Here is a 144179-nt window from a genome sequence, read left to right as displayed (position 1 = left end):
TTGTGATAATATTGTTTATCACTCAGAACCCACCAGAGGATCATGGAAAGATCATGGATGGCCAAAAAATGGCTGCAACTGCATGCACAAAGTCCTAAAGTACAGTAGACCAGGACCTCAAACACCAGGACTGCACTGCACATAGTTACACATCCCTTCCTTGATTAAAACCATAGTAGAAGCAGTGCCTTGGTCCCCATATCCCATTCTATTGCTGACTTGTTAAACACCTAAAATATTACATGGTAAAGGGTGTTTAAAGAGATGGCAGAATTTGAGATTCCTTTTTGCAGTTTTATATAGCGCAAACTCGTCTCACCTTCATTGGTGCCCTCTACATGAGCACCAACCATTTATTAGTGCCACAGAGACAGCAACAAATTGTGTGTACTCTTTGACGGACTCATACACAACCCTGATGGAGTGAAACCTGCAGATCTTTGTGGGGAAGGAAGGAGAAACTGAGAAAGCTTGAACAGTTATTTGTCCAAGATCACTATGTATGTTTAAGGAAAGCTGAGATTTCTTAGTTCTATGAAACAGCTCCACATCTTCCTGCAGAACAGGTCTGTCACATATACATAGTGAGCTCTGCCAGACTAGGAACCAGATATGCAATGCAGGATGCAATGCAAGATGTAGCAGTGTCCTGCCCAGCTCTCAAATCTACCTACCCGTACAAGGAGGCAGGCAGCAGCAGCCTCAGCCTGTTACCAGTCGAACCACCACTCACTAACTGATTTCCCTCCCAGATTCTCAATGCCAGGTCTCCAATGCTCGGTGCAGTTCCGTTACATCTAGCCTGGCACGTACACAATGATATCGCTATGAGCACAAGCACAGAGAAACATAAAATAAAATTGCCTTGTATGAATAATATTTATCATATCTCACTAGATCATGGATACCGTCATAACACGCTGAGTCCGCAAAGTATGGCAGATGTAGGACTGGACCTCAACCAGCAGGCCTACACTGCACGAGCTCTAGTCCAAGTCTGCATGACATGTGAGAAGGTAACCTGTCACTCCCTGCATGCAGAATGCCGTCCCTCGAGATGTGCATGAAGGGAAGAGCTGCGGCATGGTGTCACCAATAAAGAAAATCACCTATCATTGTGTGGATTTTAAATGAAGCAGCTCAGAGATTGCTCATACCCTTAATCTTGCAACCCCTGCATGGCTTGAAAGCGCCAGCTCACGGATATAAGCTGGTCTGCACAAACCAATCCAGGCTTTGCTCATATGCTTTTTATACTTAAAGTTGGCATGAGAGCAAAAAAAAGCAAGGATGGGTTTGGACAGGTGAACTCAGTGCTTCAAAAGAGACCTGGGGGCCTGTGTTGTACTCCCCCTGGCTCCAAAATGCTGGTTTGAAGTCTGGCGTGTGCATGTCGCATTGGCCACAGTCAGAGACCTGTCCAACCTGACATGCACAGTGGACTTCAACTGATGCTGCTGGCATTCAGTGGCAGTGACCCGGATCGGCCATCCTTGCCTTTACACTGCCCCAGCAGATCGCACTATTGACAACTAACCTATGGAACAGTCAGAGACAAGTAATTCTAGGACACGCACAGGACTTCATTTTTCTTACGCCACTAAGCCCTTACATTGGTGGGGCAACACTAACACTCCAGAGAAGGAACCGCCCTGGATGACCAGGCCCACTGGATTTAAACATTGGGCCCTATTATGAGTTACTCGTAATCTCTATCTGTGTATTGCCCAGTAACATAAGTTACAAGTAGTACAGTAAAACCGTGAGCTCACTTAAAGCACCCAAAATCTCCTAGTGAATATGTAGAGGTGAATGAGGAGGAACCAGGGAATCGATTGCTACAATGCAGATTGGCGGTTATTCCCCAATTGTTAGTAGACCCCAAGAATCTAATTGGTAATGGGGTGATTTTTTCGGCCAAGGGTAACGGTAACTCTGAGGGTTAGATTTACCAATTCTTTTGCAGTGTGGATTGTAGTGAGACCAACAGTTCAGGAACACTTCTTGTCCGAAATTTTTACCCAGGTATTTTTTCCCTGATGAAAGTGAGAAACTCAGAGCAAAAGTTGCGAAGCACTTTCGGTAATCAGTGCATAAATACAGATGCCTAAAAGTTACTTGCCATCATCTTGTAATTGAAACTAATTCCCCAACATGGAATTACAGGTGCCCTTGGTATTGGTAATTCCTGGCACGGGACATAGCAGCCTGATTTTAATGGGTCCCATTGCTGGAGAGGAATATACATAATGCATTTAGGTCGGCGAGTAAATATTGGAAAAGCGCGACCTGTGTCTACAAAAACCTGCTCACAACTACCCATGTAGCCAGTTACATATCAATTATATCAAAGAGCTGACTGAAACAATTCTATACATTTAAACATTCGTATGCGAAGGGGTGTCAAGTTTTCAATGGGAACGGACATGGGATCGATTGAAGCAGCCTGTCGCTGTTAAAGCTAACAGTAATGATTTTGCCATGAGGATTTAATGAGAATACACGGCAAACCATTAATGCATTTCAAGAGATTGCTTCTCCAATATCCCATTAGATCCTGCAATATCACACAGTACATCTAAACCTTCCACAAAGGAAAAAAAATCACATATGTGCTTGTGATGAGCAGGGTATGACAAACATTCAATATTTCATTCTCAGATACAATTATCTTCAAGTCTCACAGAGGAGCACAGCACTGCCTTTTATTGATTTATATATATGCTTCTTTTCTTACTCACGTTGCTCCTAGCTGGAGGCCTCAGTACAGTAAATTGACGCAATACATTTGGCACTTATACGATTTGGAGCAATGCTGCATGAGCATGAATTAAGAGTAGAAAGGGGTAGCAACGGCCTATCCTGGCTTCTCACTCTTCTCTCTGGTACTGCTCCCAGCCTAGCCCCTCAGTAACAGAAACACATTCAGTTGGTGGGTGAGCCTTTGTGTCAATGACAGGAATTCATTGGGCACTGTAGAGTGCGCGATGTCATTTCCTCTACCCCTGGCATTTTGGTGAATCCTGATCATGCTGTGTGAGTGTGAGCAACATGAGGATAGGGTCATACATCATCAGAAAGCAGAATAGAGCAGGCAAGTCTTATGCTACTTTCTAAAGCTGAAGAGATCAAAACTTGGACACAAGGGTAGTTTTTCAGAGCTGTACTGTGTAAATGTAGTTACTGCATTTTGTTAACATTAGTGGGAAAGGGTCATATATCTAGTAAAACTAGTCACCTTGGGAGCTGTGCCCAAGATTTTCAGTGGGTGGGTCAGGTTGTATGTAGCATCAGGCAGTGAAGCAAACCACAACAAGGAATCCATTTAGCTTCTATGCAGATTTCAAAAGGCATAACATCTTTGATGAGCTTACTACTAGGTAACATTGAGTATCACCTGCAAACGGTAGTATACACACTCACAGGACTATGACTAACTGAAGAATCAGAGGATAATCTGAGACTGATATTTCTCTCTGTGCTTGGGAGCCATTATATCCTTTTTCAGCCTGGACTCGTATAACTTGCCCAGTGGATCCATCCAGGTAAAGTATGCGTCGGGAGGACTCTCCTAAATGAGGTGGGCCTTCTGATACGTGAAAGGCAGTGACACCATGGTGAATTAAAGATTCCCCTGCTGTAAATAATGAAACAATATGTTTGGTGTGGTGGGAGAACTGCACATTCTCAGTGTTTTTCCTATCACTCAAAACTCTAAATGAACCCGTAGGCCATGATTATTAGCCTGCCAGATTGTGAGTCTGGAATTTATTTATTTATTTGCAGTTCTATATAGCACACACATAATTTAAATGGGTGACACATAAAGTAATGACACATAAGTACTTCAGGAATGTTGCATTACATTTAATGCAGACAGGTTGTAGGGAAAACAATTCTGGTCAAGTAAAAGTGGTAGTTAACTGCCAAAATCTGTCGGATGAGGGTGCCCAGATAGCCTGCCCACTTCAAGGGGTGTTAATGGCCTGTTATCATGAAGTCACCATGAGTCCTGGCCTGGCTAACCTTCGACCTATGATGATGAGATTAAGGTTAAACCAGCATTGGTCAAGTGGAGCTGCATCTCCATCTTTGCAAATTTCAGCTGGCCGATTGATAATGTTTGAGTATTTCAGATTATGCTATACTTGCTGAATGGAGGTAAAATGTGATAGCATTCGGTGGCACGGGCCACCATTTTAACTTCCAAGATGGCCACTGCCATTGATCACTTGAGGTGCTGAGTGCTTGAAAGTGCTGAGTGGCAGCCTAGAAGTTGCAAAAAACTCTAGCTTCCTCCGGATTGTGAAATCCAACTGTTGCCATCTCCGTGTTCCATCCTGGAGGGCATAACATCTCCCTAAAAGGGACACAGGGAGGGTTTAACTCCCTGCTTCCTACGGATGCCCTCTCACTCCTTTGGTGGATCAGGGAGGCTTGCAGCACACCAATGCTACCATCTGATTGAGTTGGGAATGTAACCGGTGCCTGGAGAGAGAGCTTTTGCGTAATGCGTCACTCTCCTCATCATCTTGTGCAGGGTCCATCCACTCCAGCTCATGCATGACCAAAATCTCAGGACCATGTCCAACAGCAAGGGTACTGCAACCAGTAAATACCCTGGGTGCATTATTTACTAGGTGAAGTAAATCGCTAAAAATCCGAGTTATGGCCCTGCAAATAAGGTAGACGTGTTTACAATACAGTCTAGAATAAAGTAAGCTGTCAGGCTTCTTGTAAAGCAGAAGGGAGACGAGTAAACTAAGTTGCTTCTTGAACGGAGACACAGGAAACAGTACTCACTCTTTTAGATCATCTGCATTCCTATTCTAGAAATACATTGTTAATGGACGAGTTTCCCCTGGGAGACACAGTTAAAAAGGTTCTGCACATATGATGTTACTGAAGATGCACTCAAGAGAAAAGCTTTTGAACTGTTAATAGAACAAAATTATAATGAATACAAATATGATCAATTGTATGTACTGATAATTTTGACTAACATTTAAAAAATGTTAGTCTGTAAGTTTTGCATACATTTGTATTCATGACTAAGAATATTTGATTGAAATGAATTATGCGTAGGATGCTATTTTTTAAGAATTGATGTAATGCAATATTTATAGTATAAATAATCTTATTAAACTGATGTTAGATCATATAGTTGTTTAAACTTATATTAAACCATTATTTAAATCAACCAGATATTCCTATCTGCATTGCAGTTTAAGATCGAAGTCCATGTATAGATGCCTTGTAAGCCAGAGGCTGACCAACTGCATGAAGCACAATGGTTAACCATTGGGGAATAGCTAGGAAGATATGTGTTGGCATGCCATAGGTGCATAATGTGAGAAACATTGGAGTAACTATATGCCTTTCATCGAAGTAAAGTAAATGCACAACCAGGGCCCCATTTTTAACAAGGCTTTTTTTGGAAGGCGGTGAAAGTGGAGTAAAAAGTGCCATGTTTTATGGTCGAAATACCTGAATACCTGTGTACTTATGCAGCTCTTATACACACACCAAGCATCCATCATTGGAAGCCCGGGCATCAAGTGTTGAAGTAACATATGGGCCTAGACACCCATTCAGGAGTGACAGGGAGACAGGTATTCATGAGTGTGGAGGCTATTATATGGAGCAGTAGTGCAAGGCACACTTACAGCTATTGGCTTATTTTAATTAATTTGACCTCACACTTGTCGTTTATTATATTTTGTGAAGTTTATTTTATTTTTTCCAAAAATTAACAAAGGTAGCATTACAGAGATTATGTCAGAGGACAAGCTTTCCATGAGGTTGACTTACATCCTGAATACAATTATCATCCATATTAGCAATTTAAAAATAAACATAGCATAAATGTTAAGTGTTCAATACTGAGTATTGCTAAGGGGGCAATGTATCTGAAGGAAACTGTAAGGCTTGTGGAAAGATCTTCCAGTGTTATAGATTACTGTCCAATTTCTCGTCTCTTCTAACCATATAGGTGTGCATTTCTTCTGCAAGTTACCAGACAGTAAAACGTTTTGACAATTTCTGCTCTTTTGGAATATTTACACTTATCCACCTGATTATTAAACATGATTAGCAAAGGTGAGTGCTAACTCAACTGTTTTCTTTTTCCTCTTTTTTGTCAACACTGGATAAATCCATAGCATCATACCCCTGGGTTGTGATTCGTGTTAATTTTGCTACAGATGTCAAATCTATTTTCGTTTTTTAATATGGCGCTTCAGAATCGGGTAACCTGTGTGCATTACCATTCTAAGTCAAAATATCTAGCGCCTGCCAGTCCACACTTACTTGCCTGATTTAGAGTTTGGCGGATGGGTATTCAATCACAAATGTCCTGTTTGCCTTTTTACAACAGCATTATATCCTACGGACCTTGTAAAAAGGCAGACGGGATAAATTAGGCTCTGTGGTTTCTCTAGCCCAATGCAAATTGGTGTTCCTGCAAATGAGATTAAAGTACCATTTTGAACTAGGTCCCTGAAGTGTGCGCATCCACCCTGTTTCCATTTGCCAATACTTTTTATTTTTTTTATTTTTTTATTATAGTTTTAAACTTACCAATAACATTGGTATAGTGAATTCTCCAACTGTACACCCATAACCCCCTCCCTCCCCACATGCATATACATTTGTACAATATGATCCTCAGTTGACAATTCTCATTAAGTCAATTTTTAAGTTATTTCTCCGCAAAGCATTAGGTTTCTGGTGTAGTGTCTGGCTCCACTTCGGAGTCCGAGGCGGATATATCTGCTTCTGCGGCTGGGGTTTTGGGTGTCTTCAGCTTCTCAAGTATTGAGTCCCATTGTGTGGCATTGTCTCTAGGTCTTTGCCCTCGTAGTGCTTCTCGCAACAATACTACTCCTTCTATGTCTGCCCATTTCTCCAATGCATTTTGCCATCTGTTTACTTGTGGTCCTGTCGGGGCCTTCCAATTTGAGGTGATTTCTCTTCTAGCAAGGATCAGGGCTAGGTCTATGAACTTGTTGGATATTTTAAGAGTTGCAGGGCGTGGAAAGTCCCCCAACAGGGCCATTGTTGGAGACTTGTTCAGTGTTCTGTCGGTACAGATTGAGATTTTTTCGAGTATCTCTTCCCAATATGAGTTAAGTTGGGGGCAACTCCAGAGCATGTGTGCGAGGCCTGCTGCGAGTTCAGCACATTGGGGGCAGCCTATGGCGTTTGTGCTGTAGATTTTGGCTATCATTTGCAGGGTTAGGTAGGCCCTGTGATAAATATATAGGTTTATTAGCTTAAATATGGCATTTCTAGACACAGAGTAAACATGGGAGGTAATCTGGTCCCACTGAGATTCTTCAGATGTGATATCTAATTCCTATTGCCATTTGGTTTTAAGTTTTGTTAAAGGCAAGCGTAAGCTAGCTTGTAGGGCTTTACATATTCCTGAGACCACTCCTTTCTGATCCCCTATTGAGCAGATAATATTACAGCTATTATCGTGGGGGGTTCAAGAGCTCCTGTTCCCCATAATATTTGAGCAATTCTGATAATAGCATTGTGGGTAATGAATAAACCGGGAGGGAGATCGTATTGAGTTTGTAGTTCAGTGTAGGTGTAAAGTTTCCATCCGCTGTATAGATCTCCCAGTTTTGTGATATTGTGAGTCATCAGTTTACTGATACCGGGGAGTGTTTGATTCCCTGAGATATGTTTCAGACAGGACAGAGGGGCCTCTGGTGCATATGGAATTTTTGTGCGTGAGGGTTTTAGGTATTGGTCCCAGCAGTGTCTTGTCGATTCCCATTCTATTGGTAACTGTTGTATAGGTTTCCTTGGATTCAGTAATATACCCATTATTCTATCCGTTGGGCAATTTAAGGGGAGACGTAGTTCAGCTGTGACTGGAGGGCTACTAATTAATTTTGCAATCCATTGCAGTTGCCCTGCCCAATAATACATTTCCAAGTCTGGGGCAGCTAGGCCTCCCTCAGTCGTGGGTCTTTGAAGGGAGCGTAGTGCTATTCTGTGTCTGCCCGATCCCCATATGAAATTCGTAGACATGAACTCTATCTCTTTGAACATTGTTTTCGGGATTATGAGTGGGATGGTTGAAAAATAGTATAGCATTCTGGGCAGTACTATCATTTTAAGTAGGGCAATTCTTCCCGTGACCATCAGGGGTATTCTCCCAGAAGCGCATATTAGCTCTAATCCCTCTGAGTGCTCCCTGTATATTTCCTTCTAGCAAGTCATCCATTTTGTGGTATATTTTTACTCCCAAGTATTTGAACGTACTTGGGGACCAGGGTAGACCCCTTGTGTTATTAGGCTCAGGGGTGTCCTTACGCATCAGAAAAATTGAGGATTTCCTCCAGTTGATCTGGAGTCCGGAGGCTGCCCCGTAGTTCTCCAGCATCTTCCTGGCCCCCGGTAGGTCTGTCTCTAGATTTTGTAGGAAGAACAGCATATCGCCTGCGTATAAAGCGATGTGGTGGGTCCAATTGTTGAGTGAAATACCCCTAAAGTGCAGACCGGTTCTAACCATTTGGGCTAGGGGTTCTACTGCTATTGCAAAAAGAAGGGGGGATAGTGGGCATCCTTGTCTGGTGCCCCTTCCAACCTGGAACGGGGCAGATATAGTATTGCCTGTCCTTACTCTTGCAGTGGGGTTGGCATATAATAATTTAGTCCATCTCACAAACCCCTCCCCCAGTCCCAGTTTCAGCATGGCCTGCTCTAAGTAGTCCCAACTTAGGCTGTTGAAAGCCTTCTCTATATCTACCGAGATGATCGCCGCCTGTGGCAGAGTCGGGGGCAGGGAGTGGAGTACTGATATCAGGCGCCTAATATTTTGAGATGTGCTACGCTTAGGTATGAAGCCTGATTGATCTTGGTGAATCAATGATGGCATATGGGGGAGTAATCTATTAGCAAGGATCCGGCTTAGAATTTTGTAGTCAATATTAAGCATGGAAAGTGGGTGGTAGGAGCAAACATCTGTAGAGGGCCTGTCAGGTTTCAGTAGGGGGATCATAATACCTACATTGGTTGTTTCGGGGAGGTTATTTCTACTCCAGGCTTCTGTGTATAATGTGCTAAGGTGGGGGGCTAGTAAGTCTTGGTACAGGTGGTAAAACTCTAATGGGAGCCCATCCGCTCCCGGGACCTTGCCCCTTGCCATGCTTTGGATCGCGGTTTTTATTTCTGCGATCGAAATTGATGATGCTAAGGCCGAGCTCTCTTCTGGTCTTAGGTTGGGGAGAGTGAGGTCCTCCAGTTCTCGCATCTGGGTAGTACCCAGTGTTTCGGTGGGAGACGCATATAATTTTGCATAGTATTTATGGAAGACGGTATTTATCTCTTTTTGGGTGTATACACTTTTGCCCAGTGATTCTTCGACTTCGACTATAACTGTTTTTTTTGGGGGGGGTTGAGCAAGTCAAGCTAATAAGGCACCAGTTTTGTCGCCCTCCGAGTGTTGTTGGGTTAAGTATTGCTTGTAATCGAAACGTGCTAGTTTGTTGCTAGCCTCATGTATTTTCATCTTGGTTTCAGTTAAAATGGGGTGCAGGTCAGGTTGTGTAGGGTGTCTTCGTTCCAAGTCTCTAAGGGAGTCTTCTAATTTTTGGAGTTCTGCTTCTATTGATTTCCGGACACCTATATTTTCGGTAATGCATTTTCCCCGAATTACTATTTTAAAAGTTTCCCATTCGATAGACCTGGAGGACGCAGTTCCCTTGTTGTGTTTAAAGAATTCAGCTATAGCTGCATGTCAAGTATGTTTGAATGCTTCGTCTTCGAGCATTTCGGCTCTAAGGTGCCAGGTTGGGATTGTCATTTATTATTCTTATCAGCTGTTTTGGCATTTGAATATTGGTTCCCTAGGGTTTTTAAAATATTTTTTAATTAACTTACTACATATAACGTAAAATCCTTGTTTTTGTAGGCGCAGCTGAGCTATGATTGAGTTACTCACAAAGGTTCAATGGATTAGATAGTCAAGCTCAATTCAGGTTCACCTTTAGTAAGTGTTAGCTGAAGTTGAGAAATCTGATTTGCATGTGAGAGCTCTTAACAGTGCCATTAAGGATCAGATACCTTACAGTTGAAAAATAGTTGAGTTTCCCTGGGCGAGTGGTCTATTATTTTTTTGGTAGGGAAACCTAGTGCAATGTGACATACCGCAACATAAATTACCACAAAATATTAGAAGGTAACATAACATGGCAACATGCCACATAAAATACTAAAATTCATATGTTCCGCTCATTTGGCATGTTTTTGTGATGGATGATTTCAATATTACCTCTAATATATAGCATATCTGAAAATAGTTTACAAATGTAGATTGACAACAATGCCTATAATTTTTACATCTGAAAAGGAACGCAAAGTTTTTAATGTGTATTTATTGAGCATCGTTGGTGCTGCACTTCAGTTCCTTGCAGGCGACCAACGCAAGACTAGTCGAGTGGAAGCTCAGGTGCAGCTAGCTAAAAAGATTCAGTGAAACAAATTAGGAATCTCTGATGCATAATGCAGTTGAAACTTTTGAAGACGAGCACAGATCTTACAAAGAGGCGCAGTGTAGGACCCCAAGCAAGGAGATTCGATGAGAGAGTGAAAAGAAAATACGAAAACATCCTAATACTAATACGAGTTTTAAATGCAAAGTGAATGTGTGCCTAGGCCACCATGATATTTTAGTAGCTTGCCATGGCCAGCAGAACCTCCAGATTGGATCTTCTCAGTCACGTGAATCAAAACACAAAAGTTATACAAATTATGAACTTTAACCATATTGTAAAAAGGTAGATAGAAATGAAAGAAAATAATTGCAGAATTAAAGAAATGTCACTAGGAGAATGTGGCCTGCACTAATTCGACAACTGCCGGATGCTCTGTGAAAGCGAGCCTTCCGCTGGGGCAGTGTTCTGTTATCTTGTCACAGTACTTATGACAGCGTCTCATTCCCAAGGTAGAACAGCCAACCAGAGATACGGACATCGGATCTCTTGATTTTGATACATAACTTAATTTACTCATGGAGACAAATTTGTCTTAAGACACCAGGGCCAAGAAGCTGTAGGGATTTAGAGGTCAAGGAGGCCCACTTGGTTCAAATATGCAGCCTGATTGATTGACATGGAATGCTCTGCACTTTGTGAGTACTACTCCACAGGAAGAAATCATCTCAGCACGGGTTGAACCATATTCTGCAAAAGCTTGATTTCCATCAGCAATCAATGGTGATACTCACCTAGGCCATATATAAGCCTACTTTATCCCCCTGGGGCTGGTAATTAGAGTAAATAAATAGTCCAAGTAGAAATGCAAGATCCACAATAATTTAATGTACGGTGTGCTTCATCCAAGCTTATCAACTGGAGAAAGCAACCAATGTTTTGGTGAAACTGTAGGCAAATGTAAGGTATTGTTAAGGGAATTAGGTGAGGTATATCTTCCACCTGATAATTCTTCATTTCTGCAGATATCTTCAGGGCATGCCTCCTAATCTCCATTAATTCCCTTCAGAATCACCAGTGACCCTGGTACCCGTAATTTGGGTAGAAAGTCGTTTCCCTGTGGCCCAAGTGAGTTTTACCTATTTTGTGTAGGCAGAGAATAATCCCATACTAAGAAAACGGATCACTGCCCCTCGTAGTCAGCGCTGGCCATATCATTGCTCTTTTCTTCTGCTAACGTTCCTGGTGAAACATCTTCGATATAAATGTTGACTGTTCTAGAGCTGAGTTTTTAACGGGGGATGATTTGGATGGCACCTGCTACAATAATGTGCGTTGTCCATTTTCGTTCTGCATGCTGATGGCTCTTCCGTTGGTGATGGTCTTCCCTGAATATAAAACTGGCTTGGTAGATAGGACTAACGGTCCCTTTAGCCAATGCAGAGAAAAGTGTTGTGTAGTGTAACTGCTAGTTCCACTACACACACAGTGTAGCATTGTGAAGGGACTTTTAGTATGAGAAAATGAATTTGTATTTTGAGCATTGGGAGCGCTTGTGATGTCTTTTTTGCTCATCTCTATTGTTTTATACAGGTTGAGATGTAGCTTAAAGACCTGATCACTTTTATCACGTGCATCATGTATAAGAGAGCACTGAACCTGTTTATCACTGGCACCCACTGCGTCCTTATCTGCTTTATTGTATATATTTTTTTTAATTGAATTACCATTTCACTTTTATTAATTGTCAGTATTCTCTACTTAGAGGCCACTACTGTGTTTAGCTACTATATTTTTCCCAGGGTGATTTTGACTTCTAGTTCTCCCCTGTTGCAAATTATATAATGCTCAGGTATTTTGGCATAGCATATAACCTGGCCCCTTCTCTTCATCACAATTCCATTTTCTCTCTCTTCTGTGTAGACGCCTGGTGTCTCACCATGTTTTGACATGATGCAGAACCTGTGAATGGAAGCGACCAATGTATATTCACCACGAACCCTGGAGGAGCAGCCAAGTTGTTTACATATGTAAGAGACAACGGTCTCCATTGTGAATGCACGTTTGTTTGCTGGGAGATGCAGATGATGGAATGATTGATTCTGGCCAGTATCTCCTCATGATGCAATAAGATTACATGTTAAAGTCCCCGGAGCGGATTCTAACCTGCTGGACGTGAAATTATCTGATCCTTTTGTACATGTTTTTTGCGATTCCGGGGAGTTTAACACAGATATTTACCAATTGATCTAAGTAGGTGATAAAAATATGTGAGGGGGTGCTGAGGATTGGAGGTGTGGGGAAGAAGGTGGGATGTCTTGGGATGGGGTAGCTGTAGGGTTTTTGGGGGTATTGGTTGCCCCCCTGGGCGTCGTAGATAGTGAGCAGGGCTGTACCTCTGTCCTGCAGCCCCAACCATGTTTTTAGGTCAAGTACGCAAGAGCTCTGACATGTTGTAATCCATCTGTGAGCTTTTAACCACACCCACTGCAAGACCATCACTATCACTCGTTCACGGGGGTTGCCTTTCAAAAATCCTTTATTATCATTGGTAAAGGCTTTCCGTTTGTCCCTCCTTGGGGCAGTTTTTTTACAGCCTTGGTCATGGACCCTGTTACATGGATAATTGACCTTTGCTGATACTTTTGTCTGCAAGCAAACTTATTTTTCCTTTTGTGTCTCTCCTTCGCACTTACGCTCATTGCGGCCGTGGTGCTTTGAACTGGCTTGCTTATGTCAACTATTTTACTTTTCATTTTCAATTTATGTGGCAAGAAAAGTCCAGTTAGGAATTGTTGGAACTGGCCCTTTTTGCAGGGTTATCCCCTAACCTCTTGCCTTCTTTCTCCTATTTTTTCAGATCTGTTTTTGCTGTTTTTTTGTCTCTGCACACTTTACCACTGCTGATCAGTGCTAAAGTGCAAGTGCTCCCTATGTAAATTGTAGTGGTGATTGGTTTATCCATGATTGGCATAGTTGATTTACTAATAAGTCCCTAGTAAAGTACACTAGAGGTGTCCAGGGCTTGTGAATAAAATGCAACTAGTGGGCATGCAGCACTGGTTGTGCCACTTACGAGTAGCCCTGTGAACATGTCTCAGACCTGCCACTGCAGTGTCTGTGTGTGCAATTATAAACTGCCAATTCGACCTGGCAAGTGTACCCACTTCCAGGCCCAAACCTTCCCTTTTACTACATGTAAAGCACCCCTAAGGTAGGCCCTAGGTAGCCCCAAGGGCAGGGTGCAGTGTATGTTAAAGGTGGGACATGTACTGATGTGTTTTACATGTCCTAATAGTGAAATACTGCCAAATTCAGTTTTCACTGTTGCAGGGCCTATCTCTCTCATAGGTTAACATGGGGGCTGCCTTTAAATATCCTTAAAGTGCGGTTTCCATTTGAGAGCTGATAGAGATGATGAGTTTGGGGTCTCTGAACTCACAATTGAAAAATGCATCTTTTGGTAAAGTTGGTTTTTAAGTTGTTTGTTTGAAAATGTCACTTTTAGAAAGTGGGCATTTTCTTGCTTAAACCATTCTGTGCCTCTGCCTACTTGTGTATTCTAGGTCTGGGTCAGACTGACAGTTGGGCTGTTGTGAATTCCCTCTAGACAGTGACACAAAGGGAGCTGGGGTGTAGCTTGCATATCCTGATGGGCCATCTTGGCTAGAGTGAAGGGAGGAGTGGTCACTTACACCTGAAAGGGCTGTGCCTGCCCTCTCACAATGCAGTCTCCAACCACCTGGAGTGTATCTGGGGCCAGGCATGGGCATGGCGGGATCTTGTGACCAACAGAAACTTTCCTTTGAAGTCTGCATACTTCAAAGGCAGAAAGGGGCATAAGTGGTGGACCCAAAACCCCAGACTTTTAGAATCTTTCTGGATCAAGAGGAACCTCTGCCAAGGAGAAGAGCTGAAGAGCTGGAGGAGGAGTGCTGCCCCTTTGCTGTGTGTGATTTGCTGGGTTGGCCTGCAGTTGCTGCTTCTGCCTTAAAAGAGAGCTAAGGGTGAACTTTGCTGTGTATCCTGCTTGAGAGAGTTCTCCAAGGGCTTGGAGTAGAGCTTGCCTCCTGTTGGAAGTCTCAGGTATACCAAAGACTTCAGTTTCATCTGCCTGCAGCACTTGGAACTGTGTGTTCTGTGCTGTTTAAAAAGAATAACCACTGCACCGCTGCCAATGATGCCTCAGGCCTGCACTGTGACCTGCTGATGCCTCACGGAGCAGCACCGCCCTGCTTTACACTGCAACCCTGGTCTCACCGAAGCTGCTATCTGATGCCGCCACCGAGCTGCTGCTTGCACCGTGACCTGTGGGCCCTGCACTCTGGCATTGCCTTGCTCACATCGCAGCTTGGGCATCCCTGACGATGAGCCTCCTGCTGACACCGGCGCCGCTGCCGGCACCATGGCCTGTGGTCACTGCGTGCGAAGTACATGAAGCACTGTCTCGTCCCGCACCACAGCCCCAGTCCACTGACGCCAGCACCATCAACTCCAGTGTCGTCACCAGGAGTCCCTGTCTTAATCGCAACCCATGGACGCCGCACAGAGTCCGTTCCGGTCCGCCGTCATTGGACTACCGACAACAGCACTTCAGCAACGATGTCACCCCTGCCTGCACCGTGACCTGGTGACACCGCACATTGCACCGCCCCGCTTCACACCACAACCCTGTTGCTGTATGCCGTCACCGAGCTGCTGCCTGCACCATGACCTGTGGGCACCGCATGGCGCATTTTCCCACTTCACACTGTAGCCCCGACGCTATCCATGCCAATGCTCCTGACTTCATCAGCCCACAGTTCATTCTGCAACGCGCGTGACTTCAGGAGCCCGACGAACCCCGCACGGACCCCTGGAACTGACACCACGGCGCCAGCGATGCTGCTCTGCAGATCTCATCGCAAGGATCACGACGCTCTGCAATACTAAAGGTACTGTTTGCAGGTCTTCCTGACACCATAGCTGGCTCAGAGACACCGCAGCCGGCCTGAACTGTTGGTTTTGTTGATCACAACGCCGTGATAGCCCTAGGTGGAGCTATTGGCTTCAAGGAACTGTCTTTTTAAGTTATTCTTGCAAAATGTGTATCTTATTTATTGTAAGTTGGAATTTATCTTTAGCATTGCATGTAGTATTTTTCTCATTTTGGTATTGTTTTATAAAGATAACTATTGACTGTTTTTCTAAAACCGGTGTGGTGTCCTTTTGTAATGTTTTCACCTATTACTTTGTGTTATGTGCAAATGCTTTACACATTGTTTCTGAGATAAGCCTGATTGCTCGTGCCAAGCTACCAAGGGGGTGAACAGGGGTTATCTGAGGGGGTATCTCCCTTATCCTGACTAGCATGAGGGTCCCTACTTGGACAGGGTGCAAACCAACTGCCAACTAGAGACCCCATTTCTAACAGGAATTTACAGTGCTAATAGCTTTTACTTGAGCAAACGCGAGACCCATTCCATTGCAAATGCTTGTTACTGGCTATGGGTTCGCACCTACTAAAACCATTCCAGAGCTTCCAGAACCTAAAACTTTCAGGTCTTGAAACACTGGACCACTCTGAGGTGCCTAGAGAGGTATCCCTCCAGAATCTGCTCCAGGCCACTTGTAATGGAGGTCAGAGACTCTCATTTAGATTGACTCAAAATGTGATAAATTAGCACTAATAAGCATTACTAAAATGCAGTAATAATACTCTACAGCCAAGAACTTGGACCTCTAACAACAACAAAAGGGCAGTGTTATCTACCAGTTCATAAGAGTGGAAAACAAGCAGATACCATAATGAGTGCAAATGACTGTAGCAGTTAAAGTTTCATTTAAAGCACCCCATTATTAATCATATAGTGACTCTCGCTCTATAAACACTTCAACAAATATCCAATAAATATAGTTATCCTCTATTTATATTTGATAAAGCTTAAATCAAGGGAATTAATGCATTATTAACCTTGATTTAGCATTAGCCACTCAGTACAGAAGAAGATTTCTATCAGTTAGACTTATCCTTGATGAAAAAACGGTGATCGGGCAAACAAAAAGTGCATTCATGGGCCTGTGGTCCAATTCCAGTGTAATTTTCCTAGCAAACACAACCAAAGACAAGAAGGCAATGAGAGTGCAGCTGTAAAGGAGTGCAGATTGTATTTTCTTTCTTTCCACTCCCCCTTTCTTGTAAGAGGTGCATTATGTTCATTGCTTAATTTGTGGCTCATGTTGCAGGTGATGGTCAACAGCACTCATATTTGGAGACTGTGGTTTATTTGATCTCATCAGACTTTCAACTGAAGCAAGAGAGATAAAGGCATAAAATGGAGAAAGGGGAAGAAGAAAAATTAAAACAATGACAAGGGCGAAAGCATTGATGAAAAGAACCTATAAGAGCTAGAAAAAGAGACATAAATTGTAGAGTGGTGGAAACAAAAAGCATCGGATGGAATTAAAACCAAGCAGCTCTGGTATCTAGCATACCTGTTATTTGGCAGAGCAGGTGGCAGGCTCCTAAAAGAAAATTTAGGCTACTGCAAAAAATATTTTCACAAACTAAGCACTGATTTTTCCTAGAAATATGAGTCATTCTTTTGTTTGCAAGTTCAGGAAACTGGTTCCATATGATAGTTAAGTAATGTATGCTGAGTTGCGTGTATGTGGCGTGGAAACAAGGAACATTGCTTTGATGCATGCATGCATGTACAATGTGTGTTTTTACTTCTTATCAATCCATAGAGCCTGATTAGGATTTCAGCAGACAGAAAAGTCAGTCTGCCGAAATGCTGGCGGGTACGTTGCTACCAGTGTGGCAGCCTCCCCACCGGGCCCATTACGAGTTTCCCACTGGGTCAGCAGGTGGAATCTCAGTTTCCGCCCGCTGGCCCAGGGGGAAACAGCCTACAGCATTGTCTCTAGCTCATAATAGAGCCAACAGCAATGCTGTAATGCCTAGGATGCACCAGCACCCGTTGCAATGTTCACTGTCTGCAAAGCATACAGTGAACATTGCGACAGTGTGGGCCAGGGGGGCCCTGCACTGCTCATGCCAAGTGCATGGGCAGTGCAGGGCCCGCCCGGACCCTATGAAACCCGTCTCCAAAAGCATTTTCATGACGGTGTTACTGCCATGAATTTGCAGGCAGAAAAGGGGTCTTAATCCCCACGGCAGCACTGGTTGCAGCGCTTCTGTGGCAGATTAGGACCGCCATGACTGCCACACCACCGGGAGGACTAATCCTGGCAGTGCTGGTGGTCCGACCGCGGCGCAACCACTGTGGTCATAATGTGGCGCTCGGAACACCACATTGGTGACAGTCCGACTGCCACAGCGAGACTGGCAGTCAGTAGACTGCCAGACTCCTAATGATGCCTATAGTGTTCTCTTTAGGAGTAGGAAGGGTTGAAGCATATTAAGGTTATTAAAGAACTTCCATTAACTCCTTCGAAGGGAACCATGCCAGAACAGAAGACGTTCTGCTTATTTCTGTCTCCCTCGCTGAGCCCATTATGCTATATGTGACCTTGCAAACACGTCTTGTCTGTCATAAGCAGAAGGGGGCTACTGACACAGCTAAGACTTTTTCATACTTTTACCCATTATTGTGGAAGATGCTTTCCATGCCTGATACTTTAGCAGATGGGAACATATATAAATCAGGAAGCAACTCAACAAGTGGAAGATTTCTGTGGTTGACATGAACCATGTGGCTTTGTGGCTTTGGGACAAGTTTGATGCTCTTAAGTGGCATGGTGTGGCATGCGTGTGCCATAGAAACACTCCCATCCTTTGATTCCTGCCGTTGAGATACTTCAGTCTGGAAGATACAGGCTGGGCTAGGGGACCGAACATGTAGTCTTCCCACCAGCTGCACTCTGACCAGTGTTCCTTAGACTGAAGTTCCTCCAAAAGGAATGCTGGGCAGGGAAAGTATTGGAGTGTTACAGTGAAACTGGATTTAATCGACCACCTAGTCACCCGATGGCATGTGGAAAGTCCACATTCCATCCAGGCAGCAATGGTAAGAATAAGGGCAAGCACATGCCAATGGGAGACACCCTGTTTTTGTGGGCACTTACAATAGGCCCGAATGGCCTTTAGCGTGGCGTGATGTCTTTTCAAAGTAGTTGGGTGCACGACCATACCTGAACATTTGCACAGATGTTGGCACTTAGGGCCATATTTATAGTGCCCTAAGCCCACCTTGCACCACTTTAACATAATTATTTTTTACGTCAATGTGGCCCAACGAGGCTGAAATCCCTGCGCTGTATTTACAGAGTGGCGCAATGCATGCAATGCACCACTCTGGCGCCACTCTGTAACCCTTTGCGCTACATTATGCCTGCGACAGGCATAATGTATGCAAAGGGGGCGTTCCCCTGTTAGGGGAGCCAGAAAAATGGCGCAAGGAAATCTCCGAGATTTCCTTGTGCCATTTTTTACACCACTTTTAATGCCTTTTTTAATGACTTTTAAGAGCAGGCTTTAAAAGGGGGCTTCTATTCTTTGTAATGGGCCCCTATGTACTCTGCAGGAGTAGCGCCAACATTTTGGCGCTACTCCTGCAGAGTACATCAATAGCGTCATGAAAAATAACGCTCTTACCCTCTAACCTGTGCCATGGTGCGCTGTATTTTAAATACGGTGCACACATGGTGTTGGTAGGAGTGTGCTAAGTGGCGCAGGGAAACTGGCGCTGCACTTGGTGCAGCGCCACTTTCCATGAATCTGCCCCTTAATGTGACCTAGAAAGTGCATGCTGGGGCATGAGGCCATCAAAGTTGAATTTTTGTTTTTTATCACAGTCATTGTGAACAGTATATGTAAAGTTGATCTCCCGACACGTGTTTCACAGCCTTTTCTAATCCTCACAGAAGCTGAAACTTACCTTTTTTAGTATGTGCAGCCACACTGCTTCATAAAAAGTTTCAATTGAACTAGGAAGATAATGCAAATTATTCATCCCTGGGACAGCCAATATTAACAAAAAGCCTTTTCGTATATAGTTTTGACTTCCACTCACAAACAGCTGAGTATCTGAATACAAATAGTTCACAAAAGGAGACCTTGGAGCCAGAAACAGTTTTTTTCCTGTGTTAAATGACCTCATGATTGTGTAAACGCTACACAGGAGTAAATCACATGCAAGGGGTGTGGAGTGCTGTTTTCAAGTCATGTTAGCTGCAAACATGTGAACAATATTCTTCCCAAGGAAAAAAAAAGGTGTGCATTGCCCAAAAGTGCTGTCTTTCCACTGTTATTCCATATTGTGGGGCATATTTATCATGGTTTTGTGCCACCTTGGTGCCCCACAAGGGGCGCAAGGGCGAAGCAAAACCTAGAATGACATTTACCACAAAATGTAAGTCCAACTTGCATGACCCTGTGGTTCTTGGTAAATCTAGAATAATGTAAGGCAGCGCAAGTTTCTGCTTTGCGTTACTCTGCCACAGGGGCTAGGGCACCCATGGGTGGAGCGTGGGTGTTCCCATGTATCACCTCATGAATTTTGGTGCCTTCCCAGATTTACCATTAGTGGTAATCCTGGGAATACATCAAAATGCTTTGCCTCCCCCAGGGTGGGATATCTGCTTGTTTCTCCTTGTTTTTTCCTCTTTCGATATGTGCTGCATTCTGCAGCACACATACAAAGAGGAAAAAGCCTTTGCAAAAGTTTTTGCAGGAAGCTGTACCTTTCTGCACAAAAACAATCCTGCCACAATGCAGGCACCCTTACACCATGGTGCAAGGGTCCCTGCATTGGTGCGAGGCAGTAGATTGTGCACCATGGTAGGCAGAGAGCACCAATGCAGTGTATAATGTTAAATATTGTGCATTCCTGCCATCTCGCTTTCACGCAGCACAGCAAGGTGGTTTGCTGTGTTGCATGAATATTTGCTTTACAAGGCCCCTATGTTACTACACAATGCGTACAGTTTCACAATGTGGAAATGCCAATACTCCACCCCCCAGAAAAAAACAGCATTGGCAAAACCAATAGGTTTGGTGTTGGGGGGCAGCTTTTTGGCTTAGTCAATGCTTGCTTTGTTTTGTGTTTTTTTGCAAATCTTTATTGCTAGAAAAACTGCTGACCCTCATCAATCTAAAGAAAGAAAAAACACAATGTCTTATTAGTACCTGACAAGGAAACTACTTGGTGTGTGAATGTGCTTGTTGCGAAAGGGAAGAATACTGTCACTGACAATGAAGTTACCCAATGGCTGAAGTAGGCTGACCCACTGCCCCATGCATTATGCTATAGACAGTGAAGGACGCAATAACAAACCAATGGATGAAGAGTGCTGTCCGAAAACCCCGATTTGTAAGTATATCATACATATAACTGTAGTAAAATGAAATAGTCTTAATTAGCATCAGACCTAAAAAATTACAAAACTTTTACAATATTATGGGGGTCATTCTGACCCTGGCGGTAAATACCAACAGGGCCGGGGTCGGCGGTAGCACCGCCAACAGGCTGGCGGTGCACCGGCGGGCATTCTGACCGCGGCGGTACAGCCGCGGCCAGAAGCGGAAAGCCGGCGGTGTACCGCCGACTTTCCGCTGCCCATGGGAATCCGCCATGGCGGCGCAGCTTGCTGCGCCGCCATGGGGATTCTGGCACCCCATACCGCCATCCAGTTCCTGGCGGTTCACCCGCCAGGAACAGGATGGCGGTATGGGGTGTCGTGGGGCCCCTGGGAGCCCCTGCAGTGCCCATGCCGATGGCATGGGCACTGCAGGGGCCCCCGTAAGAGGGCCCCACAAAGAATTTCAGTGTCTGCTTTGCAGACACTGAAATTCGCGACGGGTGCAACTGCACCCGTCGCACCTTCCCACTCCGCCGGCTCCATCCTGAGCCGGCTTCCTCGTGGGAAGGGTGTTTCCCGCTGGGCTGGTGGGCGGCCTTTTGGCGGTCGCCCGCCAGCCCAGTGGGAAACCCAGAATGACCGCCGCGGTCTTTTGACCGCGGTACGGTCTTCTGGCGGCTCCCGCCGCCCTCCAAGCTTAGATTCAGGGCCTATGTCTGTAAAGCTGCGACATACACAGCTTTCCAGGCAAAATCTGGGAAACATTTATAATATGATATAATGAGTACAATTATGCCCCTTTATGTGTGGAACTCTTTGGACATATTTTCCCAAATGTTCTTTTTGAATTTGTAAATTGTACTCTAACATCGCAGTACGGGATCATTTCCATTGGTGCTGGCAGGATGGTAAGCTTCTCCATGCTTTCTTGTAGATGTAGCAGCTTTCAAAAAGATACAATTACACATATAGATTTACTTACATGTAAACTTACTGTTGCATCTTGTGGTCACTTTTGACTTTTTTGCTATTCACAATTTCAGAGTGTGAGTTTACTAAAGGGTGCAAACTTACATATATCTACTAAATCACAACAAAGGGTGGAGCCTGCTAGAACAGGATTTACAGGTGTAAAGTTGCTACTTGTACCTCCCACATTTACTACTCAAAGTACACCTACCTGTCCGGAGATCTCAGCAACTGCGACAGAAAACTCAGCATAGAAAACATAGGAGAGGCAGAGACAGGGGTTTCCGCACTAGAATTGTGAAAAACATTTTGCAGTACATGAGTAGTACTATTGTAGTATCACTAAGCATTCTACAAAGGTCAATTTGTGAATAGGCCCCATAGTCTTAACTTAATTTTGTCAACCTAAAAGTACATTAATCGTAGGAAAAAAAACTGTAGCATCTAAAAAGCCTGTCTTTTTGTTTTTTTAGGACCTGTGCACTGGAAAAAAAAACAGTTATTTTCATGACATTAATATTTAACCTGTTAATGGAAATTCTGATGTAACTGAGTTGAACATGCAATTGTACTACAGGAAAACTAACACTTTATGTAAGGACAAGAGCATGGCCCTTGCTTCTCGAACGTGTTTGGTTGGTTAGGCCACAAACTGCATAACCACAGGAGGCTGCGCGTCGAGATCTTTTTTAGCTTAATGAAATGCTGCCTTCTAATTAACTTCAGGAAGCCCCGGGCGCCGTGAATGGAGTGACTCATGCTTCCGACACACTGTGGCCCCACACACGCCGGGTGACAAAGGAGAAGACGGCGAAAGCCAACGTGCTGCACAGCCAGGCAGACACGTGAGTGGGAACAGGAGGGAAACCTGGCCGGTTCACATGGGAATTCTTGGCTTCCACTGGCATGTGTCACTCGGAAGACACGTGTTCACACGCATGAACACTTGCCAAACTAACTCCACACATACACGTGACTAAATATATATTTGATTTTGGTATTCCACTAACAACATGTGAAAGAATAACGCAGGTTACAGAACATTTGTATTTTTTAAGCCTGAAGCATTTTAACCAAAACCGTGCGGCTAATACCACAGTCATGAGATCAAAAGACGGAGAAGTAGTCATTTACATACGTGAAGATAACTGATGAGGAGTGTGATGGTAAAGAGATAGCATGTAACATTTAATCTTACAGCTTGATCTAGTAACGTATATGCAACTTGCTGAAGATTGGAGTTGTGAGTCCCCATTACTTAGCAAAGCGGAGAGAAGTAGAAACAGAGTGAGCAGACAGAGGACGAAAAGAAAAAAGAGATAATGTGTAGGAAAAAAGGAGTGACGAATGTATTTAACTTTTAATGCTAACAAAGAAACAGCTTCAGCTGTCTTGCCTGGCTCGTGCAATAGACAAGAAAGGTAAAAGTGGCTTTAAAGTTAAGCCCTATGCCAATAGAAAAACTGTTTAAAACAAAAAAAACAAAAATTTGAATTGACCGGCAATAATTTGCTGAGCTAACTATAACTTGTGCACCCTCTGGCCACTCCTTATGACCTCACATATTAACTCACTCTGACATGTTAAATTACATCATTGAAGACATCAATGATGACATGGCATTTGACATCATTAATGACATTACTGGTAACACCAAAGTAATGTACATCAAATAGTTACTGAGTGTACATGTGTGAATCCACATTCATTTGAGCTGTCAGTTTTTGAAAGTTTCATAAAGATTTGTGAAACAGGTCCAAATGTTTTAGAAAAAAAAGATCTCTATTGATAGAACCTCTGATATAACTATAACAACACAGAGAGTTGCAGTGATGGGACCTAGAAGATGGAGAGATCAGAATGTGGATGCAGAACAAGATAAACAAGATGATTTAGGTGTAACCGGATGACATTACATTCCTTGTGGGCGGGTAGCTGGTTAGAATGTTGGCAAGGTAGTCGAGGGAAAAGCTGTTGACCACTTTGAATAGTATTGTCACCAATATGTAGGGGAACCAAATTGTTTTTCTAAGCGGCATTTCCTGCATGACAAAAGAGAGTAGATGGTGTGTCATTGCTTGGTAGGGTAAAACAGTGGCAGTGAGAAATTATTCTATCAAATTGTTAAAGGATGTAAGTCAATTTATAGCTCAGAAGGTGAAGGTCATGCTTACGGGGAGGATAGATAGATATAGGTGGGACAGTGGGAGAAGCCTAAGAGTGGAAGTAGAGAAAGTAGAGAGAGAAAAAGAGAAGTAAGAAAGAGGAATGGACAAACGAAAGAGAGGAAAGTTATATAAGAGAGAAAGAGCAGGGGGCCTGAGAGTGAGAGTAACAGAGGGAAAAGAGAGAGGACAAGTGGAAATTCTGAGAAAAATAATAGGAGACAGCAGGGGCATAACACAGGCCCCTGAACAGCAGATTGGTCCCAGGCCATTCAAGGGCCCCAAATCCCTCATGGGCCCACATTCAGCACAAGGCAAATGACTATCTATGAGATATGTGAATCTCACCCCAAGTCTTTAAATGCGTCAGGGGGGTGGTCATCGTTTTGTGTTACACCACTGGAAGAGAGGTAGCAATAGAGTGAGAAGCATAACAGAAAGAGAGAGAGGGAGACATAAAGTTGGAGCACATTTTTCCTACAACAAGAAAAAGGAAAGAAAAGAAAGAAAGAGAGCACGAACGAGGGAGAGACTTTTAGATTAATTAATAAAGCAAATATAAATGGAGGTAATAGGTTTTGAGTGAAATACTGCACAGATATGGTCACTAACAATTTCAGCATTATGGTGATATCAACATCAACTCTAGTGCACAAAACTGGAAGCAATGGTGGGATAATGAGAGTCAAAAAAACACAGCAACTCTGTTTCCCTTTGAAATCCATGCCAATATTAGAGCTGAGTGAAGTTGAAAAGTGTTTTTCTTGTGAACATTGGGTTTTACTGACCTAAACTACGAAAAATATGTGAAGGTTGTAAAGTTCCAGATCATTTGTTTTTTTGATGTAAAAAAGAGAATCCCCAATTATTTTGATTGTGAGTGCCATTTGTGTTGAGTCGCTCATGAGGAAACTATTGGCAACCTATGCATTAGCATATAAAAATATAAAATGCTTGAAAGTTAACCAACTAAACATAGTTTTAGAGTTCTCATGATAAAAACCGTAGCAAGATATGTAAGGAAAAACAAAATGCTATTTCTACAGTCAGTTTTTATCCAACATGTTTACTATGCTCTATATAGTGCTTTGGTGAGACTGTTTTACCTATATGACATCAACATTCTGTGGCTCTGGTGTACTCTCTTGCCCTGAGTGTCCGAGTGTATGCATATCTGGTATGACTTTTATTGTGGGCCTGGCATCACTTTTACTGTGGCCCTGGCCTAGGCGTGGCCTTGACTTTGAGAAATCCTGGACCTGCCCTGTGACCTGGAGGGGTGCACCAAGTGTCCCCTTACTGCAAGCAGAGGACTGTTCTCATGTCTTGGGTATAACGCATAAAGACATACAGGTCTTCATTAAAACCTTGGCGGGCAGCTCAAGGTTTAACCGCCGAGCGGCCGGCAATGCAGCCGCAATTCCGCCGGCCGCATTATGAGATCCCCACTGGGCCGGAGGGCGGAAACAGAGTTTCCTCCCGCCGGCCCAGCAGGGATGTCGGCAGTAACATGGGAGCCGGCTCCTAATGGAGCCGGTGGTGTTGCGGCCGTGCGACGGGTGCAGCTGCACCCAGCGCGCTTTTCACTGTTTGCTGCGGTCTCTACCGCCATGGACAGGCTGGCGGGAAGGGGACTCGTAATCCCCTGGGCAGCACTGCAAGCAGCGCTGCCCTGGCGGATTAAAACCGCCAGGACAACCATGGCGGGAAACCGCCGGTCCCGGCAGTGCGACCGCGGCGTCGTAGATTGTACCGCCAGCCTGTTGGCGATACAGTCGCTGAAACAGCCCTGGCGGTCTTTGACCGCCAGGGTTGTAATGAGGCCCACAGAGTTTTGGAAGAATTAGTAGTGTGACTAGGCCTTTTTTACAAGTGTATGTAATAGGGAGTGAGGCTACTGGCTCCTCTTATGTAAAGTTCCACTCTTATGTGTATGCCCAGTACATTGTGGCACCATTCTGTGATAGTGGTGGCTCCTCCGCTATGAGGGAGGAGTGTTGCCCCCCCCACCAACCAGCGGCAGCAGCTGCAAACCTTTTACTACAAAACGATAATAAACCAGGTTTATTATCGTTTTGTAGTAAAAGGGGCGGGGCATTGGGGATGACAGCCATGGAAGGGAGTGCACAGAGCTCTCCCCTCAGTGTGAATGTATGTTTGGCCAGCCGCCTCGGACTGGCCAAACACACATGCACACTGTGCTCTCTCCAGCCCGGCACTGTGTTGCAGGGCTGGAGAGAGCAGACACAGGCTCCCAGTCTGCCTGGGAGCGCCAAGGTTGGGCACTCTCAGGCAATCATAATGCTGCTCTGAGGATCATCAGGATTTGCCGCAGGGCAGGCTGGGAGCATATGCCTGCCTGCTGAGGAGCCGAGAGGGCGGTGGTGCGGAGCGGAGGTAAGTTTTTTAAATGTACTTTTTAAGTTTATTAATATTCCCCAACCCGCGTGCCACCGCGCCCTCTGTAACCTCGCCGAGCCGGGACTGTTCTGTGCGTATGTCGAGTGCGTGCACGTGTGTGTGTGTGTAGGACAAGTCTAGTAGTAGGACTGGGTTTGTCTGAATTAGGCTGACTGAGACCAGAGGGATCCATTGAGGATGTGCCTAGTCTGACACATCACAAGATGGAAAATGATGCCTTTTCTACCTGACATTGGAAGTGTTTTGCTGAAGTTCCTGTTACTGGAGGGAGGAGATCCAGACAGAGTGGGGTGCCTTTAGAAATTTCTCGAGTCCTTTTGTTAACATGGGGCTGGTGATAAAACTTTCTTGAGCACTGTAATTTGGTTGAAGGTAGGGGTGGGACTATGGCTATGATGAATGAGGTGAGGATGTTTCTAGGTCAGACCTGTCCTTTTGTCTAACCTTGATTAACAGGGGCCCTACTACGCAATGGTGGAGGAGTGTCGCCCCCCTGGCTAAGAGCCAGCAGATGAAGAATAAAATTATAGTTTACTATAGTTTTATTTTTCATCTGCTGGTGCATGGAGGGGTGGGGCTGGGCCACAGAAGGGAAAAGAGGGGAGGGGGAGTGGAGTGCAACTAAGTGCGCATGTTTGTTTGGCCGGCCGTCTTAGGCCAGCCAAACACACATGCGCACTTAGGTTTCTCCAACCTAGCTGTGTTGCACAGCCTTGCTGGAGAACCTGCACAGACCCCTGTGCACTGTGTGAGTGTCAGTTCAAGCTACTCAGTCCATCCTGATGCTGCTTTCATGCTAGGTTTAGCATGAAAGCAGTGCCAGGATTGCTTGGGAGCCTGTTCTGGTGTCCCAGTGAATGCTGGTACACCATCAGGAGCAGAGGAGCGAGGCAGCATGAGGCGGCGGCGGCAGGAATGGTGGAAATGTCACCCCTACTCCTTGACATTTGTGACTGCCACCGCTGCTGATCACAACGTCAGTTGGACCGATGACATCCAGTTGCAGATACTTCACACCACATTAAACCTTTGTTGTAAGTGCTCCAGTTTGGCGATAAACCTGGTATTACTTGCTGTGAGAAGCATCACTCTCCAAAAAGGCTGTGTCTTGACAGCAACCTGAAGAGTGCATTTGAAAGAAGAATCACCGCAGGTTGAGACAGAAGATCCACATCCCCTGTCTGGAAATGGTATATAACATTGGGGCCCAAATCACCCCTCTTTGTTCCAGTTTCCAACCTTTCATGACCAGAGAGAGGAGTGCTCTGCATAGTACTTGAAGGACTGCTATGTAGCCAGCACTGATTTCTGCTTGAAAGCCAGTCTTCTAAAGGTGAGGGGACATCATCTGAAGTCTGCACTTTTTGCTGGAGGAGTGAAAATTTGCCTGAAGTGTCTGGAAACCTGTCTGTCGGCTGGAAGAGGGAAGGAGTCTGAACAGCCTTGTGCAGGAAAGACTGTCCAGGTGGGGAGAGAATACGTGTGCCCCTGTGGTCTGAGGTTCATCTAGCAGTGGCACTACACCAAGTGGCCCTCGTCCCTCACGCTTGTTTCCTGGTGGGAACTGCAAAGATGGGCTACATCTGCCATGATCATTGCTTTGGCCTGATTTGGGCTGCAACTGTAGTTGGCTAATTCAGGGCTGCAAATGCTCTGCTCTTCTCTTTGACTCAATCAGGGCTGCAGCTATCTTAGAACTTGCCAGATTTCTTCTGCTGTTATCTTCACTTGGGATCGATCTGGGCTGCAACTGCATTTGGCTTGATTCGGACAGAAAATGCCTTTGGCATGATTGGAGCTGCATCTGCATTTACCCTGGCCTCGTCAGCCTTTGGCCCTCTTGGAGCCACACCTTCCATGATCCTCATATCAGCGTGATCAAGCCACAACTTTCTACTTGAACACAGGAGGGGCCTGTCTCATCTTCGCTGTCCAAAGAAGCTGCAACAGCTGGGACCACACTTGCACCACGGCTGCTGCGCCACAAGGCTATACCAGGCAGGTGTGCTTATTGACTCAAATCACACCTGCCCTAACGAGGAGCCTTGGACGGTCTTCATTCAAAATGACCCTTGCTTATCGAACTGTTGAAGTGCAGCCCAAACCACTTGAAAGGAGCAAGATATAACTGTCACCCACCTGCTGGACAAAAAAGGGGGTAGGAATTGTGAGAAACCATAACCTGCTGCATCTTCTTTGACTTGTGAAGAAAATGAAAGGCAGCACCTGAGCCAGGTTCATGCTTTATTCTGATCTCAAGAGGAGGACCAATCAGAAATGATTTACTCAGAGCGATTAGCAAGGACATTGAATGGGTGTAGTACCAGATTCAAAGATCATTGCCAGGGTCACCTCCCAGTATATTGAGTTGAATTGTGTAGTATTTCAGTACAGGCGTGTGATTAAAAGTACTTGCATTTTCTTAAAAGGTAAACACCAGGTTGGACATTATAGGTATTGTGGCTGTTGATTGATGGTTGACTGCTGAGCTCTGACACCCCCTCATCCTCCCTGAGAAGTGCGTGACTGCTCACTCTCACTACCCTGAGATTCAAGCATGAAAAGTGTTATTACTGGGACATTTTTCAGAGCCACATCAGGATGTGCCAAGGATTCATGTGACAAACATCTTCATACGTCTTGCTTGAGGCCCAGCTGCCAATGCCAGCATGTGGTCCCGCAAATCGGGGCTGTCAGGCTGAACCTGAAAAAATTGTTCAGCAGGTCAGTTGACAGAAATGTCTGGCTTAAAAATAACTTCTGTTAAAGCACTCTGGACTCATGGAATGTGTTGATGATCACGGTTATGAAAATTAATGGAAAATACTGCTAAGTTAATTGGGAAACCATCTAATTGAGCATGTCCTAAGGTTGCTAATTAAGACCTTTGAAGTACATAGAAGAAGTTAGCTAGAATGTCATATCAATATTATACGGTGTGTTTGTATCCCATTACTTACCTTTGATTTGCATAATCTATTCATTTTAGGTCACATTTCTACAATACGGTTTAGCCAATATTTCTGCATCTCATGAACTAGCCATAGATTGTGAATACAGTGAACTGACCTTGACTTAAATAAATCTTGATTAGTTTGTGCTTTGTCTACAATAAATCAACCAGGATATATTCTTAGCACAAATTAGTATATATGCAGAGACTTGACTAAAATTGAAGAAACAATGCTGTTCACAAATGAGTCATGTAGAAGAAGTATTCCAAAGTACAACAAGTAAAGAAACAACAATGATGTAGAGTAATGACTTCAACGGAAGAGTGCCAAGCTAATTATCTGAAGTCCCCTCTTGCTTCACACCACTTCCATCCCTTCAAACTACCACATTCCACACTCCCATTCCAAATTCCTCCACATACTACATTCCATATTCTACACCACTAACATTCCATCTAAGATGGAGACAGCAGACGCATGTCACACTTCTTCCCCCTTTAACAACCATAACAACAAATGAACAAAAACTGACATGAAAACAAAGAAATACACACACCGACAAACCTAAGCAGCTGCCAACCATGGACAACTCAGGCAAATTTATAATTGGTAAATCTAGTGGGCAGTTTCCCACACCTCAGACTTTTTCTTCCAACTCCTATGCCGATGTACATGGGATGCTGGAAAACACTGGACCCACTGCACTCAGGAGGTTAGAAAGCATCTAAACCACTACATATCTCCTCCATTCCACCATCCTCACTTCTCAAACCAGATATACGTTTCCATTTCCATCTTTCCAAGACACATAGCCTCATACTTCACTCTCCTTGTGAACCGCAGCACCCTTTCATGGTTCAGTTCCATATACAGATACTCTGCAGATACACAGATAACCATTACTGCATCATTAAATACCTCAACAGCCTTCTCAAGATTCGAACACATGGTAGCACCTCCCCTTTGTCCTTCAGGAAATCTAATTCTCACGAACTGGATGTGCCCTCTACTTCTTTCCATCTCCAACCTTATCTTGTGCTTGTACTCATTCATTCTTTGCTGTACCACCAGTAACATTCCCATGTTATTCTTATTGTCCACAGCTTCCTTCCCCAACTTGTCTTTCCCTCACCAGGGAGCCAAACAAGAACCTGATTTCCTCTCCCTTAACAATTGAAAAGGAGAAACCCCAGTACTGAATTAGGAGTAGCTCTATATGCCAGCAGGGGTGTAATCAAGGCTGTCCTGCAGTTCGTCCTACCTTCAACAGCCAGCAGCACAGAATCTCTGCTCACCTAGTTAAACCTTTCCATGTGGTACACAGCAATTCTGTTATGAACTACACCACATCTCAGCAGCTGTTCTGCAAACTTGGTGCTGGTATATTGAGGACCATTATCTGATACAAGGAACTGGAGTAATCCTTTCCTACAAAATATCTTGCCCAAAATATCAATTACCACCTCAGTAGTGACATGTTCCACTACCTTTTCCTCCAGTCACTATGAAAAATAGTCAATTTGATCCAAGGCAAATATGTTTATTTTTGTGAGACTAGCAAACAAATCTACCACATCTACTCCCAATATTCCCCATGGAACTTCAGGAAGTGACAGAGGTACAAGAGAAGTGACACGCACCTTGGCGTGCTTATTATTTCTTTCACAACACTTGCACCTTCTAACTCTACTAATATCATCTCATCAAATCAAGGGCACCAGTAATCTTTACACGTTTTCATTTTGTGGCCAACTTTCTGTTACTACTCAAATCATAGGGTGACACTGCCTTTTCACCCCTTGCGACTATGCTGTCTTCCCTGACTAATTGACTTTATACCATGACAAACCATCTGATTTTGCCTGATAATTTATGTTCATCGTGCTTTCTGATGTAAGACACTTCCTGACCTACACAAAAATTGAATCCTCCAAAGTCTCCCTAACCCAAACACCCTCGGTACAAACTTTCTTCAATTCACGATCTTCCATAAGCACTATTTCAGCCGCAGTAAAACTACTTTACCTTCACTGTCCTTAACTTCTGAACAAGTCACAGGCAAAGAAATATGTGACACGCAATCCTCATTCAGGCTCATAAACTTAGTACAATTTTAATGTTAAATTACATTATTTAAAAGAGTTAACAATATAAATAAATATAAATGATTGTTAAAAATGTGTAAAAATAGTATGTATTTATTATTTATATTAATGAACATTATAAATGATAAATATGTACTGTTTATGTATATACATATTTAACAATAATTTATATATGTTTATATTTGTAACCATTTAAAATAATTTAATTTAATTTAACATTATTTCCCCTTGGGCTTTATTTTAAGTCCCTATCTTCATTGCTCTCTATTAGAGGGTGTTGCAATGTCAATGGTCGGCTATGTGTAGTGCTGGACTTACTACATGTGTAAGTTAGTACAAAAGAGTATGTTACTACAAAAGTGCAGTTAATGAATACTAAAAAGTAGTAAAATGACTCAAAAGCGTAAACTTACTCAAAAGTGAAAGTTACCATTGTGAAACAGGCCCAAAAGGTTTGTGGCTGTATCTCAATTTAAATTTAATTCCCCATAAGAGCATGTGAAAATGCTCTGCAGCCCAGGTACATGCTAATAGCTCCCTGTCAATTACTGACTTGATCCTGATTATTTTTAACCTCTGGAACCATGTGCAACAATCCATTGATTTCGAGATAGCTCTGCCCCCAATTTACCCCCACTTTCACCAACAGCTCTTGCATAGTATGTGCCCAGAATAAATGCTTTTAAATAGGGAGCATGTGCTTGAGAGCTGCAAACGCACAGCTCTGCCTTTACACCCATAAAAACATTAGATTTCTCTCTTTTATTTATAACTTTATTTGGATATCAAAAATATCCATAAAGGTACATACAAACACATGATAATAGCATTAACAATGTATTAAAATACAATGATGTCAATAATTAAACAGACCCCAAGTCTAAAAATGCCCTATACATTCCAATCAGTTCAATATAAATTGAGTCCTCTCAAATTAATCAATGTTCATTGAGCGGCGTGCACGCATAGCAGCACATAAAAATGCCCTTACATGAGCAATCGCCTCTTTTTAATCAAGCTGTAAAAGAATATGCAGTGTGGCCCTAAGATTTCCAATACCACGTCTCTCTAGTAAAGGAATCAAAAAAGCTCTAGAGTAGTTGGAATAGTATTTACAAAAAATTTAAAGTGCGTTATAGTTTGTCCTGACGTTTCATCTCAAGGGCAAGGTTTGGAATCTAGGCAGGCATTACAGCCCAATGGGCAGTATAACAAATATATAATCGTGCCCGCCCTGTAGCGAAACAGCGGACTCCGCTCCCATCGGCCCATGGTTCTACTCATATACTCCGCGGGACGGGTGACTGTTATGAAATTCATGTAAGCTTCTACACTGGACTTCTCTTTCTGATTAATCAAACTTTCAGATTCCGACAAATTAAGCAGAGCCAGCTGCAGCTTTTTTAAAATTAATATTGTGATTGCCTTCGGGATCTGAAAACATACAAGAAAAGCCTGCCTTACACAAGCTTAGTTTTATGCTGGCTAGCCAGGGAATCTCAGTTTATTTATCACAATTAAGACAATGCCTAATGATTTCTCTTGAGAGACCAGCTGCCATGTTTTTCCATACCGACAGTCACAGCAATGGAGGGCGACTTCTAATAAAATCTTCAATGTATGGAATACTCAATTCCCTATGACAAATCAGTTGGGAGCAGAAATGGGTGCCGCCAAAACCCTCCTACAGAACCTATTCTCTTCATTCTGAATCGCGGCACAATTTTGGAAGCCCCACGCCCCTACTCCATTGGTTACTGCAGGAAGACACTGTGATTTATACATTTCTAATAAGGGAATGAGTGCACCACTACCCCTTGGCTGCGGTAAACTAAACAAGATACTAGTAGTCTTAGTTAATCAAACCCTGCAGTGGGCAATGTGTGACACCCAAGAACCAGCATCAGCAAAAATTACTCTTAAATAAGGTAAAGTACTGGTAGATTTTAGGCTGCTACTACCAACGCCCACAGCAGAGTCAACATTTCTGTGGACCACAAGCGATAATGAAAGACTTATTAAAATTTGTTTGTAAGTCTAGATCAGCCATAAATTTAGCAGACCCAAAGATTAAAAGGTACAACGCTCTAGACGTTCGCTCTATTAGGACGGCATCATTCACATATAGAATTGAGGGCTGTAGAGAGCTGTTAATTCTTGGAGCATCTAAGGTTTGATTCCTTTAAAAGCGGTGTGAATTAATAATATATAATAGTAAATAAAAGTGGGCTTAAACACAACCTTGCCTTACTCCTCGGAAAACCCCTATATCTCTTGAGACTTCGCCACTAGTGTCTAATCTGATCCTGGCCTTCATGTCCATGTGGAGGTAGGCTCGGAAGTGTACCAGTGTTTAATCCACCACATAAGTGAGGAGACTTGCCCACAGCTTCGACCGGTTAACACAGTCAAACGCTGACGACAAGTCCATGAAGGCGAAGTACAAGGGGGAATGTTTAGCGATGGTGTATTTTCCTATTACCAGTGACAAATTGAGGCATTGCTCCATGGTCCCAACGTAAATTCTAAAACCACACTGGCGGGGTAAAGGATTGACTTCTCCTATGCTCATGTCCTTATCCTGTTAAACAGCACTCTACCCAGGATCTTACCTCTTGTGTCCATTAGGGAGATAGGCCTATAGCAACTTGGCTGGGATCGGTCTCCTTTTTTAAAAATCAGGACTATAATATAGGTGGTCCATGAACTCGGGAGCTGGCTTTAGGCCAATATGTTAAAAAGGTTCACCAACAGAGGTGCCCAAAACTCAAGGAAGGACTTGATCAAATCAACAGGGACACCGTTCGGCCCAAGGGCCTTAATACGGACACTCTTGGCAATGGCCTCTTCCGCCTCATCCAAAGATACCTCAAGTCCCCTAAGATTAGTTCTGAACCTAAAATCACCTGAGGTTTGGGGCAAGGTATATGATTTGGCAAAACGCACCTCCCATGCTTCACTAGAAACGTGGGAGCTAATCGGGGGCTCTATCTGATTCAGACACTTTGTTATATTTCTCATCTATAACATTCCTAATGGATTTGATGCATAATCCTCTATACATTTCGCATAAAGTTCAGATAAGGCCAAAAATGGCATCAACTGCTTCATACTCATAAGTTCTGAAGCATTCAGAAACACCCCAACATGGTTTGCCTTGATTCCATCTTCGGAAATTGTGTGGCCTATGTACTATACACTGTCCCTTCCTAAATTACACTTTTTGAATTTTAACATTGGCCCACTCTCAAACAAGGCTTACAAAACTGTGTTCAGTCTCACATCATGCTCCACTGCATCCTCCCCAAATGCCAGTAAGTCATCTTGGAATGCATCTGCACCAATTATACCCTCTAATATCCCTTTCATGCCTTCAGGGGTGACAAAGGCAATGAGATGCCTGGAATCTTGTTTCAGAACTATTTGGCGATAGGTACTGGCTAAAGCCAATGTGAAAACAACACCGCAGCCTTACATAAGGTGGAGATAATTTTGTGCGTATTGGGATGAGGATGAAGGTCCACTTGTATAAGAGCATTAAAACTGCCAAAGTCTAGACATAGACTCAGTGCCCACATCTCCCTAAGTGAAATCTCCATAGGGACCCCATATGGGGAAGATTTTATTGGGTTTATGGCATCTTTAGCACAGAAGTCTTACAATACATCTTTCAGCTTGGTCTTGTAGAGAAAGCATCACATTTCTCACTGGCACATTTCTCGTCCTGGGTAGCATGGTCCCATCAATACCTTTTATGCTGAGTTCAAAATTAGTGTACCAGCCCAGGCTTCAGAAAAGATAGAGCTAAATGTGCAATCATACTGTCACAATAATTTTCATTTCCCCGCACATTTTCCTGGCCAGATAACCCTTGGTCCCCACCTATAACATAAACTGGGGTCTCTGACCTTTGTTCCAGTCTTTTTTTCCATTTCTTCCGGTTGGAATCTACAAAAGATGGTGTCACCTTTCTCTCCAACATATACTTTGCAATGTGACCTATGACACTTAAAAATACTTTAACTCAATAGATATCCTAATATATCTATCTTATATCTGGTGTACCTCCTAGGTCAGACATCAGTGAGTTTTCCTCCCTTCCACAATTTTTGCACAAAATATTTCCCCAGAATGGTAACCTACTTGCATTATTCTACCCTGACTTTTAATAGACAAGTATCCAAATAAATATTGGATTTGAGTAACCCCTTGCTCCTCCTTCCTGCCTCCACACTCAAGGCTACATTGAGAGCCAATTTTACTATGAAATTCAATTTCATATGCGCCTCCCAAGACCATACTAATTTTGCCACCTTTAAACACTCTTCCAAAGTGTCCCTCCTCCTGCTACTATTGCAAAATGTATCCACAGCTGGGCAACTCATTGAGTTACCATGTACCTGCTACTACTACATCAGTAACAAGAAGAGAAACATTTCTTGTTAGCATTGTTTTCTTTTCTTCTTTCATCAGCCCCTGAACCCTTACAACCACAGGTTTCCCTTACAAACTTTTCAGAGTGTCCAATGCTTTTAGCTAGTTCCACCGCATCAGTCACTGTTAGATCAGGCATTCCCCATAACCACTCCTGTATCTGCTGTTAGTTCTGAATAGCCCCTGATCATTTATGACCTGATCATAATTGATTTTCTCCTAGTCACAATTTGCAGCCAGTGATCTGAGCATTGCTAAATATTCTTTGATACATTCACATGATCCCTGTTTCTTTGAATACAACATAAAGCTTTCCATTACGGTATTGATCTTACTGGTCCTCCCAGTCCTGGAAAGAAAAATTAAGGAATCACTATGCTTGACATAGTGAAATACATAATTAATTAATGCATTAAAAAAAGAAATGTAGTCAGTGTTGTCTAGCAGCCATATTAAAAGTAAAAAAGGATGATGAGACGATTGCAGAACATGTGTGTATTTTTGCAGCAGCATACTCTATTTGTATGTTAAAGTAGGCAGCATGTGAACTGAAGCTATTAAGAATACGTTCCCAAAGGAGAGGCCATGCTTCATCAACTGCAGTAAAGTATAAAGCACATTGCCTTAAATACTATTTCCTCTCTAGAACTCAGTCAAAGTAACAAATAATTGTTGATAAAATTTTAAAGCACCAAAATTAATTAGTGTGCCCAGTGCCTTGTGTAGAATTTCCTTGATGTCTTCACAGCATAATGCTAGTTGTTGAAGCATGTATTTGCTCTGTCAAAATGGCGATTGTCGGAGTGGAATGCAAAAACGCTAAATGCATTCCACTTTTCAATGCTTTAAAATGGCCATAAACCCAATAGAGCTCTGCGCTTTCCTATGTGTTCCATTACTTTCACCTGTAAAAATGGCCAAGTGGAATGCACTCCGCACTACGTGTTCCTCATGTCGACAATTACGTGCATACTCATAATTACATTTTCCCACTTAAATTGAGACAACTCCTCATAGGAACGCACTGCATTTCAGAACAACATATCTTAATTGCTGTGATGCCATTTATTCTTCTTTTGACTGTCTGATACTAGAATGTCATGAGCAAGGGATGTTGTTGACACTGTAGCTGGATAGTTGTTCCAAGTATTTGTTAGCTGCTTGTCATGTTGTGCAACTGAAGAAACAACCCTCTTCACACATTGTTGAAGAAAAACTACAAGTAGAGGACAACAATGCTGTAGAATAATGACACCCAGGGAACAGTGCTGAAGTACTCATCTGAAGTCCCTTTTTAAGGTGAGCCTAGGCAGCGCACATGTGCTGTCTTGTGAGACATGATGTATCTCTCTCTGTGGGCTTTGTGCACACTCATCGTTTTTCATTGGTTTCTTGTAGTGCCCCTCATACAATATAGCTTTTCTATGGTCCTTTTGTTGTTTTTTCCCACCTTTTGGTGTTTGATTCCCTACCATGGGGACTGACCCTGTTACATGTGGTCTTACTCGTACATATTTATAGTTTGTCTGATGCACTATTTTTTTACTTTCAGCTTGTTCATCATTGTAGCAGCACCTCCCGCTCCGTTGCTTATTTTTTATGTATTGATTTAATTTTGCACAGACTTTGCCCAGTCGGCCAGCACGGCCTCTCTCCTCCTGGTACCGAAGCTGGCAATAAGCGGCGCTGCGGAGCAGAGATACAAGAAGCAGCTGAGGATATACCCCGGGATCATCTCTGGTCGACCACTGGCGCAGTGCACATCAGCGGCACACCCACAACAGCAGCAGTTACCGCTGCTTCTGCCCAGACACTCTGTGCACAATTTTATCCAAGCTCCACCCACGCCCTTGACTGCTGCACATAAAGACTGACTTGCATTTCCTAAGTGTTCCTTAGTATTCGTGTCTCTGTGTCATCCCTGCATCCCCTCCCTGCCCCCTCCTCCCATCTATCGCTGCTTGTTATTTTGAGTGTTGCCAAGCCTTTGTTCTGCGAATGCACCATCTCCCCGTCAGCAATTATTTCTACTTCTTTATTAAAAGCTTTTCTGTGGAATGATGAGCAGGGGAGGAGGGTGATATTATGGCTTTCTCGCACCCCAGGTGTAGCACTGATCTCTCAGCAGCCTTCAGAGTGACGCACCAGGAGGTTCACCTAGAGGTTTGCTTAATTCTGGCAGCGACTTCCTGACTTGTACCTCTGTAATGAAAGCTCTTCCATAGTCAAAACAAGACTTTGGCAGTACTGACTGTCACATTAGCCATAGTCACATGTTGCCAAACAGGGAGAAAGAGAGTTATAATATTAACTCACGGCTTCATGTGATGCCCACGTGAAGGCAAAGGAAAAGGTATGTGTACTGTATTACAATTCCATTTAATTAATGTTCCTTACCCCTTTTATACAACTGTTTCTTTCCTCTAAAAGCCTTATACATATGTGGTCCAGTTGCAATACTGTAAACTTACAACAATGTAGAGAGGTTTGTTTTTTTCAGCTGCCATTTGGACTTTTTAGTTGATCATTTCCCATGCCACAAAATTAAAGCTATGCAATGTTTTTTTTTAACCCTCCCGTGTTGTCCAGGGCACCAGCAGAAGGCAAACTGACACGTTTGTTGATGGTTGTTATACGCCTTAGTTGATGGAACCCCCTGTGGTTAATCATTTTATAAGTCTGCGGTCCCCACAAAACAATGAGCAATTACTCCAAGAACTGCAGATTTGTTCCTGAACTGTTTTTTCACCTCACCACTTTTAATACCAGATGCTGTACAGTTTTCATAAACATGCAGTACATTAACACGTTAATATCAGTAGGCAAAATTCACTTTTGACTCATAGCACAGTAGCAGTGTCTGGGTACAAGCAAAAAGCACAGTCATGACCGGAAGAGTTCATCCTTTAAAGTTGACCATTTGAATGTATTATTCTAAAGGAGCTGGGAGGATCACAGAATTTTTGGAACCAGATGTAGCCCTTCTTGTAAAGCCTTGGACAAAGCTATGTAGGTTTGTGTTTGTGTGTGTGATGATTGGTTGGTTGATAGGGACATCTCTGGTGGTTTTTTGATTTCTTTTATTTAACCATTTCTGCACCTCTGCCAGTGTCCTGGGTCACATGACTGTAAATGGCTCTGCTTTTGGGGTTTGTATATTCCTGCCAGACAGTGAGACAAAAGGGTCTGGGTGTAGGCAGGGTAGGCCATCCTGGCTGAGTTGCTGGGGACAGAGCTGTTCTGTGCTCCACTGATATTTCAAATGGCTGTCACTTCTTCAGTACACTCCTGGACCTGTGCACATTACTGAAGAAGGACTGCCTTGTTTCCAAGAGGCCTGCCCTGCTGCTTGAGATCTGCATTGTTCCCCAGAGGACTGCCCTGCTTCTTGAGGCCTGACTTGTTTCTCAGAGGACTACCCACTCTGCTGGTCAAACCCTGCTTGTTCCCCAGAGGACTGCCCTCCTGGTTGAGGCCTGCGCTGTGAGAAGGAACACTGGACCTGCTCCCTTCATCCTAGGCTAACCTGTCTGACTTCAAGGGTCAGCTGGCTGATCTCTTGCTTTGAACTAGAAACACATCAAGGTCTAAAGGCCTTCCTGCAGCTGCCCAAATGACCTGCTGCATTGAGCCTGCCTGGACCTGCTTAAGTCCTGGTGGCCCCTGCTGGAGTGAGTTGCCGATCCCCAAGAATTGACTCTCCATGTCCACAACACTTGGCTGGCATTAAAGAGCACTCTTTCATGCTTAATTGAAGGTTCCATCAAATCCAGTGCGAAGCGACGCCAAGCCCTGCAAACCCTCGCCACACAGTTTTATCTGAACCAATGTCAGACAACACAAAGCCAATCAAAGCAACGCCACACAGACATTGCACCAAGGGCATAAGGTACAATTCTCAATAAGCCAAACTTGGTCCTGTGCCCGGCCTGCACTCATTCGCAGTTTGCCTGAACTTGTGACTTTGTCCCAGTCCAGCACCTCCAGATACCCACAGTTAGGGCTTTCTGCTCCTTGGTGCTATTTTTTACTTTAACATTTGAAATTTAATATCTCCGGTTCTATTGATTGGATTTTTGTTGTTCTAGTATCATTTCATTTATTACATTTTCTCTATTTTTCTAGATTGGTGTGGGATTTTTCATGTGTTGTGTATGTACTTTATTACTGTTTGTGTGCTGCGTAAATACTTTACACAGTGCCTATAAGTTAAGCCTGACTGCTTCTGTGCCAAGCTACAAGAGGGTTAAAACCAAGTCAATTTAGTCACTTTTGTGGTTCACCCTGACTAAGGATATCATTACGAGGCTGGCGTCACAAGACCGCCAGTCTTGCTGTGGCGGTTGGACCGCTGTGGCAGTCCGACTGCCACATTACGAGTTTGGCGGGCAGACCCGCCAACAGACTGCCATCTCTGCCAGGATCCAGAGGGGGTGACGGTGGTCCTGGTTGTAATCAGTCAGGGCAATACTGAACTCAGCGCCGCCCTGCTGACTACAACCTTGTTCTCTGCCAGACTTTTTATGGCAGTTTCCCCACCATGAAAAGGCTGGTGGAGAACAAGTGCAGGGGGACCACAGGTGGATCATTGCACTGCCCATTCCCATGGCATGAGCAGTGCAAGATCCCCCCCTGCCCAGCACCATTGGAATGCACACTGTCTACTTTGCAGACACTGCATATTATGAGGGTGCACTTTGCTCCTTTAAGAGAGTTGAGTGCTATCTCGTAGCGCTGAGCGGGGATGCTGTATTTCAAGGTTGCTGCCGATCAGCCAGGTCAGGCTGGTGGAAATCTTGTAATAGGGCAGGGGGATGCTTCTGCCATGGTGGGGCATCCTCCTCGCCACGTTGGGACCGCCAAACTCGCAATGATCCCCTAAGATTGTGATTGTTGCCTGAGTGGAGCTTCCACCCCACCCCACCTCAACCAATAAACCAATTTCTTACACTGTTGATATCATGACTAGCCATTATCTACGTGTTTCTTGGAGCTAGCCAGGATTGGTTCATTCAACATTTTAGCATATACCTGTGTACAATACATGGAACTCTGAAATTCCTGCATTGACTCTGTTGTGTAATTTCCTTAGTACACTCCAATTGAGATGTTTTTGGCCATCTATAATAATGAAATGACATTTCTGCTCAACTGTCATAAATTATTCCAGTTGAGTAGAGGTTTTATATTGCCTGCTAATAGATGCCGCAGCCAAAAGTGAAAGGCAGATCACAAAGCACAATTAGAGCTGCAGTTTAGTCAACACACTTTTCATTCTTCTGATCTGTTTTTCAAAAATTGCCATTGATCAGCATAAAGGAGAGATATTTATGGGACCATGTTTTTTAATCTTGTTGGTCATTGCATGAAAGGTAGAATCTCGCTGCATGCTTTTACACATTCTGAACTACAGTGTTTTATCCTTTGTTAAATTAAACAGATTCTAATATCTTTTTACAGGAAGTTACTTTCTTAGGTGTGTTTAATTTTGTGCTACAAATTCTGCTTTTATTCTTCATGTTTGCAACCATACTATGGTTCTCATTACGAGTTCGGCAGTAAATACCACTGACTGTCGTGCTAGCGGCGGCAAAAGACCGCCATGGACGTGGTAAATTTACCACCGTATTACGATTCCAAAATCAAAAACCCGCCAGAAAACAGCCAGGTATCCGACCCCGCCAGGCCAATAAATAGCAGCAAACAGGCAGCCCAGAAAATGCCCCAGCAAGAGAAAACCACCCTCCCAAGCTGTGCTGACTCACAAACAGCACAGCGGTGGATCAACGACGGTCTGCCGTTGGCAGTACAGACGGCCGCAGCCACAAAATGGACTCACTAACAACAACACCCCACATTGGACATTTTGAAAACCCCACACCTGATACACATACACATACTTCACACACTCACAGACACCACTATGAAACACGCACCCACAATACTCACAATCCCAAGCTATGCCTACCTGCTGCCACACAACTCCTGTCCACCTGGAACACAGAGATACCACAAACCCAAGATACACTCTTGTACACCCCACACGCCTCATACAACTCACAAACTCACAAACCCGCATCCCACAACATTACCATAAAACATCTCCACCCCTGTCACTAACTCACTCACACAGTCCACTACCTCAAACAGCACCACCACTCATATGCCCACATAACCCACTATGGCACCCCCTAAGCACCCCCGTTTCACTGCCAGGGAGCTGCGGACCATGGTGGATGAAATAATTAGGGTGGTGCCACAGCTGTTTGGTGCACAGGTCCAGCAGACATCCATAGCTAGGAAAATGGAGCTATGGCAGAGGATCGTCAACAAGGTGAAAGCAATGGGAAGCCATCCACGCACAAGGGACAACATCAGGATGAGGTGGAATGACCTGCAGGGGAAGGTATGTGCCATGGCATCCAGACACAAGCTTACCATCCAGAGGACTGGCGGTGGTCGTCGACCACCTCCCTCTGGGTTTACCGAGTGGGAGGAGAAGGTCTTGGCTATCCTGCATCCGAAGAGCCTCACTGGAGTCACTGCAGGACTGGACTCTGGTAAGTCACTGACACACCCCTCCCAACACCTACACCTGTAATGCATGTTTCTCCCTCCCCTTATAACTACCCTAAAACACCCTCTCCCAAATCCATTCCACTCCATCAACCACCCACAGCCTTATCCCCTGCATGCCTACGCCACCTCACTAACACCTATTCACACAATGTACACACAACCACCAGTCCCTGCATGCAACGCTTGAAACACTAAAAGTCCCACAATGCATCACTCATCCCACAAATAACTATGCACTGCACCCATTCCAAAGGGAGACCTACATTCAGATGAATGGGGATGTAAGCACAAGAAGCAGGTGGCAGATGCTGACAAGAACATGAGAATGACAGGATAGAGGACATTAACAGCCGGCAACACATGCCACTGCTAATGTGTGAAAGCAAGACACGTATGCAATGGCCACCATAGACAACTAACTGACTGTCAATGCCATATCCTCTGAAGCATGTGAATACTACTGCCTCCTAGCTGACACACAGTCAAACACCCTGCAGGATACACAGTAAAATGTATTTCCACCCCACAGGTACTACTTCTCATGCCAGCCACCATGAGGTGCCAGGAAGTGCCAGTCCCCCAGCAGAAGAAGGCCCCAGTGATGACAGTCCAGCAGGATCTCTGGATCTGGATGACCACCCTGGCCTATCAGGAACCTCTGGTCAGTCACCCTCCAGAAACCCCCCAGCCCACCAGACAGACCTCCACTACTCAGTCACCACCTACTGCTGTGGCCCAACACCCTCAAACCAGTGTCTCCAGATCAGCTACTGTGTGCCCACCTGTACAGGGACCGGAGTCACCACCCATCACCAGACAAGACGATGAAGGCCTGGGTGCAAGTGGGAGTGGGCCCACTATGCCGGGGTCACAGGGGGCCCGGCCCAGTGGGAGGGCATCTGTGGCCCAGGGGGGCAAACCGGGGAAGCGACTGGCCAGGAGGCCATATCCCAAGTCTTGGCAGCATACCACCACACCCAGTGCAGGGTGGGCCAGATACTGCCCATTTGCAGGAGATTCAGAGGCTGCAGAGGGAACACCATCAGGAGGCCATGGAGCAATGGCAGTCCCACAATGCCACCATGGCCTCCATCAAAGGTGTGCTGCAGGACATGACAGCAGTCCTGCGTGAGATCTCCACCCACCTGCAGGCCCCTTCCAGTAGCCACGATACACCCCAGCCCTCCATATTTGCTGCTGGTAGTGGACTGTTGGTCCTGCCAGAGGACTCACAGGCCACCATCACCCCTTCCTCTGTAGCCCATGAACCCCCTTGCAAACATGGCCGGTGAGCCAGACATCCCTCAGAGACTGTAGCCAAGACCAAACCCACCGCCAGGAAGTGACCCTTTCCTGAACTGTCTCCCTTGTGTGCCACTGACACACCTTGTTGACTTTCTACTGTCATTGCTTCATTTTCCAATCACCCCATGGACTCTGAACCTGTGCTACCAACAGCTATAAACACTAAACTGACTATTTAGTCCACCATCTGCCCACTCCTTCGCATTTCCCCATCCCTTATTTTGATCCACAGAAGAAACACTGTACATTCACACCCAATGTATTTGTGCGTTATTCACAATGCATGCACGTGATGAACAACTTTATCAATGTAAAATCTTGAAACAGTACTTTATATTGGCTAGCCTGATAGTATGCAGGTATGTTTCATTCCAAATCTTGCACCAGGAATGTCCAAATCCTCCATGAACAAGGCATGGCAAAGGGAATTCCACCATAGGAAGACCTGTGAGTAACAGAAATGTCGCACACATTTAGGTACAGCTAGTTTCATTACACATGTACCTGCTTTGTGTCCAAAGTATTACATCATTGGCAGAGTACTCTCACTTCTTGACTGACAAGTATTTTCATGTGCCAGCTGCACTACACACCAGAAAGTAAGTCTAAATTCCAGCTTTGCATAAGAGTACAACTGTAGAGGCCATCTACATCAGCTGAAATTACCTCCACCCACATTGTGAGGGACTCCAAGTGGGTGTGCAAGTACTCAGGATATGTTGAGTGTCAAATACTGACAGCAAAACTGGGCCACAAACTCTCTCCATGCAGCATGTCCAAACAGTCCATACATTTGAAGGCAGGAAATGACATTCAAGTAAACATAACTTCTGTGTATACACTTCCTTTAGGAGTTCCCAAACACATGAAGCAGTAAGGATAATGTGACAGTACACACATTGCAGCACATGCTGCTGTGTCTACAGTACTGGTTGTAAAATCTGTCAGTTGTACACAAAACTACATAGGCAATGCTGTGGGATACAGAAGACAAAATGTACCTTCAACTCATTGGAAGTACAGCTGAATGAGCTGAGTTCTGGAGTTCACATCGTCCTCCTCCCCTTCTTCTTTGCCGTCCTCTATCCCCTCAGCTTCCACCGGTGGATCAGGTTGTTCCTCCCCTTCCAATAAAGGTACATGCCTTCTCGGTGACAAATTGTGCAGCATACAACAGGCCACAATGATCTGGCAAACCTTGTTTGTGGGAGTAGCACAGGGATCCACCTGACATATGCAGACACCGGAATCTTGCCTTCAGTTGGCCAATGGTCCACTCTATGAATCTTCTTGTCCTGCCATGTGCCTCATTGTAGCGATTGTCACACCCTGTCCTGGAATACCTCACTGGTGTCAACAACCAGGACAGGTTAGGATAGCCAGAATCACCTGGGAGGAGTGGGTACACATAGCACATATCATCATTGTGTGAAGGGTAAAGAGTTGGAAAGGCAAGTTGCTAGTTACTGTGCTCTCACCTCTCACTCACCTACAAGCCAGGTTCTCTCTCTTTGTAGTTGTACCTTCATGTGTGGGACACTGCTGTTCCTCAAAATGTAGAAGTCATGCACAGATCCAGGGAGTTTTGCAATCACTTGGGAGATGTATTGGTCTGCAAGACACATCACCTGTACATTAATGGAGTGATAACACTTCCTATTCCGATATACTTGTTCATTTAACCTGGGAGGAATGAAGGGAATATGGGTGCCAACTATAGCCCCAATCACATGAGGAATGTGTGCAATGGCATAGAAGTTAGATTTCACAGTAGGCAGTTCAGCAGTTTGGGAAATTTGATGTAGCTGTGGAGGTGTTTCAGCAAGGCAGTCAGGACATCCCTTAAGGTGTTACTGAAAATTGGCTGTGACACACCTGCTGCCAAGCCCACTGTGACCTGAAATAGCCCACTGGCCAAAACATGTAGCACAGATAGTACCTGCACAGTAGGAGGAATAGCATGGAGATTACGTAGAGCTGCCTGTATATCTGGCTCCAATTGGGTGCACAGTTTACGAATAGTCATCCGGTTCAGACGATAGGTCAGTAAAATGTGTTGTTCCTCCATGGTTGCCAGGTCAGCTAGAGGCCGGAACACTTGTGCATTCCTCAGTCTCCACATGGGTCGGTATCTAGAGAGGGCCAACGCACATATGCCACTATCACATTACAAATGATGTCTACGCACACACAACAGCACGATTGTAGTCTTCCAATCATGGAAGGGTTCTTTACAGCTTACATTGTGACAATCAATGAGTGATTACAGTGGTATTCAACTTACATATGCATCCAACTAGTGCCACACATCACATATGGCATGTATAGCTGTGTATGACTGATGTACCAAAAATATACAATCTAATATGACAGCATGGACGGCGCATATAGTTTTTACTATAACACATTTTGCACTTCAAATGGTAGTCGCCTGTCCTACATGCAGAGGACAGATGGAAGTGACATGACTCTGCTGGCGTTAGTCGTTATGCCGTTAGGCGGTCTGTACCACTATGCAGTTCCTCATTGGTTAACATTGGTATCTGTGGGGAACAGGAGTCAATCATGATCGCCACCGGCGGTGACGGTGCGAACCGCCGCGGTCGTCGCCGTAATTTTGATTTCCCCTTGCCACTTGACTCCTGCATCTCAACATGACCACAACTCCGCTGCGTGTGCTGCTGTGTCCTGCAACTGGTTGTGAAGATGGCACATGCAACAGGGGATAGAGCGCAGCCTTCATCCAGGAGGATCTGACCAAGCTTGTGGACGGGGTCCTACCCCTGTATGCAAAGTTGTATGGGTGACCAGAGGAGCAGGTGAGTGGATTAACAGTGTCCTAGCAGTGAGCGCGAATGCTGTGGGTGCATGTTGGTTGACCAAGCATATATGAGTAGTGGAATAGGCCATAAATGGGAACCTGTAGGAAGATGATGGAATGTATGGTGGACTACTGTCAGTAAGATTGTACCCTATGTCAGCATGTGTGTGGTAAGTCTACATAAATGTGTTTTCCGATGTGTCTGCCATGCAGGTCAGCACCCATCAGAAGGGGTTATGGCGAGCTATCGTCAAGGGAGTGCAGACCCTGGCGGTCAATAGCCGGCAGAGCACCCACTGCAGTAAACGGTGGGAGGACCTGAGACACTGGGCCCAGAAGACTGCGGAGGCCCAGCTGGGGATGTCCTCCCAACGAGGAAGGGGTGCACCCTGACCCCCCCTAATGGCCCACATACTGGAGGTGGCCAACCCAGCATTGGCTGGGCGCTTAAAAGCACACAGCAGCCACAAGGGGGTGAGTACTCACACTGTCCTTCATGCCGAATGTAGTGGGGGGATGGTAAGTAATGTGGAGAAGGATGCTGTTACAGTGACTCATAGATGTCAGGATATGCAGGTGTTCAGCTTCTTGTCCGGGTTGTGTTACTTTGCGGTGTAGGTGGCATGTGTACCCAGGTAAGCTGGGAATTGGGTAGAACAGTCAGTTAGGTTGTATTCCTGTTGTCTTGCCAAGTGACATACTCAAAACATCTGAGCATTGAATGGATTCCTCAGTTGGATATGCAGGACATGCACAGTAAATCTGTAGGGCACTACTGTCAGTGTGGTGAACTCCAAAGAGGCAGGTGTAATCCCTATCAGTGGCTAATTCCTGTAATGCAAAGGCTATGGTAAGGTGAGGTCTTAGACTGAAGTGTACTGCATTTGTGCCTTCCTGCATAATAGGTGAGTTACTCACAGCCTGCATACCTTTCTTTGTCTCCCCCTCCCTCTCTGTTTTCTTGTGTCCTTGTGTGCATCAGCATCATCAGGCGAAGGAGCAGAGGCACTGGTGAGTGGGGATGCTGCAAGCCACGAGACCCAGGAGGCACAGTCCACCGACGCCGAGGGAACCAGTGGGTAGGAGAGTGAGGGGAGCACCACGGGGGAGCCTACTACCATGCTACATCAGATTTTGATTCCTCCTCCGATGGCAGCTCCTTGGTGGAGGTGGACCCCTCTCGGACCACCCCAACAACATCTTCGTCCGCCACCCCCCTACCAGCACCGCCCTCCTAGTTGCTCCCCACCGAGTTGCTTGTGCCAGCTCACCCAGGAGGGTGGGCACCTCCTTTGCCACAGCCACCCTGCCACATTCAGCCCTGCTGCCCTCAATGAGGAGGCTATTGACCTCCTGAGAATGATCTCTGTGGGGCAGACAACCATCGTGAATGCCATCCAGAGGCTTGCATCCTAGATGTAGCAAACCAATGCCTACCTGGAAGGCATTCATGGTGCCTTGTCTGGCCTCCAGAGATTGTTTCAGGCTCTGGCCTCTCTTTGACAGCAGCCAGTTTCCCTAATACTTCTGTCAACCCTCCAACCACCTGTGCCCCATCCACCACCCCTTTCCTCTCACGCATCCCTAGCACACTGGCCAAACTGCATGCACACAGAACAACACACAAGGCACACAAAGAGACACACAGGCATCACAAATCACACCTCAGCCATGCACACACTCAACAGACAGATGCAAACATGACAACAGCTACATCCTCCACTGTCTCCCCCACCCCTCCTCCCTTACAGTGACCTCACTACACACACCCACAAGCACTACATTCTCACTCCCAGATCCTGCCCCCATTGACACAATCACCACAACAGCAGTCACCCAGACATGCACCCCAGGCACCAAAGCCGCACTCACCACAACAACCATAACAGACACCTGCAGCACACACAGCAGACACCACCAAAACATCCATTCACACGGCCTGTTTGTCCTCTCCCACCCTTTCTCCCCCCTCCACCCAAAACACATAAACACCCCCACCCAGGCACCCAACATTCATCCACCACACACAAGCAGACTGAGAACCCACCTGCATCCAGATCCAGCACACCTACATATCCTATGACTACTCCCTCTACCTCCACTCCCACGCCTGTTTCCACAGCCCCTCCACATGTTCCTAAAAAACTTTTCCTTTCCCGCATTGTCCTGTTCAAACCTCTTGGCCCACCCCGTCTTTTCTCTATGCTTTCCTTTGGCCTCCCCAAACCCAGTCCCTCCACGTCACACTCCTCCCAAGACCTTTCTTCCGTTTCCCATGTCCCTTCCCCCACCAAGAAAAAACTTGTTAAGAGGCCTGATCCCGCACCCACCGGTCTAAATCCACTCCCTGTCCATCCAAAGCTAAAGCCAAGCCTCCACCCCCCTCCCAAGCTGAAGCCCAAGCCCCCCCCTTCCTAACCTGAGTCCCCAGCACCACCCCCTTCCCCTACACCCTGAGGTGCCAGCCCCATTGATTCCCCGCCCTGTGGAGACCATGGTGATGTTAGGAGTTTGTGGGCGTGGCAGTTGGTGTCAGATGTGTGTGGCATGGCGTGTATAATTGTCCCCTTCCCTCCCTTGCATGGTAGGTGGGGTATTCACTGTTGTCGTCCTTGTCGGCGATGCAGGTCCTGAAGATGGATTGCAAGTACAATCATTGGGAAGATCTCCAGTTCACGCTCCATGTCGTCGGTGGCCTCCTCTGTGTTCCTATGGTGAGAGTTTCCTTATATACTGTTCCTTTCCACCAGGCTTTGGGTGGCAGTCGGCCCACCCTGGAAGTGGGCGGAGAGGTCCTGTCCGCCAGCCTGCAGATAGCAACCGCTGTCGGCAGTGGTCAGACTGCACTGTCGGTACAGGCAGTGAACTGAGTGTGTTACAGCCTGTTCACCGCCAAGGTCGTAATATGGGTGTCTGCACTGCCGGCCTGTTGGCGGTCAGACTGCCACTGCCGGCGTGACAGTGCTGACACCGCCAAACTCGTAATGAGGGCCTATATCTTTCAAAAAAAAGAATAGGACATCAAGGAATTAACCCTTTTTGGGAAGGGTGATGGTGTGACAATGTATTATAAGTAATAAAATACTCTCTGACATACTTTAAGAGCATATTGCAAATCACCTTAAAGTTCCATGACCTTATAAGGGAACTCAGAGTTTGACATCATTCCTCTTTATGGTCAGGGAACTCCTCAGTGATTTGTACTATCCTTATAAAGAATGGAATGTCAAAACGTTATCCCATATACAATAACCAATAAAATGTATATACACAATTTTTAAAATTATTCTTGACCTAAATTAAAATGGATATACACAAGAAAAGTCTCCTTCAGGATTCATAGCTAGTATACTGTGGATTAACTAGGATTTGTGAATATCTTGACCTGCAGTAGTAAAGATTAATGCATATTAGGAATATAACAGGATTTGTGTGTGTAAAGCCTTGTCAGGATTTGTGTATATCACAAATAAAACAGGGCCAGAGATAACATGAATTTATTTGTGTCCATAGGGTTTTTCGTCCTGGTTTTGTAGATTCCACAGATCAATAACTATTTCTTCATTTAATTAATGAGACAGCATTTGCTGATAAAAATTCCCAAGGATAGCTTGCATTTTTATAAATCATCCACAATGATTATGTACTATGAACTAAGATTTAGGACCTCATTACGAGTGTGGTGTTCTTATGACTGCCACACTTGCGGTGGCGGTCTGAACACCACATAACAACTTTGGTGGTCCGACCACCAGCTCCACCAGGATCTTGGATCCTAGCAGTCTGGCGGTGTCGGAGATCCTAAACTGCCAGGGCAGCGCTGTCCTGCAGATTATGACCTCGTTTTCTGCCAGCCTTATCATGGTGGTAACACCGCCATGACAGGCTGGCGGAGGAGAGGTGCAGGGGGCCACAGGGTGGCCCCTGCACTGCCCCTGCGCTTGACATGGGTAGAGCAAGGGCCTCACTGCCCAGCACCATAGCAATGTTCACTATCTGCTTTGCTTTGGTGCACCCTGCTGGCTACAGCATTGCCGCTGGCTCCATTACGAGCCAGAAACAATGATGTTGCCTGTTTCCCACCAGCCTAGCGGGAAACTCTTAATGGGTGTGGCAGGGAGGTAGCCAGAGTGGCAACAACCTCCCCGTCGGAAGTTCGGCAGACGGTAAAAAATATCTGCCGAACTCCTAATGAGGCCCTTAGTCTACAGTGAACTAGGTAGGCTTTGAGCAGACCAAGATTTCAACATCTACATTTAATAGGGACCACCAGTGATTTGTGTATACCATAAATTAGCAAATACAAGTTAATTCGGCTGAATGACAGCATTTGTGCATGCCTCAAACCATAGACGATTTGTGGATACGCGTAATTGTCCAGCATTTAAGCATGTCACAGTTTTAAAGGGAACTGTACATACCATTATTTGACCGGCATTTTTTCATAAGACTACATTTGCAGGAAAGATAAATGCCATGAATTTGTCAGGGTGTGTGGATCTATAAATTTTACCGGATTTCTAGAATCCACAGATTAGCTAGGGTTTGTGCATTTCATGTTTTTCGTGGGATGTAACCATGCCAAACATTAGCCAAGCTCAGTGAAGGTTAAGATTTAGAATGCATGCATCAAATAAATTAACAAGAAAGTAACTGTACCCTAAATTACCTCATTTGTTTATATACCTTGAATTGGAAACAGTTTTCCCATAACAGAACACAGCAAGAATTAAAGCCAATAAAGATTGATATAGAACTTAATATATCATATTTTGCATGGCATAATACAGATAGGGAATGTATATTAAGAGTTGGTCTAACAGAGCAGGTCAATCTAAAGAATGTAAACACATCAGCAGTGATATGAATGTTTTAACACACTTAGCTGTGCATATATACCATTATTTAAATTCAGGCTCTCTGGTGTGCCTAGACGTTGACATACCACTAGAATATAAAACAACTAATAATAAAGAAGTAGTACACTTGGATACCAAGAATTGCTAGAATGTTTGCTATACTGGTTACACCATCAATTAGCAAGAAGATATGCAGATCAAAAAGGCACACATAACCAATCGTAAAGTATAGACAAGATGCACATAAATATCCTAGCCCAACCAAAAAGAAACAGAACATAATAGAGAAAGTGTACTTTTGTTAATTTTTCATGAGTTTCAATAAGACAGGGCTGGGTGGAAAAGAGTTACATAGCCTCGGCCGTAGTTCCCAAGAAGCACAGACATTATTAGAGCCCTTTTAAAAGATAGAAATGTAATAATGTGCAATATGCCAGAATTCAAACATCTCCCTAAGGTGTATGGCTACACGAGATCAGACATGAAATTTGGGGCTTGATTTAGATATTGGCACCGGTGCTCTGTCATAATTGCGATAAAGTTCCCTCCCATTTACATGCAGGTGAACATTAGGGTTAATCTCGTGGGGACTACTCAGTCTCTGCCATGAATAAGCCCCTCCAAAGGCCCTGGGGAGTAAGGGTTATTGGGGAAATGGCTAAACGTCAGCCCACTCAATTAGGATGCGAGGACATGTAGTCATATTTTTTTATTGTTCCTTGCAGCCAGGTAAAGCTTGGTGGTAAGGAACAGTAAAACCACTCTAATGCTTCCCTGCCATAGGAGAAGCCTCCTATGGTGAGGAAAGCATTTGTTTTTTTTTATTATTTTGAAAGGAAAAAATTGATACTTTTTGCTGCAGGGCTGCATCCTTCTGATGCTACCCTGCAGCAAAGAGTAAAATACATTCACAGGAATTGCTGTGAAGGCGGTTCCTGTCAATGCCTTCATAAATGACTGCCAGCTAGGTGGTCATTTAAAAATCTGGTGGGTGGAGTAGTCTCAACCTAGCGGACATAAAGTCCTCCACCAGGCCAAAGGAGAATACTCTGTCTGACAGTAATTAAATCTGACCCTTGGTCCAGTTTTATGATAGGCCTCTGAGCTGTACATAGTACTTAAAATTGTAGATCCTGGTTCACTGTAGGCCAGTGAAGGCAACTGCATGCTGCAGAGTTGCAGTGAAATTACTGGAGCATCATGGTAATTTTTTTCTTCTTTGGGTCTTGCCAATTGTGGCTTAGAAAAGGTCATCAGTAACTGCCTTCCCCCAATCACCCCATCTGTGATTTTACCATTATTTTTGAGGAAGTTTGGCACTATCATGTTATGCATGGCAGTCAAGCAATAGTTATACCAACACAATCTGAGTACTCTTGGCTTATCCTAAGGCTTTGAAGCCAAAGAACTGGTGTAGGTTTCCAAGTGACTGCACATGTAAATTGAAACGCATTGGGGAAGATGTCGGCCCCTGAGAGCCGCTGGAAATAAACAGTAGAGGAGAAAAAGAGAGGCATGAAGATGATCTGGAAGGGATCAAAACCACAGAAGCATGGAACCTCAATCTTAAATGCCACAAGCCAGTCAATATGGTGAGCAGTGGTGTCAAATGTGCAGAATGACAAAGAAGAGGCCTGCTGATTGTCTTCATCCCTGGTCTATCTCTGCTTATCTAAGCAGGTCACAGGGACTGACTCATTACTGTGCCTGAGACTTAAGTCATCCCAAGAACAATCCACAAATTTATGCTATCCTAATATGATAGAAAACTAGGTGGCCAGATGCTTTTCCATAGTTTTTGAAATAACAAACACAACATCTTGTAGCTCTTCAGGTCATTATGCCTGTGAGAAAGTGGATAATTAGTTGAAGTGAATGGCAGTCCTCTTCAGCTAATAATGACACTATTGCTTACTCTGCCCAGCTAGTTCTAAATAATTTAAACCTGAGCTCATCCCTTTATAGCAGTAGCATAGAGCAGACAGGCTTAATTTAGGAGAAATGTGTAAAACATTTATCAGTGCCAAAACAGTTAGATGATAGAGCACACAAACAAAGTCCCACTCCAATTTTAAAAAATGAGAGAAAAATGTAATACACAAATAGACACCAAAATGACAAAAGTCAGATGCAGGGAATGGGAGATTTGATTTTTCGAATTTTCAGATGTTTTGAGTGCCAAAAAACACAAAGCACCAACCACAGATATCTGCTTGGTCATGCCAGAACGAGTCAAAGTCAAAAGTTAAAGCAGACCAAAATGTTGCCGCAGGTCGGATACAGGGACCAGGTTCATTGGAAACTTTTACCTTCTGACTCATTCTCTGAAATAGAAGTCAAAGATCTTCAACTGGGCAACGCAGCAGGCTGTGAGCGAGATATGTTTCATGAGACAGATAGCTGTTGGGCGAAGGCCTGGTAAAGACTTTTGGCAGGAACGTTCTGAGTGGGAGAAATTCAAAATCCACACTCAAGGAAGGTCCCTTGCAGTTTGGACATTTTTGGTGCTTTCACTAGGTGAAGGTTTCTAACTTCGGGCTTCAAAACATTTTTTTAAGTCAGGATCCTTTCATCAGGGCAAACAAGTAGTTTGAGTCAGATTGGCAGAGGAACATCTGTGGCTGTAGCTCAGTGGCAATCTGGTGGTAGCCTCTAGTTCTTTTGACAAAGACTTTACAAAAGTTCCAGCTTTTAGGTTTAGGGGGGAGGAGTACACTCCGACACTTATCCAATGGCCCCAGGATCTTAGGGCCTCCCTTGGGGGTCAGGATTTACGGCCTTCCTTGGGGGTCAGGATTTACTCCAGAGGAAGCCATCAGCAGGCTCCAGGGCAAGTCTAGTTGGAACTAGTCAGCTGAGCTCTGCAGAAAGCTGGACATCTTGTAAGCCAACTAGCCCTTGGACTCCAATCATCTATCAAGTCGGAGCAAATCCAGTCCTTGGGATTTCTCTTCATAGGTTACAGTAGGTGCAGTCCTCTTTCTGATCTCCAAAGGGTTCAGCAGGTGCAGTGCTTTTTCTGCCTTTGTCAGTCCTACTGGTGTCCTGAGGAAGATATCCAGGGGAACCATGTTTATGCCTGTGGGAGCCTGTGGGGGAAACTCACTGTCAAATAGAGAAATAGTTCCCAGGAGCAACCATACCCACGTTGACATAATTTCCTGGTGGGACTGGTGTCTCCCACCCTCTAACCTCACCCCCTGGGATTGGTGCTACTTGGACAGTGACAGGGGCAGGCCTAGGTGTGAGTAACATCTGCCTTTGACTGAGGATGCCTCTTTGAAATTTGTGCAGTTGGTAGGCATACTGCCCAGCCCGCCTTGTCAGGAGGAGGTCATACCTCCTCCTCCCTGCCAAGGCCCTTTATTCCTTTTCCTGGGAGCCGTTCACATTTTCCTTCAGGCTGCCAGGTCACAGTTAGAAATTAACTCTGACAATGCTGCTAGAGGATTTAGGCAAGACAATGCAACTTTCTAAAAGTTTTAAAAATAGTAACTTGAAATCCATCCTGACCATCAGATTCGATTTTGACTGCCTATTAATTTGAGTCTTTGAACGGTCTTGAAGTGTTTGAATGATCTAGCTATTCCCAAAATGGATTTAAGCATTATAAGGTGTTATAATGTAACCCAAAGCTTTTCATGGAGAGAGCCAGCATTGCTGCAGTGAAAAACGACTTTGGAGACTTTTCCCTGCCAGGACATGTAAAACTTAACATATGCCCTAGTTTTTAAATGCTATGCACCCATCCCAATGGCCACTTAGTGCCTACCTTAGGGGGGACTTATACGTTTTATAAAAGGAAGATTCATGCCTTTTAAAAGAGTGATTTCACCAGGTCCGCTTACCACCTACAGATGGGGGGGCTATTCACAAAATGCTTTTTGTACCACATAAAGTGTTACTACAATGGTGCTACTCATATACTACAAAATGTTATTCATAGACCTATGTGCAGAGACCTCTGCCTCTCCCATCTTTTCTATGCAAGATCTCTGCACATGGTGGTATACGTCTTTGTGATAAAAGTGGGGGTGAGGGGGTTGGGGTACACTTACTACTAAAGGAGAGGGGTTTAGAGAGGGATAAGGAAGTGTTTATTGAGGAATATGGAAACACAAACATCCATCTACAAAGGAATAAGATCCTTGCTGTGGATGTTTGATACTTCTAAAGTTACTACAGCCCAAAATGTAAAACAAAACGTTGTATGTACTCCAGTCCAGCATGGTGCAAGTCTAACACCACACATGGCCACTCACAGGTACTTTAAAACACTCTCATAAAAATATTGGAGGCAGGGACTTAATATGACACCCAGTAGGAAATAATATTAAATAAATTCAAATATGTTGATTTTTAAAGTAAATATATGTAATTGTTTTAGTGCTTAAAATGTAGAGTAAATTACATTTTAAATATTTCAGAATTATAGCAATGAATAGTTCACTTATTTTTCGAAAAATAAATGAATTTAAACTTTAAATGAAAAAATTGCATTTACTAATTATTAATTAAATATTAAAATGCTACTGAGGACTTTTTTTAACTGTCATTAAAAATACATGCATAAATGTAATGAATATATTTAATGAATTACTTAATACATTCTTAATTTGATGAGTTATACATCAAACTATTTTTTATATTTCTTTTTAAAAATGAATACATTTATTAATTTGCCCTACACCTTACACAAGGAGCTCTCTGTCTTGGTAGTGAAGATCTCTTCCTATGTGTGAAAAGTTACTAGTAATAACTTTACACTTGTAAAGTCTGACTTAGATGTCTTCACCTTTGGTTACAGGATGATGGGACTTCTATGTCTGCACTTGGGTGCAAATTAATACTTGGAAATGGTGAATAGCGAAAACGTGCAGACTTACACCTAGGTGCAAGAGTAAATTTACACATGATTAATTCTAAACATGTAAATTTACCCTTGTTATAGAGCTATTGCTCACCCTTTGTTGGCACTAGCCACCAACTAATGATTCACTTTGACACGAGTAAGGTGGAAAGTCACAAAACATTCTGACGTATAGGGAGCCCACTCAATCCTGAAAACGCCATATTCTAAATATCTACATAGAGTAACTTCAAGAGCTAGATTTGGTGGCTTGACACTGAGCGTGTAGGAAATTGCGTGATTGTCAAAGTCATAACTCATTGGAGAGGCCTGGTCCCTCTCAGGGAGGGGGGAGGTTCTCACACTTGTCTCGTAGGGGGTTAAGACTGTATCTCTGTTCGGCCTAAAAACCGAGGGGTGGTTAGAAGCAGAATATAATCGACCTTCAAGAAATAAGATTATTTCCTACTTTCAGCAGGCATATTGGAGCAATGCCAGCCCTTTACTTCACAAGCCGTCAAACATGCCTGCTCTGGTGGGTGAATGTTACCTCACCTCACATTTTGTCAGAAACTTGCTTTGTTTGTGCCACTTTGACGAAATGTCTTAATGTGCTCAGACAATGAACATAACTGCAGACCATATGATGCATTACTTCACATCATCTCAAGTTCTGTGGTCTCATATAGTGTTGTGCCATAGTTTTCTCGCCCTCTGTAATATAGCGCCCAGCAACAGAATCAGTGCGCTCCCGTGGATGTGAGCGGTCATTGGTGGATGGGTGAGGAAGAGAGAGACCATTGCTGTCTTCTGGGGGGTCGGGCTCCTGCTGAAATGCTGTAATTGTGGTGGTAAGGACCCCCCAGTTCCAAAACCACCCTGAAAATTCAGCAGCAGGCCAATATCTTTTTTTTCTTACGCACTTCCAACAGAGAGTAGGCGCTCAGTTTCAGTGCCTTTCAAAGTATAGTGCGCATTAATTTCAGGCAATTAATGTGAGGAACATTACATGGGCCATTGGCAGACGATCAGACCAGATTGGAACAGGTTTGGTCACCTTCCTCAGGAGGATGCATGTCTGCCAAGAAACGTGTCCGGAGAGAAAGCTCCAGCTTGTGTTAACTCCAGCTCAGATGTAAAATAACCTCCCGACGTGACTTTTTGCAAACTGCTCCACCCTTAATCAATAAATATCACAGATCTGTAGAATCATTCTCAGAAGCAAAGGATTATGCTGCTTCCTAGGTGGTAAGGTAACTGAGTCGGTTACGGTATTGTAGAGATGGGGCCCGCTTTTCCCCAGTTGGATGGTAAAAATAGCCATCAGTGGAGTGCGGGGGAGTTCACATCACTTGACTCTTGTGTCAACTGCATCTGCTGCAATAGTCATAGTCACGCCCGTGTGCAACTGGGATTTCTGTGTAATCTAGGGCTCACAGGTTCACTTCCAGTCGGTTTAAATCTACTATTGCTTTCTTCTTCTGCCTTCGGATGATAAAATAGGCACTGTGTGTTTTTTTACGAGCAAGTTGTTTAAATGACAGACTTGTGCATGGGCCAATTGCAAAATGGCCGTAAATTAAAACCGTGTTCTACTGCCCGGAGTGACTGATGTTGGGTTAATAAGTGATTCCTGGGTGGGAGGTTGTTTCAAAATTCCACAGGGCTGAGTCGATCCTTGAGGGTCCTCCTTGAAGTGGCGATTTACCAGAGGAACTGGTAATACCACACCCTATTTCCGAGCTTATTTTCCATTTCCAGTAGACTTTCATTGAAGCATTTTGACGTCTTCAAGCAACCTAAGAGCTAAACCTAAGGCAAAAGACATCAGAAAAGCCTTTTTCCAGATACATTTTTAATCCCATTTAAGGTTCTCACATAAAAAGGCCACGAGGGAGTGTTGTGGACAGAAAAGCACGTTTTTTGATGATCTTTTTCACCCTCACCACAGTGTTCCTTAGGCACCCTACATAGAGGTTGACAACCTAAGAAATGTTAAAACTATTGTAGTCTGGCACAGAGTAAGAGAATGATGGCACCTGACTGTAAGTTATTGGGGTCAACACTGAAGTTAATAAGGGGTGTGATCCTGCCTCCATCTGGTACATAGAAAGATCAGAGGTTGGTGCCTGGATAGTATGTATGTTGGTCCGGGCAGAGCAGCCGTTGGGGTCACTAGAGCACCCCTTGCCCCTTCTGCACTGAAGGAAGTCAGAGCTAGGGAAATAAAGGCTGTCTCCAGCAGGCCACCATCCCTGTGAGTGCTGCGAGTCGCAAGGGGGTCGCAAATTGAGACTCACCTCATTAATATTAATGAGGTGGTACTTTGCGACCAACCTTACGAGTCGCAGATGGTGTCAGGGACACCATCCTGCATCCGGAATTGCGACTCGCAAATTGCGACTCGCAATTCAGGACATTCTTACATCTGGCCCATAGGCTTTTGATTTACTAGTGCCATTTTGAGGTTTTACTGGCTCATGCAGCGTAAAGGATACAACTGGTGAGCCCTGTGCAGCCTAGGTGGCCCGAGACATTCTGGATCAGCCCAGGCAGTCAGTCAGTTAGTACGTGGGCTGGAGGTTCTGCAAAAGAGAGACTTGAAAGTGCGACTCAGCATCTCACGTTCTTAGGATGGATAGCATGTACGTGCAGCGCTGGCTAAATTTTACTGACATACGTGTTTGGAGCATGCCCCGTAGTGCTGTGTCCATTGCTAGACCAGTCAGGTTGTGTGTGGCACACCCGAGCTCACTGCTTTATTACATCCTGCTAAGTCTTTGAAAAAGATGACAAAAGTGTGGAATCTCTAAAAGGGTGTTGACATATTTAATTAAGGGCGCAGGTTAAACATGTAGCTAAATTTCTGTGACTGTCATAGTGTCCCATCTGACCGGTATTTTGGTTCCTGACTGAGCTTCTGTTATTGTATCCAGTTTTATAACACAACTGATATACAACCAGTGCTTAATTTGTGCTTGTTGTTTCCAGTGCAGAGCACCAGCACTTATTTTTGAGGACCGACACTTATTTTTGAGGGCCAGCACTTATTTTTCTGCCTCAAGTATTTACTGCGAGCAAAAGACACATATGGGAAAGACGAAGGAAGAGAAAAACGAAAAAGCGTCACAACAGGAGAAAGCAGAAAGCTGCAAGAGTGAACTGAGGGGCATAGATTGAAGAGGCATGAGATGGTTTCAGGATTATGCTGCCTCAGTATTCCGTGTTTGCACATTTAATTGCAGCAGCCGCGTGCTTAAGAGTAGGGCTTTGCGCACCAGAACATTTTTATTTACAAATTAAGCACTGTATACACCTAAAACCAGCCAGGAGTATTGGCTTTGTCACTAGTTGTTAGCTTTTTAAAGGTGAAACAATAGTGATTTTGTTGTACATAATTAGCACTGAAAATGTTTCAGTTCTGACATTTTGAGACTGTGAATTCAACATTACTGAGGTCTGTGGATGGGTAGTGGTCTTCAAACTGTCTCAATTACTCTATGATATACATGTTCAGCTTTTTACTCTTCCCATCTCACCCATCTGCCTATATTACACCTCATCTCTTTCCTCTACAGGACCTTTTCACTCTCTTCTGAACTCACTTTCTTGCATCTTCTGCACTTCACCAGCCCCAAAAACACAATCCACCCACTCACCTATAAGCACTGCCTTTTCTTTACTTTTTATCTTGACACTATTTTGACAACTGTGTACCTCCTTCACACACATCTACACGGAATTACATTCATAAATGGAAGACATGACCATTACTCTGTGCACTCGGCAAAGGGGACAAGGATTGGATGACCATGTATTCTGAACACATTTTGTGACTTCCTGACAGACACAGTGATTAGCTAGGACTGCCTTGAGCCTCAAATCCAGAGCTCTAAATCATTGCCCGTTATCTGCACTAGGAGGTGACTCAGTTCAAAGTATGCACTTACATTACAAAAGCATATGCTATGCGAAGAAATGGAGAGACTCAGGCCCTCATTACGAGTGTGGTAGTCTGAAGACTGTTACACTCACGGTGGCGGTCTTACTGCCGCCGGGCTGGTGGTGAAGACGGCCGTATTATGACTGCGGCGGTTTGGCCGAAGCCAAACTGCCACAGTGCCGCCGATACTGCCAGAGCAGTCGGACCACCGGTCCAGATGTGAGCACCTCTGGCCTGGCGGCAGCCATAAGACCACTGGTTGTATTATGAGTCCGCACACCACCAGGCTTTTTGTGGTGGTTGCACCGCCATGAAAATGTACCCAGTGACAGGAATCTCCATTCCTCTCGCCCACACACACATCCCCACTTTCTGCACACTTTCATAAATGCACCCCCACTCATCCACACACCTTCATGAATTCACCCCCACACCTTCATCACACACCCCCACTCATCCGAACACCTTCATACACGCACCCCCTCTCATCAACAGACTCCCTGACATACACCCCTACATCATATCCTGGTACTAGCTAACACTCTTAGAGAATGCAAGTAAAACATGTGAAATGTAAATGTGAACTAAATCATAGACATGAATTAGCTAAAGTTTTTTTTACATTAATGACTTAGAAATCGATCAGTGTTTTTGCCAGTGAAGTTAGGGACATGAACATAGGACTGTTTCAATGTCCATTTTTTAGGTCTCCGCTCTAAACAGCGCGCATGCTCTATCTCAAAGAGAGACATGATGTATATACTTTATGGGCTTAAGGGGCCCATAAGCTTCCCATTCGCTTGCTCCATCGTTCCTCTCCTATTCTTTCTCCCCATTTGCTTCAGCCTCTTCCTCTGTTTATCCCTCCATGAGAGCAGGGACTTAATACTAGTATCCATCTCCAGCTGCCATTTTAGGATGTGTTTTAGGAACTACTTTTTTCGTTTCTTCTGAGCACTTATCACGAGCATTGTGTCTTTTCAGTCGCCCTCAGTCCTTATCTCATCACATTTGCTGAGCATTCAAAGACCGAGTGCAAATGTCACACACCTTTGCTGTTTGACCCGTCCCTCAATGCACTCCCACATCACTGTCGGCACTGAGACGGACTTGGTTTTAATTGATCACCAGTTATTTAGTCTCCAGCATGTTTCTGTTTTGCCATCTCACAACCCTAACCAAGGCATTCACATTCTTTAAACACCACCTACTCCACCTTGCGCAGCTCAATCTCTCACCTGTTCAGAAGTGACCTGAAAGATCTGTGGTGCTTTACAAGAGTGTTACCTGAATTAAATTAAGCCTGCCAGTGCCTTAGTTTAGGTGGGCAAATACAACACCCCCCTTGGGTAAAAATCCGTATCCAATAGTCTCTGGTCCACGGTCAACATTAAAAAAAACAGACTACATCGTACTTCCGGTTTGGCGTGGCCACCTTCCTACTACCTGTATTCTAAGACGGCCACCCTCTTCCCCACTTCCAGCTTTTTCTTAGCGACTTAAATATCACATGCAAAACTATGTCTTCATGTGCCTATGGGAAAGGCTGTTACTTCTTAACATTGGTAAGGACAGTGTCCATAGGGCCCAAATGGAGTATAGTTTAGTCAGACTTTAAACTGGTACCAGTGCTTAATTTGTAAATAACAAAGTGCAGGTGCCCAAAGCCCTCCTCTGAAGCACGCGGCTGCTGTAATTTAAATATGCGAGCACGGAATACTGAGGCAGCGTAATCCTGAAGCCATCTCTGGCTTATTCAATCCATTTAATGCCACTCCCTGCCCCTTAAGCTCACTCTTGCAGCTTTCTGCTTTCTCCCATTGTGACACCTTTTCGTTTTTGTCTTCCTCCGTCTTTCCCAAATGTGTCTTTTGCTCCCAGCAAATGCTTGAGGCAGAAGACTAAGCGCCGGCCCTCAAAAACAAGTGCTTGTGCTCTGCACCGGAAACAACAAGCCCAAATTAAGCACTGACTGGTACCTATGGGGTACTGAGAATCATCCAGCATCCAATGGGTACATTCAGGTGGAAAATCATTCCGTCTTCCAACATCTGTTTTTTCTGCAACAAAAGACACAGCTGATTGGTGCAGTGACCTGCCGAGCCTTTGCCGTGTGGGAGCTCTGATTGGTGCGAATAAGGCTGTATGTTACAATTATGGTGGGTTCCATTGGCAAGCCTATGTGAATAAAGGTTTACAGAAAAAAAACACAAGTAGAGGGCGTGTGCTGTCATTGTGAGGACTTTAAATGTTAAAGTTGACCCTGCACCCATGGGCACACGTGAGTGTTGCTCTGTGAGATTCACAAATGACTTACACTTTAGCAGTGAGGAATCAATTACATTTTCAGTATTGCCTTGTCAGTGGTTGGTAGGTTGGTGCCACAGGAAAACCACTCTGCTTTCTTCAAAGGGAGTACTACAGCCAGTTGGCCCTTTTCATGCAGCAACCCTACTGTTGCAAAGAGGAATTAGCAGATGGATTTGCGAACTCTGTTGTGCAAGGCATGTTTTTCTTGCCATCACTCGCTGCACACTCTGCTCTGTGCAGGGAGTAATGCGAAATGCTGGCTGTCTCCGCCCCCATCACTATAACTCCCACCTTGGCGGCTGCAATTCATACTCTCAGTTCCATCTGCCCGTGCTACGTCACCGCTTCCCCTGCTGCTGCAGGCGATGCACCCCTTATGCTCCAAGATAGATAAAAGACAGTAACATTGACTTTGCCAGTGCTCGTAGTTACTACCGGGTCTTAGACCTGGAGGGACCCGGCCCACTTAAAGATCAGTTTTTACAAAAAGCTCTCTGAAGCATGGTGTCCTGTGCAATAGGCCATCATTCTCCTCTAGCCCTCACTGTTGGCGCCTGTAGTACCTTGATTTAACTCAGGGACTGGCGTAAAGTTGTGGAGAAGAGGGGTGAGAGACCTGAATGAGAATCGAAAGCGACATAAAAAGGAACTGGTGTGACTGAAAGCAAACTAGTGGTAGGGGGATAAGAGGGGCTGTAGGCGAGAGAGGAGAAAGCTTGTTAAGAGCATGGAAGGTAGATCAGAGGTGAGGAGGAAGAGACGTGGACTGGGGTTATTTGCAGAAGTGGGGTCACTCTTTATTGCATTGTGCACTCCTGAGATGCTTGTCTAACGTTTCAACTCCTGCCAGTCTAGTCATAATGAAGAGGGGGAGAAAGAAGGGGATGCAGAAGAGAGAGAAGTAAGTAGGTAAAAGGGGAACGCAGGGACGACAGGGGAGTAAGAAGGGAATACATATGATAATACTGAGAGGCGGGCGGAGTGAAGGGGACAGTGTAGTAAACGGCATGGGAAAAGAAAACAAGGAGAAATAAATGGGTAGGGGGAGAAGAATAAATGAATGAATGCATGTACTCATAAATTGTGAGAAAACAGTTTAATTCAGATGAAATATACCACACACTTTATTTCTAGTCCACTTTTGATGCAAGTGCCTGTGTAATGTTCTGTAGAGCGTGGAGAAGAAAGGCGCTCACCAACCCTAGCGGAACAATAAGCAATGTGTGTCTTTTTTTCTACAGAGAGTAACATTTTCTGGTTAGGTAGATTAGTGAAGAGGCAAATGATTCTATGATCTGAGATAACCTTGAAGTCACTGGTTGCCTCTGCAGAGGTCTGTGCATAAGTCATGCGACAGATGTCTCTGTAAGACAGCATCATGGGTTAATGCGCCTATGAGAAGAGGATGTTGCAGTAAGCTGGGTTACGGTTGTAGTACCCCCAGCCCACTTTTTTCCCTGGTGTCAGTATGTTTTGGACTGCAGTGTACTGGGATCCTGCTAACCAGGACCCCAGTGCCAGCGCTCTCTCCCCTGAATTTGGTTGCTTTGTATCTTCTTACACCCACAATTGGCATACTGGTGCACTCATGTTAGTCCCTAGTATATGGTACTAAGGTACAGGGCATTGGTACACCAGGGGTCCACCATGAGCTACAGCATGTATTGTGCCACCCAGGGGGGGGGAGGGGGGGGCATGCGAACTGTATCTGCAGGTCTGCCATTGCAGCCTGTGTGAAATGGTGCATGCACCCTTTCACCACAGGTATACGGCTTGCCTTAGATCCTGGTCACTGCACTTAGGCACTTAGACACTGTAAGTCACCCTCTGGTAGGCCCTTCAGCCAAAGGGCAGGGTGCATGTCCCTAAGTATGAGGGTACCCCTGCATGAGCAGGGTGCCCCTACAGACCCCATGCTCCATTTCAAGAACTCTGTAAGTGCAGGGAAGCCATCTTAAGGTATGCAGTGGACATTGGTCAACACGAGTGGTCCAACAACATAACGGCTTCTCTGAACCTAGGCATGTTTGGTATCAAACATGTCGGAATCATGTAACAACCCGGATTCCAGTGTTAGTTTCATTATTCCATGTACTCTGGGGGTCCCTTAGAGCTTCACCCAGTTCTTCCTGTGCAGCCTTACGGGGTCTGTCTGCCAGCCCACTGTGCTGCTGACCTCAGACACTGTTCTGCCCTTGTACTAGTGAGCCTGGCTCAGACCAGAGAGGCAGAACAAAGGATTTCCTGCAAGGGACAGGTGTGACCACCTTCCCCTGTGTATTAGGTGTTTAAGAGCTGGGGTAGGTTGGCCTCTGAGTGCCACCTGACTGCTTTGAAGGGCACAGTTAGTGCCCTAATCGCATAATCTGGTTTGTGCCACTTCAAGAACCCCCAGTTCCCGCTCTGGTGCGCAAAAATTCACAAAGGACAGGGGAGTGACCACCCCTCTTTCCAGCTCTTCCCTTAGGGAGGTGTACAGAGCTCTGCCAGGTGGCCACCTGATTCTGCAATCTTTGAAACAAGATAGGCAGAGGCCTAAGGGAGCATCTGACTGGTTAGTCCAGATAGATAATGTCCCCAACCCCCTCTGATAAGTGAGTCACTTCAGAGAGTGACCAACCCACATTTAGGGTTACTTAAGGGCTCCCCCGTGGGTGGGTCCTCTGAATCTTTGAACAAGACTCTACAAGGAACTCTCTGACATCTTCTGCTCCTGGCCCCTGGAACTCCTGCTGGTCTGCATTGAACCGAAACATGTCTGCTTCTGGTGGGAAGGCTCCAATTGCAACTTTGTTTCTCCAGATGCTGCAAGAATTCTGCAAAATCCAAGGCTCTGCATTCTTCATGGTCACAAGGACTCTGTGTGACCTGGAAGCATGAAGGAATCTCCCTTGGAGTGAAGGAGTCACTCCCCTGCATCCGCAGGCACCTCAAGACAATGTTGACTGGCTGGTTGGGCCTGCTGTTCTATAGACATCGAAAGGCTCTGCTTCTCAGGATCTTTTTCCCTGGGTCCTACTTGTCTTCTAACCAACTTGGGAGACTGTGAGCCCCTGCCACTGGACTGGGACCCCTGCGCACCATGACTGTTGCACTTGCCAAGGCTTGCTGGCTTCTCCTCCTGGAGATCTTCAGGTGCCGTGAAACTCCGGATTCCATCACTCTGCAACACGAAGATCGGCCTCTGTCCTACAACTCCTGCGACGTGGGACATCTGTTTTGTTGTGTTGGTGATGTCTCCTTCTGACTCCCTGTGTCCATCACCTGTGGGTCACTTGGTGGGGATCCAATGACTTCTACCAGCCTTCCTGTGTGCTGAGGGCCAGCCCTGACTCCCCCTAAAAGGTAGAGTCTCCTGGACCTTGCTGGTCCCCAAAACTCTGCAAATACCTCTTCAGCTCCTGCTTGCATTTGCCAGTACTTGTCGGTGACCTGGCTGCTCACTGACTCTTCTGGAATCTGGCGACAGTTGAAGGACAGCTCATAGGTGACTCCTGGGATCTTATGCAGATCCTGGACCCTACAGCTGGACTTCTTCCTCCACTGACTTGCAGGAACTTCACTTCTTGGAGGGTGAACATTGCCACCTCCACCACCTGGGCACCTCTAAGGGTGCTGGACTCTGTCCCCTTCCTTTTCAGGTCCTCCATGTCCGGAATCTGTCCCTGGGTTCCACCGGCCTGGTCCACGGGTCGTGACAGCAGCTGGATAATCGAGGCCTCTACTGACTTCAGAGAGAGTCCGTTCTCTCCTCTGAATCCGGGTCCCCTGGTGTAGGTTCTTCTGTCTTCTGGGTATCTTTGGGTGGGGACACTCTCCAACCTTTCTCTTGTCTGTTGGTTATCCCGGGGTCCACTGGGAAGGGCCCTGAATCACACAAACTCCAACCACTACCCCCTGTGTTAGCCTATGGGGCGATTGGGTGGGTAACTACTCTGCAGCTGGTCGCTGGGGACACTTACTGTACTTACCTTTGGTATTTATATCTACCCCTAGCTAACTACCACACTTACCTTGGTTGGGAACACTATTTCACATACCACTTTCTTGGTATATGGTTTGGCCCCACCGTAGACCCCTCCATATGTTGTGATATTACTGTTGGTTATTTTGTGTATATATTGTGTGTAGATATCTCCAAAGGGGGATATACCAGTGCTAGTCTAGTAGTTGTGCTGTAATAAAGAATCCTTTATTCCTGCAGCACTTGTGTGGTTCTTTCATGTGAGTGAGTTAGTGTCTGACTACTTTGGTATTGCAAGTGCTTTACATACCTCCTGGATAAGCTTCAGCTGCTCGCCCCAGCTACCCCTGGAGAGCTTATGCTATCTGGACACCTATTCACTATCACTAAGGGTTGCCTGGACTCAGTATAGGGTGCCGCACCATACATACAGATGTACCCTGGAGGCCATAGGGACCAGGCCCATTGGATAGCTCAACAGGTTAAAGTACTAGGGCCGAGCTGTGTCAGTGTGTTTAAACATAAGGTTATTGGTGTCATTGTGTATAAATTGCAATTCATAGTTTCAGAGCGCCTACTGCAGAGCTGTGTGTGTCAGCAAAGGCTCCATACTACAGAGTCAGTACGATATTCAGGAGATTATTGTGCCTGCTACAGAGATATGTGTATACATTACTGTCCTACTCAGATAGTCAGTGGGCCTGCTATTCTATTCAGATCAGCATGTATCAATCAGATCAAAGTTTGTATCCCAGTGCGGCCACCTTTGCCTTTCCCCATGCTGTGGTTAACAAAAGAATCACATTTGAATTAGGTAGAATTGTAAAAACAAATTGTTATTACAAATTAATTCCCAAACAACCTTTTCATTTGGTTCAAATCTTCCAGAAGTAGAAAACGCCTTCCTTCCAACACTGCAGAGTGGGCTCCTAGCACAATAAACAGTTTGATTTCCAAGCTTAAAAGAGCTGGCCAGAGTGGATTTTCAAGTATGGAAAAAGTAACATTAACAAAAAGATGTAATTTGTGGTATTAAATCCTTACAGTTGTAAGCATTTTGAATTTGTTAGGACGTGGTAAGAGGTGAAGCGTTTCACAAGGCAGACAGGAGCTACAAGGCCGCAGGGGGGTGGTTGATGTCATTTGCTACTAGTATAGTGGGGCCCATCCTACTATCGCTCAGCAAATTGGGCTGAGTACGCCCTCGCAAAATTGTCTTTGAGGGTAGCAAAGGCAAGCATTCTAGGGTGTCTCAAGGAGGTAGTGTAGGTGTAGAGACCACACCTCAGTCACACAATAGGTGCAGTAATGTCCAGCCTAATGCTTGTCTTTTAGAGAAAAATGAGTATTTAATCATAACAGAGCTTAATACATTACATACTGAATAAGCAAATCTAAATGGATGCCCTATGGGATCTAAGGAGTTCTCTCCAGACTGGAAACATGGAAGCAATCAAGATTAAAGCTCAACTGCAGGCTCATTATTTTGAAGAGAGCATCTTCCTCATGTTCTGTGGCCTATGAGGTGCTTTGCAGAGATAGCACAGTTTCACAGTGTCCCATCAAATTCTGTTAACAAAAGCTCACAGTCAATTCTCTCAGGTGCATGCAATTACCTGATGTCATGTGCACTGGAATTACCAAGCGTAGGTGTGTTGGGGGACAAAGCAAGAAGTAAGCTGTTGCGCTCACTGGGGCTTGTTCACTCAACCCTGCCACCTCCTCTCTATGGTCAGCTGGCTGGCACAACAGCAGGTCAAAGAACAACCTTCTAGCTGTCTGCTGTTGGGGGTAAAGTAGAAGGAATCTTCCTATTTCACTTCAGGGCACAGGTATAATCACTGAAGTGCAATACATGTAAATACAGTACAGGATGTATGTGTCTTTCTCTGCATTTGTCTCCGAATGAGGCAGTCTTTATTTTGCTGTTGACATTGGCAATTCGGACACGACTTCTGCTCGGTCGGATTTGATGTGGCGGTCAGGCAGGAAGGCCCATATCCCTGGAAAGTACATGGGTGTTTGTTGTTGGTAGTCTCACTCATTTTCTCTGCTCCTTCTGGGACTTTCAACTTATTGGGCTCTGCATCTGGGTTCTCCTCCACAGACATGCAGACTTCTTTGGGATAAGGCTCTCTCCCTGGCTGAAACTGACCAAGATGGAGTTCGGAAGGTGAAGGAGCAATAAAGATCCCTTTAAATGTTGTCACATTTGCTGTGCTTCCAAGACAGAGGTCAAATATGTTATGTGTGTCAAAGATGTAAAAGGGACGTCTTCTGACAAATTGAAGCATGTTTCTTTTAACATGGCTCTCTGACTGCAAAGTGAGAGGATTTTGTAGAGTAAACAATGTGACAATCATGCTGAGGTACAGGGGGTGGGAAATTAAATTAAAGGCTGTAGGGTGTAATATATTGAACCAAAATGTAAATACCTGTAAATGCACTCAACAAATGTTTTGAATATATCATCAGTTCAGTGCCTGAGGTCAGTTTCAATCCTGTTTTCTTGTTTAGGGACCAAATTCATGGTACAGGCCCAGAAAGAATTAGTGAATAAAGCTGAAGCCGAGTGTGCAAGGGCCATCAATTTATGATTAGTTTCCAGCCAGGAAACAGCCCTAGGTACTATTTAGGATGCTCGCTCAGCTTCACTCATCTACTGTTATAGTGTTCGTAAGGGAGCAAGAAAGTCCTAAGGTTAAGTTTAAGACCAAGTTTTGGAATTAGTGGTGAACATTTTAGATATGCACAACTCCTTACCATGCCATGTTTCAGTTTTAAATAAGCTTTTATGTTTTAATGGGTCTCTATTAATATAATGAGAAGACAAAGTTTTACGTCATTATGTATTTTGGAATTGCGATGGTTTTAATTAACCATGTCAATAAACTTAAACTTTCTTTCTTTCTTCTTTCATCAGTTAGGAAAGCACAAATAACGAACATTGTTTTTGTAATTCTGAACTGTGAATAAAACAAAGATTTCAATAGGGTCTAAACAAACCAGGATTCAGCAACAATACATGCTAATTGAAACTCAATTTCCATGAATTAATGTTTACATGCAAAATCGTTTTAGCAGTAAAACTATACATTTGTGCAAATTTAGTGCTGTTTCAATTGAGTGTGCTTTTTCTGTGACAGTATGCACACTACACTCTTACCACTCTGTTGCTGAATTCATTTGATACACTTGTTTTTGTTTAATGATTGGATTTTTCATTGTTTTTATGATTTCATTGATGGCAACTCCCCCGCTCAGAAAATTGTTCCTCCGGGGGAAGGATATGAATTAACTCCCACCACAGTGGTTGTAATATAAAGAACTTTCTATACCGATGAAGTTTGTGAGTAATATATCACATTTATTAGAAACTTAAATTCTACCAGTTCCACAACTTAGAGTAAAGTAATCAAGGTGCTCCTGTATAATAGCGCAGTGTGAGTGAATTATGTGTTAGTATAAGTGTTGCAGTGCTATTTACATGAAAACTAAAACAAATCTGTGGTCAAAAGCATGAGGTCTCAGATAAGGTCCTGTAACAATAGGTCCTGTGATAATGCTGAATTTTTCAAAAGCAATGGTGAATCCTGTGCTGTTTTACTACCACCCAAAGCATTTATCCTTATTAAATAAGGACTGCAGATCCTTAACTTTAACATAGGACTACACCAACATGTTTTAAAAAGGACCTTAAACAATTGGCTCATTTTCATGGAATGATCTATGACCTTCCTGAAGCCATTAGATGGTAAAGTAAAAAAGTTGTATTATTGAGAACACACCCAGGCTACATGAAAAGGAAGGCCAACTGACAAAGTGTTATCGTTAACACGACTAGGATGTGTCTGAGTGCTATTAAATAGGGGTGCTTTCTATTTCTATATTCTGTCCTGATGATGACCCACCTGAATTAATTTATTTTTTGGAGGTCGAAACGTGGACATTGTATTTGAAAATGTGGATTGGCTTTTGAAAAATTCAGCAGGCTCACAGTACCTATAGTAATATGTGCTTCTCTGAGACCTCGTGCTTTTAACAACAGTTTTTTTGTTTTCATATAAACAGCACTGCAACACTTATACTAACACATAGTTCACTCACACTGCGCCGTTATACTGAAGCACCTTGATTACTTTACTTTAAATTGTGAAATTTGTGGAATTTACATTTCTAATAAATGTGATATATTACTCTCAAACGTCATCGGTACAGAAAGTTCTTTTTGGTACAACCACTGTCGTGAAAGTTAATTCATATCCTTCTACCAGAGGGACCAAAACATTTTTTCTGTTACATTATTCACTTACCCAGGTCCCAGGGTACTGGGTTGCCCTATTTTTTCAGAAAATTGTTCCAGCACCATTACCCTCTCCTTTTACATCTCAACAGAAAGGCAGACCCCGGGGTCATTAGCCAATTCACTACTTCTTCCACCAAGGCTTTCAAAATACAAGTGCCCTCCCTTTTCTTTTTGGGAGACCAGATATCAGCACCAACAGTCCTTGAATGCAGCTGCTCTTCTTATCAGGCAGAGAAGCACCTCAAACTGGAACAACATAGGGAAGTTTAGGACCCACTCACATTTTAATATTTGCAGACAGGGGGAGTGGATTCACTATCTGTGTGTAGAAACCAGTTTTGTCATAGTTTCCTTATATAGTTATTTTTCATTTTGCAGTGTAGGCAGGTTCCTTGTGAAAGGTTATTGCTCCTCACAACAGGCAGTGAGGATGCAGGCTTCAAACGGTAATACCTTCAATAGGAGCACAATAAGTTTGAAGATCTGCACCAGGACCTCATCAGATTTCTGGGATGGCCACTCTAAGGAAAACAAAGGACTCAGGCTCTCTACAAAAAAATGTAGCTTTCACTAGCAATTGTTTCTGATGACTCACCATTAACCAAATAGCACTGGTCAGACAAGACTAATCAGCAATCTTGTGCTAAAAATATTACATAGAGTTTTTAAAGGTAGTACTGCCCCCATTGCTCCACACTTCTGTGACTAGTATTACACCTTCCTCCTCAGGAATGCAAACAATATGCTCTTCCAATGTCCTGGGGTCCGTTTCACAACCTCCATCTTGTGGTACATCAGACCAGGGATATTTCACAAAGGATCTTGCTGGTAACAGCATACATATACACTCGCAAACAATACAGAGTCCTACTACTATGCAACAAGACCACTGGATTTTGCAATTCTGCAGTTGTAGCATTTTCCACATAAATATGGATTTACTGCATTTGCCACATAAACCACTATCTGCTGCATAATTTGCAGATTGTAACAAAAGGAATTTGTTTCTATCTCCAATAGATCAAAAGTTACTAATAATAAGGTGATGCGTTGCTGCGTAGTGAAATGCCCTTTGTAAAGGCTGACTGGTCCCTTTCAGTTGCTCCTCGCTGTATTTGGGTGTGAAACTGGTACTAATGAAGTAAAGCCTTTGCCTAACTAGTGATAACGAGTAATATTGGCAACAACAAAAAAAATAATACTATCACCAAATGTGCTGCATTACACTGCCTAAATTACTTTTTATTACAGAATAATTTAGTCAACCCCACTGCATAATTTGGTCCTCTATCATCGTGTTCATTCCTGTGGCCATGCCATGCATCATAGATGTGCATGCACTCCACATTTACACAGGGATATAATTATTTGGTCTGGTTATGACATGTGAGTGGAACTTTCTTTGAGTGGTCCTTTGGCATTGCACCCATTCTTGAAAAGGTAAAGAGGCCTGTTCAGCTACTGATCACTAAAAACAAGGTACACTGCCACCAACACTCACTGCAAGTGGCCAGGAACAGAGAATGTAGTCTCATGCCTAGACATGGGTACGCTTTTGGCGTCCCTCTATGACTCTAGAGCCAGGTTCTGGGCTTAGTGTCATATGTCTGGCCTAGGTTTACAAAGAGCACACATGATTTCATATGTGCTGTGATGAAAATAAAGTCACTATACTAAATGTACTTTCGGTTGGGTCAACCAGGGTAGAGGTGCATGCCTTTTACCATGCAAGGGGACATTATAGTCCCAACATGAGCGCTTTGCTTATTCTAGGTCTTCCTACTCATATTGTACCTCGTGGGTCACACAATATCGTTTCTCTTCACACATTTTACTGAAACCACTGAACAAGTGATGTATAGATGCTGTGCACCACTGATTTCCGTTGAAGGTTTTGTTTCCTCCCCAGTTTATTGATGACAGCCTCAGAAGCTTTTGTTAGTGTTAGTATTTTTGGGAGAGATCAGGAGAGCCGGGTTAAGCTGTGCAATGCTCTAAGTCTCACCCCCCTCTCCATGACCCCCACACCCTCCATAGCTGGAAGAGCAGTGATGGGCTGAAAGCGTACCGCCTACAAGGGCTCTTGTACTCCTTTAAAAAGCTGAAAACGTTTTATGGATAGCAGATCCGTTATTCACGGACCTAAACGAGATCTGTACTTTGGAAGAGCCCCGGGAAGCAAAGTTATTGGGATCTGGCATTCAGCCTCACCATCAAGGACACCCTGATGTATCATCTTCATAAAGACGGAATACGCAAGAAGAACTCTGGCTGCTTTGTCAGACTGGCAGAAGTTTGGTGCGACTTGACAAATAACTTATGGGAGAATTAAATCAGTTCTATCAGCAGTCAGACTGTTAACATGATTGCAGGATTACTTCCACATAACAGAAGGGCTGTCTCACAATGAAATATTGATGCTTTTTCTACATCTTACGATTGCATTTTCAACAAACCTCCTCCCTTAAGTTTCCTAAAACTTGCATGAAAAATGTGAGCTCAATGTTACTGCTATTAAATATTCCCTCTCATTTCCTTCTATGAAACACCCCCTCCTTACCTACTTATCATCCGATCCCCCTACTCGCCCGATGCTTTCCTACTTTATGTCAAAATTCAGTATGACTTTATTTTCTGATATGAATCTTTGTGAACTTCCTACATTACATTCCATAGATCGAAACCTCTCCTTTTCTTTGAAACCCAGTATCTTGTCTTTTCCAGCTCTTCTGCTCCTCCCACCGATCACTTGCATGATGCCAAAAATTCACTACTAATAATTTCATCTAACTCTTTTTAATGAATTTTAATTTACCACAAAGACAGTAAAGTAAATTAATTGAATGTTTTCCCTGAATGCAGAAGGCTAAACTTAATTACCAATAATTCACTGACCTAACCACTAATCCTGGGGTTCGGAGTTGTAAGCTTCCCACCGTGGAGCACTTCAATGCCTTCCCATGGGTTGTAAGCAGTGTGTGTGTGTATATATATATATATGTAATATGATATAAAATTCTCATCAGAGGTTATCCTTCCAGTGCCACAAGAATCCACACCGCACCCTACACATTATTAATACCCCTGAGGAACTCTGAGTGCTGTTCGTGCTCAGCAATAATAGGCAGGAGCCCCACCTTGCATTCGCACACACCCATCATTACAGGTCTTTCTCAGTGAGATATCACCCACGCCATGTGGCATATATTATAGAACAGGCTGCCACACCGGAAGTGTGAGATCCTCGTTTAGGATATATACCACTACTAATAACTCATTTTATGTAACACCTGTTGCTGCTTTGAGCCACGCCAGTGTTATATAGCTCAGTAAGCTGCTTGTAGTAACCTTTCAGCAAGAAAGCCTCAAACTGCCCTGCTGGTACTTGGTACTTGGTAATGTGACCTACTCTTTGCCCACAGATTTTAGCATTAACTCACTGTTTTAGTTTCGTTGATTGATCTCGAACAAAAACATATTTCCAGGGGTGTAACTTCAAGAGGGGTGTTTGGGGTGAAACCCCCGAATAATTTTTGATTTGAGTCATGGGCCACAGGGACAGTTGCGTCTGATCGTGACTGTCAGTCCACTACCTGGAGGTGGAGATTATTTATTGTTATGAAGGTTTGACCTGGAATGTGACTGTGATTTAAAATTGTGTGCCAACATTGAGGGCCCCTACCTCATTCATAATGTATACCAGGCTGGATGACTTCAATAACATGACATGCATGGTTAGCATAAGCATACCAGAGCTGCGCGTAGCATTGTAGGCCCACCTTCACTGCGGAAGACTCACCCATCCAGAAGCAGAGGCTTCCAATCACATTTTCCCCCATAACTGCACCCACTTCCTGCAACCCCAGCCGATAGGTTTAACAGAGAGAGTGTCAGAGGAGCGCCCCCTTTAACTGAATTTTGATGGTACAGTTGTTCGGGACACAAATGAATCCTTCACCTTCACAAATGTTAAGGGTGGTATTGGATCTTCTTCTAGTGTTAAAAACCGCAAGTGTCGCAAACAGCCACTTGAGTTCTCGTCATTCCTGTGGTCCCACACTGAAATATTGCAGCAAAAACAGGGAATTTACACAACATGACATAATGGCAAAGGTTCAGGAATTTCAAGGAACAAGTGTAACTCGTAATTTGCAAGCGTACACCTACATTAAAGAAACCTCTACAAGACCTGATTACAATCCTGGTAAACTATATAATGGGGGCATGCGTCCACTGCAAACTGATGCTTGAAACATGCAAGTGACATGTTTGATGTCCGAATATAAGTGTACATTATATTAACTTATTTTGAGCTTTAAGACTTTATGTATATTTTTAAGTTGATTTTTATGCTTAGGAGGAGCCCAGTTGGATTCTGACTCCACCCCATTTCAGCAGTGACAAAGAAAACATACTTGCACCTGCTTGGGTGGTTACACACTGGTTGTATTTAGTTTCAAAATATAGCATTAAAACCAAACCCCTCACAGACGGGCAAGTCCCCCCGCAACCGCCAGGCCATTATCGTTCACACCTTTCTCCTTTTGTCAACACATGAGACACTTGTTTGCGCTAAAACAGCTGCAGTTTATTCACAGAACATGATCAAAAAATAACTGATTAAAAATCATGACCCAAGCATAACCTCACCAAGTTGTCATTGCTGCTACTAATACCAGTTCAGTCCATGTATTCCGCACAGCACTTCCTGACAGCCCCTGGAGCGATAGCCCCATTTCCTGCATGGATCCAGCATTTATGCGACTTCGAGGTTACACTTTGCTACCACAGTTTTAGTGGGCGGCCCTTATGCCCAGCCTGGGCTGCAAGTGCGGTGTCTGCCCCTTCTGCTGACCCCTTGCTGACCATTGGCCTGTTCCCCGTACCCCTGCCGTGAGGCATCCCAGAGGCATGAACTTGATTGGCTCCTCCTTTCGCTATTGCTCTCTCCCTGCTGTTTTTCTGTGCTGTCCCCGCCACATTGCCTGTGGTTGCCTGACCTCTGGCAGCTCCCCCACACGATTCCTGGCTTGACTACCTAGTTAAAACCTAACTACTCCAGAGCACGCGCTATGATGACTCAAAACAGGCCCTTGCCTACTCCAGTCAATTGCACTCCGTTGGCTTCGTAATATCCTTGTGTTTTGAGATTAATGAGTCTGTGTCAGACAAATCCCCCCCATTCGCTTTGCACACCTTTGCAATGGTAATATTCAACTTTCTCCTGCACCTCTCAGCCACCTTGGGATCTAAAGCTCCCCTCCATTTGAAGCTTGGTATCATTTCTGACCCTACCAGCTTTGCCAGTTGTATGAGCCTAGCCATTGCTGTCAAGCTGGCTCTCATTGCCCCACAGTAATTGCCTTCACCCAAGGCCAGCCCAATTGTTTCCTCTGAGATGCACTACAACTGCACCAGGTCTACCTTCCCAACTCAGTGTGTGTTGTATGGTGGGCAACAAGTGTTCCTATCGCTTGCCTAGCTTGCCCATCCAGGTTACCTCTGTGTTGTGCAGCCACATTCCCTTATAGTTCTTCCATACCGACACCCACCGTTGAGCCCTTGCGATGAACGAATGGCCCTGAATCCACACCCTGAGCACTTGCTCGGTAGGGCCTGTTATAAAAGAAACATGACTCCAGTTAAGTCAGGCCGAGTGTAGCCCTTAAAGGCCCTTGAGGCCCACCGGACAATTTGTGTGATGCACTCCTCCACAAGCCCTCTGGCTGCTGCCGTTGTCGCAGCGCCTATGCAAAATTAGTGTGAGGTGAAATCTTTTGGCAGAAGGCCCGTTGCCCTAACGGCCATTCTGAGGACTGCGCTAAATTGAAAGAGACTAAAGTACGAGCCATCCTTGACCCGGAAAAGCAGCTGGCCTACCTGTATGCCATACTGCAGATAACGACGCATTCAGCACAATGGGCAGCCCTCACTATCATCTAGGCAGTTCAAACGTGTGTGTTTGTCCCTGGCCTCCTGATCTGTCTTTGACCTCCATAAGTAAATTATCATGTAACCCTCTCCCATGTGTAGGTCATTGCCCCTTATGCATAATGCCTCTGGGTTAAATCTGGAGGGGGTACTATCTTGCTTATCCTGTTGACGGTGAAGAAGGCCACTGAGAAAGCTGCCTTTAAAGGTAGCAGCTTGTGCTCTTGCCTGCAAGTGTCATGAAGACCCCCAAGCAGCCTCCGTAAAGTGCTGAACTCAATGGGTCACCTCCTATCTTTTTATGTAGGTTGTAAACATCTCAAACCCTTCATAGCTGCCAGACAACAGAAGGTAGCAGCAGGATACTTGCCATCTGTCAACCTCTAATAGTAGGATACTGTGCTGATGTGAGTTTGTGCCCATGCACTACTTCTTCCCCTTGTGAAGGCCCAGTATATGAATGTCTCTACATCTCTACTTGACACCCCGCCTTGCCCTTGCATGCCAGTTACTGCCTGCAGGCCCTTCCAGCACATATATTTTGCCACCATCTTAGGTGCCTGGGCATTATTGAGGTCGGTTCTACCAGGTTCCAGATTTCTTGTGGTACATGTGTCATGATGAGATCTGCGTGAGGTGCCAGCTCCCAGAATTTTTTTGCCAGTGAAAACGAGACACTGCATCAGACCCTGCATTCTCACAGCCCGGAATGTGCCTGGATCACTATATTGGCCCTGAGGCAACAGCCGGCCAGGTGCTTAGCATGAGCACCACTACCAGGCAATGCATTGTGCCTAAATTAAAAGCTTGGACCATCGCATGATTGTCCACCCAAAGAGTTATGTGCCAGTTGGCGAGCCGATTCTCCCATATGCAGAATACGACTATGATGATCCAGAATCATGATTTTCTTGGTAATCACTTTCTCATGCCATTGTGCTGGCCAATGGCCAGCCACCCATGCAGAGCCCAGAATGATCCTGAAGCCTTCACTTTCAGCCACATCGGGGAAGAGCTCTATTTGTCCAGCTGACACCCAAGGTTCGCACCCAATCATGGTCCCGTTAAACCTGACCAGGAAGTTGGACTATTGCTCGAGGTCAGCTTTCTCCCTACCCGTGTAAGGCTAACCCTTTGCTGTCTCTTTGTCAGCACTTTAGGCAACTATGCCAGGTGCCTAGGAAAAGGCCTCCCTGCTGAGGTCACACAAAGCTGAGTTTGCCCAGCAGCTGTTGCATCTCACCCCGTGTGGCTTTTTTCTTCAAAAGCAGTGTACCAATTAGGTGTTCAAGGTCATCCACTTTAGTAATTGGCAGTGTGCACAAGCCCTCCCCAGAAAGGACAGCCATGTGATTAGGGCCTCGGTTTTGTTGTGCGCCAGCAGAACCCCAAGTTACTCAACCAGTGATAAAAAAAAGACCCAGCAACTCTGCACACTCAGAGGAGCCCAGTTTCCCGATGAACAGTAAGTTATCAAGGTAATGTATCTGGGTTTTGGGCCCCTTATGCCCGCTTCAGGAAGCTGATAAGGTCTCAAAATATGTGCAGGAAATTGTGCAGCCCATGGCTAGGCACTTGTTATAGTAGTAACTGTCGCCTTAACTGAAACCTAGCAAATGATAGTTGTCAGGGGACACCAATATGAGGCAGAAGGATGATTCAGTGTCAGCTCTTGCTATTTGTAATCCTTGTCCCTTCACTCTAATCTGGTCTATGGCATCGTCCAGGGTGTCATAAGACACCAAGCAGCTGTCCTGGTCTAGCCAGTCATTGACAGACTCACCGTGAGTGTGACAAGTGATAGATCGGGTTAAACTGTCCTGTTTCCTTATTTGGCACAATTCCTAATGGTGATATCACAAAGTCATAGAGGAGTGGCTCAGAAGAAGGGCCTTCCACACTGCCTAAGCGAGCTTCCTTCTCTACCTTCTGCCTTGCCACAGCTGGATTCAATAGGACTGATTTCTGGTTTCCGACTATAGTGCTGAATCTTAGGGCCCTGGCATGGAATAGCGAAACCCCTCCATGAACCCTTCCACCAGTAATTGCCTCTCAGTGTCATTAGGGTAATTGTTCAGGAACCATAATAACACTGTTACCTTAATGGGTGTAGGCAGGGATGTAGATTGTCTGCCCTCCCCTCCCTTTGTTACACCATGCTGGATCTCTACTTTTTGTTGTGGTTGCCTTTGCTGTCACCTGCTCCTTTGGCCCTTTTGCAAACAGTTGCTGCGAGCGTGTCTAAATTTTCAGGACTGCCTACATTTGCATTAATCCTTTTCATACTTCCAGCAGGGAGTATTGCTGCCCTTCCCTGGCTTTCCCCAGAGTTAGGTTTTGCTTTGGTGCCATGGAGAATCCCATCCTGCCTCCCTTTTGTTCCGGCTCTCCAAAACAGAGTTTCCCTTGTGCTGACCCCATCTCTGGCTGCTACGATATGGGTTGTGAAGCCTTCCATGTCCTGATGATCCCAATCTATAACTGCCCATGTTTACATTTTTTCCCTAAATCCCTCGTCATAGCGAAGCCATCCGTCCCCTTGGTATTTTTGCTGTACTTCGTGCACCTTTTGCTCATGCAAAAACTGAGCAGCCACACTCTGGGGAAATTTCTCCATGAAGACGCATGTTAGTGTCCTGAAGGCTTGCAGTGAATTCTCTATGTGTCCCTCTACCGTCGATTTTTGCCTATTTCTCTTATCTTCTTCCTTCTTGTCATGCACAGTCAGCTCTAGCCTGCCTGGCATACTTCCAGTAGTGTGAATATATCTATATATTCTCTATGCCAATTCCCTTCTTTCACTGACAATGGGATGAGGCTGGCCAGGCCATCTCCCTGACTATGGTAGGAGGTTACCCAGGGACGGTCGCTAGCTGATTTTCCTTCCTCTCCCTTGCGTACTCCAGCCCCTGCCCAAACCTTCATAGGGCCGGTGTTCCTAACTGGGCCCGGCTCACCGCTTGTCGTGGGCTCACCTCTTTGCTAGTCTCCCTTGTCACGTGCACCTTGCCCTGTTGCTCCCCTGTAGTGTTTGGCTTGGCTGACGCTCCCTTTGGGGCTTCACCCGTTTGGGTGTTGCCTAAGCTAGCTGAGGCCTGCCCTGTGGCCTCCCCACTCTGCTGCTGACATGGCCCCATGCCCTGCTAGTAGAAGGAAGGGCAGCACAGTGGTAAGAGAATCCCTGAGCCCATCCACTTCCATCATGGTGCGCATGCGCAAGATCAGCTACCTCCACAACAGCTTCGGACACCAGACCCAACCAAACACCACCGAACCCGCACCCCCGACCATCACCCTCAACAACTGGACCCACATCAACACTGAAGAAACCAAATCCACCATGAACTCTATCCACTCCGGCGCCCCTTCGGACCCCTGCCCTCACTTCATCTTTAACAAAGCCGACGACATCATCGCCCCGCACCTCCAGGCCGTCATCAACTCTTCTTTTTCTTCTGCTATCTTCCCCGAATGCTGGAAACACGCTGAAGTCAACGCCCTACTAAAGAAACCTACGGCTGACCCGAGCGACCTGAAAAACATCCGCCCCATCTCTCTCCTGCCTTTCCCAGCCAAGGTAATAGAGAAGACCGTCAACAAACAGCTGACCACCTTCCTGGAAAACAACAACCTGCTCGACCCTTCACAAACCGGATTCCGAACCAACCACAGCACGGAAACCGCCCTCATCTCAGTCACAGACGACATCAGAACCCTGATGGACAACGGTGAAATAGTCGCCCTCATTCTCCTCGACCTTTCGGCTGCCTTCGACACCGTCTGTCACCGCACCCTAATCACCCGCCTCCGCTCCACCGGGATCCAAGGCCAGGCCCTGGACTGGATCGCCTCCTTCCTCTCAAACCGTTCCCAAAGAGTTTACCTCCCTCCGTTTCGCTCAGTACCCTCCGAGATCATCTGCGGCGTACCCCAAGGCTCATCACTCAGCCCGACACTCTTCAATGTCTACATGAGCCCCCTCGCCAACATCGTACGCAAGCACGACATCATCATCACCTCCTTCGCCGACGACACCCAACTTATACTCTCCCTCACTAAGGACCCCGCCAGCTCCAAGACCAACCTACAAGGGGGTATGAAGGATGTCGCAGATTGGATGAGGCTCAGCCGCCTAAAGCTGAACTCTGAAAAAACGGACGTCCTCATACTCGGCAACACCCCGTCCGCCTGGGACGACTCCTGGTGGCCCACGGCCCTCGGCACCGCACCGGCCCCCGCAGACCACGCCCGCAACCTCGGCTTCATCTTGGACCCTCTTCTCACCATGACCAAGCAAGTCAACGCCGTGTCCTCCGCCTGCTTCCTCACCCTCCGCATGCTCCGCAAGATCTTCCGCTGGATCCCCGCCGACACTAGAAAAACCGTGACCCACGCCCTCGTCACGAGCCGCCTGGACTACGGCAACACCCTCTACGCTGGGACCACAGCCAAACTCCAAAATCGCCTGCAACGCATTCAAAACGCCTCGGCCCGCCTCATCCTCGACGTACCCCGCAACAGCCACATCTCCGCACACCTGAGACACCTGCATTGGCTCCCAGTCAGCAAAAGGATCACCTTTCAACTTCTCACCCACGCAGACAAAGCCCTCCACGACAAGGGACCGGAATACCTCAACCGACGCCTCAGCTTCTATGTCCCCACCCGCCTCCTCCGTTCCTCTGGCCTCTCACTCGCTTCTGTCCCTCGCATCCGCCGCTCCATGGCGGGTGGGAGATCTTTCTCCTTCCTGGCGGCCAGGACCTGGAACTCCCTCCCCACCAGCCTCAGGACCACCCAGGACCACTCCGCTTTCCGGAGACTCCTAAAGACCTGACTTTTCGAGCAGCAGTAACCCCCTCTTTCCCCTAGCGCCTTGAGACCCGCACGGGTGAGTAGCGCTCTTTATAAATGTTAATGATTTGATTTGATTTGATTTGTGAATGGTGATATGCTGTGCTCCCATTGCTTCAGTCCACCCGCCATTGCCTGCACCGTTCGGAATGATGATTTCCTTCCTGGTGACTGTGAGGCTCACTTGACGATCAGTGAGGGCTGGCTGAACATAAACCACCATCCTGCCTTGGACCCTTTAAACCTGGTGGCAAACTTTCAGGCATCCAATTATTGGGCCTTTTGAACAACGCCAGCTAATCTGGCACTTAATTTCTTTGTGGACTTGCGGCCTTCCCACCACACAGGTCCTGCCCCTCCGTTGCCATTTGGTGCCAGCCCCTCAGTGGTCAGGATGCGCCTCCTCCGCCTGCGGCATAACTTCCCACTCACCAAAACAAAACAGATCACAAACAACATATACACAGGTTTTTGATTGATTCAAACTATCACAATTCCAACTAACCTACAAAATTAAGCAATCCAGGTACACACCTCCTATGTCTCTGGAATATCTATATATAAATGCATAAGAATTGTCATTTGGAAACTGCATGTCAAATATGTATAACATAACTGATAAAAAGAGGTCTAGAAAATGGAGCAAACTGCTCACCAACAGAAATAGTTACATTGGTCTGACATCATACCAGTGAAACCAATCTCCACACTTCCACTTCATCCAACCTTCATGTGGGCGAATCGACCCACATCTATGAGAGACAATCCCAGGACAAACCTCCCATAAGAGGAATCAGTCTTGGTTTCGCCCCCCCACAACCACCAGATTGAGGGGTCTCATCCTGGCAGTAAAAGCAGGGTCACAGGTCGCTGTGCCGTGCACTACCACACAGTACCCTGTACATAGGTCCCTTCCTCTGTGAACAAGAATGACACAGAATGAAAATGCGCAAAGACACTCCAGTGCTACCTAGGTCTTATTCCCTTCTCAACTCGTGATCCGTAGGTTCCAAGGATGAATGAATTCTCCCTGCTTAATGAGTACACTTAACATCCCATAGAACATCCGTTCACTTGAATCTCTTAAATGGGAGGATTGGTATTTGCTGGTGAAGGTATGAGGTTGAAGACCCTGCTGAAAAAAAACAGGGAACAAACTTCAGTTACTCAATTTGTAATTTACCTACTCAAACTATTGCACCTGATGAAAACCTTCCAGTGCATTTCCGAGGTACCCTACCAGGAAGGAGGGACATACTCCAGAAGGGACCCAGGTAAATGCTCCTTCTGGTGCTGCCAAAGCGACTGGACAATGGGGGGTGGAGGGGGTGTTCTAAAGATCCCGGGTGTCCCAGTTTACACTACATTGATCTAAATACATAAAAACTAATACCCCTAACCCTGCTGATTGCCCATCCCACTGCCCCTCATCCCCACCTCCTGATTTCCCCAGCCCACCCATGTCATTATGTTTTTAGGGGGTATATATTGTCACCTGTTGGTGAATCCCAGCATCGCCCTCCACAGCCTCATCAACATTATTGACTAAGCTTCTCCCCAGCATATTTTAGCCGCAATCAATACTTGAACTAACGCATGTTTTACGGGACATGTTTACATTGCATGCTTGCTTGGGCTTTGCGATTTCCGTAAAAAATAATGTGTGTGTTGACAGGAAGAAGCTGGCTGGTCATGGACTCACGCCCACATATTCACACTGCCCACCTTCTCCGCCTCAGACGCTTGAGTCATACTGACAGGAAACCAGCCACATACTGCCCTTCAGCTGTAGCACTGCCGGGCTGCCTGCTGTCTGGCAGAACGCTTACCTGCCCTACCTCACAGTGCCTTGAGGAGACCTTTGGTATGTCGTGTCCGGCAGATGTGTCTTTAATGCAGCGCTGTTTTTGTCTGTGCATTACGGTACACATAGTTTCATATTTGCCATCATAAGCAGCACAGGAAAACAGTACAAGAAATATAAACTGTGGATGAGCTGTTCACACTACCATGGAAATCTTAAAATGGACGCTTCTGGTTGGTGGCCAAGGCTAGTCCTGAATTGCTCCCTAATTCCAGCGGCCCTGGTTATAAAAAAAAAAAGCACCCCCGCTTTTCGATTTTTACCGTTCTTAGGGCCATATGTACGAACACTTTTTCCCATAGACACATAATGGGTAAAAACCTTTGCTACATCTGGCACTTAGCTCCTACCCTAAGAAAGAAAACTATCTATTTTCTTTTCAGTATTTCTTTTTTTTTAAATGGTAGAATACAGAAATAATATATTGTATTTACTGACTCGCAATGCTGTCAAACATGATCTATAATCCAATAACTGTGGATATTGACAACATAAAGAGTTTAGAAAAAGGGAACACTGTTTGCTACAGAAGCCTAATTAGCTGCTTGTACTAATATACTAATGCTTTCACTTAAACGTTTTCTTTTTTTTTACTGTATAACTATTTGGGGCACTAAAAGCCCTCTATAAATCGAAGTGCATGTGTGTATTTACCAGTTAAACAAATGTGGAAAGGTATCACTTTCAATTTCATTTTTCATCCCCGAAAAATGAATATGGATAATTAGTAATAAAATAAGAAAAAATAAATAAGAATAAATATAGATGAAAACCAAGAGCCCTAATTACTCAGATTGGCCTAATGTGCCCAAGGGAAATTTCTCAATGGGCACGGCCATAATAACGAAGTCTAAAACATGCAGTTATTAACAACGCAACCTTTACCAAGCACATGTAAACCACGCATATGCCTTGACCACACATGCCTTTACCATGCAAGCCTTTACCACTAAAAAGTAAGTATTCCGCAGGTAAGTTATGTGTGTGTTTGTGTGTATATATACATATAGATATACATATTTAATGTTGAGTTTTTAGGGTAGGGTTTTTGGGTGGGAAGGGTATTTTTAGGGTTTAGGTTGGGTTTGGGTTTATGGGTGAGAAGGGAATTTTTAGGGTTTGGTTTGGGTTTTGAGTAGAAAGGGGATTTTTAGGGTTTAGGGTGGGTTTGGGTTTTTGGGGGGTAGGGGAATTTTTAGAGTTGGGGGTTTGGGTTGGAAGGGAATTTTTACGGTTTAGGGTGGGTACGGGATATTGTGTAGCCAGGGAATTTCAAGGGTTTTGGGTAGGTATGAGATTAAGACTTGAGGGTTATTTAGGGAAAAAATATCTGTTCATATATTTTATTAAATATACATCTTTAGATATACATATTTATATTTATATATGTATGTAAAAATACACACACATATTTACTTAAATGTATGTGTGTATAAAAACATATATAAATAAACATATTTTTAAAAACATCCATTTGCCTTTACCACGCATGCCTTTAATTTGAAAATATAACTATTTCACAGATAACTATAAAGCCTTCACATACACGTTTATTTTTGTTATATATATATATATATATATATATATATATATATATATATATATATATATCAAGAAGCTTTATTCTTGCCTACTAAATACTTCTATTTTTGTTTTAAAAGCATGTATTGTAAATGTACATGCATGGTTAAGGCATGCGTTGTTAAGGCGTGAGTGGTTAAGACATGGTCATTGTTAAGACTACATAGTAAAGACATGCGTTGTTCCTGCATGTGTGGTTCTGTCATACAAACCCTTTGCCGCACTGGCAGGTCCCCTGTCCAGACTTAAATAAGGCTAAATGTTGTTTGTAAAGTCTGTATCACAAATGTGGACTGATCTACTCCTGACATGGTGGCCTTGAAGGCTATGCATTTTAACTGTTTCACAGTGTGGAGAGTTAAAGGTCTTAAGTGCAGACAGTTCAACAGCTGCATATGCCCATGGTGCAGGGCTGCACACTGTATTTAGAGATCCTGGCCTGCCTGAAAGAGATCATTTTGCTGTGAAGAGAGTCTCCCTTCACAGAAGTGAAGTTTGCTAAGTGGGTGCCATGTTTATTGCGTCAATTGCGTAAATGACCCAACATGCAGGGATTTTTTTCCGGAATGAGGGAACAATATAATAGTTTCACTGATGGTTTCCACCCTGTCTCACATTTCTGAGACACAGACAGGAAAATATAGTAATGTAAACCCATCCTCTGTAAGTTTGCAATGACTTTCACTGTGACCCATTAGTACTGTGACGGACAGACCCCTGAGTCAGGGGGAACTGCGGTCGGAGCCAGTAGAGACTCCACCCATGGTAACCCAGAGACTATAAATAGAATGGATAATCCATGGTTTTGGCAGGGCAAGATGACTGCTGATTGACATTATATCTTCCCCTTAGCCAAATCCTTGAACAAAGCCTTGAGTGCGAGTACATTTTGGATATCTTACAATTTTCCTACACATTTTCCATCTACAGAGGGTCCTGAAGAATTTCACATAGACCACTGTATCCCAGGAGGTAGCATAGAGCCAAAGGCCTTTGTGTGGACAGGGGATTGCCCATGACAAGCTGGTGGCTGCTGCCTTAGCATACAAACGTAAATGCAGGCAACAAGGAATTAGCAGCAGCAAATCAATGGGGTGTCTACATGGACTTTTCTGGTGACAAAGATGCATGATTGATGGAGACCAAGAAGCAACGATGGAGCAGTGGTTATCAACATAGGCTGGCAACACTGCTGGCACAGACTGAAGTATCGATTGATTACTGACAGATCAGCAAGTTGTAGTCTGGGGTGAGCAGAGATATTAGCACAGCCAGAGGCATATTATGGAGCATCTGCATTGCCCTTGCATCAGGCAATTGGTGCAAGGGTGATGCAAAACCTAAGTCGGATTAAGCCATGCAAGGCCAAATGTGGTCCTGCATGGCTTGATAAATCTAGAGTAAAGCAACACAGTGGAAATCTTTGCACTGCGTTACTCCTCCCTGGGGAGGCATTCCATGGGTGGAGCATGGGTGTTTCCACCCAACCGTCCATGAATTTTGCCACATTCCCAGATTTAAAATTACTTGTAGACCTGGGAATTCATATATGTTTATTTCTCCCTTATGTTAGCTGCATTCTGCAGCACACTTAGAAAGAGTAAAATGCCTCTGAGGATTGTTTTTGGGCAGGAAAGTATCCCTTCCTGCACAAAAACACTCCCATCTTCAGCACAGGCACCCTTGCACAACAGTGCCTGTGTTGGCGCCAGGCAACGCATTGTGCACCTGTGCAGGCAAAAAAAGTAATGCGCCGTACAATGTAAAATACAGTGCCTTCCTACCCTTTCCTTGTCACTCAGCACAGCAAGTTGGCTTGCCTCGCTGCATGATTTCTTGATAAATGTGCCCCATAGTCTTTGCACAGAAGCTACCTCGCCTGAGTCACTCTCTCACTAAAGGTATGATACGTTCTGTCTCCTACAACTGAATGTGGGAAGTTCATGTGTGCGCTTAGAGGCAGAAACAAGAAAATGGTGCTAAGACGAGGTATGTGTGAGGACAGAGAATCTGTTAGCATTTAACCGGGAGGCAGAAAAGAGATGTTTGTACAATGAAGAGCTAAGCAGAGGTGTGTGAAAGGGGGCGTAATTCAATTCATTTGTTTTCTCAACATTTGGGCATGGTGAAGATAAAAAAGATAGTAAGTACCTCTTATTTTATCTTTTTCATTATTTTATGGCATTAAATTGAGAAACGTCAACATCAATTTCAATTGTGTTTGCAGGATCTTTCAGATTTTCCACGGAGATTTTGAACTTGTTCTTAACACATAATTTTTACGATATGTCTGCATCTTTTCACATATTTTTACAAACTTTTGGACTGTGTCTGTTGGAGTGTGACATTAGGCTACTTTAGGTTTTTTTCAGCCAACAACAACCATCATTCTGGCACATGTAGTTTCACTTCCCCATTATAAGAATAGACCTACAATTCCCAGCATATTCAGGGCACGCTTTAAGAGGCCGCAGGGACATCTGTAAATCATTGGTGCAGAGTTCCTGGGGATTATAAGCAGCACCCTAAAGGTCCCCTTAGAAATTAGAGAAATTGGGGATTCTTTAAATCTGGGACTGAGTCCTATGGTTATTCTTCATTTGCCCTGGCATTTCACCTCCAGACTGCACTTGCACTCACCTCAGGTCTGTGTAGTTAGAGTGGATCTTGTAAGCCTGATTCGTGTAATGTGAGAATCAGGATTAATGCCTTTAGAAACCAGAACAGTTTACATACAAGTCAAGAGTTTGATGCTTGCCAAATCTAGAGTCTGAATGTATACATATTTTATGCCATGATATGTCTAAATACACACATGTTACATGTATGATTTAGTGATGGTAGTAATGATGCCTATTGTGATGCTGATAATAGAGGAATTATGATTCTTTGTTTAAGTAATTATACATCAGAAAGGTGAATAAAGTACCGTTGTTTAGAGCTTGAATTATTTTAAAGTGTAACGTAAACAATGGCATTACTACCGCAATCATGACTTTGACTGCCATAATGGGGACACATCATTACTTAGGTAGGTAAGTACTTTAAAAACTAACTAATGATTTCCATTAATTTACAGTGATGGTTCACGAATTTCTATTAATTAAAATACATGTTTTTAATTTAAATAGCATTAATTCAATTAAACATTGAACTCTTGTTTGGTGTAAATTTAGGCCTAGAATTAATGTTTCGGGTTTTTTTTTGCATTTAATTGTGATTATTATAATGTCATGTTTAATTGTTAATGCTGGGGTTTCCTGCTTTCATCTTATAATTTAAATTTCATTACTTTGATTAACATTTGTATCATTTAATTTTAATGAGGTTTCTTATTTTAATTGTGTTACAATTAATGTTATTCAATGTATTTACTTTAATATTAAAAAGTGGCAAATGACCCATAAATGCCACCTTTCCTTCCAACTCATCTTCCCATTCACTTGGGTACTCCAGCAAAATACTGTTAAAAAAATATGGATTGACACATATATTGTGTTAAAAAATATTGTGATGTAAAACATATTGTGGGACAGAATATGTAAGGTAAGAATTTAATTTTTAAGTCTTTATACCGTTTTTAAATAAGTGTACAAAGTATTGTTTGAAATGTATTATATTTAGTTGTATTAGTTTTTGTATTATAAGTTATTATTTTATTGATAACTGTTAATTACTTCACTTTAGTATTAACTATTCATTATTTTACTCTAGTTTTATTTTTTATAATTTTTTGGGCTGATTGCAAGATGTTTAGGGGCTAGGATGAGAGATTGTTAATTATTAATTTTTTAATTGATAACAAATTTTCACAAGTCTTAATTTGTTAATTTCATTATTGATAATGTAATTTTTAAAGTATTTAATATTTAGTTTTTAAAATGTACAATTATGTTAGTGTTCATTTGTTAATTTGATAATTGGTTTTGGTAAGTGATTTTAATAGTTTGAATATTAATTGTATTATGATTTATTTTATATTTTTATTTAGTCTTTCTATCTTTCAATTATGTACATAATGTATATCATGTTAAAAATATTGTTTTGTATATGTTTATACAAATATACGTTAGGTTGCTTTTTTAATACATTTGTATTTTATTTATTATTGTTATTTTTGGAGTGGGACTAGTTAACTTCAGTTTTCCAAAGTTCAGCATTTTCCCTACAGTTGCTTACCCTGGAGTGGGAATAGAAGTTCTCATTCCTCCAAAGTGCAGCACTTTCCCTACTGTGCTTATGTTGGAGTAAGGTAGTACATCTAACCCCTCCAAAGTCCAGTTCCTAACTGTTCCTTGTATTGGAGTGGCAATCTAAAATCTTACCCCTCCAAAGTCCAATAGTTTCTCTATGGTGCTTAGGATGGAGTAGGAATAGTAAAACTGGCTCCACCAAGGTCTAGCACTTTCCCTACTTTTGCTTTCATCGGCGTGGGAAGGCAGAAATCGTAAATCTGACTCCTCCAAAAGTTTAACACTTGGATGGTGTTATGTGTTATATCATGTTGTATGATGTGATGTGGTATGATGTGGCATGATGTAAGGCAGCATAACATTAAATAGTTTAGCATACAGTTGTTGGATGCTGTGTCATGCAGCGTTATATCAGCAGGTATTGTCTATCCTGTTTTAGCATGGCATGATAGGGTGTAATGTGTTGTAGTTTGGTGTCTGGTGGTCCTTTGTGGATTGTGTTGTATAGTGAGGTGTGATGCTTTATGGTACTGCAGGCTATCATCATGTGCGGTTGGTGTGGTTTAATGTGGCCTGGCATGACATAGGGCCTCATTACGAGTCTGGCGGTCCATGACCATCATACTTGCAGTGGCGCTTGGACCACCATCGACAGCGGCGGTCCGACCGCCATATTATGACCATGGCGGAGCCGCCATGGTCTGACCGCTGGGACTGCCAGGTTGCCGCCAGCCGACGGCCTGGTGATGCTAGTGGTCTCAATCGACCAGGGCAGCGCAGCGCTGCCCACTTGATGACGACTCACGTTTCTGCCAGCCTTTGCATGACGGTTCCACCGCCATGCAAAGGCTGGTGGAAAGGGGTTGTCGAGGGCCCTGTGGGGGCCCCTGCACTGCCCATGTATTTGGCACGGGCAGTGCATGGGACCCCATTGACAGCCCTGCCGTGCTTTTCACAGGCAAATTACTGGCAGTGAAAAGCGCGACGGGTGCTGTCGCACCTGACGCACCACAACATTGCAGCGGGCCCAATTACGAGCCGGTGTCAATGTTGTGGTATGTTTCCTGCTGGGTGAGCGGTGGAAATGCTGGTTCTGCCCACCGGCCCAGCAGGAAACTCGTATTGGGTACCGTGGAGGGATGGCTGCATATGCAGTCATCCTGATGTGACACTTTGGCGGGCAGCCTCAGCCGCCCCCCAAAGTCATAATGAAGGCCATACTATCAAAGGCTTGATATGGTATGATGTGATGTGCTTTAGTATGGAGTGGTGGAGTTTTGGAAGGTGTTAAGTGGAAACATATGAGAATGAGTGGTTTTATGTATGTGCTGCCGTATTGTGGCATAGGATGTGGTAGGGTGTCATGTGGAGTGATATGGTCAACAATTTCTGAGCAGTGTAGTGGAGTGGCATGCAGTGGTAAGATATTGAATGGTCTGATCCGGTGTTATGTGGTATTGTGTGGCGTGGTGATGTGATGTAGTACTGTGATTAGGTATTTGCTAGTCTAGTGTGTTGCAGTATGGTGAGGTGTGGTGTTCCTCCTTGTGGCATGGTGTGATGTGCTGTGCTCTGGGGATAAGTGTAATGATATTTATTTTTGTGGAACAGATATGTGCGTGATGTGATAGGTTGTGATGTCATTTTAAATTGTGTGTTGTGACACCATACATGTAGAACAGTCTGATATGTCATTTATCTATTGCATTGAGAGGTTTTATATGGGATTTTTTTGTGATATGGTATGTTGTTTTGAAGACGTTTTATGTGATGATGTGTTGTTTGATAATTTATGGTCTAGAGCATGGGTACTCACAAACTTTTTCTCGGGGGCCAAAATTGCAGTATGGTTTGCGGCTGAGGGCCGCACTAAAGTGACAGCGGGGGGCGGGGCTTAGAGGGGGCGGGGCTTAGAGGGGGAACAACCACCCCACCCCCTTTTTCAAAACAATGCCCCTACCCCAGTAACAGACACAGCGCGCACACATACAGCGCCATCTGCTCTCACCCCTACCCCAGTAACACACACAGCGCGCACACATACAGCGCCATCTGCTCTCACCCCTACCCCAGTAACACACACAGCGCGCACACACACAGCGCCATCTGCTCTCACCCCTACCCCAGTAACACACACAGCGCCATCTGCTCTCACCCCTACCCCAGTAACACACACTGCGCCATCTGCTCCCACCCCTACCCCAGTAACACACACAGCGCCATCTGCTCTCACCCCTACCCCAGTAACACACACTGCGCCATCTGCACACAGCGCCATCTGCTCTCACCCCTACCCCAGTAACACACACAGCGCCATCTGTTCCCACCCCTACCCCAGTAACACACACAGCGCCATCTGCTCTCACCCCTACCCCAGTAACACACACTGCGCCATCTGCACACAGCGCCATCTGCTCCCACCCCTACCCCAGTAACACACACAGTGCCATCTGCTCTCACCCCTACCCCAGTAACACACACTGCGCCATCTGCACACAGCGCCATCTGCTCTCACCCCTACCCCAGTAACACACACTGCGCCATCTGCACACAGCGCCATCTGCTCTCACCCCTACCCCAGTAACACACACAGTGCCATCTGCTCTCACCCCTACCCCAGTAACACACACAGCGCGCACACACACAGCGCCATCTGCTCTCACCCCTACCCCAGTAACACACACAGCGCGCACACACACAGCGCCATCTGCTCTCACCCCTACCCCAGTAACACACACACACAGCGCACACACACAGCGCAATCTGCTTTCACGCCTACCCCAGTAACACACACTACATTAAAAACAAATAAATAAATAACCAAAGAGCCTTACCTGACTCAAAGCACTGTAAAGATGCCACAAATGTGGAACAGCAGGTAGGCAGGCGGGCAGCAGACGACCAAAGCCCCATAAAAGTTAGCTGCAAGCGCTGACTTTTATGGGGCTTTGGCTTCCAGGATCGTCAGGGCAACGCCATAAACAATGGCCGCCGTATGTAAACATAAAAGAGGGCCGCGGGAGCATGCTCCCGCGGCCCTCTTCTATGTTTACATACTGCTGCCATTATGATGTGGCGTTTGGTGTGCGTCTCGCGGGCCGCCAAGCTAGGTCCGTGGGGCCGCTGGCGGCCCGCGGGCCGTACTTTGAGTACCGTTGGACTCTAGAGTTAGTAGGGATGAAGCGATGCTGTAAGGTGTATTGCAGGATGGCAAACCTGATATGTATTGTTCTGGTGTGGTGTGTTACATTTGGTGTGCCTGTAACTTTTTTACAGTTCACCAAATTGAGAAGTTTTCCCATGGGTCTTCATTATTTTCTGTGGGTTCTAGGAAAGGTCTAGCTGTGCTTAGTTTCCCCTCATCCCAACGCTGCTCTCTGATAATGTATCTGATGGTATATGCAAAGAAACCCATGAATGTAAAAAACTATTGCCCTTCAAGTATTCTCATTCCCTAGTGCTTCTAGTCTCTTGAAACAACTGGTCCGGCATACACAGAGATTTTAGGATTGCAGCTAGATTAAAGGTGGATTTGTTGGAGGTTCTGAAAACCAAGGGCCCGGATCCAGGACCTTGGAAGACAAACCAATGTCATCCTTTGCTTATTTGATACATTGCTGAGAGACCGGGATGAGGATGCCTTCCAGATCCTGTTTATTAATTTGTAGGGTGATGGAAAACCTAGGTCATGTGACTATGCATCCAATCGGGAAGGAAGGGCAGAAAGTGCTTGCAATTACCCTCCTAGTCTCACAGGGAGGAGGACACTGTGGCATCAAGATGGCCAAGGGGTGATCACTGGAAGAGCCTGGGGTATGCAGGACCTTCAAGGTTTTAACATCGTAGTAAAGTAAACAAATAAATAGATCTGATTTAAAAACCCGGTTTAGGTTAAACATTCATTGAAGACATTTTTGGAATTCACATACTGTGTAGCTCATCTGCTGTGCAATGTGTTGGGAAAAGCAAGGTGCACTTTCTGTCAATATTTGCTCCAGCCTCCCTGCTGAATATATTTGTCAGAGACATTTTTAGCCGCAATTGCTGCCTGTGCATAAATTATTTGGTTTTCTAAAATTGGACTCCTTCACTACCTCCGTTTATGCATGTTTTTTACTCCATTATCAGGGCCAGACCTGTAACAATAAATGTTTGCATCACCGTGCGCTTTATAATGGCATATTAAGTGGTGGAAACATATGTTGAAAAGAGGAGTAAATGACTTCTTCTAAGGACACAGTAAAGCGATCCTAAATGTTAAATTCTAAAAGCATAACACAATGCTCTGCTGTTACAGGACTTTGCTATGCCCTTAAGCCTTCCCCTCTCTGGTTAGAGAGTTTCCTCCAGTGGCTGGAGGATTTTCAGTTCCCTCCAAACGGTAAATGGGGCCCAGAGCTCTTGCAGTCGCGTGGTGGGTTAGGAGGTTGAGAGCTGAGGGGAGGGGGGTGGTTCGGGAGTCCTGCTGGAGCCAGGAGGAGGGAGGAGTGGCCTTTAAAGGCCGCTGGTCGCACAAAGAGAAGATGTGTGTTCAAATGTTACTGTAGATTGTCTAAGTTTAAAACAAAAATACAGACTTCATTTCCAAGAACCAGAAAAAATAAAGTGTTCTGTTTGCTTACACAGTGTTCCCTGTCTGCCGCCACAGATCCCCCGGGGGATGTTGGCGAGTTTGTGGGAATCAGAGGTTTCAAAAAGACACAAACCACCCCTGTATCCGCAGTCCGAGTTTACGCGTATTATTTCACAGACTGTAGTCAAACTTCAGGACTGGAATATTCTCCCACAATCTTCATGGGAGGTTGTGGCGTGTACTTCACATCACCTTGACAGGACTCATTTTTTTCATTATCAGCCTACAGAGCCGTATATATTTTCCTAGCAGCTCTGAGGTGAGGCAGGCAGAGCTGGGTGGGGGGTGTTGAAATCCGTTGTGTGGGTATCACCTAATCTTTTAGTGCCCACTGTTATTACATGGAGCAAGTAACATTTGTGGCAAGTGCTTTTTTTTATCGAAGTTATTTGAAGTTAACAAATGGGCAGTGATAGATTTGCATTAATTTTGCTGGTGTTATTACTGCGTCTTTTCCATAGGAAATGCACGTAATTTTGTAGAACATGATGTGTAATACAGATTGAAACATTTACTCCAAATATACCTTTGCAAACAGAAGTCATGACAGCCGTCTGCCTGCTCTGTGCATTTCTTCTACAGCTTTCTAATGTAATATGGGAATATTGTTCGCTCAGGTCACACGTCCAATTTCAGTTTCTAAAATACATTTTCTGCTCGAGACAGTTTTCGATGAATGAAAAGGATTTTAAAAAGCATGAAAGCGAGAACACGGGAATTAGACACAATATGCGAAACAATCATTAATCGTGACAAGTAAATGAATAAATACAAACATCATTAATATAATTGTTTTTATTAACTTTAGTTATTATCGTTGAATGCGGTGGTGCACACTCTTATGTGCCCAGTACCTCTATGGATAGTTAATCACTCCACATGAACCTTGGATCAAAGCCTGCTTTACACCATGTCCCTTGCCTGACACGCGCCTTGATTCAATGATTGTGTCATGGGTCACAAAAGGATACGAACAACTGCGCTCACTTCTGCTTCCTACAGCATTGAGGGTGGTCATAGGAATGGATGCGCATCACTGACGCCAGCTATTGAACCAGGGCGCAGAAGCGTTTTTACTTCCGGTCCCCACTGCTTTCCTAATGCCTCTTGTCTGGCTTTTAAGTGGCTGACCTCCTGCGCAGACAGTGTCTCCTTCCTCCCACACGGGTAAGGTTATCTTCTTCCTGGAGTAAAACCACAACGACTGTGTAAACTAGGGTAAATGGGTGACTCACGGTGGGTTACAAAGTCTTACACTTTGAAGCTGACTGTTTACATTTGATATGGGCCTGTCAGTAGGTATGCCCATTCGTTACATTTGCCTGCTTGTCAGTAACAACTGCGAATATGTGAGCCAAGTTAATTTCCCTCTTGGTAACTGCCTCCATTTGTCCACTTCATATTGGCGACATTGTTTCACTGTTTTATGCTTGTTTGGATAGCGCTTTATGCCACATTTGGATTGTCTCAAAATGTCAAGAGATGAACAGCGGAGATGAAAAAAAGGGGCCAGGATAGAGGAAAGGAGGGGGAGCGAGTCAGTGCTAATCTGAACGAAGTAATATGTACAGGGTTCCAAAATTATTTGGTGAAAATTAGGCACTGGGAGAGAATGATGCTGAAATGATGCCATCTTTCCATGTGACATCAATGCTAAGTAGACCAATTCTATGAACTGAGACCAGGATAATTTCTGCCTAAAGTAGTGGGCAGATAGTTTGTTTGGCTTCAATTCTATTTTTCACCAAAGACTGGTCTTTTGGCCATTGTGCATATGTACATCCCCTTTTATTTCTTCAGTTTGTCATAGCTTGATCACAAGACTACCAGGCACCATATTGCACAAAAACAATGTACAAACTATGAAACAATAACTATGCTTCTCATCTCATAGCTAGAGGTTCTGCATTGCATTTTTGTTTATTTAATCTATTACATTTTATATCACTATATATGGTTACCTTGTGACTGTAACAGATTTAAATATCAAATCTTTCTTGTTGAAATGGTCTTCACTGGCACCTCACTAAGTGGAGATAAAGGATATAGAACATAGCACTTAAGTAGTAATGAGAGTGGAACATTAGAAGTGCCAGAATGGAAAAGGAGAGAAGAGGAGCATGAAGTCATGGGTAAGGATGATGGTGAGAAGAACCACATCACGTCTAGAGGCAAACACGCATTCGCAAAGTCAACAGGTCGAGCACTGGCTGGTGACTTTTTGGCTTTGCCAGTGCTTATTTCCTTTGTCAATGGTTTTTGTATAAAGACACCCATTGTATGAAGATATGCATTGTATGAAAGCCACAATGTATATACCTTTTTTAATGCGAAAGCACACATTAGCCTAATAATCCCTGGCATTGGATGAGACTGCTTGATGTACAGATGTGCACATTGTGCAAGAGCAGAATGCTGCCTCTCAGGCGTTAAGCTAATAACTGAAGTAGGGTAACCCTGTGCCCCATGCTGTCTGCGGTGGAGGGCAGAAGCAAAATATGAATGGCACTACAGCAGACCAATCGATGAGGGCTGACTGCCAGACCCTCTAAGTAAGTATGTATAATGTGTATATTGTGATTAAAACAAAATATCTTTGCTAATGTCAAACCTAAAAATGGTGGTTCACTTTTTCATGAGAGGGTAGCTATATTATTATTCTGTGTGTTCGAAGTTGAAGTAGTTATAAGGAGGATGAGCTAGGGGCTTTTCATGTTCAGACTCCCAGAGTACTCGAGCATGAATGTAAAATCCAAAGTGTGCACTCGGGCTGGCAATTGGACTCAATAGCAATCCTGGCAAAGGTGTTCTCTAAAGTGACTTTAGGAAAACTTAAGGCCAAATGATGCATTTTACAGCACAACTCTTCAAATATGTTGGCTAAAAATCCATAGGTTATATGGGCACTTCTGATGGGGAACAAATCAAGTATTCTAGTTGTCCATGATATACCACTATTCTCAGCAGCACTATCTCCCAATAATAGCAACCATTCACAAGAGAGTTATCTGATTGTCTAGCACGTCAACCCAGCCATGTCTGCTCTCTGTATGCTGTTCAGTGCTTTGGTACTTTGTTTTGCTCAAGATCATACTTTAGGGTTTAACCCAGCTTCCCTATTGATGCTTCATTTTAGCGAGGGCTGGAGCTTGCATTTTAGGCTTGCTGAGATGCACAGCCTTTTACATTCTATCCCATGTCCTTTGGACTACATTTGGGAAAAAGGAAGGTTTGTGGAGCCTCAGCCTTACTACTTGTGGGCTGCTGGCAACACTGCGGGATACAACTTAGATTTGCAACACAATGCAATATGATACACAATACTTTATCTGCATGATGTGTCAGACTTGTTATGTGAATGTGGGTACATGGAGTAACAGAAGAGTGGAATACATTATGTTTTTTTGGTTACCTTTACAGATTGAATCCTGCAAAATGGTTCAGGAACTCACTAATGAGTGCCCCACTATGGTGAGTAGCAGGTTTGGAAACCCAGGAGTTTATAAAACAGAGGAAGCCTTTAACTCAGGGGGTGCAGAATTAACAAGGATTATGGGTTGAAGCCTAAACTATTTTGAAGCATGTAAAGTATCAGTACTCTACGTACTTCAAAATGCAATTCATAATCCTCCCACTCGAGATCTCCACCTGCATCCAGTAACATCTTAGTAATAAATGGCGGAGGAACAACAGGGCATGGTGGGAATAGGGCAATAATTACTACAAAATTGGTGAGGTTAAGGGAAAGTGTAGGCAGGTCTAGGGAGGGAACTGTTAATACAAACACAAAGCGATATAAGACAATTGCAATTCACAAAATATGCATTTACATTTACTATAGTAGTACTACTACTGACAAAACGTAAGGGTACTCCAGCTTAACCTTCCAGTAAGACAAGCACCCCACAGGGCCAAGCATTAATACTACATCACACTCCCATAGACATCAATGGAGAAGGGAAACAACACTAACACGTAGAGAAATATATAAACTGATTTAAATTACATGTTAAATAAAATAATATTTAAATTAGTGTTATTTTTAATATTAAATAAATAATATGTTCAAATTAAAAATCTCTGAATGTTATTTTTATGATACATAATAACATTGTAAAACAATTATTGTAAATGATAATTTATTTCTTAAAGAAATTACTTCTCAATTAAATAGTACATAACTTGCATCCACACTTGTGACAGATTCAACACAAATTATACCGTAAGTGAAGGAACAACCATTAACTGTATTTAATAAAAATATTTAAATACAAATGTATTAATATATTGCATTTTAGTGGTGGTGTGTTTTCCCTTGTTACTGTGATAGTCCTAGGTGAACTAAAATAGTCTCAGGTAGTCTTACTGTGTATAACCAGATGCTCCCAAAAAGTGTGAAACCTTAATGCGGCTTGAGTCAATAACACGAAATACTAAGGCTCGGCAGCCATCAGGCTTCATGTTACATGCAACACCTTATAGGTGGTTTGGCTGAAGATGTCAGGTTCAGTGTGAAAAGAAACTGAGGACAAAGGTGATCTGAGATAGACAATCTCTGAACGTTACGTAAAACAGTGACGTTAACACCTGAAAGAAAATGGCATTCCAGGAAGCTCTTTGCATTTTTATGAACAGCCTGTGCCTTCTGGACTTTGGACCAGAGTGAAGCTAAGCACTACATTTTTTTCTGGAACACCCGCTTTCACACTGCTGACTGGGCTCAGTTCATAACAAACACCTCGAAGGTGATACCATTTGCGTTATTTTAAGTGGACTTTCGGATCCACAAATCTATCTGTATTTGACACAAGAGCTCTGCAGCGACTCCAGGCCGCCCAACACACCCCAATGTTTTGGTGTCTTTAGATAACCAGCTGGCCAATGTGGGCTGGCATTTTCCATACTTTTATTAGGGCCCAGCCTTAAGATGCTAGTTAGTCCCCTTTATCGGGTGCCTTACGATGTGGTTAAATGGTGCCGACTTGTGGCAGGAGGAGGGCTCACTGATGTCGATGTTTGTTTGAAAAGTGTGTAGTTTATATGTGCTTGAGGGAAACCCATATCACCACACAATGAATATAACACCTACATACACACATTTGTACAACTACCTGATCTACCTGATGCAGAAACTCCATGTTTCAGAAGAAAGAAGGAAGCTCACCCAAAGGGTCATGCGTCATGGGGTGTTCCAGCCTCTGACCCCTGATACAGAGAGAGGATCACAACAACACTGTACAGGCAGAATACCAATTCAGCATTTCTCAAATAAACTGTGATCTCCGTACAGCTGTGTCTTATAAGCAGGTCCTGTACAGCCAGAGAAGCAAATTCTCCTATCCTTAACTATGAGGTATTACACAACACTTGGCTTCTACGATTGTATTTTGGGCTGGACCTCCAGCCTCCCAAGAAGGCTGCAATAAGGAGTTTTAAATACCTCATCATGAATGTGAGGATGGCAAGCAGTAAGGCAAGCCACAGGATCTTGTGAGATGGTTAAGGGACTGTCCCTCTTGCGTCCAGTAATGGCACATTGAGAAATTGGACATACCTAAACTGTCTGGTGGTGGTATTGTGGGGCACAGCAATTTTCTGCACATGATGACCAGGGCAAGTCCCCGCTCCATGACATGCAGCAACAACCCACCTATGCCATTCCTACCTACCATATAGCCCCAAAGCAGAACCCTCTTAAATGTGCCTACTTTGCTAAACAGGATTATGGTGAATCTGAGTTGCACACAGTTCTTCCTCATCTACAGACCTATCCAGGACAGAAAACTTGAACTGAAACTGGGTGGTCTTGAGAGACATACCTGCTCTTGTCTCTGAAGTAGCCTAATAACCTGTCCTGCCTCTTCTTTCTACGAGGTCCCATTGGAGAACCCTTCAGAACTCGGACCTGTGTTTTTTCCCCGACCCCTCCAAGCGTTGTGAGCCTGGAGCCCAGTTCATTGGATGTGACCGCTAGTAGCTGTCCTCGGACTGTCTACAGAGATGTCAGAAGAAACTTGGATAGTCTGTCTGGCTGTGCACCAGTCACACACACAGTTATGCTATAAAGACCTTTGGTAAGAACTGTACAACAAAGAAAGGGAGACCACAAGGGGAAAAGCAAATAAAAGCAATTCAGATATACTGCATAATTGACCACACATCCCACACTGCAACCTGATTGTCCCCTCACCTCGGGTGCGCTTCACTCTTTGATGAACAGGAATGGCAGAGCTTGCTATTGCACTTGATGAATTGAGATAAACTAGTCCAGGATATGGTCACGCAGCTGTCACCAGCTATCATACATTTGGAAGGATACGTGGAAAACCGATGTCAATTCGTGAATTTTTTGAACTTGTGAGGTGTGAAAAGCACAATGTAATTACTGCAATACAGTACAATGTAAGAGTAATGGTAATGCGCATCATCTACTGGCGGGAAGAAATTGCATCTGGGATGACTGTAGGATTTGGTACCAGAGAGCAGAGAAGAGGATGCTGGGCTATGACCAGATTGGAAGGGGACCACCAAAAAGGCAGCCTGTGCAACGTGGGCTAGCCACCGTATTGTAGACATACACATAGTGAATATACAAAATACATTCTTTAAGGGAATAATCCTTAAGTGATATTGCAGAAGGTAACAATCTTTGTACAAGAGGAGTTGTCAGCCAAAGGAAACCTTAATGGATGCATTTCTCACCCACCACCACCCCTGCATTCCAGAAGGCGTGTCATAGCAAAAAACCCACAAAAAACACATTCTGTCTCTAGGGCCAGTACAGACATACTAAGCAAAATCTCAGTGTACACAAGCACAACTAGAAAATGTACGTGCTTAATTTTTGCCTGTGGCTGCAGGTAGGGAGCACCAGCACTCAATTATGGGGAACTTAAGTTTAATCATTAGACCTCGACCCAAAGCAAGAAAGGGAGAAAAAAAGAGACAGAGAAAGGAAAACAATGACAAAGGGAAAAATCAGGGATGACAAAGAAACTGTAAGAGTGAGATAAAGAAAGAGAAAATGTAGCGTAGTATGGGGTTAGAAAGAGAATGAGGTGGAATCACATCTAAGCACTCTTGGTATTCAGCATCTTTGCACTTATTTTTCTACAAAATAATCACTGATGGCAAATCTATATGTGAAAATATTTGTAATACACCTAGCCCACCTTCTATCAAAGTGCGCTGGAAAAATAAGATTACAAAAAATCTTTATTAGACATCTTTTTATATGTTTAATTTGTGTAACATGGACATATTTCCAGGTATTATCCAAGCTCAACACTTGTTAAATTACACACGCTGCACAAGCTGATGTTTGCAAATGTTGTATATCATGATTTACAATTATTAGAGAGGGTTTTTTTTAACATGGGTTGGTTGAAGGATTTTCAGATTAGAACATGGGGCCAGACCCAGGTTGAGAGTTACCCCCTCCGTTTAAGGTCGGAGAACATATTATACTCTAGGTTGGAGTCTGCGTCCTCTGGGTTGGAGCAATCTCTTGATCTATTTTCCTGCCACTATCAGTGTGGGCAGGGAAACTGATCAAAAGTCTGCTCCTAGCTGGTGGGAGCATTTTTAAAGCTCCTGCCCACTGGGAGTAGACTTTAGTTTTGCTCCCACATGGCGGGAGATTAAAAAATACTCCCTCCAGGCAAGAGCAAACACAGGTTTCACTGCCCACTCTGGTACGGGCAGGGAAACCGCTACGCACCTAGTGAGCTGGCCCCAAGGATATAGGGTCCCTTGAGTCATAGAAGGCTAAGGGATGGGTTTTCAAAAGTTATTGGCCCCGGGGGATTGGTCCCTCGGGCCTTTAGAGGTTCAGGATAGGGGGAGCAAACATCTCCCTTCTCCATTTATTGTTTTAATCAGCTCTGGGGTTGGGCTCCCCTTGGCCTTCCCTGGCACAGCTCCCTCCCCGTAATTGAAGTATATTGATTCAGGGGATGGGTCCCTGGTGACTTTTGAAGTCTCGAGGATGGGAGCTGCACAACCCTCCCTTTTTAGCATTTCAGCCTTAGGTGGGGTCCCTAGGGCCTATAATTGTTCAGGGAGAGGGCTGGTGAGGCCTATATTATGGCCTCGAGGTGGACTCCCTGGAGCCTAGAATGGCTCTGGGAGCGGGTCACACATCCCTCTCCCCTTCAATGAACAATGTGGTCCTGAGGCTATTCTGAGCCTATAATTGAAGAATATGGCCCCAGCCACCATTTGTTTCAATTCTGCAGGAGTCCCGCAGGTTCTCAGCAAAAAATTGCTGACATTTTAAAACTTTTGGCCCTGAAGGGGTCTCTATGCCTTTCATACTATTTTTCTATTTACTTCAGGGCAGGGGACTAAGGCCCATAGTTACACTTTTTTTGCGCCGCATTTGCGCTGCTTTTTGATGCAAAAGCGGCGCAAACTTACAAAAAACAATTGTATTTTTGAGGCTTGCGGCGCTTTTGCGTCAAAAAGCGGCGCAAATATGGTGCTAAAAAAGTATAAACATGGGCCTAAGTCTTAAAGCCCTGTAATGTCTGCCTGCAATATTTTTCTCATGCTTCTTTAAGCCAATCAGAGCACTTTCTCCCTTAGGAGTCTGACTCCCGCGGGACAAATTGGCCCAAGGGAAATAAAGCATCCTGTGCCAATCAGAATGCTCTATTTTTTGGCATTCGTACAAGAGTCTCTAGAGCCTCTCACGGGTCCAACTTTCCAGACAGACAAATATTTCTGACCCTTAACTTCTAAAAAAAATAATTGACCAGATTTACACTAAATCAAAGGAAAAGCACAATATGTTGGCCGAGATATAGCTTTCTTTCAAGTTTGGTGTAATTCTATTCAGCAATTTTAAAGAAGTCTTTGGAAAATGAATGAAGATTTTGTGTTTTGGAACCCCCCCATTTTTCATAGCACCAGCTTGATGGATCACTCTGATACTTTCCATGCACAAACCAGGCAAAAACAGCACTTTATAACATATTTTAGAACATATAAGGGCGGTGCGTAATGAGGATACTACATATGCAATGACTAAACATTTAAAAACTCACTTGGAACTCGATTGGCTGTCCATGAAGTACTACGGTGTTGCAACAATACAAAAGCATGAACGGGGTGGTGATAGGGTTCAAAGATTAAGACGGTTGGAATCCAGATACATTATTAGGTTAAAGACTAAGATGCCATTTGGGATTAACTACGATGAGGAACTGTATTGTCATCTATAAGCTTGATTGTATAATATGGATTAATTCCCACTGTCAATGTAAAAAATGTAATGGAGTGCATCAATTGAAATAAGTGAAAAGGTAATTGGGAATTGGATCCCCATATAGTAATGGGGAAGAAAAATTGTTTGGATTGAGAAAACTGTTAATAGCTATTGGACATTGTTGACGTGGGAATGCAAGCAAAGAGAAAAATGGCACACATTAACAATTGAAATGATGTAGAAAGTAGCTGTTGTTATGGTCGCTGTACATTGTTTTAACAATATTGTATATATGCACTAAGTTGGTTATTTCATTTATTTTTTAGTTTTATCTGTATGTGGAACACACATTAGGGTGTAAAAGGCTTTGTGTTTGGCTTTAGGAATAGTATATATTGTTTTGACTACATATCCCAGAATGCCACTTAAGGGCATGGCTTAGAGGATTAGTATAAATAGTGCTTGTAATGGATCGGGTAATTACCATGACCAAGACCGGGAAGGTCGAAACGCGTTGGTGTTAGTTTGTTTGGGGTCCTGTTATTTAATAAAAGCAATCTGCTGTAATCCTGTGAGTGCCGCATTTTTGATTTAATTGTCAAACTGGTATAAAGATTATTGATGGGAATAGGTCCTTCCCATGCGGGCACCGACATGAGAAGGGCGCGCCTCTTTGGATCTGTTGGAGCTGAGATACATATATATATATATATATATATATATATATATATATATAGTACTACTGGTTGGATGCCAGGCCCTGTGGCCAATCCTGCTGCGCACATCCAAAAGCCATGCAAAGCATGGGGTGGGTGCTGGTTGGAGGCCCTGTGGCCAACCACCACTGTGCACGGCCAAAGGCCTTGCGCAGTGCGGGATTGGATAGTTATAGTGGTTGGATGGCTATAGGGGTTGGCTGCAGGGCCTGACTGGAGGCCAGGCCCTGGGGCCAAACCCCGCTGCACACAGCCAAAGGCTATGTGCGGCGCGAGGTTGGGGGATTATAGGGGTTGAGTGGTTATAGTGGCTGTTGTACTGGCTGGCTGCAGGTCCTGGCTGGTGGCCTGGCCCTGTGGCTAACCGATGCCACGCACGGCCAAAGTTTGTGCGCGGTGGTGGTTGGACTAACATATAGTAATAAAAATTACTTTACGTTAACAAACCAGAGAAATAAACTGAAAGAAACAAAGGTTACAGGGACGTTATAGTTAGGAAATAGAATGAAAAAAACTTTAGAAATTCACTTAAAAAAACAATCAATAATTTTACTGCAGATGTTACAGTGACATTATCAATGATGCTATCAAAGATATCATGAGTGCTGTCATTTGAGGTGTAATTAGCAGTGCATGGCGAGGGCACGAGCTATAGTTACCTTAGGGCGTAGGTTATAGTTACTTGAAATAACTACCTATAACTGCTGAATTTCTCTGGTTTTGTGCAAGTAAATTTAGAACCTAACTATAACGACCCTATAATCTTTGGTTTTTCAGAGATTTTCGATTTTATATATATATATATATATATATATATATATATATATATATATATATATATATATACATATACATATATATATTCAAGTTTCTTCAAATTTCTTATCTAATTATCTTATGGGTACTTTCATTTACATAATGGGACACACTCATCACTTATGCTTTATGTATATAGGATGCTATGACATACATATACATATAATAATGCAAAAGACTTGCATGGTTGTATAGCTTCAGTTAAAAAATGTAGTGACATTTTTTATGTTTTTTATTTTTTTCCTTGTTTGTTATACCTAAATAAAAACATATATACATGTGTATGAACATATGCGCACATCTAGATCTAACTATGTGTATACAACTATATATATATATATACTATATATATGAACATCAAAGCATTATACAGCATAATAGTTAATACTGATGTAAACGGAATCAATATCTCTACATCTGCATCCATATGTGCATGCATGTAATAATAGGTACATGTTCATATATGTTGTGTGCATACATAGACTGTGTATAGAATTATTATTCTTTTTTATTTTTTTATTTTTAATAGCACAATATATCATAATTTGTAGTGATTTTTTGTTATAGCTACTTATTCTGAGACTTGTAGTTTACTTTTAACAATATTAAGAGAGACATGACACACGTTCAACTTCAAGAACAACAGCTAACAATAAGTATATACTAGGTGATGAACCAACATCATTCTAGCATTTACAATGATTGTAAACATGAGTGTAGAAATTCCAGCATACAAACTACTGTTGGCTAAAAGACAGGACTGGCTGAAAGTGTCTTTCCTTACATGACAATAGGGTGACTTGGCAGCCGTGCAAGTTTAAATCCAAGCATGATGGGCTTTTGTCAAAGCGTAGAAAGTATGCCTTGTGCCCCAATGCAAGTAAGGAAAATGGGCCCTGCGATTCCACTGTGGGTGGTAAAAACATTCCTAATTGGAGTGCAGTGAGGCCTTCACAACCCTGGGCCCTGGTGCCACTGCACCTGCTGCACCACTGATAGCTACGCCCCTTTCTGTTTGCGAAAACATCAGGATTGGCTGAAGAATGGGCTGTGACCATGTGGCAGATATACATATTGAAATGACATGCAAGAAATGGGCATGCTCTTTGGATCTGGTATTGTCTTTTCTGCTGTTTCTACGTGTTGTCCAGCACAAATGTCAGATCCCTTTTTAGCTACAGCGTTAAGTACACACTCATCACTTTCACTTGTTTGTGGGCTTGCCTTTCAAAAATCCCTTGATGTCATCGGTAATTGCTTTACGTTTGTCCCACCTTCCGGTGTTTTTTTACTGCCTTGCAGACTGCCCCTGTTACATGGATCATTGCACGATTGCCAATATACTTCAGCGTGGGTGAACTGTTTTTCTTTTGTCTCTCACCTCCATGCTCCATGGCAGCCATGGCTCTCACAGTGCTCACAGCTCCAACAGCGCATACTCCATCGGCGGTATTGGTATTACAGCTTAGAGTAGTTAGAGCCTTAGTATAACAGTAGGTCTGTTAGGCCTGAAAATATGTAAGGCACTACGCCCTCTAAGAGCTAAATCCATGGTTGCACTGCATGACTTTGTGCCATTTTATTTTCATGTGTTTATGCCCTCTAGGGGTTAATTAAGATGGTTATATTGCCATGTTTCTTACAAATTATATTTTTACAGTGGCGTCCTCTAGGGGCTATTCTGTGCACTACAGTCAACCAGGAGCAGCTAGCGGCAAGTAGAAGAGGGCGGGGCCGCACGCAGGGGAGGGGGCAGGTGGGATTAAAATAAAACTAAAACTAACATTAAAACAAACAAAAAAAACTTTCCTTAACTGCCCGCTCCACTAAGCTCCTGCTTCTCCCTGTCGCAGGCACAGGCTCCCAGTCTGCCCTGCGGCCAGTCTTGACACTGCTCAAAGCAGCGTCGGGATTGGCTGGGAGCATCCAGCTAGGGCGCTTCCAGGCAGACTGGTAGCCTGTGCAGGCTGTCTCCAAGCCAGCAACTCTGTTGCTGTGCTGGGGAGAGCCTACAGAGCATGGGTGTTTGGCCGGCCCGAGACAGCCGGCCAAACACACATGCACTCTGAGGGGAGGGCTCTGTGCACTCCCCTCAAGTGCTCATCACCCACGTGGCCCGCCCTTTTACCAAACAACAATAATAAACACAATTTATTATCGTTGTTTGGTAAAAGTTTTTACAGCTGTCGCTCATGGAGGAGCCGCCCCTGCAGTCAACATACTACAATATTTACTGCACTCGGCATCCCATAATGCTTTGCAGGGCATTTATTTACAAAACACTTTTGCTCATATCACATCCTGTGGTGGTCCTAGGGAAATGGGACCACCTTCAAAACATACACCACAAAGTGCTCTTTCTGTCTAGAATATCTCTGAGTCCCCACACTAGGTTAGTGGGGCCCCCAAAATAATAACCCCTCCATCCATTCAGTGTGTTTTTAACCTCTCTTATGGCTGGAACTTTTCTTTTATAGCTGAGAGTAGTTTGTGTTTTAAGGGTCTTGTTTGTAATATCAAGGGTTTTGTTGTAATTTGTACACTGTAATACTTTCAGTCATTTTCTTTTCATGTGGTTATGTCCTTTAGGGGCTAATTATATAATAACATGACAATGTTTTTTACAAATGGTATTTTCATTGTGGTGTCCTCTAGGGGCTGTCCTGAGCACTATAGTCTAATGCCAAACGTTTATTTCTGATAAAGATTTTTATTGGGTTTATAAGATAATTGTATATGTTTTATTAGTCTCTCCTTATTGCAATTATGGCCATGAATCAGGCCAACTTAACATCCTTATTACACTATGACTGTTTGAACACTCTTGATATGTTTGAGTGTTCCTTCTAGTTTATTTCTCTCGCTACTCCTCGGTGGCTGTCTGGTCTTGGGAATTGTGTTAGCCAGCAAGTAACTCTGATGGTGGGGTGGTGAAAGTAGTATTCTATTGGAATTAGCATAGCAGATTTAAATTAGGATGCTAAATGGCAACATTTTCATTTTTGGCTGCAGATCGAGGAAGAAGGTAAATGGAAGTGTTTTAGTTATAGTTTGGGCACCTCGAATTATGTTAAATAAGACTAGATTACGGGGCAGGGTTGACCAGTTTGCGGCAAGAAAATCCAGTTATGAATTTACAACACCAATAGCTCTAACTCAAGCAAATGCAAGACCCATTGCATTGCAAATGCTTGTTTAAAATATGATCAGATGCTTGAATTCACCTTAGAAGGCCTCCATGCTCAGCGCAGGCACCTTTCCCAAAATAGTGTGTGCTCATCTGCATTTTCAAATTACTCATCAGGCTGCTTGTTTTGCATTGCTGAGGAGCCTGTTCAGGAAGATAAATACATACACATTTTATCAGCACTTTAGGGCTGCAGTTAGTGTTAGGTTTCAAGTGACTCCCCTGCTCCATTTTGTGATGCTAGACATCTGTCCACCATGTTCACAGCGGCAATTAAAAAATGTTTTTTTTTCCATTTGTGCCAGAGTTGGGTTCAGGTCGGAAATTGAACTTACTTCTTCTTCTAGGCACCAATAGGTTGATATTTGAGGCATAAATTACTTGAATTGACCCTTGGATAATCCCCTGGGCCATCCTAGAACATTCCTGTCAAATTGGTCTTGATAAGCTACTCAATTCCTTACATTCTGGCACTTATAGTTTAGCTTTTCCAATCATGACATCACGACTACACTTACAAATGTAAAGAGAAGACAGGACTTAAACATAGGGCACAATTCACCTAGGTAGCAGAAGTGACATCAGACATTTCAAGGGACTTACAACCTCCACCCATGCATTAGCATTCCTAAATCGAAACTATTTTTTAGCAGTCTGTGTTGTAAGGAGATAGGTGCTGATTTTAAAGGAAATGATAGCAGTTGCTACTCCAGTGTACTCTTTAGGTCAGGAACTTATATAGATACTTACATCGTATATATGGGACAACGCCAGTGCACTGTAATGACTAAAAATCGAGCACGACGCATCTTTGCTTCTCATTAACTGTAGGCCATAGTAGAGTTGCAAGTGAACCCCAAGGGAAGATTGGAATATATGCTGGCTCATCCGTCCATGTAGTTTTTCTAGGACCCCATTAAGAAGGTGTTCGATCAGGGTCTGTAGCCAGCAGAAACTCTGTCAGAACAGATGGGACATCCTCTTCTGGCCATGTTGCAGATCTTTAAGAGGCGAGAACCAGGTAAGGGCCGGAGGTATTTTGATTAGGATCAATTCTAATACAACTGCTGCCTGTGGCCTCCCACTGCACTGTCTGGTGTGTTAGCATCCCACTGTGGTTCTGTGCCTTCATCTGGTGCTCTGCAGAATAAGGTATAAAATTCCAATAGTTCTTGAATTTCCTACAACATCTCTGTGAAGGCGACAATATGAGGGAAGTCTCCAAAGTGAAAGCCCTACAATTGACTGCCCTACAGTAAGGCATGATTGCCCACAATGGAAACCAAATTTTAAGAAACAGAATGATGTTTCAAGGTTCTGCAGGACCATGCTCCAGTATTATAGTGTCAAACCATCACTGCATATGTGGATTGCACTCGTTTCCGTATATTGTAAAATAGTGCACTGTACAGGGTTGCAGCTTCCAGTGGAGCAGCGGGTGCTATGCCACTGTGGTCCAGAGCTTAAGGGGCACGCTGAACCCTGCTGGTTGCTGTATTTCACAGTTCAAACAGTGGCCAAGGCGCCTATTTACTTTCTTGCACTAGGGCCCAAGACACACTGCATACAACATTGACATAATCCTGGTCTGCGCCAGGTGCACCAGTGTTAGGTACACTCTCCACAACTTGCGACAGGGTGCCCTATTACATCCCAAATGTGCTTTCCCAGTGTAGGTGCAGAATGATGGCTGCCCTGGTAAGAGGGAAGCATTGAAAGACAGACCCAACTGTTGGTTTGTCTTTCACCACACAAGAGCCAGGCAAGACTTTAAAGAGGGGGCATGCATGCCCTAGAAGCAGGTGCAGAGTGTAGCTACGCTTGCCTGTGGAGAGGCTCTTTCTTTATTGTGCACATTTAGTGCACATCCCGACTCCCTGTTTGATGGAAACACATGCAGGAGCAGGAACATAGACGTTAGGATTTGCTAAATTTCACACACACAGGGGGTCATTCTGACCCTGGCGGTCATGGACCGCCAGGGCCAACGACCGCGGAAGCACCGCCAACAGGCTGGCGGTGCTTCTGGGGCCATTCTGACCGCGGCGGTAAAGCCGCGGTCAGAAAAGGGAAACCGGAGGTTTCCCGCCGGTTTCCCGCTGCCCCAGGGAATCCTCCACGCCGCCATGGGGATTCCGACCCCCTTCCTGCCATCCTGTTTCTGGCGGTTTTCACTGCCAGAAACAGGATGGCGGGAACGGGTGTCGTGGGGCCCCTGGGGGCCCCTGCAGTGCCCATGCCACTGGCATGGGCACTGCAGGGGCCCCCTAACAGGGCCCCTTTAGGATTTTCAGTGTCTGCTTGGCAGACACTGAAAATCGCGACGGGTGCAACTGCACCCGTCGCACACCAGCAACTCCGCCGGCTCCATTCGGAGCCGGCTTCCTCGTTGCTGGGGCTTTCCCGCTGGACGGGCGGGCGGCCTTTTGGCGGTCGCCCGCCAGCCCAGCGGGAAAGTCAGAATGACCACCGCGGTCTTTTGACCGCGGTACGGTCTTCTGGCGGTTCCCGCCAGGCGGGCGGCTTCCGCCACCCGCAGGGGTCAGAATGACCCCCACAGTGTGTTACAGATAGTGCCTCACAGGAAGCTGCCGTCTGTTCTGTAATATGGAAGCACACCAGTGGCACGTTGGCCCACTTCCATAACACAAACAGTGCAGTCCAAAAAGTTGGTATTGCTGGGCTGCCACTCTTTGTGAAGTCTTACTATACTATATACTATACTACACTACACTATACTATACTATATAACAAAGTCAACGAATAGCCCCAAAGTGCATCAATCACTTAAGGTCTTTTTCTGAAAAAAGAAAAACGTAACGTCGTTTATTTATCCTTCTTTAAAACTTACTTGTATTTCTTTGAGTGAGACGATCGTGTACCTTTGTATTTTAGAATCAATTGATGGAAATGTAGTTCTTCTGGTGGAAATATTTTTGCTCTTGTCTTCGTTGCTGTGAGTTGGTGTTTGCACAGTTTGAGCTGATATTGCCCAAGGCAACTGTATGAATTTCCAAAGACGAATATAATGGTGAGCATGTGCGTAGCACACATTGTTGGTGCTGGCAACAAGTGCTATGAATATGCTCAACTTGAAGTGTCTTTTTTATCAACTATTTTGGATTCAGCCAGGCAGCAGGTGGATTGACCTATCCACCTCTAATTTTATTCTTAACATTCTAGTATTTGTAGTTTTGATTTTCAGTCACAAACCCATGCTTTCAAATCCTATAGTTCAAAAAGAAACTATGTATGAGCACTCACTGCTGCCATGTAGCGACTTGAGATCTTTGGAACCCATTGAGCTAACTCCCAAGCTGTGAGCTGCAAGAACAGTCTGTAGTTGTATGTGATGTACTTATTGGGACAAGTGCGAATTTGAGCACTTTTATAGAAATGCACTCTTTGAAGGAACTGAGACCAAATGTTCGGGCTCTCTTTTGGAGCATTGATATGATTCTGAAAATCTGTAGAAACATAAGTGCAGCATGAATTTATCCCATCCATGACTTTAAAGTTGTGGAAATACCACAGGTAGTAGAGTGCAGGACATCTTGCCAATTTTAAGACCGTCTGGAAATCCTGAAACAACCACTGCCATTATAAATGTTGCAACCACAGACAATGGTTTGATTGCTTTCCAACAAAATGCATAGAAAAGAGACCATTGATATCACAAAGTCATGACACCTTGCTTGGTGTGATTCTCTCTTCATGTTCTTCAACCTATTCCTTGCATATTGCAACTGTTGCTATGGTTTCTGCATTTGTTCACTATCTCTCTGTGACACTCACAACATCCTCCCTTCTTGGACACAAATAACCCGCGGATAGTTTACTCGCATACACTTGAGCGCATGTGCAGGAACTGGTCAAGTCCTGTGGACAAGCATCTTCTGATGCGTAGTGTGAAGGGTGTATACAATAGCCTTAGAGAAAGCAAAACATAGAGGGGCAGATTTAGGAAATGTGGTGCTACATCCAATGCAGCACCACTTTTCTTGCACTCCTTAGCGCCCCCCTAACAACACCATGTGTGTGACATATTTAAGATACAGCGCACCTTGGAAGTAGTTAGGGAACTAGTGTCAACATTTTTTATGCTAGTTTGGTGCTTTTTGAGGATTAGCGTAAAATCTTTGACACCAATCCTGCAAAGCACATTGTCGCCCATTATAAATAACGGTATGCCTCCTTTTAGCGCCTGTTCTGTGCAGACATTTTTTCAGCCCCCCCAATCGGGAAATGCCCCCCCTGCATACATTAACCAAGGATGCGCCATGCCCTCTTAATACTTTGCCACACACTGATCCAAGTGTCTTGCCTCTGCCTCCAGACCAGCAAGAGAATTGATTAGTATATTCTGTAATCTGATGATCCCAACCAATGTTCCCTCTAATTTTTTCCATTATGTGCAGAAATAAAGGCACTTCGTGCACTACAGTCAAGGCAGTGTGCACTGAAGACAAGCAACAACTTAATATGTAAGCATGTGCAGCGTGCAAGCTACCAAATTCAGTGGCACAGCAAGAGTACCATCGGCCTTAATTTAAACCAGACAAAAATTTACCTCCCCTCCCCTTTGGCTTGGTATTAAAAGAGACCCATTAAAGAATCACAGTGAGCCCCTTGCACCTCTGAGCACCAGTGACACTGAGGCCCATATTTATACTTTTTTAGCGCCGCATTTGTGTAATTTTTTGACAGAAAGCGGCGCAAACTTACAAAATACAATGGTATTTTGTAGGTTTGCGCCACTTTTGCATCAAAAAATGACGCAAATGCGGCGCTAAAAAAGTGTAAATATGGGCCTGAATCTTGTGACCCTAATCATTCTACGTACCATTCTTGTCTCGTCGCTACTGTCATGAATCTCATCTCCTCCTCGCACCTTTTCTTATCTCTATCCACTTCTCTCACTTGTCCTTACCTCGTTTCTCTCTTTTTCTAAAGTTTTTGTCCTGTCTCCTTGCCCCTCCTTATCTTCCCCACTTTTTTTTCTCCCTTTCCACTCTCCTCTACTTCTCCCTCAACCTGCCTCCTCTCTCTTCCAGTCTACATCCTACCATTCTCTCTTCCCCAAACTCTCTGACGTCCTTTATTTGTCATCTTTGTCTACCTACCTCCTTTTTTTGAAAATCTGTTTTATTCAAGTTTTCAATTTGTTACATTAGAAGAACACAACTACAAAACACCGCCCCACCCCCCAGATGAACGCTCCTGGGCAGCAACCATGTGCAAAACCACTTAACTACTGTACTTACGAATTTTGTTACCTGTGACATTAACCTATCGAACTAGTGTGTGGGTGTTGCCCTGATAGTCTTCTAAATGTCCCTTTCAATCTTTTGCCTCCCCTCTGGTTACCTATCACATTTTGTTTGTGCTTATTGTCTTTTCTTCTTTTTTATTCTTTCTCTCATTTCTATGTTTCACAACCCTTTCTTTTTCTCAGCAATTCTTGCTTATTCACATCTTCCTTTTTACTATCTCAGTCCCATAGGTCATCCTCTCCACACATGCCCCCTTTTGTCTCTACATTCAAATCCATGTTTCCTTCATCCTCTCCTCCAAATCTTCTTACCTCCCCATCTTTCTATTATTTATGTCCTTCCTGCTTTCCACTCCTGCACCTTTTCTTTCTTTCCAGTCCCCCATTCCTAACTTTTCTCATTTTCTTTATACTCCCATTCCTTCCTACATTCTTTGTCCATTTTCCAACGCTGGAACTTTCCTCTGTTTATTCTCTCTACTCCATATCCCATTCTCACTGTACTCTTCTGTGCCCCTCCTTTATTTCCTTTCTCAATTTCACTCCTCCATAGTTGCCCACTCATCTGCATTCCAAACTTCTGTTTTTCTTCATTTCCATTGCCTTTTCACCTTATCTATCAACTTCCACTCTGTCCCCTTGTCCTATTTTTTTTTCCTCATGGCAAGCTTCTCCACAAACACAGTGAATTAACGTCCTGCCTGTGAACTCGAGGTGAGAACCCTCTTCACTGATGACCTCCCCCATTCTGAGTAGCCTCTGGCTCTTACACGGAAAGGTCCAGCCTATTACACCTCCTGACCCCAGGTTGCTGGCCTCCAACCATTTTAGGTGTATGGGGCTTAGGTTGCAAGCCGGCTCCCATTGCCACAATGCATCTGCGGGTACCTTCAGCCTATGCTAGGCCTTGAAAGGTACCTCTATCCAAGTAACCCTGACTGTGCGCATATGCATGCCCTGCATTCCACCAGATGGAACACGTGTGCAGGAGTGCAAATCAGCCTTCAAGACCCATCCGCTGAGCCCCCCTCTTCACACAGCTCTAACTCTATCCAATTCTGCTAAGGTTCCTTCACTGGGCCATCCAGAGCCCAATGCTGATGTCCCCATTCACTCTGAGTTCTCCACAGTACTGACGTGTTTCTTCCCTGCAATCCCTGCAAGCCAGTCTATAAGTACTTCATAACCCTGCCCCTGTGCTGACATGCCCTGATCTGACCCTCAGCCTTCTAAATTCGACTTCCAGTGCTGGCTCCTGCCCTCTACTGAGAGCAGACTGATTCTTGGAACTCTATTTCACATGGGTAAGCATTATTGTATGCCTGGTTACTCATACTCATTTGCACTAACAGAAGCGTGCAGCCAAAAGCTATACCTTGAGGAACTGCTACCCAAATCATTGGTGCTATCGACCTCGGATGAAAGGCTTACCTTACAACCCAAGCCCAAAATTCTCCTTAATCTGGCTCACTATTCCAAGAATAGAGCTCTCCTTAACCTGCCCTCTGCGGGTTTGGTGCTGCCCCAAGACACTGAAACTCTTTCCAAGACCACACACATGTATCCTTTCCCTTCCCCCCCTATGATGCCCTTAAGTATGACGACTCCGAGGATTGGAGAGAAGATAGTGCATGAGCAAGATGCTGCTGGCTGTGGGAGAAAGGGATAACCTAGCAGTTTGCAAGCAGCATTGGTAACGATTCATAGGTCACTGTGCTATATTAGGATTGTAACTTATGAATTGCATTAATAGAATGATCTCTGTGACAAAAGCAGTAACTCTCTTACCTATCCACATAATTACAGTTCTGTTTGCATGGTGCACTTTCTTTGCAGCAGGCATATTAACTGGCGGCGCTACCTTAGATGTCAAAACTGCCTCTCGACAAAACTCTGATCTCTCTCTAGCATGCCTATTAATCACCAGTTATCTTAAAACTTTTACTGTTGCCTGAAAACTGTTATACACACAGCACAACCCAAAAACCAGCCCTGCGCCATAGGCATCCTGAACTCACCTATTTGAAGGAGCTCTGGTATGTGATAATAAATGAAAGGGAGGCTTGATAAAAAAAAAGTATTTGCCAAGCTTTAAACAAAATAAAGTTCAATGCATTTATTTCACACTGGCCGGATCAGCCACCGGAAATGCTCCATTGTTGAACTAATGGAAGAAGCATCCACTTTGTCTTTGATGCGTGTCCTGGGCCTCCTACAGTGCAGCCTGCCACACACAAAAGAGGATTTTTCACACTTGCCGCACCTCAAAGAAATGTCTTGTTATCATCCCTTTTTGTCCTGGAAGTGGCCAGGGTGCTCCCAGAGACAGCCTGGGCACATGGAGAGGCAAGGCTGCGCGTGCACACACACCCAGCCTAAAGGGAACATAGATCCCAACATCTTCCTAGAAGATGTTACCACTTTTAAGCAATTTTGTGATGTTCTCTCTCCCACTATGAGGAGGAGAACTTGAGCACTTACCTCGCTGGCTGCAGAATAATCTAAACTGCAAAATCAGCATCAATGGGTTTCCTTTCCACTGTCACAACTCCCAATCACAAAGCCTTTGACTCGCTCTTCCAGGCCGAGATTGACACCATTGTGGTAAAATTCCATAAAATCTGGACCTCCACCTGACCTCTGCACTATTAAAGGAAATCCCATGCTTCATAGTAGCATCTGCTGGGTGTAATGTCGATTCTCAATGATGCACCCTTTGATGCTGAAATATCAAATATCATGCAACAAGTTCTTCCTGAGAAAGTCTGGACTCGAAGTAAATAACACAGGAAACTGCAGCCCAGCTGAAAATATGTTTCCTTGCAAAAGGTATTGAAAGGCAGTGGTGGGCGGCGGTTTTTGGCGGGAGGGGGCGGGCAGGAAGCACAATCGCACTCATTCTTTCACACACACACGCATGCACACACATCCATTATCCACACTCATCAATATTCAAACTTGCACGCATGCACCAAACATTCATTTAAAAAGATCACACACACACTTAACTTCAGTCTCGGAAGTCCCAGGAGGGTTGGGACTGCTGCCTTCCCAATGAAGGAAGGCAGCAGTCCCAACTTCGTCACAGACACTGCCTTCCCAATGAGGGAAGGCAGCAGTCCCAACTTCGTCACAGAGTGGGATGGGGTCAGTAAGACTGCTGACCCCACCCCACTCTGTGACAAGGCGTTACTGATTGACACTCACCCTGGGCGCTTCAGGGCTTAAACTTGAAGCACCCAGGTTGAAGTCAATGGGTGACGCTTCCCTCATCACCCGCGGGAGGGCCTCAAGGCACCTTTGCCGAGCCGAGGAGGTCACGCCCACAGGAGCTGTGACCTCTTCAGCCCAGCAAAGTTCAGCTCAGGCAGCCAGGCGTCTGTGCAAATTGCGCATGTCTGCTCTTGGCTGCCTGACCTGAACATGAAGAGTGTCTGTCAGGCTGACCTTTGTTCAGCCTGACCGGCACTCTTCATGGGGGGCAAAGGGTGGGGGGGCGTGGCCCCTCTGCCCTAAAGGACAGGCAGCGCCTGTTTAAAGGGCAGCATTTCAAAAGCAAACTGATAATACTGAGTTCATTTTGGGTGGCTCCCAGGTTCTTTTACGACCTCATTGTGGCACTTAATCTTCCCTCTTTTCTACATTGGATGATCTCACATAGGAAGTATATTATGGTGTAGCTTCTACTCTCTTTTGGTCTTTCCCCTGCATTTGACATGGTACACTGTCCAAGGTACATCCAGCACCTCTCTAAAATGGATACAAGGCTCCTTGTTTCTATCCAGTCATATCCAAATGGTTGCTGACTCCCCATTTCTGATGTTGGCACTATTTGTGAATTCATTTGGGAAATTCACCCTCCAAATATTAAGTGTCCTGAGATGGATATTCTGTTTCCTAGAATGCCCTCTTCGAGTGGAAAATCTATCATTCTTGTGATTTCACACCTGGATTGCACCAACTGACTCTTCCCCAGCACTCCAATACACCTTTTGCACAAAAGTTCAATAATTCAATTCTAAATCACCAGAACACTGCTTCTTCTATACCTCTGGATCAAATCACAATGAAGCTCCATTAAGGTCTTTTGTATCACACATCATAACCTCCATGAATAGGATTGATAATCCGATGATGAGGGCTGTGTTGCTAATGTCCCAGACAGAACCTCTGTTCATAGAAGCAATTACATCCTGATTAATTTTCTAAGTTCAATCAACCAAACTATAGAACCCACTACATGCACAGATTAAAAAAAAATTGAGGACCACCGACTATCCCATAGGCAAATTTAACCATGGCTTTTCCCCACCAACTCCTGAAATATGGGTCTAACGTTGTCCTGTCCATTGCTGTATCCCTAGTCTCATGTATGTAGTGCATCAGTACTTAGTTAATCTCTATCTAACATTCTCGCTGTGGGTTTATCTGCAGAAACAAATGTCATGAGACACAACCTGATCCCATATCTGGCCCTCAAAGAAAGCACCCAACTCTTCCCATGTAGAATAGCTGCAACCTCTATCATCATATTTATTTTGAAGTCAGTCACACATTAACAGCAGGGCAAAGCTCACAGAAACAGATTAGTGCACATCTCTGCCCTTCATGCATGACAACAAATGCATCCCTTGTAGGACTCATTCATCTTGCACACCTTTTTGTTCATATGAGTTTTCAAACGGTTTGGGAAAGATAATAAGTCCATAACACAAATCACAGTGATAACGATAAACAGTAGTGGTCCCAAACAAATTACAAGATGATAATGATGATAAGATTTGTAGAGCACCTGAATGGCCCCAGGGCGTCTTGGCGCTGTGTAAGCAAAGAGGGCACCAACTGTCAGAAGGGAACAAGTCTATACAGTAAAACAGCTAGAAACTGAAAAGCAATGTTTTAAGCATCCTTTTGAAACTGAGTAGGGAAGTAGGAAGAACAAGGACAACTGCTGCCTGGCATCATTTTCAGTAAATACAGAGCATGTGACTCTTTTATTTGCTAGAATATGTCTGTATTGAATTAGGACTCCCCTATATTGAGGATTCGATTAGGGTGCGGCACATTATGTTATGGCTAGCCATCTGGCAAAATTTGGAGGCTGTTTTGATGAAGGAGATTAAAAGGGACTGTCTGGCTCTGGATTATTGCCCTTCTATTCCCTGGCTTGTGAATGAAAAATGTGAACTTGCTGAAGTTGGAATGCTAAATCTAAATATTGACCTGTCTTTCTGCATTGGGGTAAACAAGAAAGCTGTAGCTAAATCACTTTATGATCTTATAGAACTATGGCATTTTAAGAGATATGGAGGGGAAGTTCAGTGATGACAAATACCTTTGTTTGAGGGAACTGAACTGCTCAATTGACTATATTTGGTCTGCCCGTACTCACTGAGAGCGTTCTCTGCTTTTTCCTTTCTGGGCGCCATACAATACATCCTCTGTTTTCCCCTGGGATTCCTACATAATCCTGATGTCAATTGGTGTCCCGTGATGACTTCTCCGGCCTAGCTTTGCTTCATTTTATGTTTTATTGTTATTTTTATGCTAGATATACTAAGTTTTTTAAAAATTCACTTTAAAGTGATATTGTCATGATGTTGGTCAGTGCAGGTCTGCTCTGAAATGTCTGCAGTTTTTTTTACCAATGACGAAGTTATTTTTTAGGTATGGGCTTTTTTTAAGTCAGTCTTACGAGCCCGCAGGTCTATTCTGTTTTAGATACTGTATTTTATTGTTTTACTATTTTATATCTTTATATTTTAGTTTTCTTAGCTGCTATGATTGTTATTGTATGTGTTTCTGTGCACTTTTATGGATGCTAAAATGCATTTGAATAAAGTTATTTATTGATTGATTGGCTGTATTGCTATTAGAGATAATCGTGAACCAACGTCTAAAAAAACATGTACAAAGCACAGTAGACTTTGGAAACTGGCATAATTGTCCTGACATCTCTGCTATGGCTGCTGTAAGACAGTAAACATGTCTAACTAAGCAAATAATTAATTAAGCATTTATTGATGCATTTGTGTTTGATTTGTGTACAATGTTTGTAGACATTTCCTTTATAGGAAATGAGGTTTTTATAAAATGTTTAACAAAATGATTTATAGATATTTTTTAATCTGTCTGTCCTGCTGAGAAAAATGAGGTTTCATTTTATGTGCTACAATATTTACATTAAAATATACTTTACATAAGAATCCACTAGGTCCGAGGACTTGTAAAGTTTTTCCTCAACATTAGCAGAGGTATAGAAGTAGAAAGGCCTGGCCAAGCCATGTGTCTCAGTTTCATTTTGGACATTTGATGTCCAGGTGTCCCAGGGAAAAGAAATCAACAGGAGCATGAGTGCTCTATAATGTAGCAACATAACAACACAACATAACATAACGTAACGAAACATAACATACCATAACAAAACAAAACATAACATACCATAACACTAACATAAGTTCTAAGGAGAGATTGGGGAGGTTTTGCAGATGTGCATAACAATGCTACACTACACAATCCAGAAAAGTTATTTCCTGACCATTTCGAGAAGGGGGGGAAGAGGCCAACAATCTGTAATGGTGTTGTTGGCACAGCTGAGGTGAAGCTACAAAGCCAAGTATATGTAAAGGCATTTTGTACAACTATAGACTCTTTTTCTACTAGTATTAAACAGAAAATTTTTATCAGCATGACAGAATGTAAAATTGTGAGGTATTTCAGTGAGCAGCTCTAGAGAGGAATATACTCAGAGGCATGTTACAAGCCCAGTGAGCCGTTGGTGCGTTTTTGTGATGCACCAGCAGTGCATAGTACAGGCCCATATCTATAAGGCCAAGCAAAGCCACTTTGCTTGGCTTTTCATGGCCTTGCAGATACAGTGTACGGCAATGCAGCACAAATCATTGCATTGTTTTACACTGCGTCAGGGAGGCATCCCATGGGCATTGCAGTGGGTTTTCCGATGTAACAACCATGGGTTTTGACGAATTTCCAGATTTACAAGAATGTGTAACCCTGGGAATGCATTAAAAGTGCACTTCTCCCCCAAGCAGGCGCAACGAGGGGAAATATCTATATTTCTCCTGTTGTTTCCTCTTTCTACATGTGATGCATTCTGCAGCACACATAGAAAGATGAAATGCCTCGCTGGATTTTGTTTTTGGTAAAAAGGAGTCTCTTCCTGCACAAAAACAATTCTGCCAGCAATGCAGAAACCCTTACACCATGGTGCAAGGGTGCTCCCATTGGCGCTAGGCAGCAATTTGTTCGCCAGCACAGTGTGAAATGAGAGAAATGCATTGTATCTTGTAAATCAGTGCATTTCTGCCCTTTCCCTGTGGCGAAGGGCAGCCAGCGAGATCATTTGCTGAACTGCCCTGCGCCACGGGGCGTCCAAATATGCTCCTGATGAGTAGGGGAAGGCATCAACAGTGGCTTGGTGCCTTTTCTCTAGTCAATGCAGTATTTACCTTGTTCTCTTCTTTATCCACTTCCTTTGCGCGGCCTAGTTACTCCTCGGAATCCCCAAATTTCAATCTTACTCCCACAGCCTCTCCCAGCTCCATTTGCTTCCCATAAAACACTCACAAAGCCCTTCAAAGCCCTCTTCATCGTCTTCAAAGTGATGCACGATGTAGGAACCAAGTATTTCAAACAAAGCTTCCATTGATACACTCCCAAGGAAGTACTTAGACCATCCTCAGTTGTAAACATAGTGGTACCCAAGTTCAAAGGATCAATTTGGGGCAGCAGGAGCTTCTTTACCTACACAGCCACGCTCTGGAACTCGATCCCCTGGGATTTTAGGATCAAAACGGATCTGCTGTCCTTCTAGAAAGCTCTTAAAACCCATCTCGGCTCTCTAGTAGTTAGATCTTGTTTTCTCTTCGTTCCTACAGTGCCTCTGTCTACTTGAACAGCAGCGCCTAGACACCCCAGGGTAGTACAACGTTTTACCAATTTAATTTTCATTTCAAATCACTACAATGTCTCCTGGAAGAATAAGGGATGTATACATATATATTTTTTCAAAATCATTTGAGACAAATCGAGCTATTTTATAAAGTTCAAAGACTGAAACTATTTTCAGACCTCAATATACAAGAAAATCTAACTTTGGTTATCATTATACTTCACCAGTGCACATTGTTGTACAAAAAGGCCTAAAGTAAAACAGTTTTGACATTAATTGGATGAAAGTACATACCTGATGTCTGGGCAAATGGTCAGAGGCACTGAAATTGTCATAACGTCTGACATGTTGGTTTTTGCTTATTTATGACCAAGTCCTACCTTAATATCAAGTACAAGTGAAGCAGCCGAGGAGCGGGTTTGCCTGTGGAACTATGGTTTACAGAACAAAATATTTATTAAACAAACTCGATGATTTACTCAAACATGTACATGTTATAAACTTTCATTGTAGAAACTGTAATACATTCTATGCTAATTTAGTGATTGTTTATTGTATGTACGTGTTCTAAGCAATACACTGTTTATGCTTTATTATTTTATTTAAATATATGTACATGCATGTATTGCTTAATAATATTTATGTTATTCATGGCTTTGTTTTATATGTTTCTATTTATACTTTATGTATCACAATAAGTCATTGTTGATATATAGCAATATACCTAAATGAATCTCTCAAATACAGGATATAAGGGTCTACAAAAATTCAGGTTGATTTGTCCTTGGGAAACTAATCCTTTTATTCCGCTCACAGCACTAAGGGCCGTATGTATGAAGCTGCATATTTGCGAATCCCACATAGCGATTTTTACCAAATTGCTATCTGGGATTCTCAAAATATGATGTATCAAGACAATTGCAAAATATTTTGCGATTACCACAAAATCGCAATTGTAAATAGCGATTGCCAAATAGTGATTTGGTAAAATAGCGAATCATTAAATGGTGATCGCAAATAGCGAGTTTTGCATTCTGGATCAGCATGATGACATCACAACCAGGAAGTGAATCAGTGCTGTTTCCGGAAGCCTCAGCCACGGGAGCAGGGAGACATACCTAGCACAGCACCAGAGAGGCACCCAGGAAAGTCAGCCAGGACCATAAGACACAATGGCCACTGAAGAGAAAGGCAAGGACACTGGAGGAAAAAAGTAAAAACTAAATTTCAGTGAGCAGGAATTGGAGGTGTTCACAGAAGAGGTTGTCAAGAACCATGATAAGTTATTTGGTAAAAACTCACTCCATGTTCCGGAAAGTGAGAAGAGAAAAATGTGGAGTGACATCCAGGGTAAAATCAGCGCAGTGGGTGTTACGCAGCGTACGACTGAGGAGATTAGCAAGCGCTGGTATGATTTACAGTCACTTGCAAAGGAGAGGGTAGCAAGCAAGCTGAAGGAGGGAAGGAGCACTGGCGGAGGACCATCCATCCAGGCACCACCCACCCCCTTGGAGGACATGGTGGAGTCAACACTGCAGCCTGAAGCAGTAGTCAGTGTCACCGACATAGACACCTCAAGCACACCAGGCACCAGCAAAGGTAAGGGCAGTAATGAATTAAATCACCATATGTGCATGTACAATTGTCCCTTAGATTAATGCAATGTTACCATGTACTGTGAAAAAGAGGCCATGCCACAATTTTCATGCTACCCAACAATGCCTTTTGGGAGTGGAAGTCCATACCCCAACAGTGCACCTAGAACAAACATTGCAGTATTGTGTATAACCAAAAAGGGAGACAATAAAAAAGACAATTTGCGACACTATGCCAAGAAAAATGTTTACTAAATATTGTAACTGTGAACTGAGAAATGAAAAAAAGTACTTTATGACTGACATGCTCCGCATTGATGTTGCAGATGTTTCTGAACCAGATACAGGAGAAACAGAGCAGGGGGAATGAGGAAAGCCACCAATGGTCTTAGACTGACATCATGGAGTCCATTATACCAGCACCACCGAGATGCAGGGCAACAGTGGAACCACACCCTGAATCCACGCAGGATTGTGATGACTTGCAAGAAGATGTACACACACACCACCTTCTGATGGTAGATGCACCCACAGACGTCAGTCCCTTTCACCGCACCAGTATATTCTCCTCAGCAAATGTAAGACAGACCTCAGAGAAAGGTGAGGGCCTATCTCTGTTTGGTGGTCTGGAGGCATCCATGATAAAGGTGCAGTGCCTACAATATAAGCATATGAAATCAATCCCTGGGTAGTTGTCGTCTATCAATCACATGTGCCAGCTGAATGCAACAGTGCAGGAAGGACAGACATCTACAGCAGAAAATCTAAGGAAGATGCAAAATGCAATTAAGAACTCTGCACTGTAAGGCAGCAGGACCATGTCTCCCACCGTAGGCACCATCACCAATTGATGGGTAGGTTGGATTGGTTCAACAGATCAGTAAATCACCTAACTATTGCAACTGCTGTGCTGTCACAACGTGCTATGAGCATGCAAGTGAAAATGGCACATTGCAGTGGGGATGTTGCACGGGAATTGGTGCAGTTTACCAATGCATTGGAGACCATGCAGACAGCCCGGAGTGCTGCAAACAGCGAGCTGGGTGGTGGAGATAGTGAGGAGCTCTCTAGCCCTAGTAGTGTCACAGCCCCTGTGATGGGTCCTAGGCATCGCAGTTGCAGACACAGTACTGTCTCAGAACCTGCAACAGGAAATGCAGCTGAGCCACTTAGGGTTCTAGTGGAGTGCATGGACGCAAAAAGTATTGTGGACATGTGATGGGCCTTGCATGTTTTGTGTCATTGCATTGATAATATGATATTAATAGTATAACATTTAATTTGCATACTGATAGTGCGTTTGGACTATCTATGTTCTATGCCCACATATTTTACCTGAAGTTAAGGCAATAAATGGGATGTCTGTAGCAAAAAAGAAACAAGACAAGGTGTTGTCATTACTTACATCAGAAATAGTTGCCCGTAATCTCAGCACGTCTTTGCCTGCCGTCTGCTGTGCTGGATCAGTCTGCTGGGTGAGGGGGTGGCAATGAGTCGTCATCCTTATATGAGGCTGTATATGTCAGTTCCAGTAGTTGCCTCTTGTTGTTGCAATGTTGTGCAACATAGCACATGTGGCCACAATCTTACAGCAGGTTTCTGAACTGTATTGTAGTGCGCCCCCACTTTTTCAGGCGCCGGAAGTAACTTCAGCAGGCCAAAGATCCTCACAATAACACTTTGTGTTCTCCTATGTGCCACACTGTAACGCTGTTCACTTGGTGTAGCTGGATTGAGGTATGGTGTTAGGATCAAGGGCCGCACTGCATACGTACTGTCTCCTACAACGACAGGTGTGAAAATTGAGTCATTGTCATCTCTGACCTCATCTGTACGATATGCTACATTGTTCTTTATTACATTACCAAGTAGATATCCTTCTCCAAACTCTCCAGCAAGAAGGCATGTGTACATTCCACTATGTCTGAAGATGTACAAATCATGTGTGCTACCAGGGAATCTGGCCACTAAACCAGTAATGATGTGTGAGGCATTGCAGATGTCCTGAATGTTAATGGAATGGCTATTTGTCTATTCCTGTATATGTGCTCAGTTTCAGATGGTGTACAGAATGTCACATGTGTCCCATAAATGCAGCCAATGACATGTGGGAACTGGGCTACCTGATAAAAATGTAATTTTGTGAGCTGCAAGTCCTTTGGGGTGTTAGGGAATTTGATGTGCTGATTTATTTTAACTAACATTGCTTTGAGGAATACATTGAAGAAGTGTGAGAGCACACTTTGAGACACACCTCCAGCTGCTGCTATAACCCCCTGTTAGCTTCCTGAGGCTAAGGGGTACAGGGAGCATAATACCTGCACATGAGTGGGTATGGCATTGGTTCTGTGTGTGTTGCTGCAGTTGTGGTTGTAAATCTGCTATTAGGTCTAGTATCAAGGCAAGATTCAACCTATACTTGTCAAATATCTCCTCCTCTGTTTGGTGAAACAGAGTATTGTGCACCCTGAAAATGCGCTCCTGTCTCCTCCTCCCTCTCCTCAAACCTGCCAAGATCCTCATCTTCCTTGCCATGACGTAAAGTGCAGCCATTGTTGAAAAGTGTTGATGCACTCTGGGCCTCTTTTTATAGGTTGCACCTGAATTACCAACTGATTTGAGTTGGTGGTAAATTGCACATGCAAAATGCCAATCTTGCGACCATTTGCAATTTGCGAATGGTTCATACATTTAAATTGTCATTCCTTATTTTCGACTCGCTTTTTGCAATTCGCAAAATTGAGTCGAAATTATAGGGAATCGCTATTTTCGATATTTCTTACAATTGCACTGCGAATGCTTTTCATAAATCGTGAAAGGCTATTTTTAATTTGCAAACAGTGGAATTTTGCAATTCACACTGTTTAATACAAAATACTTTGATACGTCTGGCCAGAAATCTTTGTTGAGGTAAAGGACAAATGAGACAAACTTAGGCCAAAGAAAAAGAAACGATTATGGTGATTATTATTGCCCATACCAAATGCAGCATTTAGAATTTGTACTAGCAAATCCAGAATATTGTTACAACAATATCAAGGGATAAAATGTTGAAAGGTAAGAGCAGAGAGGGATGTAAGGAGTTACTATTCTTAACGTCACATGTCTTCCATAGCAGAAAGCTATATATACACACATCTTCGTAACCAGAAATGAGGTGCCAATGAGAACCATTTTTGAACCCAGACTTTTAGCTCTGAAGTAAAAGCTTACAACCACAACTTAACCATTGTTCCACCAATCAAAATGATTCTTCTACAACACTGTACCTAGTACACCACACATCTGAAGACACCTAGCACACTACACAGCTATCATTCAACAGCACCTGGTACTCATATCCATTAGTAAGAATCCTTATTTACAAGTACAACCAAGAATTGACCACATAAAACAAATAACCTCTTTTTCAGAAATCCGGTGACTCCAGAGTACCAGTCCAGACACCTGGAGGGAGGACACAGGCAGACCAAAGCAGACACTTGAGCAGTTTCTCTTCTCCTGCTTACGTTGTTCTCTTTTCCCTTTTCCCCTCAGTGCTTCCTCTTGGTGGGTTGTTTGATCACTTGCCAGGGTTAGCATGGTTGTTTATTGGCGGAAAAATCCTCAAACCATCGATCTTGCTAGGTACAGCAAGACAAGGTCAGAGGTTTCTATTTCATTATATAGTACTGAATAACTTGACAGATAGCCAAGCCCATTTTTTACTAACCAGCCTGAGCTATGGACACAGGTAATGACCTATGAACCATCTTTGACACCATTACAGCATTATCATGGGAGGTTTAGGCTTCTAGGCTAGAGAACCAAGAACTGCAGAAAGAGTTAGGAATGGTCCAAAGGGAGGTGGCTGGGTTAGTGCACAAAGGGAAAGGAGAGTCAGGAAAGGGCACTATTACTTTGCGACCGTGCACATTGCTGTCCCTTTACCAAGATCTTTTACCTCCACTAACCATTACCCCTATATCTGGTGCTTCTTCTTCCATTGGTCGGATTCCCCAGCCTCCACAACCAGGTTTTACAACCACCTACCGTCACCTTGACCCCACCTAAGTGGTTCTATGGGGACCAAAAGAAGTTTGTGATCTTTGTGAATCAGAGTAAATTACACTTTCTGTGTAAACTGCAAGCCTTCCGAGATGAGCAAACCAAAACTGCTTTTGTACTGTCCTATCTAGGTGATAATTCAGCAATGTAGTCTATTTTAATGATAGACAAACATTATCATGTCCTATACCATTTTGATGCCTTCTGTGGGGAGATGCAAAAACTGTTTGATAGAAAGACACATGCGTTGTCCTTATATAAAGAATTACTAACCCTGAAATAGGCATCTCAGGACCTCCATACCTACATTACCATATTTAATAGGCTTGTGGTAGAAACTGCACGGCCAGAGGAAAAAAGGGGGTCTCTGTTTTATTAGGGTCTACAGGGGTAGTAGAAGGATATGTTGGTCATCAATACCCCCACTGACTGCGAAGAGTCAGTCAGACTCACTGTCCAACCAGATCACCAGTTATCTGAAAGAAAGAGTGACAGATAAAAGGCAGACTAGCGGGTGTTGTTTGTATGATCCAGTAAGTCTTCTGTTAAAGATACCTCAAGAACGTCTGATGTGGAACTTATGCAAGTATGTAGAGTATGAGGTTCCCTATCTTCAAAAGAGAGAGAGAGGTGTAGAAAACTCAAGTTATGTTTTAGACTGTGGTCTTAGTGGTCATTTCATAAAAGATTGTTGGTCAAGGGCGAAAGCTCTAGAAACCAAGACTTTGGTGTCAAATCAGGCAGTGGTCAGGGCTGACCAACTGAAACATACTCGGAAGCTGGAAAACTGAAGCCTTGAGTATGCTAGAGGTTCCATACCCAAGGTTTTACACAGTAGAGACCTCAGTCCAGTTGGCAAACACCTTGCACACACAATTGCACATTCAAATGTTTTGGCAGAGCACATACTCTTGAGTGGCAGCTTGTGCAAGTGTTGGCATTACTTGACTCCAGAACAACCGGAAATTTTGTGGATCTTATATATTCTACTGAAATGCAACTCTTCATGGAAAGAAAGACAATACCTGAACCAGTAAATTCTGTGGATGGTTCTGCCCGAACTTCAGAACCCATATGCTACCATGCACAGGAACTAACTATGAACATTGGCACCACCCATACAGAAACTTTAATTTGACATCATTGATGCACCACAGTTTCTGTTAGTTTTAGGGATGCTACGGTTATCTCTCCGTGACACATTGGTCCACACACTTGATAGAGTTCAACTCTGGTTACTGTAAGCAACACTGCCATCTGATTGAGGGTCTGCAGAAGTCAGGACAGGTGGGCCCACAACATTATTATCACATGGCAGTGTGCCTTTGCAAACTTGTTGTGTAAAGAAGGGGCCAGTCAACTTCCCCCACATGGCGATTAAGATTGCCACATAGACTTAATCGATGGAGCCTCAATCCCATGTAGTCGCATATGTGTACTCAGTGAACCTGAGATGGAACATCTGAAGCGCGATATAGAGGAAAACCTGTCATCCAAATGTAATCGGCCTTCCAAGTCACCGGCCTCCTCTCCTTTTCGTCCCCAGGATGGGAGGGTACTTGCATGCCTGCATCAACTATTGGGCCATAAACAAAGTAACAGTAACAAACTGGTACCAGTTACTGGTAATTCTGCCCTGCTGAAGTAGGGTAAAAAGATGGTAATTTTCACTAAACTAGAACTCTGGGGAGTGCGCCATCTACTCAGAGTCCGAGAGGGTGACGAGTGGAAGACCGCATTTCGGACAAAGTTCCAGCTCTCTGAGAATCAAAGAGCTCTTTGGACTCTGCAACACCCCAGTCACTATTCAGTACTTTATGGACAATATTATATTAGGCTATCTAGATGTGCTCTGCATTGTCTATATTGATGATATTCTTGTTTATTCAAGCACTGTAAAAGAACACATAAACATGTATAGGCAGCCTAGGCTCAACTTTAACAACATCATTTGTGAGCCAAACTGGAGAAGTGCTTATTGCTCATTCCCAAGATTGAGATTTTGGGTTATGTAATATGTCCCAATGGAATCCAAATGGATAAGAGCAAGGTTAAGGCAATTCTCCAGTTGCCAGCACCTACAACTGTAAAAGGTTTGCAGAGCTTTTTTCGCCCTTGTGAAACAAAGTGGCACAGTGTTCTACCGGTCACTAGGAGCAAGAGGCCTGGTGTTTGTAAAGGCAACACTTTGAAAAAAAAATTGAGAAAGTTAAAGCGAAAGGTTAACATAATCATAAGGTAACTTTTCATTTGATTTTCTCCGATTTAAAAGCATTTCAAAACATCATTTTGTTTTCACCTCCAGTACTGAGTTGACAAGGACTTTTATTTAAGAGTTAAATACCTTAGTGCTTACATTCTTTACCTCTGTGCCTCACCATGGGTCATAAATCTAACTCCTGCACTGCTCCTTATCAGGTCCTGCTATCTAAAGCCTGATGACAATAACTTAACATAAGTACAGCCTTCTCTTAACTGTGAAAGAAAGAATGTGACCCTGTGCTTATTTAAAAATGAACTCCAGTCTGTGAGCTACTCTGACCTGGTCTGGGAGATGCTTGTAGCTCTTGATCCACTGGTTGCAGACACCTGCTATAGAAAGCAAAAGCAAAAAGACACAGATAAAAGACAGTAAGCATTGCTAGTTGGCACAGATACAAGACTTCAAACCTAAAGTCTAGAGATTGGTGGAACTGTACATTAGAGCATGTTTTGGGTGCTGTTTGAATACCAGCAACAAGCCTGGTATAAGGGATGGTCCACTCAAGGCACAAGAGTATAAAACAAGCTCAAGCAATGCAACACCGAGAGCTTATCGGTATGACTGTGGTAGGCGGCATCATCCATGTATGATTAGCATGAATGAGGTTGCCTGTAGTGTGTGAATGAGGTGGAAATGAGAACCATTATTGAACCCAGACTTTCAGCTCTGAAGTAAGACCACAATTTATCCATATTCCACCAATCGAGTTGGTTCCTCTACAACACTCTGCCCTAGTACACCATGAATCTGAAGAATCTGAGCTATCATTCTACAGCACCAGGTACTCATAACCATTAGTAAGAATCCTTATTTACAAACTCTAACAAGGAGTTGGTCACATTAAACAAAAAAAATTTTTCCCAGAAATCCAGTGACTCCAGAGTACCAGTCCACACACCCGGCATGACATGGCATTTCCTAAGAACAAGCCAACTGGAGGGGGGACATAGGCAGATCAGAGCAGACACACAAGTAGTTTCTCTTCCTCTACTTACCTTGCTTTCTTTCCCTCCTCCCCGTTGGTGCTTCCTCTTGATGTGTTGTTTGAACACTCGCCAGGGTTAGCACAGTTGAGCATTGGTGGATTAATCCTCAAGCTCAAGTCAAGGTATGACAAGACAAGGTCAGTACTTCCTATTTGGTTTTATAGTTCTGAATAACCTGATACCAGTTTAGGTACATAGCCTGGCAAAATAACATAATGAGCCTTGTGAAATGTAAAAGGACTTTGAACATTATTTAACTAGGAGAGAATGAAGAGATTCTAATGCTTGTTTTATGTGGTTTCAACATTTCGTGTAGAGGGTCAGTATTGCATCATGGTTTAGGACTCTGCACTCTAGCAATAAGATTTTGTGGAAGCCCGATGTACCCAATGTTACAACAGTGCAGCCTGGCAAAGAATAGGATCCTGATACACCTCCACCAAGTGACTCATTTGAAGCAAAGGAGCTATGGTATCTAATACCAAGAGCTGGAAGTTGGATCCACTGAAATTGTGATGCCTTGAATGGTGAAGGCCATTACATGCCACAGAGATGTATAGATTTTAGGCTTCCTCTGAATAAGTAAGCACCAACCCTAGGCATGGCTGGCATTCAAATGGAAGTCCTTTACTGATAGTGCCACCCAACTGAAGTATGTTAGTTTTCTTTCTATTGCGAGGTAGCTAGCATTTCTACTCCCATTAAAGGATGTGATCAAGGCAAATGAGTTTTGATTTTTTCTTCAGTTATCTGATTTCATTCGCAGGCAGAGATGAATTTGTGTGCCTTCAGGATCCATCTGAAAATCTGAAAAACATCTAGAGGGAGAGCATAGATGGTGAAAAGGTAGAGGAAAAACAACAATAATTGTGGGTCATGTTGGAGTAAAGGAACAGTCAAGTGGAGGCTTCAGCTGACATCATCCTAATGTTTTGGGTTGCTGTTTGTCAGTAAAGACTGCATCCCATCCTTGGGTGTATTGGCCTATTGAGAATATTTTCATGGCTGGAAACATGATGTTGAAAGTGGCTATATCAGAGGTTTTTAATCAGTGATCAATGGGATCCTGGAGGCCTGCAGCATCAATCCAAGTAGTCCCCAGACCCAAATGACCTCTAACCATTATTTTTTGTCATGATCATAGGCCTCTTGGGCTACATAACTATATAAAGGTGGTTCCCCATATGAGGATAATAGTTTCACGAAGTAACAACAATACTTACTTCAAATCTACTGTGTTGCCTCATCAATGTGTTTGATAAATGCATTACTAAAATCATAATATATTTAATCAGAAACTGATTGGTTGCTCAGTATTGATACTGTATGAAATTGCACAGTCACACTCCACATTCAGACATGCTCCGACCAGAACTAGCAATCAGTTTCTGACTAAAAACACATCTGAATTACTTATAATTTTCTACACTATCATACACACATTTACATTTGGAAATCCAGTATTTTGACAACTCAGTGATCTGTCTATGCACACTGATCAAAAGGCCCTTTCAAGCTTCATGTTCTCCCACCAACTGCTTCACATCGTCAGGTGTTTACACACACCTACACAGCTTGTACTGGAAAGGGGGCATGTGTGTCCTTTCAGACAGAGCTGAAATACTTCCATAAGCAAAATACCACTTCCCAATAAGCAGCATGTATTCTGCCATAATTTGCACCTGCTCTTCTAACTTTTATGCAATACCTGTCTTTGTCACCTTTTGCTTCAAAGACCATGAATGGACTCCAGCTTTGTTGATGCCAGACTCAATTGCAGCTTTGTGTCTTCTGAGGCCAAGTCAATATGGTTATTACTTCTGTCCCACCACTTTTGCCCTGTGGTTGGATTTCACATGATTGATTTGTGAATGTGATCTGCGTCCTGTGTGTAGTCACTCTCATATTTAAACCTGCAGTTGCAGAGGAAAGTAGATTTACCAAGTTCACATAGCCATTGCTTAATTAATAAAAACAAATTAGTGCTGGGTCCTAAAGTTATGCTCAAAAGTCCATGGAGGGTGCTGTCATAGGTCGGGATGCCAAATCTCAAAGCTGTGTGGGCTTGATTCCACCTCATGCCTCTTTAATCCACTGCCAGACACTCCCTGTCATTTGTCTCAGGTTCATCCTTGCTTTATTTAATTGTCACTATGTTTCCATGTTTCTCTCCCTCTTTCTTCTCCTTCTGTGTTTCTTTTTCTCTCTAGGTCTGGATAAAAGCTTGATGAGGAACGGTAGCTGCCGGTCCTCAAAATGAGTACCTGTGTGTTGGAAAGTGGGTTACTGGTAAGGGCTGGTAGGTACTCACATTTACCAATAGGCCAGTAATCCCTACTAGGTCCAGTTAGGTCTGAATAAATTTATCCTCGCTCAAACCTTAGCACCTTAGCTCCTTGGCAGCTAGCAGTTAGGCTTAACTTAGAACACAGGCGTATAAAGCATTTAAAAATCACAGTAAATAAGTAGAACACAAAACAAAATAAAAATCCAACTCCAAATTATAAAAAAAATAGATTATATTTTTATCTTTAAAATGACACTAAACCGAAAAAAATCCAATAAAGGGAATTGGAGAAATTATTTTTTTAAAGATTAAGGTCCTCATTATGACATGGGTGGTAAATCCCACTTACCGCCATGCTGACTGCCCCCAACATACCGCCGCGGATATCCGTTCACCATATTATGACTCACACACACAAATCCGTCACTATTCAGCCACACACACACAAATCCACCACACCAAAGGTCAGTGATAAACTGGCGGTATCAAAACCCACACATTTACGCCAACAGAACAACACCCACAACATTATGACCCATGAATCACCACAGCGGACATTCAATGGTGGTAAACCATTGGCAGTACATACCTCTGCGCTCAAAATACAGACACTCAAACAAAACAACACCACATTGGACAATTCAAACGACACACACCTGACACCCATACACACACCATACCCACACACTCACACCACTATAAAACACACACTCACACTACCCATAACCCTTTACGACTACAAACCATTGCCAACAGAGAAAGACAGCAAAACCTGAGCCACATACCACCATCACCTATACATCACCCACGCACCTTACATCACACACCTTAACACATCACCTTACACACCATCACCCTTCACACTACACCCATGGCACCACAACGACACCCTAGATTCTCTGAGGAGGAGCTAAGGGTCATGGTGGAGGAAATCATCCGGGTAGGGCCACAGCTATTTGGATCACAGGTGCAGCAGCTATCCATTGCTAGGAAGATGGAGCTACGGCGGAGGATCTTGGACAGGGTCAACGCCGTGGGACAGCACCCCAGAACAAGGGACGACATCAGATCAGGAAGAGGTGGAACGACATACGGGGGAAGGTGTGTTCCATTGCAGGACAAAGCTCGCAGTACAGAGGACTGGCAGTGGTCCCCCACCTCCTCCTCCACAACTAACAACATGGGAGGAGCAAGCCTTGGTAATCATGCATCCTGAGGGCCTGGCAGGAGTAGGAGGAGGACTGGACTCTGGTAAGTCAACTCTCTATTACTATCACCTCCCTACCTGCATGGCAACACATACCCCCACCCTCACTCCCATCACTCCACCACCTCCCACACACCCCACCATCACAACCAACTTATCCGATTGCCAAGCCCAGTATGCACCACCAATGCATGGACACCACTCACAGCCCTGCATGGACACCAATCACTAAAGCATGCCCACTAGAGAATCACCTAGCCCACCACATAACAACTCACACAAGGAAAAGCTGCCAGGGCAATAACAACAGTAGAGGGCAACCCACCTATGCTTAATATGCCACACACAGAAATAATAACACTGCATATACATCCCCACAGGTATCCCAGCCAATATCACTGGAGAAGAGGTGCCAGCAACATCCATTCCCCCCCACAGAAGAGGCCCACAGTGATGACAGCGACTGCTCGCCTGGATCTGGATGACCAACCTGGCCCATCAGGGACCTCAGGACAGTCAGTCCCCCACACAGTCACACACCACCACAGAGCCTCCCCCCTCAGGAAACACCACCACAGCACCCACCCAGCGGGCCCATACCTCTGTCCCCAGGACACGTCAATCAGCAGTGTGTCCACCACTACAGGGACCCCAGGGCAACCCCCATACCCAAGACAATCAGGTACCTGGGGTCCGTGGCAGTGGGCACACCGTTCAGGGGACAGAGGCACAGTACAACAGGGAAGCTGGGAGGACTGTTGTGCGCCAGGGGGAGGACAGGCCCAGAGAACCAACTCTCCAGGAGGCACTCACTGCGATCCTGGGAACATACCAACATCCCCAGGATACGCTGGGCCAGCTCATGGAAAAGTTCCAGGAGAACATACGGCTGCAGGAGGGACAGTACCAGGGGATCAGGGAGGACTTGAAGTCCATTAACACCACTCTGGTCTCCATTGCAGGGGTGCTGGCAGCCATGGCCAACATTATGAGGGAGGCAGTGTCCCACCAGTGGGCCCTTGCCACTAGCCAGATATCTGAACAGCCCTCCACCTCCACTGCCGCTAGTGGACAGGAGGCCCCGCCACAGGACCAATAGACCACCAGCACCCCTCCCCCTACAGAAGGAGAACCACCCCGCAAAAGTTCCCTGTGATCCAGGCAGAAGCCAGGGACACTTGCCAAGACCCCTGCCAGGAAATAAGACCAAGACCAGGTGACCTGAATGTAATCCTTGAGTCCCACTCTGTCACCTTGTCCACCTTGAACTGCTACTGCTCCCCTTCCTATGCCCCCTTGGACAATGCCCCTGTGCTACCAATAGACTGGACTCTACTCCCGGGACTTTCCTCCATTTTCACCTCAGCCCATTGCACTTGCCCCTCTACTTCTTAGCACTTAAATAAACACCCTTTGAAAAAATACAAGTATGGAGTATGTCAAATGATTTAAGTATGGATCTGTTTAACAAGATTTAAACATTGCAATTCAACTGTACAGTAATGTATACATAGGAAAGACCTGCAGTTGGCTGCAGTGAACACACCAGGAGCAATAGTGGGCACCAACATCTGCAAAAAGAGTTGCCAAAGGGTAAAGTGAGTGGCCATAGAAGTGGGAATTAACAGCCTGCCAGTGACAATGTCAAACACAAACTGTCAATCAAATGTGAAGTTACACTGTCTTACCTGTGTGTCATTGGAAGTATTGACGTATCACTGCAGTTCTGTTGTCCTTATCCTCTGCCTCCTCCTCTTCACTGTCCACAGGGTCCACTACTGCCACACGGCCATCTCCAGCCCCCTCCTCCTGCAGAAAAGGCACATGGTGTCTCAAGGCAAGGTTATGCAACATGCAGCATGCCACAATTATCTGGCAGACCGTCTTGGGTGAGTAGCACAGGGATCCACCTGTTAGATGGAGGCACCGGAAGCTGGCCTTCAGGAGGACGAAGGTACATTCTATTATCCTTCTTGTTCACCCATGTGCCTCATTGCAATGTTCCTCTGCCCTTGTCCTGGGATTCCTCACAGGGGTCAGTAATCATGAGAGGTTGGGGTAACCAGAGTCGCCTGCAAATATCGAGGGACAACTGTTAGCCACACACTATGCCATATGGCCCACACCATACCCATACACCAACAGCCACTGGGTGGGAACCAGGGCTCACCTATTAGCCACCCCCTGCGCCTCTGGAGTTGGGCCATCACATTTGGGATGCTGCTATTCCTCAAGATAAAAGCATCATGCACTGAGCCTGAATACTTAGCAATGACATCGGAGATGTACTGGTCTGCCAAACACACCATCTGCACATTCATTGAGTGAAAACTTTTACGATTTCTGAAAACCTGTTCATTTTGCCGGGGGTGGGGGCAAATAAAATATGTGTTCCATCAATCACTCCAATGATGTTGGGGATATGACCCATTGCATAGACGTCAGCCTTCACTGTGGCCAAATCCTCCACTTGGGGGAAAACAATGTAGCTGCACATGTGTTTAATCAGGGCAGACAACACTCTGGTCAGCACTATTGAGAACACTGCCTGTGACATTATTGCTGCCAAGACCACTGTCACTTGGAAAGAAAAAGTTGCCAAGAAATGGAGCACTGATAGCACTTGCACAAGAGGGGGGATCCCAGTGGGGGGACGGATAGCAGATATCAGGTCAGGCTCCAATTGGTCACACAGCTCTGTGATCATGGCCCTGTGAAGTCTGTAGGTGAGGATAATGTGCCTGTCCTCCATTGTTGCCAAGTCCACCAGGGGTCTGTACACAGAGGGATGTCTCCATCTCCTATTCATCCGCAGCGGCTGCAATCTATGGGGCAAAAGAGTGAGGAGCCGGTCATTTTATGTACATTGAAGCCACTACAGTTCAATGCATGATGTGATTTATTAATGTATTAGTGGCATATGTCTTGAATGTATAATTTTGATCTGTGACACAATTAGGATCCATGGTCTAACCCCCTCCCCCTTGAAATGGTGTCCGCCTGTCCTGTATGGAGGGACAGGTGGAAGTGAGGTAATTCCGCTGACGTTGGGTGCCGTTACGGGAGGTGGTGTAACTCCTCATTTGTTATTATTGGGCCCTATGGGGTACAGTGACCAATGGTGATGTACGCCGGCGGTGACAGTATGCACCGCCGCAGACGTCACCGCCATTTTCTATCTGTTCTCTCACTTGATACCTGACCTTCAACAGGAGAGGACCTACACTGCATGTGCTGCTGTGACCTGTGTCTGGAACCTACCATGGCCCGTGTGACTGGGGAAAGGGCCCCTGCCTTCATCTAGGTGGAGTTGGAACGACTGGTGGATGGGGTCCTACCCCAGTACTGACTGCTGTATGGGACTCCAGACCAACAGGTGAGTACACTGTGAGCACGATGTATGGGGCATGAATGCATGGAGTGGTGTGTGTTAGGCCTCGTGTAGGGGGCGTTGGTGGGTGTCCCCTGGACAGCGTGCAGCATGTATGCTGGGCCATGTCTGTGCATAAGGGGATGAGAGGGCTATGGTGGGCCATGAGTGTAACAGGCAGGGCGGCCTGACTAATACCTTTCCCTGTGTGTATTTCCTCTGCAGGTCAGCGCCCATGAAAACAAGGGTATATGGCGTGCCATCGCCAAGGAGGTGTGGACCCTGGTGGTCTACAGCAGGCGGAGCACCCACTGTCAGAAACGGTGGGAGGACCTGAGATGTTAGGCACGGAACACGGCGGAGGCCCAGCTGGAGATGGCCTCCCAACAAGGAACTGGATGGGCGCTTGGGGGCATCACAGCAGCAACAAGGGGTTGAGTACAGTGCCCATCATTACTACTTACGCCTGGTGGGATGGTATCCAGGTGGGGGAAGTGTGCCTGTGGGTGCCCCTAGGCCAGTGCTGACATTGCAGTGTAGGTCCCATGTTGGGCAGGGTTCTGATGTGATATTCCTCCAACCTAGCTAGTAGGCATCTACTACCAGGAAGGCCTGTGTGGGTCCCAGGTATGCTGCAGTGGGTGGTATGTGTCCCTCCCCATGCTCTGGTGACTTGCATTGTTACTGGTAGTGCCATGCATAGTGCGTAGGGCTGTTCCCTGTGTGTGAGGGTGCTCTGTACGCCAACGGTAGTGTTGGTGCAGCCATTGACCAAGTATATCCTTTATCTCTCTCCCCCCCCTTTCTTGTTTTGTCATCCTGTCCTTATGTGCATTAGCATAATCTGGCGGAGGAGCAGAGGCACCGGCGACAGAGGGAGCTGCATCACACAGGAGGCAGAGTCCGTCGACGGTGAGGGCACCAGTGGGACGGAGGGCGAGGGGAGCACTACGGCAGAGACTGGAGGGGACAGTTCAGACTTGGATACCTCCTCCGATGGAAGCTCCCTGGTGGTCGCGGACACCTCTGTGCCCACCCCAGCTACAGGTACAGCCGCCACCCCCGTACCAGCACCACCCTCCGAGCAGCCCCACAGCAAGTAGCCCGTGCCCACTCACCCAGGAGGGTGGGCATCTCCTTCGCCCCAGGCACCTCAAGCCCTGCCCCAGTTAGCCCTGTTGCCCTGAGTGAGGAGGCTATTGACATCCTGCGATCCATCTCTGCTGGGAAGTCAACCATTGTGAATGCCATCCAGGGGCTGGCAGCCCAAATGCAACAGTCTAATGTATTTCTGGAGGGCATTCACACTGGCTTGGCGGCCCAACAGAGATCAATCCAGGCTCTGGCCTCCTCTCTGATGGCAGCCATTGTCCCTGTTTCCACCCTTGTACCTCCAACTTCCTCTACCCAATCCCATTCCCCTCAACCCCAACCTATCCCAAGCACACAGGCAGACAAGCATGCACACAGGACAACACACATGAGTGGCACAGGCAAACACAAGCACCACACATCATCCCACAGGCACTCACACAAACACCATCCAGATGCAGACATACCAACATCCACTGCCTCCACTGTGGCCCCCTCCTCCTCGTCCTCCACCTCCCTCCCAGTTGCATCGACACTCACACCTGCATGCACTACATCCTCATCCACTACCCCATCACCAGCACACCTATCAGAACACACACCTCACTGGCATTCACCACCCTAACAGCCACGCACACGTCCCCTGTGTCCTCTCCCACTGTGTCTGTGCTCCCTCCTCCCAAAGTACACAAACGCAAGCACTCAGACAGCCAACAGCCATCCCCCCTTACAACAGCATCCAGTCATTGCACCTGCAACCAAACACAGCAGACAGACACCTCCTACAACCACTCCCTCTTCCTCATCTCCCAGACCTTCTCCCTCTTCCCACCCCAATGTTCCTAAAAAGCCTTTCCACTCCGCCATTGACCTCTTCCCTACCCCCCCATCCTTCACGTCTGCCCAGGGTGTGTAAAACCCAGGCAAGCACCTCAGCCACCCAGTCCACGGGCAAAGTAGTGTCCCCAGCAACTTGCGGTGGGAAGGTATCCCGGGCACCAGGCAGCCACACTGAAAGAGTGCCCGCCCCAAGTACTGCCAGGAAGGTCAAGGTGCCACCCCCTGCTGCTACCGTGAAGGTAAAGGTGCCACCCCAGCTGCTGCCAAGAGGAGCAAGGAGCTGCTGCCAAAGGAAGCAAGGAGCCATCCCCAGATGCTGCCAGGAAGGGCAAGGGGCCTGCACCCTCAGGCAGAAAGGACAAGGGGCATGGTGCTGGGACTCAGTCAGAGCCCCACCACCAACCATGGTGGTGCAGCCATCCGAGGCTGCAAGGGATGGGCTGGAGCCTCCCCCCACACGCACAACCAGCAGCAGCACCAGCACGACCACCAGCATGACCACCAGCAGTGGGCAGCCGTCTGAGGCTGCAGGGGATGGGCTGGAGCCTCCCGCCACACCCACCACCTCCAGCAGCAGCCCCAGCATGACCACAAGCAGTGGGCAGCCATTCGAGGCTGCAGGGGATGGGCAGGAGCTTCTCCCCACAACCACCACCGGCCGCAGCAGCACCAGCGCATCCACCAGCAGTGGACAGCCGTCCGAGGCTGCAGGGGATGGGCAGGAGCTTCCCCCCAAACCACCAGCAGCAGCAGCACCAGTGGGCAGCTGTCTGAGGCTGAGGTGGGTGGGCAGGAGCTTCCCCCCACAACCACCAGCAGCACCAGCACCAGTGGGCAGCCGTCCAAGGCTGCAGAAGATGGGCAGGAGCTTCCCCCTACAACCACCGACAGCAGCAGCAGCACCAGTAGGCAGCCGTCCGAGGCTGCAGGGGATGGGCAGGAGCTTCCCCCCACAATCACCAGCAGCAGCAGCACCAGTGGGCAGCCGTCCGAGGCTGCAAGGGATGGGCAGGAGCTTCCCCCACCACCAGCGGCAACATCACCATCCCCACCACTGAGCAGCCGTCACCACTGGCGTACAGTGTGTAGTCCTGCGTCCATGGGCTGTTGTGCGGGCTGCCCCTGCAAATCCTATGGGATTGACACACAGCTGAGAGACTGTGACCTTGCACTCCTCAAGACCTGCATCACAGGGCACGATGCCACCTCCAGAACCAATGGAGAATTCACCCACTCACCCATCCTCCCCAGGATGAAGATCACAGGGCACAATGCCCCCTCCAGAACCAGTGGAGAAGCCATCCACTCACCCCACCCTCCCCAGGATGAAGATCACAGGGCACGATGCCTCCTCCAGAACCAGTGGAGAAGCCATCCACTCACCCCACCCTCCCCAGGATGGAGATCACAGGACACGATGTTCCCTCCAGGACAAGTGGGGAAGCCATCCACTCATCCTATCCTCCCCAGGATGAAGATCACAGGGCATGATGCCCCCTCCAGAGCCAGTGGGCAAGTCACCCACTTGAGAGACTGTGGCATTGAACTCCCCATGACCAAGCACAGGGCATGTTTCCCCCTCCAGAGCCAGTGGGCAAGTCACCCACTTGAGAGACTGTGGCCTTGCACTCCCCAGGACCAAGCACAGGGCATGTTGCCCCCTCCAGAACCAGTGGATTTGTTCCATCTTCCGGCTGAGGTGCCCCCCGTTCCCTGTCCCTCTGAGGTGCCTGCCTATTTTCAAACTGATGCCCCTGCAGTGTTCTCTCCATGTTGTTGCAGGAGTCAAGTGGGGCCTTGGGCTTTGTGATGTGGCCCACGAACATTGAAGACTGGGCAGTGTCCCTTGATTTGTACATATATATATATACTTTTAGATTGGATGCACATATTACTACTTTATTTATCTAATTACACTCACTTTTATCTATTGGTGTTGTCCTTGCATTATTCCAGAGGGGTAGGGTGTATATGTTATGTTACTGTATCTGTTTGTGTGTATCGTGTTGGGTTGGGGGTGTTGCGTGTGTGTGTGTCACTCTCGTTTTACTCCCCCCTCCCTTGTGTGCTAGGCAGCTGTACTCACCGTGGTTGTCTTCTCCGTCGTTGGTTTTCGCGGTGGAGCAGAACGTGGAACAGCATTGGGAATATATGCAGTTCAGGCTCCATGGCGGCGTGGTTCTTGAGTGAGTCTCCATAGGTGAGTCGTTTCCCTTCTGTGCAGTGTTTCCTGCAGGCTTTTGATGTCATTGGTACCGCCCCGGAAAAGGTGGTGTATTGGCATGTCTTAATACAGTGGGCGGAACATTGACTTCCACCTGATTGTAGGCAGCTACCGCCGTGGTGCCCACTGATTTTGCCCTGGCGGTCAGTGTGTTAAAGTGGCTGTCTGCCTGAGCTTTTTCTGCCATGGTCATAATTTGGCAGTATTTACCATCAGCCTGTTGCCGGTATTACCTCCACTTTATCACCAACCGCCTGGGTTGTAATGAGGGCCTAAATGTTTTTTAGCACATAGAAACTGAAAAGCGCCAATCTGGACATCAGGTCGCAAAGTCAAAATTTGAGGCTGACTGCGATGGAGCCCTGCTGGGTCAAAGTTTTACCTTCACACAAAGGGCCAGATGTAGCAACTGGTTTGCATGTCACAAACTGCGAAAAACACAGTTTGTGACATGCAAAATGGCCATCGCGATGCAGAGTCACATTTTGCAAGTCGGTACCGACTCGCAAAATGTGATTCCGACTCGCAAATAGGAAGGGGTGTTCCCTTCCCATTTGCGACTGCATCGCCATGCTGAGTTGCTTTGTGACCGCGAAAGCGGTCGCAAACCAACTCGCAGTTACCACCCACTTGAAGTGGGTGGTAACGCATTCGCAAACGGGAAGGGGTCCCCATGGGACCCCTTCCCCTTTGTGAATGTCGCTGAAAATATTTTTTCAGAGCAGGCAGTGGTCCAATGGACCACTGCCTACTCTGGAAAAAATGAAACCAAATGGTTTCATTATTTTTTTGAATTGCAACTCGTTTTCCTTTAAGGAAAACGGGCTGCAATTCAAAAAAAAAAAAAACTGCTGTATTAAAAAAAGCAGTCACAGACATGGAGGTCTGCTGTCTCCAGCAGGCCACCATCCCTGTGAGTGCAGGGACTCACTATGGGGTCGCAATTTGCGACCCACCTCATAAATATTCATGAGGTGGGTCTTTGCGACCCCATAGCGAGTCGCAGAAGGTGTCTGAGACACCTTTCTGCATGCACTTTTGCGAGTTGCAATTTGCGAGTCGGTATGACTCGCAATTTGCAAGTCGCAAATTTTTTTCTTGCTACATCTGGCCCGTGTTTTTTTCTGGACGAGTTTCTCACAGGGGTGTAGTTGCAGATTGGATCTGACTTCCCTGGAGCCCTCTTTGGATACGTGTCGCAGGAGACCTCGGTGAAGAATTCTACCTTCAGACTTAGATGATTTTTCATGATGGAAACCTTCATCCGGGCCGAACCTAAAATACGATATGACCTCCCTGGAGCCCTCCTTGGATACGCTGCACGGGAAGTCTCGGTCAACTTTTTATGTTTGCCCACTTTTTTAGAGCTTTTTTTCTTCGATGTAGAATAACCCTCCACAGCAAGCTGATTTCGAGTCAACGTCATCAGATTGCCTTTCCAGGAGCCCCTGATGAAATCCTGGAAGTCTGTGGCTCTGGAGCTTTTCAGCAGGATGAACCTGCAAGTCAGGCCGGGTCACCGTTGATGTAAGCCGGATTGATCACAATGTCAGGTCGGTCCACTTATGGAGCTTTTTTCCAAAAGTCCTCCAAGCTTCTCCAAACTTCTGTATCTTCTTCCAGAAAGACTTTGAAGGTCCTTAAGGAGTCCACAACTCACCCCAAGGTACCAGAAGCTCTGAGTTGTTCCTTGAGGTTTAGGACTCCAACTCCCAGAATGCACCTGGCTCAAATCCAAAAATGGCCACTGGACAGTGGCCAGCTGGTCAGTTTCTTCAGGGCTTGATGCAGGGGACTATGGTCAGCTATTTTCTACCTGTAGCAAGCAGGGAGTCCCTTCTTGAAGGAGTTGAAGACAGGCAAAGTCCTTTTAGTGGTGAAGCGCAAGTGTGCAGCTACCGCAGTCCTTCAGAATGCAGTATCCAGGTGCAGGTCAGAGCAGTCATTCTTCTGTGTCTTCTTCCTTGTATGATCTGAGGTGTGGGTGCAGCTCTGCCATATTTATCCTTGCTCCTGTGGTGGAAAACATGGGGGGGGGCAACTGAACAACTACAAGCAGGTCACCACCCTCGTGGATGACCACTTCCTGGGGAGTGTGGCACAAATCAATCCCAGGGAGCAACATTACTCAAAAATCCAAAATGGCAGAAATTCAATCTCAGAGGTTAGCTCTGGCTGAGCCCACCCACTGGTGTGACTAAGTTCCCTTAACACACCCCTTCTCAGCCCTCTCCTAATCTATTCAGGGGAGCGCCTGGCTGTCTGGTTTTGCAGGAACTGGGGGAGGTCCACTTACAGGACCAAATGTCCTTCCTGTCTTTGAATTTCGGTTTGGCTGCTCTCCCCCAATCCTATTTCACCATCTGCTGAGACAGCTCTCCTCCCCCAGGCACTTCATTTGTTTTCAACCCAGGCCACTTCACACCTCATCAAGACAGCCTGGCCAGGCTGCCAGAGGCTGGTCAATCAGAGAAGGGTACTGCAAAGCTGAAACTGGTAACTTGCAGGTAGAGTTCTCAAACTCTTTCCCCAAGATAGTTATATTAAATTCAACAGTGGCAAGTTGTTGTATTTATTATAACAATACGTTTGATACCACACTTGAAATATTTAGCTTCTTCTGAGACTTGATTAATTAAAAATAAATTCTCCCCATGTTAGCCTTTGAAGCCCATTCCCTACAAAGGAGAAAAACAAATGTAGCTATTTTCCCTCACCAGGGCTTATAAAACATCTTTTATAAGGTCCCTCCTTATAGTTACACTACACCCAATACTTGGGACACCTAGGGCTCACCTTTGGGGTGACGTATGTGTAAAAATAAGGTTGGTTAAGACTTTGGAAGTACTTTTAATTCAAAGTGAATTTGGGGTTAACTTTAACTTAAAAGCAGCCAACAAGGCACACATGCCTTTAAAATGACCCTGGGCACCACAGCAGTGCATCTATGGGTGCACTACCTATGCTGGGGTCCCTAAACCTACATGCCCTACCACATACTAGGGACTTATAGATAGGTTGATACAGCCAATTATAATTAGCCTAATTTGCATAATCATTTTAATCTGAGCACAGGCCCTGGAACTGGTTAGCAGTCCCCAGAGCTTCATCGGAGTCAAGAAAACACCCGCCTAAGTGAAAAAGGGGGCAAAAAGTTAGGGGGCTTCTGTAATCAGACCAGTTTTCTCACACTGTGGGACCAACCAAGCAATGTCCCCCTGTTCAAAATAGCTTTTGAAAGATGCTGTCCCAAAATCACAATGTTGCACACTGTCAGCCAGTATTATTCTTTGCAAGTAGTGATCAGCAAATGTTCATGTCTTCATAAGTGGGTTTGCACCTCTTTGCTGATTTTCCAAAAGTT

Source organism: Pleurodeles waltl, chromosome 10 (genome assembly GCF_031143425.1).
Source record: "Pleurodeles waltl isolate 20211129_DDA chromosome 10, aPleWal1.hap1.20221129, whole genome shotgun sequence".
Lineage (NCBI taxonomy): Eukaryota > Metazoa > Chordata > Amphibia > Caudata > Salamandridae > Pleurodeles > Pleurodeles waltl.
This window is presented reverse-complemented; position numbering follows the sequence as displayed.